The following is a 122,687-nucleotide window of genomic DNA, read 5'->3' as shown; positions in this document are numbered from 1 at the left end:
TTTATATTTTGTAATAATTATTTAATATATGATAATATACAGTTTTCATTTGTTGTGACTACTATATGTTCTCATGGATCCCATAGTCTTGTATACAAGTCCCCGGGTGCTAGGTATTCCCGTTCCTAACCACAGCAGGGAAGACATAAATACAGGTGGAAAGAAATTGGAAGGGGGTGGAGTGTGCGATTAAGAGTCTCAGTTGGGGTATAGAAATAGAGGGGAAAAGAGGTAGGGGAAAAAAGTAGCCGGGGGGCACAGGGGGAGTGGAACACCTATACACTCCATGCAGTTGAGGGGAAGGGAGGGGAAGCACCTACAAAAGGGGTAGGAAGCAAATTCTGCCAAGAACTTGAAGTGTTCCCACTGGGTCCACACAAACCCACTCATTTAGTATATAAAAATAAATCATCCAAATACTTTAAAGAATTCCAGATATAAATATTATATACATAGCTACATTGGTCCAGCTTAGATTAATTCAACTATGCATATAGCAGCTAGGAAGCTTGAACTCATTATATTAGACACCGCTAACCCAGCATCACCACCAGTTACCGATTCCCTATGCCAAGCAGCTGCTTACTGAACACAGGAGGTTGACCGCTGGGGACAGACACCATTCAGAAAATGCTTTGCGTTCTCTCAATGAATACAAAGCTTTCTCTGATTTTTAAAAAGTGGAGAGGCAAGGCGATGACAGTACTCTCCGCCTTATTCAGTCAGAAAAAGCTTTGCAGTATTAGATTGATTTTCACCCTTTCTTGATTATGAAGAGATGGAAGGGAAAAAAGTGATGGTGGCAATAGAAGACACTATATAATTTGTTATGGTGCTTTAAAAGTCTAGCTTAAAAGTCTTTTTATATACACATGGCTTTTTTTTTTAATGACACCATGCTCCCACCCACTAGCACCAACCAGTTCTAGTTACCCATAATACTCAGGGACTAATCATCATGCACTGATTGAACAAGGCTCAGGTGCAGTAGGGCTCACAGTGACTGGCAAAGATCTTAAAGGAAACCTGCACTAATAGAAATATAAAAGTTGTCATTGCTGATCTCGTTCTCAAAATGTCACTTGTTTTCCATTTCTGTGAGCCAGTAAAGAGTTAGTGAAACCATATTAGCCAATCAGTGGTTTATGCAGTACTGTAGTATGTTGATCAACATTACAGTAAGGCAACTAATATTTTGTTATTATGGATACATGCTATGTATTGTCTCCATGTCAGTTTACTTTTAAAACAGGTTTGGCACAAACAACACATTTGGTCTATGGGGAAAAACAGAACCAAGTAGCCATTGTGGTAGGGACAGAACTCCATGGGCTAAAGAAAGTGTACTACACAATGTTCCATTGTTCTACAACAATTGGTAGGCATTGTAAAACATGGGGTGTTCCTAGAAAGTTTATTATGACATATGCACAGCTTCCACCATTAGGTTTCATTTGCAGTTCTCTGCAATCAAGGGACATCTCAGAGCCCCAAACGAAGTTGGTGATGGAAGACGTCCCTCGGGCAGATGCTGTTTGAGAACAGATCTGAATGGGAGCAAGTAGCTATTTAATGCTCACTACTGTATGTGCCATTGATTGCAGGTCCCAATCCAATCAATGGATAATGGGGAAGTATCTAGATTCAGGGCCACCAGCCCATAATATTTTATTAGTACTGGCCCAGGATGTAAATGCCTCCCTGCTCAGTCATCCACTGGTCCCCTTTTATATTGGATTTCTGATTAGTTTTTATATTGGATTTCTGATTAGTTTTTCAAGAGGACCTGATTGGAAGGCTACAGGCTGGGCCATTTTTCTGGATCTAAACATGACGAATCAGAGATAGCCTGATGTAAACCAAACACAAGTCCATTTACTTATGGCCCTCCACAGAGCCATCATGGGTCCACTGCAGTCTCCTGTCAAATTACCAACACAATCTGAATGGGCACGGATGTCACAAACCACACATTCATATGGTACACCTCTGATTCATGACACCCAGGGTCTAGGAGGCATTATCAAGCAGGGTAATTTCTGCATCTCGTTGATCAAGCCAGGATGAAGCCATCTCCGTGTCTTTGCAAAGTGCACCTGATCTTCACCCACCACCTGAAGGCAGACAGGGAACAACATAGCGTACTTCAGATGATGAATGTGAAGGCGCTGTTTAACATCCATTAGGCTGGAGCGTTGCTTCTGGTCCTCTGCAGAGAAGTCCGGGAATACCGACACTCAAACATTTTGGAATGGGATGTTGCCCTTATCCCTGGTTAGCTGGAGAACAGCATCTCAGTCTCTATAATTAAAGAACTTTGCTATTAAGGTGTGGGGCGGTGTACCCTCTGGGGGCTGATGAGCCAGTATGCAGGGTGCGTACTTTACTACAAAAGGTGGTGATGAAGGCCACCCTGCCTAAGGTGGTAATCAGGAGGTTCTCTAGGAAAATAGCAGGGTCATGGTCTTCTGAGCCCTCAGAGGCCAATAAAGCGGAGATTACAGCACCAAGCCCTGTTTTCTAGGTTGTCCCACTTCTGGAGGAGTTGTAGAAGTTGGCGCTGCATGGCTGTAAGGGATGTCCTACAAGGGATGGAGTGTCCCCAGCGCAGCTAATCCAGGCCTCGGCCTCAGTAATGTAGTCCTGGAGCTTATGCATGTCCTGGCATATGAGGGATATATCCACCTTCACCTCCTCTATTTTCATTGTTAGAGCTGTCTAGAAGGTTAAAATAGTCTTCAGCACCAAGGCTGTATCAGCTGTGGCAGGTTCCAGGGTGGAGGTAGCAACAGCGCCATCTTCTTCAGAGGGGTCCTGTCCTATCTCCAAATGTATCCAGAGAAGGTGTAGCCGAGGCGACCTTGTGAGGAGGCAACATATGGAGGGAGGACAGGAGCGCTCCAGACAACTGAATGAGGTGAGAAAAATCGGTAGCAGACACTCAGGATATCAGAGACAAGATAAACTGGGAGCAGAGCACAGCATACATGCGTCCTACTCCATTGCCATCCCGGCTACACCCCAGTACAGCTCTGATTAGGTAGGGTATCTGTTCATGGATCCCTTGGTGAACAGAGTGCAGCTGGCAGATCTAATCAGCGTAAACTAGATTTGAACACTGTCTGTCCTAACAAAAAGTGTTGAAAATTTAGAAGCTGGGCTTCTCTATTGTAAGTAATTAGAAGGAGCTTACTATGTTCCCTGCCTTTCTATTGAGATAGACTCACACGGAACTTGCTGAGAAATTCTTGGGGCCAGCAAGGCTCTCCTAAGAAAAGAGGTAGGAAGTTTTTAGGTATCAAAACAAAATAAATAAATAAAAAAAGGGGGGGGGGGGGGGGATAAGTGGTTAAACTGCTGTTGGAAGTGGCATTTCTAGACAGCCCCCTGTATTTACTGCCGATTATGCTTTACTACTTCTACCCACTGTCACCAGCAATATGGAGGGAGTGCAGATGTAAGGAGGAGCATTTGAATAAAAGCGCATATGTCCATTTCAGAGATATGCCATATTTGGTGAGTGTCATTGGATTGGGGGAGTGTGTTTTGAGAACAAGGTGTTGTGGAGAAGATGCTGCATGCTCATTGTACTCATTTGGAGTCTACTATTCATATGGTGATTGTATTCAGGAGATGACAGATCACAGTGTTTCCATTGTAAATGGATTGAACATTTCACAGAGTGTTTCAGCACTTTCATGTTATAATTGTTTTTAGAATATGTACTTGCGCTCCCAGTGATTCAGTGTTTATTATAGAATGATGTTCAACAGGCATTCATTTTAAAGTAGCAGCAGTACTCATCTGGGGAGGTTTTTCGTTGTATTGTTAAATCACACCTATGTATAGTTTTTTTTTTTACGTTAAGTTTACACATTGTGCGAACACATTTATCCTTTGTTAAATAATTTTTATTTCTAAAATTTAAAAACTATAGTTTTGTTTCACTTCATTGCATGGTGATTGGGTGACTCAAATTTGACTGCAGAAGTGGAAATACACTTTAAACCCCTTTGCGTCGGCACCTCCCGGCCCTTTAAGAGTTTCAGAAGCCAGGAGGCGGGGCAGGGTTTTAGGGTCATGTGACCGCCATGATTCGCTTTCACATGAACGGAAAAAGGTCCCGATCGCAAGGGGAGATCGGGACCTTTCCAGGAGTCTTGAACATATGTGCTGGGAGCACGCAGGGCGTGCGCTCTCAGCACATAAGTATTATCAAATGGTACACAAATATGCAGCCATTCGGCGTCAAGGCCCAGATGCCGAGAGGCCGCATATTTGCGTGTGCTCTGCGTCTAGGGGTTAAGAAAGCCTGTTCTGACAGCCAACACATGGCTAAGTAACAAACATCCAAAATCCAGCGCTAACGTACCAAACAAGATTTGGTCTAAGCGCTAAAGGTTTTTTACCTTATGCATTCGATGCATTATGGTAATAAACTTTGTGTGCATCTCCCCCACAGCCCCCCTAATACTTACAGGACCCAGATCTCGATCCAGCTATGTACACGAGAGCAGTGGATCTCCCCCTCCTCACTGGCTCAGAGACATTAGCTCCCACTGTTGTCAATCACAGCCAGTAAGGAAGGAGCGGGACTTGGGAGAAAGCATGCACAAGTGCCCCCATAGTAAATGGCTTGCTATAGGACACTCAGCAAGGGGGGGATGAGCCAGATGCATTGGCAGGGAACCCGAGAAGAGGTTGTTCAGGGCTGCTCTGTGCAAAACAATTGCACAGAGCAGGTAAGCATGACATGTTTGTTATTAAAGAAAATAAATAACTTTAGTATCACTTTAAATATGTTTCTCCACTCCACCTTCACCCATGTGACAGCATATGGGTCGACCTGGCAATAGGTCACACAGGCACTGTGGGATGTGGCAAGTCTACTCTCCCCATACACTAAAAGATCAGGATATTTCCCCAAAGCCCAGCGTTGATGGCATCAGGATTAGTCTTACACAAGCGATACGCTCAGGCCCTTCATGGTGTCTGGTATTTAGTCAAAAATTAATCTTGATTTGCTGGTTAACATATATTAGAGGTAAACAATGTCTTATCTGAAGCACGTGCAAACTGGACAGGGTTTACAAAACAAGATGTTACCTTATCTAGTTGACTCTGCACACAAGGAAATGAGAAGGTGAATCCCAATGGCAAAACCTCTTTACCAAGGTTGCGATGTTGAAGGAAACGGCCAAGGCAATCAGCAACATGGTCAAACAGCTGCAGACATGAAAGAAGAAATAATCATATTTTGAAATTGCCCAGGTAAAAATGGCATATGTATTGGAAGATTATGAAAACCTCTGCAGACCCTCCTTCCGAAATGCTAGTCGCCTGGCTTTCATGCGCATCCCATGGCTTCAGTAAATAGAGAAATTCACATAGAACACGTATGCAGATCATAAGTACTGGCTTCACTCTGATTTTAATACTCATGTCTTGGTATTTATCTGTCGTGCTGCACACCACAATTGTGAAAACTTACGCAAAATTAAGCGTAAACAACACCTGGATCCAAGCCACTGACTCCGCCTCCCCTGCGGCACTCATCTGGTCCCATTCACCCAGACCGAGCGGCCGTAGAGGTGGTGGGGTCGACGTGCTCTTGTCACCGCTGACCTTCCAGGTCCTCCCAAACCCCCGCCCCATCTCTATCCTTCTCCTCCTTCGAGGCCCACTGCATCCAACTCTTCTCTCCCACCCCTCTGAGGATTGCAGTAATCTATCGGCCTCCTGGACCCGTATCCCACTTCCTTGACGACTTTTCCGCCTGGCTGCCCTTCTTCCTCTCCTCTGAGCTACCCACCATCATCCTTGGAGACTTCAATATCCCTATCAATGTCAACAATCCGGCTACATCCCAACTTCTCCACTTAACCTCTTCTTTTGCACTCACACAGTGCACACAGTCCTCCACCCACACAGATGGGAACACCCTGGACCTCGTTTTCTCCCATCTCTGCACCCTCCACAACCTCACAAACACCCCTTTCCCTCTCTCTGACCACAACCTCATTACGTTCTCCGTCTCCCCGTCCTATAACACCTCCTCCCCCAAATGTCAAACCATCACCAGCCGTAACCTTCGCAACCTGAACCCAGCCCCTTCCACTCTGCAGCTGACCCTCTGTAAGACATTATCCTTCCACTGTCATGCCCTGACCTGGCCACTACTGCGTACAACGACTCACTTTCAGCTGCCTCCTTAGCACCCCTAACCACACGTAGCATTAGACCCCGACCGCTTCAACCCTGGCAGAACGACCACACTAAAAATCTTAAATGACGCAGTCATGCGCTGGAGTGATTATGGCGCAAAACCAGATCCCCTCGAGCGTTCTCCCTCTACAAATCCGCCTTCCTCACCTACACCTCCTCCCTCCATGCCGCCAAACAAGCCTACTTCGTAACCCTCATCAACACCCTCTCCACCTGTCCTCGCCGGCTCTTCTCCACTTTCAACTCCCTACTCTCTCCCCCCCCACCTCCACCCAGTACCTCACTCACCGCCCACGAGATTGCCAATCACTTCCAAAATAAGATCGACGCAATCCGTAAGGACATCACCAATGCTCAACCTACCTCCCTACCTAGCCTCCCTCCCACCATAACCCCACTAACTCTCCCCTCCTCTGACCTCGCAACCGCCCTACCCCCCACCACACCTAACGACCCGCACACTATAACCTCCCCAACACTCCGCTCCTACACTCCCTCGGCATCAGAGACCCTGCTCTCTCCTGGCTCTCCTCCTATCTATCCTAACGCTCCTTCAGCATTACCTATAATGCTACCACCTCCCCCTCTCTCCCCCTCTCTGTTGGGGTCCCCCAAGGCTTGGTCCTCGGGCCCCTTCTCTTCTGCATCTACACCTCCTCCCTAGGAAATCTGATACACTCCCACGGCTTCAACTATCACCTCTACGGCGATGACATGCAAGTTTACCTCTCCACCCCTCGCCTCACCCCTTCAGTCTCCGCCCGTATCACCCACCTACTGAACGACAGACTGGATGTCGCTCCATTTCCTCAAATTGAACCTTTCCAAAACCGAGCTCCTGATTTTCCCCCCAACCCGTGCCGCCCCCCGTACCCTCTCCATCACGACCAACAACGCCACCATCAGTCCCACCCCACAAGCCAAAGTCCTAGGTGTCACTCTAGACTCAAATCTGTCCTTCCAACCCCATGTCCAATCGTTGGCAAACTCATGCAGGCTCCACCTCCGCAACATCTCCAAAATACGCTCGTTCCTAACCCCAGACACTACTAAACAACTAGACCTCCTACTTTCTAGCTCCCTGGTCTCCACCTCCCATGCCCGACTGCAGGGCTTCTCCAGGACTTCATCCTCTGGAACTCCCTACCCCAATCCATCAGACTGTCACCTACTCTCCTCACCTTTAGGCGCACCCTGAAAACCCATCTCTTCAGGGAAGCCTACCCCGCCCTCACTTAACAGCCGATCTCCTCCACTCCTCCTACCACTCCATCCCCCACAGCCACTTCCTCCTGTACCACTATCCCCTCCCTCCTAGATTTTAAGCTCGAAAGAGCAGGGCCCTTGAATCCCTTGTGTTTTGTTACTGTATTGTCTCATGTTCTGTCCCCCACTATAATGTACAGCGCTGAGCAAACCTTTTAGCGCTATATAAATACTGTATAATAATATTATTATTATTATATGTATATGTCCAATAAACTCCTGTGAAAGAAAAAATACTTTAACTCCCATCCTGTATACACATCAATTAGCATAATCATATACATGAAGTAAAAATGTCCACATGAAAAAATGAATACAAATAATTAAAAACAAAAAATTGAATACAAGTCCCCTTGCAAGTGTAACTCAAATCCACCACAGTGCTTCTTGAAAACTCCCGCTGCTGTCAATCACAGCCAATAAGGAGAGAGCAGGGTTTGAGAGTGATCATGCACAAGTGCCCCCATAGCAGATGGCTTGCTATAGGGCACTCAGTGCTGGGGGGGGGCGATGAGCCAGAAACATTGGCGAGAAGAGGTTGCTCGGGGCTGCTCTGTGCAATGGTTTTGCACAGAGCAGATAAGTATGACATGTTTGTTTTTTAAAAAAAAAAAAAAAAAACTTTAGTATCACTTTAAAATATGTTTCTCCACTATTTTATATTAAAAGAAAAATTTTTTTTATTATGGAGGTATATCATTTCTAAAAAAAAATTTTGTTTTGTTCTGGTCCCATCTCTCTATAACTCACTCTCTTTATATATATATATATATATATATATATATATATATATATATATATATATATATATATATATATATATATATATATATATATATATATATATATATATATATATCTCAAAACAAGAGTTTGTTTAGAATAAAAAAAAAATGTATCATTGATAACTTTTTTTGTAGTGGGGCGTGGTATTTTATTTTACCACTTGGTAGCGCCCATTCGGGATTTGTAAGGGTTCCAGGGCTCCTAATGTGGTATTTTTATCTCATCACCTGACAGCATACACCAGGAATTTTTATGAGCTCCATTTAAGGGAGTTCTGTATTCCAGGTGGAGGCTTGGTCAATATATGGAGGTTATCAGTGCCATGGAGCGGCCCAGATCAAGGCTTTGATAAGGATATTTATTTCCAAAATGAGGTTTGGTATACTATAAAAGAGCGGCGAACCAGCGTGGCGCTGCGTGCACTAGAAAACGTAATATATAATGAAACACGTTGTGTAGAGCCTTAAGCTGCTGTCACCGTGCAACTGGAAAAATGGAGCAACAGTTTTACATGCTGGCCAGATGGTTTTATTGAATGTGCTATTGTATTTAATTACATCAAAGTACAATATATTTTATATTAAAGCGTTTAATAGGATTTATACTGTGAGGAGCATGTTTGTTTTCCTGAGAGTCAGGAGTGTGAGAATGCACTGAAGCAGCATTTTTTTTTCTTTCACAGGAGTTTATTGTACATGTACATATATGTTGTCTACACTTTATTTTGCTTAAGTAGTTTTCACAATTTTGGTGGGCAATGTGACAGATAAATGCCGTGACTTATTGTACTGTGATGAGCATTTTTTGTGTGCGATTAAGACTTTGTTCTTAATACGTTAAGTCACTAACCTGGAACAAGCATGAGTATTAGAAAAAAAGAACAGAAACAAGCAGGCAACCAGTATTCAAGTAAAGGGCAGCAATAAAAAATACTATTATTCCCTCAGTATGTTTTATTTTCATTCTCTTTTACAATCAAGTATTTTTCCACAACTTCTGTAGGAAAAAAATGAAGGAAGAAAGGAAAAAAGAAAAGAAAAGAAAAAGAAAGAAAAGAAAAAGAAAGAAAAGAAAAAGAAAGAAAAGAAAAAGAAAAAGAAAAGAAGGAAAAGAATCACCATTCGACAAAATATATGCCATTGACCATTATATGCTGATGTACAATGTACACCAAAAAAAAAAAAAAAAGAATTAAAATCATTAAAAATTTTACTTACATTAAACATTGCAAAAATCTAAACAAACATGCTCAATGAAAATATACTATACTTTCCCTATAAACATAAACGTTCTCAAAAACACAGGCACTTCTAATGTAGCCTGTGCTTTCAAAAATAAATGTATATTACAAAGAAATAGGGAAAAAGCAATACAGAATATTGGCTAGATAACACAGCAGTCCCATCACTGAGGTTAACGCTGGTAATTGAGGTTTATTGTGCCAGCATGATAGTATATAAAATCACTCAGAGTGAAAACAAAGCTGGGAGCATTGACATATTAAAGAGATAAAACATACAGTATATTAAAATAATCTTAAACTATTTGCCGCTTGCCATCTTCTCTCGATTCGGACAAATGCAGTTTATGCTAAAAGATCTAAAGTAAATTCAAGCTGCTACTATTAAATGTTATTAATCTATCACACAGTAATACACATATTGCCTAAATTTAACTATAATTAAAAGAAGTTGAACTGTGGACCAGAAATAAGTTTGCTGTTAAGAATTGGCAGTTGTTGGCCCCAGCTTTTCTGGTGATTTTTGGAAGTTCTTCTGCACTAGTAAAAATTGTCTAATTCCCTACTTAAGAGTAGCAATCACTGTCTGGTTAAACAAATTGCTCCCTATGGTACAAGCTACACTAGCTATTAATTGTACAGGATTACAACATTGGGCAATCATGTGCAACTAATACCTACTACATTCTTCTGTGTAGCTAAGACCATAGGGAGACATTTGTTCCATCAGTCAATCGGTTTTTGCTGCTCAGCAATTAATCAAAGACGAATTTAGTTTCACGACTGAGCTATGAAAAACTGTCCAAGATACAAAGATTCTAAAGGGTTCTCTTTTTTTTTTGGGGGGGGGGGGGTAACAAACCTGTTATATTTACTTGCTGTGTGCTGTAGTTTTGAACATGGCAGCCTGGATCCTAATCTTCTTTGGTCCTCCACAGGCTCTCCTGACCCCTGCCTCCTGTCAGGTGACCGCACAGCAAGCAGCTTGCTATGGGGGCACCCGCTGCTCTGTGTGTCCAGTCACACATGTAGCTGCAGCATGGCCTCGCCCCCTCTCTCTCCTCATTGGCTGACTGGCTGTGATTAACAGCAGCTGGAGCCACTGGCTCCCGCTTGCTGTCTCAGCCAACGAGGTGGCAGAGACCCGGGACTGCCGAGGCTGTTGTTCACATCGTTGGATCTTGATGGGGCTCAGGTAAGTATGGGGGCACTGCTGCACATAGAAGGTTTTTTACCTTCATGCGTAGAATGCACGAAGGTAAAAAACCTTGAGCCTTTACAATCACTTTAAACTGGCCATACACTGATGTTTTTGGGTTATTTCGTTCATCCTGCAAAAATGGACAAATCTCTCCCTGGCCTTGTCAGCTGTCAATATATCTAAACAGTGGCTGCAGCAGTGGCTTTTCAGCTGCCAATTTTCCACTCAGCTCCTTCAATTTATCAATTGAGGGAGGTTGTGCAGGAGGCAGCCACAAGGGCCACCCACTGAACAAATATTCAGTTCCTCAGGAATATCTAGGCCTAAATTAACCTTGACTTTAAAAGTTAAAATGATCTTTTAATAGTCTATAAAGTGGTTGGAAAAAGGTTAAAAAAAAAAAAAATAAACCATCATCTCTGTGCAGCCTCCCCATCCTTTACACTGCTCAAAAAACTTAAAGGAACACTATGAAAACACATCAGATCTCAATGGGGAAAAATATCATGCTGGATGTCTATACTGATATAACAGGGTAATGTGTTAGGAACATAAGGATTCCCCATCGTTTGATGGAAATGAAAATGATCAACCTACAGAGGACTGAATTCAGAAACCCTGAAAATCAAAGTGAAAAATGATGCAGCAGGCCAGTCCATTTTGGTGAAATTTCATTGCAGAAACTCAAAATGGTACTCAGTAGTTTGTATGGCCCCACGTGCTTGTATGCATGCCTGACAACGTCGGGGCATTCTCCTAAGGAGACGACAAATGAATCGGGGCTGCTTTGTACAAAACCAGTACACAGAGCAGGTAAGTATGATACGTTTGTATTTTTAAAAAAGAAAAAAAAATATAAAATTTAGAATCACTTTAACCACTAGCCTACAGGGCAGGGCACTTATACCCCCTTCCTGCCCAGGCCAATTTCCAGCTTTCAGTGCTGTTGCACTTTGAATGACCATTGCGTGGTCATGCAACACCATATGACATTATTTTTTTTGTGACAGATAGAACTTTATTTTGGTGGTAATCACCTTTGGGTTTTTTATTTTTTTCTTAAACCAAAAACCACTGAAAATTTTGAAAAAAAAAAAAAAATTTCGTTTTTGTCATAAAATTTTGTAAATAAGTGATTTTTCTCTTTCACTGATGTGCGTTAATGAGGCTGCAGTGATGGGCACTGATAGGCTGCACTGGTAGGTGGCACTGATGGTCATGGACAGGCATCACTGATGGGCACTGATATGCGGCACTGACTGGCACTGTTAGGCAGCACTGATGCACACTCATAGGCGGCACTGACAGGCATTGATAGGTGGCACTGAAAGGCAGCTCAGATGGGCACCGATATGTGGCACTGATGTGGCACTGGCAGATGGCATGGATGAGCACCGAGAGCTGGCACTGATGGACACTGACAGGTGGCGCTGCTGGGGCTACACAGATCAGCAGGGCACACTGATCATCAGTGCCCAGATGATCAGTGTACATGTACCCTCCAAGGAATGCCGATTACCGGCTCTCATCTCCTCACGAGCTGTCAGCGTAACAGCTCGTGGGGAGAGAAATGCCAATAACCGGCATTTCCCTGTTTACATGTGATTGGGCACAGCTGATCACATGACCAAGCTATCATCTTTGGCTCTTTCCATGGATCGGTGATCCGCTGTGTCCCTCGCCAATCGCCGCACGCTCCGGGAGCCGCGCATGCGCAGTTAGAATGGGAGGATGTCATATGACGTCCTCCCAGAACGAGAGAACCACCCTGCGTCTGTCATATTACAATATGGAGGGCAGGAGGCGGTTAAGAAAGCTGTTGAAAGAAGGTCTTAAATCCCATAATCTAAAACACACTGAGCTTTAGCTGCCCACAAACCACATAGGAACAAAGAAAAGCACATAGGTGTGGGTAAGATGAGGGATAGCATGGAAACTAGTAAGGAGTCAACTCCTTTTTTTTTTTTTTTTATTTCCAATAACAATTTTCACAGGTCATAATAGCATTTAAAGTAAACCTGTCATGACAGAAATATGGATTATGCCATTGCTGACTTCCTGAAAATGCTAGCTAACTGGATGTTTTGCTTATTTTTTGGTTTTGAGTCTCTGACCCATAAGTATGCAGAAAGTCAGACATCCTACATTTACATATACTTTTTTCCAAGTTACTAATGTAGCACCCAATGGGCTCCTTTACATTTCACCCAGCAAGTGCCCACATACTGGGCTGTTATCCTCTTTCCCCTGCTTGAGTGGAAACTTAAGGGACAGCAGAGACAATACTGGACTCCAATTGGCTCTTTCTAGAGCTGAAGAGAAACAAGCCCCTAGCCGGGGCAAACAGACATATACTGATTGGCTGGCCAGACAGGAGGCATCTAAATGGCTGTAGCCGCAAGGAAAAGCCCCACCCACCACCTAACTACGGACAGTTTCCAGAGACCTGTGCAGACAGCAAATGTTCCCAGGGGAATAGATAGACACACAGAGGGGAGAATCAGGTTTCACAGGCGGTCATGTGCCCAGAGGAGGAAGCTGAGCAGGGTGCTGTGGACTTAACTGGACCTGGGGCAGAGAGTACCAGGAGCCCAGGGCCACAGACTGTGCCCGGGTGGGTGGCATGTGTCAAAGGGGAAGCAAAGGAAAACAGCCTACTGCCCAAGGGCAGTCTGCTGCTCTAATTGCCTGGAGCCTGTGCATAGGGCTCAGGACTAAGAGACTGCTGCCGTGCTGAAAAAAATGCTGCTGTTCTGGCAAGAGATTTATCCTTGCAATTGTGTAAGATTGTGACCACTGAACCTGGTGACATGGCTGAAAGTGGTGCATGTGTGCAGAAACATTATGGTGGCACAATCTTCTGATGTAATATGACTGGCGCCTGGGGAGAGAGCATAAGCCAGCCATAGAAAGTGTGATTTTCTTTCCTGCAGCCATGGGTTGCAGGAAAGAAAGTTGCTTGATTCAGATTGCATTGATGGGAGAATCCCTCCCACACAGCCATTGTGATCTCCTGGAGAGGGAGCAGGGGAACTCATCCCTGTTAGAAGAACACAGTGATTACTGCTAGTAGCTATAATAGCTGCTGGCAATGATCAAATTGATTCCAAGTTCATCGATTTAGCCTGCCCATACATGGTTCGAATCGCAGCCGATCCCTGCTGAACTGGCTGAAATTTAAACTGCCTATAGCTGGCTTTAATCTGGCAAAAAATTTAACTATTCCCCCATCTACACATTCAACGTGGATGGAGGAATCCCTTCCATTATGCTATTGTGTTCTGTTGGCGGGGAGCCTTCCTGCAATAATCAGTGCTTTTGGCTATAGTAAAGTAGGAGTGAATGCACTCAACAATGTAAGGACCCCAATGCCAGCAGCACTGTAATCAAGTAGTTCCCTAGCCAATAGAGTGAGAGCGGGCCTTTGTTTCACTTAGGCCAGGTCTATGCTAGTTATCCAATTGTTGTGCTGTCCCCTTTAGGGGACAGCACAACAATTAATTCATATGGTTCACTATTAATTCATATGGTTCACTTGCTGGGTTTTTGTTTATAATCTACAGGGCTTTTCTGTTTAAAAAAAAAAAATTTACAGCATATTAGGTGCATCATTTGATTCCAGGGAAGGATGGGTCATCACCAACGCAGAGAAAAAAGGACCCAAACAATCCCAGTGGTCACTTTGGGGGTAATGCTACATTAACGAAAAGTACTGACCACAGGAGGCTCAACACCTAAGCTACATAATGATGTTTTTCAGAAGAAGAGGTTAGCGCCCAAGTTTTTTCCTTTTAGGATGTTCATACTTGTCCCAATTTTGGACATATGAATTTCTACCCTAATCAATATAAAATGCAGGTCAAAATGTGTTGTAACGTGTGATGCAAAGCATGATACAACACACACAAAATGCGCCTTTTCATGGATTTACATTGATTTGAATGGAAAATGCACGTAGTCAAAAGTGTGAATGCAGCCGAAGGCTCCATGCAGCTAGCATTTTTTAAGCTCCTAGAAGCTAAATAGTGTTATTCTATGTGTCCATGCACATTACTTTAGACTATTGGCATTTTTTGAGCTTCAGTGTCTAGAAGCAGAAAAAAAATTTTTTTTTGTACAGTTTTTGGAGCGTTTTTTCCAGCAGCAGAAAAAAAAATTTAAAAAAAGAAACTAAAAATGCTCCTAAATGTTACCAAAACACTACTAAAAAATGCTATTACCAGCATTTTTATCCAGTATTTTCTCCAGCGTTTTGTGAACTTAAACATTAGCATGCATGGAGCCTTAAAGTTATAAAAAAAAAAAAAACCTTTACATTCTACTTTTCTACTAGTGCAACTATATTGTGGAAAGCACAAAATTACAGCAATGAGTAGCCCTGTTTTATACCCATTTTCAAGTGCTAAGAATCCCTTCTGATGTATGGTACTCTGCAGCCATAAAACCAAATAACGGAGATGTTTTTTTATGCACCCAGTTTATGAAATGGAACATAAATATCTGTTTTTAAGATTCATATGAAAGCCAAGTAAACTCCCCAATGCTTTTCTGGGTTTTTAAAGGCTGTTATCAGCCTTCAGGACTCTGGATGGCCCTACTCTACTTGTATCCTTTATAATAATATCTGAAGCTAAACAGGTATAAACCCCCAACGTCAGTGGCATTACTCATATGAACATACCTGTTCACCTGTTCCAGTCCGAATTTCTTCAGATATCTCAAATACTTCACTCTCCATCTCCACTCCAGAAGCACGGCTTAACTTTACCTTGAGAATACGAAATATGGCTCCTCCTAGATCCAGTACCAAGAAATCGCCAAATTCTAGGAGACAATCACATTTTAGAAAAATATGAGAAAGGAATTGCAACTGCAAACAAAGTACTGATTTTTACAGAGGACGTTAAACCATTTATTTATGTCAGTCACTACCTAACAGATAGGGTTTGTTTCTAGTAAATTGGCAGCACCAATAAACTATGGCCACTCTGATCTGTCTGATATGTCTAGCAGAAAGTTCTGAGCTCCTAATCTGCATCAAGCTGCTTCAGACTGGGAGCATACAGTGGTGCGAATCTATGAGTAGTCAATTGCCTCCACTGGAATGTGAAAGGCAACAAAAGCATGCCAATGTGCTATTTTAGTTACACAATTGGTTGATCTATTGCAGGATATAGTACATGCTTCAAATCAGTTGCATCAAGAGCAATCACAGCAACATTTTTTTTTAGCTCATAGACTGCAATGGGAAGAAGTGATTAAATGCAAGTTGTAGTAACATATAATGCAATGTAATGTAATTTTTGTTTGGGGCCTTGAAAAACACAAGGTGGCGATAACAGCCTTAACAGTAAAACTATAAAAATACTTTTTAGTTAGAACCCTTTAACAGGTTTGCCTGCTTTGCACTAAGATTGCACATTGTGAGCTGCATTGTCCTTCAGAAAAAAATAGTTGAGTGGCAGTAAAAACTTTATCAAGGAGTTGAAGCCATAAACAGCAAAATGACAGTTACAGCCTGCACTAGAATATATATGATTAAAAAAAAAAAAAAAAGGGAAGATACTGCTCAGCCTTTAACATACATTTTAAACAAATAAAAACATACAGTTTAAAAAAAAAAAAAAAAGTTTATTAATGCATTTGCATGAACTTGTGCTATGAACAGTGACCTTCATGTGCCCGGCCTTAATGTGTAACTAAAGGCAAAACTTTTTTTTTTCCATTTTAGTATAAGGAGGTCAGTTGTCTTCTGTGTCCCATTGGGGACATATCCCTTCACTTCCTGTGCCATAGCAGTACACGAGGAAATCCCTTTAAAGCAAAGTTCCGACATGAGAAATCTTCCCGTATACAGGTCCAAAATGCTAAGGCAGCTCAAAATGCCTGTTCACACCAGAAAGTGGTGCAGGAAACCCTGGTTCTGTGTGCGTTCCCCCGAACTGTGTTCAAAACGCACTGAAGTTGTGATCTGCATCGGGTGTCAATGTTAGGATACCAACACCCCAAACGCAAGTTGCAAAAGCAGTGCGTTTGTGTGCACTGGATCATATGGTACAGAAGTACTATGTGATCCTGTTGGAGTGCATTTTTTAAATAATTTTGGTGCAGGCCAGGGTGATTCATCCCATTCAAAACAAACAAACTCAAATTGCACAGCATATGAATCGCACAGGAACCCCCCGGTGTGAACCAGACAAAACTGTTCCTTCTTTTCTGAAGTGATCGCTCAAAGAAGAACTCTGGGACAGACAAAAAAAAATCACCCATTTTTACACCCCCCCCCCCCCCACTAAACAGTTTTTGTAAATCCTTACCGTTTAGAAGAAATGTCCAATTAAATTATCAATTCAAAAGAGAGCAAGCACCTACTCTGCCAAGGAGGAGGTGTAACAGCAGGGATTACATCATATCCTCCCCTCTCTCTCTCAGCAGAGAAAGGAAACGACAGTTTCCATCAATCACAGGGAATTGTAATGCATGCGCGTGGGTACACTGGGCCTGTACATGTTGAATGTGTCTGAGAGTCTCGGTCTGTCCACCACTGCAAGTGGGGCTGAATTACATCACTGGTTCCTGGAGAAAGAAATACAGGAGGGATGTGCCAAGACCAGTGGCTGGGGGAATAGGAGGTATAGTATCCTTAGGTCTTACAAACAGGAAACCAAAGAGAATTAAAAGAGGTAGGGATTTTTTTCCCCTCCCTATTCATACTTACCTAGGTGGATGCAGCATCGGTCCGATCTTTCCCCCAGCCTGGACTGGTTGAGTGATGTCAGACAACAGTGGGCTTTAGCCAGCTGTCAGCTTAAAATGGGTCACAGGAGTGCAGAACGAACTGCACTCCTGTGATCCACAGGACAAGTACAGCCAAAAAAGCTTTGGCTGTACTTCTCGTTTAATTTGAAAATGAATAGGCTATTACAGAGTGAACCAGAAGATGGATGAGATATTCAGTGTAGGTAGGAAATCAGCAACAAGGACACGTAAATACGTTTTTGCCAGGGGTTCTGCTTTAAGTAACGAGCAGGACAAGGCATTAGCACTTAACATTCTATAGCCACAAGATACACTCCTATACTCATATCTATAATGAACACGGATAAGGCACATTACACAGTATATATTAATAGGCCAACTCCACCTTTGAGAAGGGACATGTAACATGCTTACACCCTCCCCCAAATAGCATGCAGAGGTTCTTGTCCCCCAAAGCAACTGTCCCTTTTGAATTGCACACCAATGTATGGGGCTCTGCTTGCACAGCTGCACCATTCATTCAGAGATCTGTGAATAAATTAACCACAATTCCCATATTCCACCATTGCAGACAGACTTCAATGGAACAGTGCAGGGGTTACCACACTCATAGCCCAATGACACTTTCTCCATCTCAGTAACCTAAAGTCCATACCTCAGTATGATTAAAGAGCCAAATTAAAAATAAGTCTGCAGGAGTCTGTGTATTGCACCCACAATCTAATGATCGCAAAGCTTTGCAAGCGCATTTGCAAAAAAAAAAAAAAAATTAAAAATATATAATTATTAATAATAAATAATGTACTTTTTTGCTGCAATTATAGATGTAATTTATTATTGTTTTTTTTCAAAAAGGTAGGCAAAGTATAACCTACGTCAAACATGATATAAATGTCAACAAAGAATCAATCGCATACTGGCACAAAGACACAATTCATCATACAGCAAAAGAAAAGGGGAAATAAACTAAGCAATATCTTGCCAAACTTCCTGAAAATGTTCAGTAAATGCAGAGTAATGTTGAAAGGTTACAGCTAGTTTACTACAAATCATCCAGTCCGCAGTTGCTCTAGGAATTACTAAGCACACAACCAAGAGCAACAACATACAAGTACAAACCCACCACTCACAGAACCAACAGGGGCAGGTTACATTTTCCACCCCACAAGAATGTTTACCCTTAGGTAATTACTGCATGTGATCCAGCTGATGTTTAACCCCAAGCTTGCTAAATTATACTAGATTCTTAGGGCCAGTTCACAGCATGAATCACACAGAAACACGCCATGCGTTTCTGTGCATTTCCCATGTGATCCAGTTGCAGTGCGATTTCAGCCCACTCATTTGACTGCACTACTTTAGGCTCAGTTCACACTACTGTGATGAGATTTTGACTTGATTTGCAGTTAGGGTTGCCACCTCATCCCTTTAAACCTGAACACATATTAATTACACAGGTTCTGTGTCTGATTAAGGTGGTAATTAAACTCACTTTCTGCCTTATCTGCATTAAGTTAGCCTCAGAACCTGTGTAATTAATATGTGTTCGGGTTTAAAGGAATGAAGTGGCAACCCTACCTGCAGTGTGATTATGTAATGCAACTGTGGTTGCATTTTGGATGTGGTTTATATTCTATGGGGTCGCACTGTAAATAGCACAAAAGTAGTACAGGATCCTTTCCAAAAGTCACATCACAGCTGCGCTGCATTAATACGAATAAGCATCACTGGAAGCAATGTTATTTCCATTGTCATACAATTCAGTGAGACCCAGGTCGCATCTGAAATTGCAAACCAGGAAAGTGTGAACCAGGCCTACTAGTGTACCATGCAATCTGGTGCTGGCAAATGCACTGTTTTTGCGACCTGCATTTGGGGTGTCAGTAAGTTAACAATGACATTTGCTGCAGATCGCAACTGCAGTGCGTTTTTTTTTTTCAGGAAATGTGCATGGAACACGGGTTTTCTGGTGTAAACCTGCCCTAAATCAATTTGATGATCATGTAAGAGTCTGTATTCCTGAAATCCACAGGAATGCTGAAGGAGTAGGGTAGCAAACACAACATACTAACGGGCACATGGAAGCTGGCACCTCAGCTCTGACTGTTTATCTTGAAGGTTTGTGGATTCCACATTTTTACATTAACAGAATGATCAGCAGGAGCAGTGTCACATATGAAACAGTTAAACCTTCCAGTCTAGATTTTGGGCTCACCCATACTGGTATGTTGTAGTAATGCATAATATATTACAAAACATACAAAACAACGATTTACCGTGCATTACTGCAAGAGACCTTATTGTACAATACAATGCACTTTGTATTATGGTGCCATTCATAGAAATGACCTTCCAATACACTTGTATAGTAGTTGTAAACACACCTGCAATAGATTGTAGAGGCACCTTATCAGCTACTACAGGTGTGTTGGGGTACCAATCTAAATAAGAAATACCACAACACTAAGAACATTGTTACTTATTACCCTCAAATACCCTTCTCTTTGGAGGTTTAAAGTACATACAGACTTCTGTGTCTCAGTCTAAACAGGTCTGTGTCAAATTTTTAAGTCTCATAAATTAAATCAAAATTATTTTACCTCCCTTGAGTCAGCCAAATCCTCCTTCATTTGTGATTCACACGATACCCTTCCCAGACACTGCAGCTCACAATGGGAGAGTTTTAGTAGCATAGTCAGTTCTGCCAATCTAGAAAACAGTGGGCAGGGCTAGGTGTGAAAAGCTACAGACTTATGAATCAGCTGTAACAATGCTAAACAGTTCTGGACAAGGCCATCTAGTGCCAAGGGCAAAGATGCCAAACAGCGACTCCCTCTAATTGTATGGACATTGTGTGACAGCAAATATTACCACCCCCCCAAAATAAAATTGAGCACTAATCTTCACACTTACCCCTCAAGCATAAATTCACTTTGAGAGCCAAATTCTCCTAAACATAAATTCCCTTTCTCCCCAGTACAAATTCCACCTCCTCTTTGCAATCCCCAACCCTGCATAAACATCCCTACTAGAATAAATCCCCCCCCAACTCACCCCCGACACAAATCCTCTCCCCCACAAATGTCCCCTCCTAGAGCAAACCTTACCCCCATCCCCAGAATTCCCCCTCCCAGAACAAATCTCCCCTTATCTTTCCTTTCAGCACAAGTCCCCCCTTCCCCTCTTCCAGCACAAATTTCTCCAATCTACCCTCCTATCCTAGCACATATTTCCCCCCCCCCCATCATCCCTACTATCACAAATCCTGACCCTTAAATCACCCTTCCTAACACAAGTCCAACCCCCCCTCCCCAAAGTTTCGCCTCTTAGCACAAATGCTCCCCTCCCAAATCAGCCCTAGCATGACCCTCCCCCCAAAACAACACCTCCCAGCACAAATCTCCCCTCCTAGCTCCCCCTCCCAATCTCCCCACAGCACAAATCCCCCCTCCCAAAAAAAAAGTTTCTATTTTTTTTTTCCTAAAACAAATCTTGCCCCCCGTCACCCCCCAAATTCCTCCTCCCTGCATAAATCCTCTTCATCAATCCCCCTCTCCTAGCAAATTTCCCCCTCTACCCCTCTTCCAGCACAAATCCCCCCCGGTGCCCCCTCCTACCACATACCCCCCTTAAACCCCTCCATCACTTATCCACTTCTCCCGCCCCCTCCTAGCACAAATACCATCATCTCCAGCACAAATATATGCTACTCTGCCCCACCCCCCTCCAGTTGTGTACCCAGTTCAATTCCCCCTTCCCCACACACAGACCACACATACAATGCTGCTGTAGATATCTGTGGGATTTTCTCCCTCCCATGGCTCCTCCTCTTCTTGATACCTCACAGTTCAGGAGGAGCCTGGGGGAATCTGCTTTTAACAGGTAGCTGGCAGGGAGAGGTACAGGGGTATGGGATAGCGCCCGTGGAGATCCACAATAGAGATTGCAGTAGCGTGCTATGCTTTCTCTCCCCTCCAGGTTTTTCCTCCTGTTACTGCCGGTGCTCCTTGATTGGGACTGTCACATCGGACAGGTTTGCTTACCTGCCCCATCTCCTCCCAGGAAAGAATATGGGTAGGGGGCAGGAAAGCAAACCCTGTTCAGTCCAATCGAGGAGCGTGGCAGTGACAGGAGGAAAAATCTGGAACACAGCGTGAACCTGTCAGATTTTAGTGGCAGGAACTCTTCACGGGGCGCCCCTCTTACACGGTACCACTGCGCCCAGTGCAGTCGCCCCTTCTGCCCACCCCTACTCCCTGCCCTGATGCTAATAGCCATAGGTATTATTGCTATAGATTTTTTCCATTGTTTCACCTGGTGGTTCAATTAGTAGCACACCTCCTGTCTTAGGCTGGCCATACACTATACAATTTTCTTACAATTTTCTGTCCAATTTCTGCTCAATTTCCTTTAGATTTACCTTCAATTATGTAGTACAAGGGCCTGCCTATTTGGATACAATTGAAAGTGTTTAGGTTTGATCTTCTATTATATGGTTTTTGGTAAATCTAAACCAACAATCTCAAGAAAATTGTATAGTGTATGGCCAGCCTTAGGGTGTCTACATTCTGCATGAAGTAGTAAAGCCAACACCTTTGTATAGCAGCATTGTCAGTCTCAGGAGGGGATAGTGTGAATGCAGCCTTAGAATCTTAAAAATGAATCAAAACCATGGTTCATGCCACAAGGTAGCCCTTTGCTACAGAAGGCAGAACTGTTACTGACATAAGAAATGTCCAACCTTTGCTAAGAAATGTAAAATATTTTGTTCTTCTTTTGACCAAACCTTTGATTTGCTTCAATATGGGTAAGAAATGTAATGCAAAAGTTGAGTTCATTTTTCCTGTGTGTTATATAAAAAAAAGTTTAAATGATAGTTTGCTTTAGGACTTTATGACTGCATGGCTGAGCACAGGAGCAAAGAAAGAGATGGGAGGAAATGATACATTTTCCAAGAGTACAAACTACAGGATACTTTTACAATATTGTTGCACAGTTGACCACACAGCACAACTGATGCTAAATGGCAGATCTACCAAGAGAGATGTTATTTGTAGTCAGTCATCTGTCAACCTTTCTAACGTTTAAAAAACTAAAAGTCCTACCAAAGAACAGGCACCACATGGTGGCTGGTATTAACTTTATAAAGGCGAAAAGTCTCCTCTATGTGCCTGGAGGATTCAGTTGTTCTCTTGTCTCTAGAGGCTCAGCTTCTCTAGCTTTGAAGAAAAGCCTCTATAGACAGCTCTGTTTCTGCCTTTCTGACTCCTGTCTACTTTACGATTTTTGCTGAAATGTCCAGCATAGCAACAGAAACCTTTATCTTTGTATGTGTTCCACAGTGATCACCATCTTCAAGTGGCCACTTTCAGGAAAACCTAGGCACATGAATGGGACCAACTGATAGTTGAATTGTAAATGTCGAAATCTTGGAAGAACCAGGTTTTGAGGCAAAGGCTCATGACAGAGTTGACAAGTGTATAGCACCTGGAGGCTCCCTCAACTTACAGTTCCCCGCAAAGGATTAGATGTTCCATTTTCTTTTTGCAGAAGTTCATTGGCCCAGCCATCCAACATTTATGTGTGACATTGTGGTTCTTACACCACTATGATAGTTCCACTAATTGTTTCCTTCTGCCAATAGGGGTGTCTTCCAGTTGTTGCTCTTGCAGACCATATACAGTTGCAAGAAAAAGTATGTGAACCCCTTGGGATTACGTGGAGTTTTGCATGAATTGGGCATAAAATGTGCTCTGAACGTCATCTAAGTCACAACAATAGAAGAACAGTCTGCTGAACATAATACTACACAAACATTAGATGTTGCCATGGTTTAATTGCACATAACATGTAAACATTCACAGTGCAGGGAGGAAAAAGTATGTGAACTTTTGGACTTAATAATTGGTTGAACCTCCTTTGGCAGCAATAACCTCAACCAAACGTTTCCTGTAGTGCAGATCAGACCTGCACAATGATCTGGAGTAATTATGGACCACGCCTCTTCACAAAACTGTTTCAGTGTAGCAATATTCTTGGGATGTCTGGTGTGAATCGCTCTCTTAAGGTCATGCCACAGCATTTCAATCGGGTTGAGGTCAGGACTCTGACTGGGCCACTCCAGAAGGTGTATTCTGTGCTGTTGCAGCCATTGTTTTGTTGGATTACTTGTATGCTTTGGGTCATTGTCCTGTTGCATCACCCATCCTCTGCGGAGCTTCAGTTGGTGGACAGATGGTCGTACGTTTTCCTGCAAAATGTCTTGATAAACTCTGGAATTCATTTTCCCATCAATGACAACAATCCGTCCAGGCCCTGAGGCGAGGTAGCAAAGCAGCCCCAAACCATGATGCTCCCTCCGCCATGTTTTACAGTGGGGATGAGGTTTTGATGTTGGTGTGCTGTGCCTTTTTTTTCTCCACACATAGCGTTGTGTGTTCTTCCCAAACAACTCAATCTTGGTTTCATCTGTCCACAGTATATTTTGCCAGTAGTGCTGTGGAACATCCAGGTGCTCTTTTGCAAACTTCAAAAGTGCTGCAATATTCTTTTTGGACAGCAATGGCTTCCTCCGTGGTGTCCTCCCATGTACTCCATTCTTGTTTAATGTTTTCCTTATTGTAGATGTGTCAACAAAAATGTTAGCATGTGCCAGAGATTTCTGTAGGTCTTTAGCTGACACTCTGGGATTCTTCTTTACCTCATGCAGCATTCTGCGCTGTGCTCTTGCAGTCATTTTTACAGGACGACCACACCTAGGGAGAGTAGCAACAGTGCTAAACTTTCTCCATTTGTAGACAGTCTGTCTTACTGTGGACACATGAACATCAAGGCTTTTGGAGATACTTTTGTAACCCTTTCCAGCTTCATGCAAGTCAACAATTCTTGATCGTAGGTCTTCTGAGAGCTCTTTTCTGCGAGGCATGGTTCACATCAGACAGTGCTTCTTGAAACCAGCAAACCCAAAACAGGTGTGTGTTTTTTAAGGGCAGAACAGCTGTCAGCAACACATCCAATATCATCACACTGATTGGAGTCAAGGTTGGCTCACTCCTGGCTCCAATTAGCTCTGGGAGAAGTCATTAAGCTAGGGCCTCACATACATTTTCCTCCCTGCACTGTGAATATTTACATGGTATGTGCAATTAAACCATGGCAACATCTAATGTTTGTGTAGTATTATGTTCAGCAGACTGTGTTCTTCTATTGTGGTGACTTAGATGACGTTCAAAGCACATTTTATGCCCAATTCATGCAAAACTCCACGTAATCCCAAGGGGTTCACATACTTTTTCTTGCAACTGTAAATGCACATACATATTACAACTGTTTGCTTCTATTGCAAGCAGAATGTTATGAAGTTGGGAGTAGGGGGTATGGTTTGGTGGCCTTAACACAGAGGGCCTGTTTTAATGTATTACTTAATTTGACCAATGTTGGGTATTTTATGTCACATAAATAGGTATGTCCTATTTATCCAAAGGTCTGCAGCAGAATGAGTTCCAGTGTAAGAAATCATTTTTATTTATGTTTTTAAGCCTTGTTATGTGTATTTAATGGTGGACCTTGTGGATGCATGCATACATCATCGATACACTTTGATGATATTCTGAAGCTTGCTTGGTTGCACCAACAGAGATGTGAATTATAAATTATTTAGGCTACCCCTATTTTCCCTGTAAAGTATGCTGATATATGTTATATCTAAGACAGTATGAGAGTAAGCCTTATTAATTAAATTGTCTGAAAGAGGAAATATTCTTAGGCTTCTTTCATCAAGATTCACCTTTTAATTATGCCAGTTTAGTAAAGATGCTATGAGCAACAAGAACAGTTGCCAAATGGTCATGGGAAATATACACACCAGAGGATCAAATTTGACTACAGTAATGTTTGCACTGTCAATCAGTGCTAGATCGAGTAAAAATAGCTACCCTGCCATTTAAATTACTGCAGTCTGCAATTACCGTAAGTACCTGACCTAACTCAAGCACACTAGGTCAGTGAATGCAACACATTATTGACTGATAATTTACTTTACTAGATTGGTAAAACAAGGCTGCACAAGGCTCAGTAGACCACAGAAACTCACAAGGGCCCAAAGCAAATCTCTGACACCAATCTTTCTAACATCTTCTAGACACAAGTCTAAACCTGCTCAGAAACAATGTAATTTTGAGCCAATCAGGAATACAAAAATTCTAGAAACACAGAAATGCTGCTACATTTTTTTATTATATCAACAGATCTTGATAGCATTTCTGACCTAAGATTATACAGAATTTCTACAGAGAGTAATAAGACCAAACAACTGGCTTTGGTCAGCCAAGCAAGTATAGTAGTATATGAGTCCAAAAAAACATGTTTAAAAATCTGTTCGGTTAGGTGGAACATGTCCTGTCAATTTCACGTTAACATTCAATTTTACGACAGTTTAAAAGGTGCAAAGTTGTGTGGTACCATCTGTTAGACATGTCTTAACTGACAGACGAGATGTTTTTTGTTTGTGCAAGTAGGACATTTTTTCAAGCTGTAGACAGAATAAGGAATTTTTAAAACGCCATAATTTTTTTTTACTGTCTGTGTCCTTTTTTGGGGAGATCTCCCATCTGTCCTCTAGACACAGCAGAAAGTGAGAGAGGAAGTCCCCTCTTATACAGTTGTCACAGAACAAGAATTCCTATTCAAAGGTTAACCCTCACCTTGAGTTACAATAAAATTTTGGATTTCCAGTCACATTTTGTCTAGCTAGCAATGGTCACCAAGACAAGACAGAGACTGAATCCTTCCAATGGGGAGTAAAAAAAACTGACCTTTCAATTAAAAAATGGCTATATTTTTACATAAATGCAATTTCTTCAAAAGTGAGAAATGTAGTTGTTGCCTTGAACAATTTGAAATATATCTACACATGTCAGGGCAGGAGCTGTGGATTGGACAGGCAGGCCTAATGGCAGGGTCACGCACTGACTGACAACAACCACCACCCACAGACCGGAGTCCCTCAGGGCACGGAGTCTAAGTCCCAGGCTGCCCTTCACCAGAGCCCCTGATGGTGGGGATGGACTTGACGCAGCCAGGGACTAGGTCGCGGCCCCCGAGACACCCCAGCTGCGGTAATGGCCGCCGCCAATGGCGTATAGCTGGTAGGAACCAGATAAGACAATAGCGTAGTCGGGCAGGCCGGGTCGATAACAACGGGACAGACAGTACAGAACGGTAGACAAGAATAACAGGTCACAAGCCGGGTTCAGCAACGGGAGGTCAGATAAAGGGATAACGCAGAGAATAGTCTAGTCAAAAGCCAAGGCAGTTTCCAGGAGAGCCACGAGAGTAGAAACAGAGCTATAGCAACACTAACACACAAGACACAAATGCAAAGAGCACGTGCGGACAACAGGCTTATATTTGATCAACCACACCCCTCTGGGGGATGGACAGCAGAGGCCTGAAGGCATAAAAGACTCCCACCATGCTCTGCAGAAACCCAAGATGGATGCCAGCACATGGAGCAGCATAACCTCTGGGAAAAGGTAGGACCTTGACAACACAGTAAGTAAAATAGTACTTTAATAAAAAGAGTAATATTTTGTTTAATACAAACAAATTGTAATGGTCCACATTTTATTTTCATTTTAAATTGGACACTTTTTCTTTTGAACCCAAATACGACTCTTCCTTTTGTCATCCACAACTTTCATTTACAAATGAAGTACATAGTCTGTTTAAAGCAAACTTAAAGTATATCTAATACCCCTTGCAAACTGGACTATCTAACTGCTGTGCATCCCTCCTATGATTTTAGTGCCTCCAGGACAAACAGGTGCAGTGTCCAGCCTAGCTGCCTACAGCCACTTAAAGTCTATGGGAGGCTGCCACTGCAAAGGGCTGAATGCTGTACCTTTAGGGACCTATGTGTTCAGGAACAAACACCCAGAATGCAGGTATTTTGCATTCCAGGCATTCATCCTTAAATGCAGAGCATCTAGATAACTCTGCATGCAAAGGGCCTAAAAGTACCCAATCCGTTACTGTAAATACATAGCAGGCAGGTAAAGGTACCTGCACATCAGATCTTTTGCCCAACTCATCATTCCATACAATGAACTATGGGTTCATTGCAGGGGCAGACTGATCATTTGGAAACTCGGGCACTGCCCGAGGGCCCAGGGTCTGTAGGGGGCCCCATGAGATGCCCCTGGTACCTTTTTCATAGTCTTTTTTGAGTTTGGGCAAGGACACAGGGGCCCCATGATCCCCTATTGCCCGGGGGCCCCATGAGTTGTCAGTCCGCCCCTGGTTCATCGTAAAGACACAGTGCACTATCATTTTATATTTGAATGAACAATGGGTGCTCTGGTATGCTCAAAGTGATTTACCTTCCTGTGGGGAGAGACTGTCCACCACACCCCATAGCCTCAATGGTCAATGAGGCTGCACATCCCGTGATGGATAAATACTGAAACTTAGAGGCAGAAGAAGCAAGGCAAACTCAACCTCCTTGGGTTAAGAGTAACCTGAGAATTGAAAAACAGTGTGCAGAATTGGAAAACTAACCTGATAATCACACCTTTGCAATGCGCATTTGATTAGGTACTTTATTTGTCCTTCAAGTTCCCTTTAGCTGCCCATATTTAATCCTTCCAACATGAAGCTGGAGTCCACACTGTAATTTGAATGATTAAGTTGCTATGAGTAGCACAATCACTTAAAAGAAGCTCTAATGTGTTTGGGTTGTAAGTATTCCTACTTTTACCTGACATTGAGGTGTATATGAATGCTTGAAAATGCATCTTTTGCATTTTGAGTTTAACCTTGTGACTGGGAATGTGGTACGGTCATGTCCCTAAAAATGTTTATGCTACTAAATCATCCTCTTCTCCAGTTCATAAAGTTAAATGGTATGTTAAAATTGTTCATAAAATAGCATGTTTGTACGTTTGTAGAAAAAAAAAATGAATCTAAACACATTGTATGCCTAACTTTGACCACACTCATTCTTTTGCCACCCCTGACCCTCTAGATCAGGGGTCTCCAAACTATGGCCCTCCAGGTGTTGAGGAACTGCAAGTCCCATGAGGCCTTGCAAGACTCTGACAGCCACAGACAAGACTCCCAGAGGCAGAAGTCTGATGGGACTTGTAGTACTTCAACAGCTGGAGGGAAAATGTTTGTAGACCACTGCTCTAGATTGATATTAGTTGTAATATTCATTTTTGGCAGAGGGAAAGATTAAATGCCATCATATGCCTGAAAAAATGTTTCTATGTGCAATGTGACAAATATGTACAGTATTGCAGGTATCCGTATAAAATCAAAGGTGAATCACTGATAAAATTGCTGATTAATCAATCATTCAAGAGCAGCAAATGTTCTAAACTGGTCAGTTGTGGCAATATACCATTGCCATAAACATGACAAAAGTTACTGGATTTGAGTCTTGGGAAATGCAGATGCAGAAGGTGCTTTATAAATGGGACATATCTTTGGATGGTGGAAATACAGCAAATGAACTGCACTAAACCACCTTGTACCATCACTTCATGATAAAGCCTTTAGAATGTATTTTTCCTTTGGTTGCCTATATGCTTACATATTCCAGAGAATATTCCAATTGAAAATGAATTCTTTATAAAAGGCCAAGCTGCTGCCAACTGTGTTCTGCAGCAGTCCTCTGTACAGTTTATGTGCTTCTGAGAATGTCAGCTGGTGAAATATCTCAGTGCAGCATCATGAGAAAAAAAAATGAATGATCAAATAATGGAGTTTTTGGTAGGAAATACACAACCATACATTCGGAAACAGCAGCTTATATAACAAAGTAGAACTGTATGAATGCTAAAACAACACACCCTCATCAAATATATACTGTATATCCTAAAATATATGTTTTATTAATCACAATCTAACTGTTAAAAAACATACAGGATATAAATACATCCTCATGTTGGGGATTAGGTCTTCGTTTAGTTTACTGCATAACTGAATGTAGTATTATTATCGTATATATTTCCCTGTGTCTCTTGAAAAAGCAGATTGGTAGGCTGCAAAACACATTAAGGAGTTGCCCTCATTCCACTATTAAATTCCATGTAACTGGAAAGGAAACATCTTTAATTGCTTTTTTTCAAATTGGTCTAATATCTATGCAGTTGGTCTACAATATAATTTCATGATTTTTTTTAACAGCCAGTTTGTGATTCTTTTTTTTAAAGTATATTTTACTGCTCCTTCAGAAAATGTAAATACTTTAGTTTGAATAGCCTGGCTACATGTTCACTTTAAGTAAAGTTGTACATGAAAACAGGTTCACTTTTAGGAACATTAGGTATATTTTCTTCCCTGTAAATACTTGCCTCACCAATCCCCCGACGGAACCTATAAAAACACCAGATACCTTTAAATATGGTGGGGCACGTTACCAGGGCAGATGGCGTGTATGAAAAAATGAATTACATGCTCTCAGGGTTTCTGCTGTAAAGTTAATTTGTTCCTTTACCTAGTATGAAACAAATTGTTTGCAATTCTATGATCCAGCAGCTTGGTGTGTGTTTCAGAGAGAAAGAGTACAGTTATATATACCTGTGATTCAGCAGTGTGGGTGTTCCTACAGATTTCTATGTACTATTCTATAAGGCAGGGCTTGAAATTTCCACTCACCTGCTCGCCAATGGTGGTGGAAATTATGGTGGGGGCGATTGTGTTCCCCATGGCCATCTTGCTGAGCAGGCTTGGAACTCAGGCCGGATCTGTCATTGGCACTGGGAGCCGTCAGACTGAGCGCAGTGAAAGCAAAGGAAGGAGTGTGTGCTGTGCTGTCTGCCTCCCCCTAGAGTGCAGTACCCAGCTCTGTGAGTGAACAACGAAGTACTGCAACTTTTTATGGGGGTGGTGGTGTGTGTGCATGTGTATGTTTGTGAGTGTCGGTGTATGCATGTACAATTGCACATGTGTCTGTGTGTATGTACATGTATGTGTCTGTGTGTGTACATGTGTGTGTGTGCATGTACATGTGTGTGTGTTTGTGTGTATGTACGTACATGTGTCTGTGTGTACATGTGTCTGTTTCTGTATGTACATGTGTCTGTTTCTGTATGTACATGTGTCTGTGTGTATGTATTTCTGTGTATGTACATGTATCTGTGTGTATGCGTGTCTCTACATGCCTGTGTGTGTATACATGTATCTGTATGTGTGTGTGTGTACATGTGTCTCTGTGCATGTGTGTACATGTTTCTGTGTGTGTGTGCGTGTGTACATGTCTGTGTGTGTGTACAGGTGTCTTTCTTTGTGTGTGTTTGTTGGTGGCGAGTAACTCTAAGGCCTGGCTAGTAGCTCAGGACTTGACATTTTAAGGCACTAAAATCTCTCTATGAAACGCACTGAATCCCAACTTTAGATTCTTTGTTGTGATCTTTGAATATTTTTAAAGTGTTTTTAAACCTAGGACTCTGCATGCACTATATCTGGTCTCCAACAGTACACAGAACAAGGAAATGCAATTGTTTTAGTAAATATAAATGGCTAAATACCTTTTCTCATCAGCAGTTAGAGCAGTCTTGTGACTTCTATCAGTGTTTAGTAGAGCACTGGTTAAAGCTTGTAGGAGGAGTTTTCTCTAGGAGGATGTAGAACCCCTGACCTCTGTCTGGACAGTGCTGACTGGCTGTGTGCTGATCACATGCACTCTCCCCCCCCCCAAAAAAAAAGCCCCTCTAGCAATACACACCAAACTGAGCATGTGTCTCCACACAATATGTTATATCAGGGGATAAGAGGGAGACACTGGAAGAAAGGGAGGATTAGATAAAAAAAGGATCAAACATCATTTTTACACAATGCAGAGGATTAACCCCTTAGGTTCCACAGTGAGTATAACAAGCATGCTTTACTGCATATACAGACTGATTTTACTGTTGTGGGCTTAGTAACACTTTAAGAATGAATTACTTCACAGTACATGCAGATAACAAGGTGAAGATTACTTGTTTTTAAGCAAATTTACTGCTTGTTAAAAATATGTAAATAAATTAAACTCCAGCCAAACTAACAAGATTCAAATGAATGATACATTAAAAGAAAACAAAAATCTGAGCTGCACATATACTACTTTTCTGTCAGTAAATGTCCACAGGCAGAAAGTCAGCATCATTCAACCAACTTCTGAGCTTAGGCTGTCATGGACCCCTCCCAGCCAGTAACTGGACAGTGGAAAAAGAAGCAGCAGTGTGATGAGCTCATCTCTCTGTCACTCTGCTTTCTCCATCTATCAGCATACTTCTTCACATGAATGTATCTGCTCCTTGTGCTGCCTCTTCCTCTCACACTCTGTCAGACTGAGGTATTCACACTACTTGCATTGAAAAATAAAACCGTTAAATATAATGATGGATTGATATGCACCAAGCTGTGTTAATTGGTGCCTTTTATACCTGCCTAAAGTTAAGCAGTATTAAAACCAAAAACGCAACATATTGCAGCTTATCAATCTTTAATCATCTGCTAACTGCTCACAGTAAATATACTGTGATCGGGTGGCAGGTGCAGGCACAATCATGTACATGTACATGACAGCCTTCTTCCAGGATTGGATACAGCATGAGTTACAAAAAGACAGAACTCTATGTACAGGGAACAGTGGTCTGGCTGTTTCTTCTCCCTGAAATGCACTGACAAAAAAAACAGCCAGACCAGAAAGTAAAAGCAGCACACATTGTTAGACACACAGTTAACCACTTGATTGCCTCTAGATTATTATATTATTTATATAGCGCCAACGATTTCTCAGCGCTTTACATTACAGTGGGAGACAATACAGTAACAATACAGTTCAATACAAGAGGGAATTGAGGGCCCTGCTCCTTGGAGCTTACAATCTAGGAGGGAGGGGTGAGTGGTACAATAGGCAAAACTGTGGGGGATGGAGTAGTTGGAAGTGTAGAGGATTCCAGTATAAGCTGAGGGCGGGATAGGCTTCCCTGAAGAGAGAGGTTTTCAGTGATCGCCTAAAGGTAAGTAGAGTAGGTGATAGTCTGATAGATTGGGGTAGGGAGTTCCAGAGGATGGGTGACGCCCTGGAGAAGTCTTGGAGATGAGCATGGGAGGAGGAGATAAGGGAGCTAGAGAGTAGGAGGTCTTGTGAGGAGCGAAAAGTACAGTTTGGGTGATACTTAGAGATACGATTGGATATGTAAATTGGGCAGTGTTGTGGATGGCTTTGTATGTCATAGTTAGTGTTTTGAATTTTATCCGTTGGGCAACTGGGAGCCAGTGGAGGGATTGGCAGAGAGGGGTGGCTGATACAGAACGGTTAGTAAGGTGGATGAGTCTGGCAGTAGCATTCATGATAGACTGAAGAGGGGATAGCCTGCGAGGAGGTAGGCCAATGAGGAGGGAGTTACAATAGTCAAGGCGTGATATGACAAGGGAGTGAATAAGTTGCTTAGTGGTTTCCGGGGTTAGGAACGGACATATCTTGGAGATGTTGCGGAGGTGAAGTCTACATGATTTTGTCAACGATTGGATCTGGGGCTGGAAGGACAGATGGGAGTCTAGGATTACACCTAGTACCCTGGCATGTGGGGATGGACTAATGATTGCGTTATCGATATTTATGGTGAAGTCAGTGGAGGGGGCACGGGCAGGGGAGAATACTAGGAGCTCAGTTTTGGAAAGGTTGAGTTTGAGGAAGTGGAGTGACATCCAAGCCGATCTTAGCCCCTTTCCAGCCAGTGTCATTAGTGCAGTGTCAGTGTACAGTAGTGTCACTAGCAATGTCAGTGTCAGTTAGTGACCCTCCCAGCCAGTGTCACTTATCACCAGATTGCACACCACACTATCACAATCCCACTATTTCTATTATACAGTATTTATAAAGCGCCAATAGTTCGCTCAGCGCTGTACATTACAAAGGGGGACAGAACATGTGACAGAACAATAACAATACAATGCAAAACATGAGGGGATCGAGGGCCCTGCTCTTTCGAGCTTACAATCTAGGTGTTGCTGATTACTGCCATTACAGTTCGTGTATAGCTGGGTAAATTCCAGTATACTGTATATACCATAGTTTGTAAATGCTATAACTATCACATAAATTAATATACACTTATTGGGATTATTTTTTACCAAAGACATGTAGCAGAATACATTCTGGCCTAAATTTATGGAGAAATTAGATTTTTTTTAATTGCATGTTTTATAACAGAAAGTAGAAAACATTTTTTTTCCACAAATTTTGTTTTTTTCTATTTATATAATAAAAAATAAAAAAAAAAGTGGTGATCAACTACCTCCAAAAGAAAGCTCTATTTGTGTGGAAAAAAACAATATAAATTTCATTGGGGTACAGTTTTACATGACTGCGCAATTGCCAGTTAAAGTAGCACAGTGCTGAATAGCAAAAAATGCTCTGGTTAAATGTAGTGACTGCATCTCTTTTCTTTTTTTTTTTTGTTTTTACTTTTCTGGAGGAAAGAATGAAAAGGCTAAAGGTAACACTGCAGTCCATGGAGACAAGAAAGTCAACTTTGGGGCAGCCAACAGCATTTGAGTGGGAGGGAAGTGCTCTTGATCACATTAAATGCAGTCAGTTCATTCTACGATTATCTCTCTTTTATTTTATTTTAGCAAAACTATTCCAGACATCATACTGGCACTTAATTTCTGATAAAGTCACTAGCTGAAAAAGAAAGAGCAGAATACGTTCTAGTTGTACATTCATCTTGTCATAATACTTTTACAATTTGAGAAAACAAAGAACTAATGATTGCAATGTTATAATAAAATTATAAAAACCATAAAGTATAAATTGTAGTATAACTGTAAATATGTAGTCACACTGGTTGCTCTATGTGTCTGTCATCTAATTCATTATGCGTGTTTTATAATCCACTCATTTTGTATCACATGAAAGCTGATAAGGGGGAGACTGAATAGCCTCTTGAACATTCCTTGCTACTTTGTGACCAGATTCTTTTTGTAAGGATGTGTTAAAATAAATGAGGCTTAGCGATCCTTTTGTGGCAATATTTTTTGCTTGCTGTTTTGCTAATCAAACACATAAAGTAGATCTGTCTGCTCATCCTGAGCCAAGTCATAACTACACAGCTCCATATATGTTTATTGCCAGATCTGAAAAATGGAGCCATTCAATACTATAGCTAACAGGACAGTATAAGCAGGCAGAAGAAAAGATTTTCTGGTCCCAGGTCTCTAGTCTTCGTGGCTCCTGCATATAACGGTCGATTCATTTACACATTTCATTTGTAAGAGATGTTTAGCAATATTAGCTTGTTGGGAAGTCAGCATTTCCTCCAATTTCAGACAAACACAGCTATAGCCTTGGTCCTCTCAATGACCTACCTTAGCAATTTCATTAACCTACAGCAAATGACTTTGGTAGGATGACCTGACCAAGGCATTATCTTAAAAACATCTCACTGTTTTCATGTTACAGTTATTAACCTCCAAGGATCCTTGAATATCTTTATCTTGGGCGCTTCTGGCAAGCCAGTGTTCAGTACATTTCAGCCTTTGCCCCGAATTCACTTTATACTCAAGAAAACAGCTTAGCTTTCATCCTAGAGAATTCAAAGCATCTGGTATGCTACAGCACACCTGCAGCATGAGGTTTGTCAGTTTATTAACATTTTTTTATGATCAATTACCTCTTAATTATATCATTAAATATAACATATAAACCATAGATTACAAACACTTTTCACTTGAAAACAAAATTATGATTCTCACTATGTAGAAAAAGGATTGCGCAAACAAGCATAGGATAAAACAGTTGCCAATGCTTGTGTTTGGCATCCCAATGACTGCATATGCCCATGGGTAATCACTCATGAAAAGCAGTTAAAGTAGTAGTAGTAAAGTTGTTTGCTATTTATGTCCTTTTGGGGAGATTTCCCTTCATGTCCTGTCCCATAGCCAAAACAGGAAGTGAGAGAAAAATTGCTCCCAAATCAGGAAATTCATGGTTGTTACCAGAGTCCCATCTAAACCTGTTTTAGTAACAACCCAAAAAGTGCAATAAGAGGTCTTTGAGCCCCCAAAAAATGTGAAAGTGGTGTCAATGCTGAATGTGAAGGAGAAGCTGAGAAGTTGATTCTATGATGATTCAATATCAGGGGCAGACTGACTATTTGGAAACTAGGGCACTGCCCGAGGGCCCAGGGTCAGTAGGGGGCCCCATGAGATGCCCCTGGTACCTTTTTCATATGCTTTTTTGAGTTTGGGCAAGGACACAGGGGCCCCATGATCCCCTATTGCCCGGGGGCCCCATGAGTTGTCAGTCCGCCCCTGTTCGATATGTATTGCTCACAAAATTCTATAAAACACAGTCAACGTGCTTTGTGGCACTACACTGGTCACTTCCTCAGAATGGTGAATAAAACCCTTTAAACAGCTGTGATCTATCTCTCCTGCTGTTTGTTAGTGAGTACTAACAAACAGCACAAAAGATAGCTGTTTGACCACTTCAATACTGGGCACTATGGGGCACTTTTACCCCCTTCCTGCCCAGGCCAAGTTTTAGCTTTCAGCGCTATTACACTTTGAATGACTGTTGCACAGTTGTGCAACAGTGTACCCATATGAATATTTTATCTTTTTTTTTTAGACAGATTGAGCTTTCCTAGGGTTTTTAATTTTTGCTAAACACGTGAAATAAAAAAAAATGTTTTTCTTAGTTTCTGTTATAAAATTTTGCAAATAAGCAATTTTTCTTCACTGATGACACTGCACTGATGGGCACTGATGAGGCTGCATTGGCAAGGCGGCACTGATAAGCTGCACTGATGGGCACTGATGAGGTTGCACTGATAAGTCAGAACTGATGGGCACTGATGGGTACTGATACGTTGCTCTGATGGACACTAATAGGCTGCACTGATGGGCACTGATGGGGCTGCACTGTTAATCAGGGCACTGATGATCAGTGCCGTGGTTATCAGTGTAAATGTGTGCTGTCACAGGATTGCTGGAAATTGACTATCCTTTCCTCACACAGTGACATCAATACCCAGCATTTGTTTACATGGGATCAGCTGTGCTTGGGCCCAACTGATCACATGGTAAAGGGCCACTTTGATTGGCCCTTTACCTTGATCTGTGATCAGCTGTGTCCCAAGGACACAGCGATCACAGACCGTGCCCAACACATGCCCTGGGGGCAAACAGGGAGGCAAAGTTTCTGGGAAGATATCTATAAAAGCCCTCCCAGAATTATACCACCGCGATGTAGCCATCTTTCAGCTATGGCGCGGTTGGGAGGTGGTTAAGGTGTTTTATGCACCATCCTGAGGAAGTGGCCAGTGTAGTACCACAAAACGCATTGATGCTGTTTTATATTAGTCTGTGAGCAATAACTATCAAATCAATGAAGAATCCACTTCTCAAGACCTCTTGCTTTGAACACACCAGAGTGTAGTGTCATCTGTATCAACCCACCGAGCATTGAGTGAGACCTTTCTCTGCACAGGGACAGTCATATTCACTGCTGGCTTTCACTCCAGGTTGTCTGATCCCCCATTAGGGAGCTCAGCAACCTCTCATACTGTGTGTGAGTACACCATTGCATTTGACCTAATCTTTCTATATTTCATCCAAATATATTGATAAACCACTAAACCATAAGGAACTCTCCCGCCACGTCTGTCTCTTTTTTTCTTTTTTCTCCCTATCTTTGAAGGCACCCCAGTTAAAACCAAAATTTGGGATATTCTTTACTTACACACTTGTGTTTCATTATATTTTAAGGGGCATGTTCTAAAGAACAACTAATGATAAATCACTGTCCATGAATGAAGTAAACCATGTTTGGCTAGCAAATTTTAAAAGAGTTTGTCAATTTGGCGGCAATTTCAGGGAAAAATGACAGGTTCTCGTCTTAGGCCATACCCTGTCCATTGAAGCTCTCCCAGCACTGTGTTCAACCATTGGAGCTCTCAGAAATTCCTAATATTTCAAGGTATAGTATAGCATATGACCTTTACCCCTTACTGCACGGATGAAGGGCTGAGGCCTAAGCAGCTAATCCCCAGGCACAAACACTGTCACATAATAATCTGAGGAGTGCCTACATTCTTTTTTGGCTTGCAAGCCAGACAGCTCTCAATGAGCACTAGAGACACATGGACCTCATTCTTATTGCAATCTGAAGAGTATATTATTTTTTTATATTCGCAACAAAGTATTTGGAAACAAATTATTATACTATACCTGTGCCATTTGGAGTTGAGCGGACATATGTAGGAAGCATTTTTAAAGTTGACGGTCTTTCTGGTTTTACTTGCAGTCCTCTCTCCATGTTGTCTAGCATCAAATCCCTCACCTTCTCCAATTGTCCAATGGACAGTGAAAAGTGCTGCAAACATCTTTCAACCTGCAGAAATTAAACACCATCTGAGTTACTTTTTCTGAAAGGAGAACTATTTCTCTTTTTGTTTTTTTGTATTATATCTATATGAGAAAATGTTCAGCTAAGTCTAATTAATATTATCAGTTCCCGTTAAAGTGGAACTACACTGTATGAGCACCACAGACCAAAAGCACTATTTAATTCATTTTTTATATTCAAAGCAAACTCCCCCATCCTCCCATGCCTCCATGCTTTATTTTGCTGAAAAATCACTAGGAAATACCCCCCCCACACACACACACACACACACACACACACACAAAATTTCTGGCTGTGACCATCTTGAGTAAGGGTAGATGATTCTTGTAGCAATTACTTCCTGGAATCCATCTGCCCTTAGTTCAGGCACACAGGCAAGAGGGAGTGCTTAGCTGAGAACGCCCCTCCTCCCCTTTTGAAGACTACTGGGATGTATGACATCATTTGCCAAGTCATGGAAATCAGGATGTGACAAAAGAAATGTAAAAAACAGTTTAAAACAAGGAAATCTGATATAGTTTCCTATCTATTTACTAATGCTAGCAGCATAAAGATTCAAAATAGTCAATGTTGTTTGAGAGAGTGAAGTTCCACCTTCGCATCCAATAACCCATTTTCTTATCATTTGTTATTATATCTGCACATGGGTCTGGCATTTTTACTACTCATATATGCAGGCTCTACATCATGCATAGTAGGTCTTCACAGTAGTTGAGTTTTCTTGTTTCTTTCTCACAATGCAAGTGTACCAATTTGGGGACTGATTGAAAACAGTGAATTTTATGTCTCTCCATGTGGCTGAGATTTTGGGGTTTATTTACTAAACCTTATTGACTCAGAATCTTGTCCACTTCTGCATAAAAACCAATCAGCTTCCAGGTTTTATTGCTGAAGCTTAACTGAACATGCTGAGGTTAGAAGCTGATTGGCTACCATGCACAGGTGCCAAAGATTCTGAGTCAACCAGTTTTAGTAAATCTCCTATTTTATGTCAGCAGTTATCTGAGTCGGCTAAGTGACTAAAATACAGACAGCCACTACAGGATGAATCCGGAGTGCCCAAATAGCCTACAGGTATGACAATATAATTAAAAACATTTTACAAAGCTGCACAGTTTAATGTTTACCCAATGGGGTCCCATGACTGCATAGAGTATTTTCTGAAACAGGTCAACCTATGCAGACCAGACATGGGTTGAATTCCAAATGAATTTTCTTTAGAAAATCAGAAATTGTATGCATTCCGTAATGTGATGGTGCCACCATTGATTTCAAAATTCAACCAACCAAGCCTTCAATTTCACCTCATGTTGCTACAGAAAAGAATTTTCATGGCCAAGAATTTTCAGTTTTTCCAGGTCACAGCTCATGCTCATTTCTTTTTAGATTATATTTCTTGCACGATTCTACCACCGTTGATTAGAAATTCGTTCGTTTTTCAAAAAATTTTCAACATGCCTGATCTCTCAAATTCGATGGTCACTTGAAAATCATCCACTGCTGTAGTCCACTAATGGTGCAAAATTCAAACGAAAATTTGTAGAAAAGATTTTCGAAAGAAAATTCTTTCGGAATTTGACCCATGTATGACCAGCTTAAGCCTTTAAAGGGAAAATCCATACCTTGGGGGGGCTAATTCTGATGGGGGTTCACAGACACTAGTTTTCCATAAGGTCCACTTCCCTTGTGATTGAAAGCCTATTTGTTATAGGATCCGCCCACTACATGCTGTCAATTAAAAGTTGAGAGTGGACCTGTTGGGAAACTAGTGTCTCAGCTTCCCCATTGGGCTCTGCCCACTGCAACATCATTGATTGCTAGAATGCCGTTGGCTGTGAAACCGATAGCATCCTCAACAACCAATGACAGGGAGAGAGTAGCACATCAAATATGCCGCTCTGCTACACTACGTACAGGGACAGGCGCACTGCCTGTCTCTGTATGCCAAGTTAGAGTAGTCCTTAATATCCTCCAGTTTTGTTATCTTCAAACTGGAGGTAATTATTTTTGAATCTGATGCAATCATTGGGCCACTTTGTAAAAGTGGCGCTATTAAGAACTACCTGTATCTGCTGCACGTGTCCGCAAATTAACGAAATGGGCGGTAGGGATTTCTGAATGTGACACAGGCCATTTTAAAGGGTTGTAGTGCCAGAAAACTAGTAGCACTTGTATTCTCCCAAATGAGTTTCAAAAGCCCTGTCTTGATGAAGAACTAATGCAAACTGAGGCTAGGTTCACACCTATGCAGTCTGCGTTTGATCCATTTCTTCACTGCATTTTGCACATGCATTTTTGCAGTGTTTTTGATGCGGTTTGCTTTTTTCCTTGTTGCTAGGCAGATTTAAAATGCATCAAAAACGCGGCAAAAACACATAAAAAAACGCACTACATGCTTTTCTGCAGCATTTCCATTGAAGTCTATAGAACCAAAAATGCAACTTTTTGAGTTTAAAAAAGTCCCTGACCCTTTCCAAAAAAATGCACTGGGTGAAAAGAGATGTGAACCTGTCCCATAGGAAATCATGTTAAATGGACTGTAGTCCATTTCTGCAAAACGCTGTGGAAAACACTTAGGTGTGAACCTAGGGTAAGAAAGGACTTGGGAGAAACAGGGTCTAGCTATGACTGAACTAACTAACACTAAACATACTACGGGGGGTACAACTGGGGGAATCAATAGTGGAGAAGGATCTGGGAGTTCTGGTAGATCACAAGCTTAATAATGACATGCAATGCCAAGCTGCAGTTTCTAAAGCGAGCAAAATCCTCTCTTGTATTAAAAGAGGTATAGACTCCAGAGAGAGATATCATATTACCCCTTTACAAATCATTAGTATCACCTCATCTGGAATATGCAGTTCAGTTTTGGGCACCAATTCACAAAAAGAACATTGGGGAACTGGAGAAAGTACAGAGAAGGGCAACCAAACTGATAGGAGGCATGGAGGAGCTCCGCTATGAGGAAAGATTAGAGGAACTGAATTTATTCTCTCTTGAGAAGAGGAGATTAAGGGGGGATATGATCAACATGTATAAATACATCAGTGGTTCATATAGTGAACTCGGTGTAGAGCTATTCACCCTGAGGTCATCACAGAGGGCAAGGGGGCCTTCTTTACATCTGGAGGAAAAGAGATTTAATCCCCAAATACGGAAAGGTTTCTTCACAGTGAGAGCTGTGAAAATGTAAAACAGACTCCCTCAAGAGTTTGTTCTGGCCAGCTCAGTGGATTGCTTTAAAAAAGGCCTGGATTCTTTCTTAGATACACAGAATATAACTGGATACTAACATTTATAGGTAAAGTTGATCCAGGGAATATCCAATTGCCTCTCAGGGGACCAGGAAGGAATTTTTTTCACTGCAGGAGCAAATTGGATCATGCTTTGCTGGGTTTTTTGCCCTCCTCTGAATCAACTGTGGGTATAGGATTATAACTTTTTTTTTTGGTTGAACTGAATGGACTTTTATATTTTTTCAGCCAGACTAACTATGCAAACAGGCGGGGAGGACAGGGAGATTCCAAATTTGAAGTGGCATGTAAACCACCACTGTCTGTCAGCATACTACAGAACAATTGTAGCCTAATACAGTTCAATGCAACAACAGAAAAAAATACATATAGGTGAGAAAGAACAAACTTCAATTGTTCCTGCTTTGTAACCAACACAAGAATAATGACATTAGAACATTCTGTGTACTATGTCTGTACAGAAGTCCCCCAGGAATGTAATTTTGGATATCTCTGGCTCTGTCTCTTATCAAATATGATTACCCAGTCTCCGATGCCTGTCGATTAGCTGAATATAGTAGAAGCTACAGCTTACAGGGTTACAAAAGTTCTCAGATATGGAAACTGCTGCAGAGCCTGTCTCACTAAATTTCCCAGCAGTTATTCTGTCATTATAACAATGAGACTGATCATGTGCCAGTAGCAAACAGACCCACCCACTTAGCATTCAGGATGTAGGAAACGATTGTAATCTGTCAATTTCAACACAACACAGGAAAAGACAATGCAATATCATTTACTAAATACAGTATGTATACACCTGACTTGGTGAGGACAGATTTTGTTTTAGCTCTACAAAAGTGAAGCTACATTTTAAAGTGTTACTAAAGTCTACTTTTATTTTATTAAAATAACAAACATGTTATACTCACATGCTCTGTGCAATGGTATTGCACAGAGCAGTCCCAATCCTTCTCCCCCACCAATGATCTTGCCTCCTCCTCTTCTTCTTGTATCCCAATAGCAACACAGTGTCTGCTTGCTCCTGAGCTGTGTGTCTATGGAGCCACGCTCCAAAGACACACACAGCGGGACCTAGCCCCGCCCCCCACTTCCTCCTCATGGCATTTGATTGACGGTAGCAGGAGCCAATGGCTTCTGCTGCTATTAGAATTCCTGTGTGAAGAGGAAGAGAGGGGAGAACAGATGAAGCCATGCACAGCTCTGGTTCTCTTCTCCCCTCTCTTACCCTGCACACAGGAAAAGGAGAGGACATAGATATATAAAATGTTTTTTTTTTATCTTAACCACTTGCCCTCCTGAGGATTTACCCCCCTTCCTGACCAGGCCATTTTTTGCGTTACAGCGCTGCATTACTTTAACTATACATAAATGAAATGTATGTCCTTTTTACCACAAATTGAGCTTTCTTTTGGTGGTATTCGATCACCTCTCCGTTTTTTATTTTTTGCGCTATAAAAAAAAACATTTTTGGAAAAAAACCTATATCTTTGACTTTTTGCTATAAAATGTATCCAGTAAAAAAATGTTAAAAATCTAATTTCTTTATCAATTTAGGCAAAATGTTTTCTGCTTCATGTCTTTGCTAAAAAAAAATCCCAATACGTGTAAATTAATTGGATTATGTGAAAGATATAGAGACTAAAAATGGCAGTATATATACTGGAATTTGTTTTTAGTTTTTTTATACTAGTAATGGCAGCAATCAGCAACTTGTAACGGGACTGTGGCGGGCATTCTGACACTGGGGGGAACTGACTAACTGCCACTGACATCACAATTACACTAATATAGTGATTAGTGCTAATAAAAAGCACTAACACTGTACTAATGAAACTGGGCAGGAAGGGGTTAACATCTAGGGCGATCAAAGGGTTAACTGTGTGCTGTTTTACGTCATGTGCTGTGTGTGTTTTACTAGGGAAACATGCTGCTGTGTATTTTTCTGCTGTGATGTGCAGAGAAATACAGAGCAGCATGTTCTTGCTCGCAAGGGAGAGATCTGTATTGTTTACACACAGGTCTCTCTTGTCAGCTTTACTCAGAGATCGCCGGGTGCCAGTGGGGAATCTCTGGCTGGGACCTGGAGATAGACATCCTTAGCCGCCAATGGTGGCGCAGGTAGGTCAGCGTGCGCACAAGCGCCCACTAACCAGATATGCAAATCACGTATATATACGTGATTTTGCACAGCCCTGCCACCCTGTAGCAATAGTTCTACTATAGGGCAGTGGGAAAGCAGTTAATGCAAATGTTTTTAGCTTTAGTATCACTTTAAAGAAATGACAAAGCAGCAAAAATGTCATAATTACCACATATCAGGGGCAAAAATGGTTCCTTCATGTCAGCTCACCTTAGTTATTCAGCATGTGGAGTGCCCAGAATGACAAGACACTCTGGAATAAAAATTTCAACAAGGCTACCTGGCCAAAAACTTCACCATATCCTGTTTTGCTATCCTAACTTCATTTTTGGCTTTTAAGTCCACCCATGATGCTCAATATTGTAGTGCAGAAGGCGAGACTAGATTCTCAATCATGCTTGAATTCCAGAGCGCCTTTTAATTTGGGGCACTCTGTGATCATGCTGACCAATCAACATTCATCTGGTCTGTCCTGGAAGCGCTGATGAAGAAGTTGGAGAACAGTGGGCTAAATAATAATAATAATCCCCCTGCACTAATAGGAAACCTCTAAATGATATCTAAGCAGCTGACACCCTAACCTCTACCCATAGGTGTACCAAATAAATTGTATTAAAATATGGTGTAGAGCTACATAAAATGGAATAAACATAAATAGATATAACCAATGTAAATACAATATAAATAATAAATATATATACACAAGTGGTAGATCCTCAAGGGTCTACATGAAAGTGTCACAAACAGTGATATAAGGTGCATATAATCTACAGGTTCCAGTCATGGACCTACATAAAGAGAAAAATTAAAAACCAAATCCCAAATTGGGAAATGCCAATAACAAGAAAGAAGAAAAAAAAACAATCCAACGCATAAATATGAACAAATGTCCAATCAGGTGCAAGTATGCAAAAAAAGTGCTTCAATCTTCAAACTGGTGCTGCAGTGCAAGTGCAAATGATAAATCAATATCCTTAAATGGCAGGATTGCCCCCTCACCTCCTGAATGCAACCCAAAAGGGTCAACACACCTTATGAATCACCCTGGATCCTATATAGGAAATCTCTCCAGACCAAACAGGTTCCAATGGTTCCACAGACCATCCTTGGTTGTTCGCTTATGGCTTGAATCCCCCTTTCACAGGCAGGTAACCGTAGCGCAGCAAACTTACAAGTACTATTTAAGGCCATGAAAGGACAAAGAACAGATCTTCCATAGTGCAACATTGTTTATTTCAGTGTAAACATAGAAAAACTCTCAGTAAAACAACTAAGTAAAACACTCACATTTGCAAGGATAAAATCAGGCTGTCACACCACAGAGTATTAACCTGGTGTACCAAGATGGCGTTCTGCTTGAACTGCATCACCACGTTGCATCTACGCGTCACATCTATGTGTATGAACCTGGCGTACCAAGATAGCATTCCGCTGCATCACCACGTCGCATCTACGCGTTGCGTCACATACACGTGACTTCCTCAGTGTCAGGGCAGGAGCTGAGGAACGGACAGGCAGGCCTAACAATGTAACGCACTGGCTGACGACAACCACCACCCACAGACCGAAGTCCCTCAGGGCGCGGAGTCTAAGTCCCAGGCTGCCCTTCACCAGGGCCCCTGATGGTGGGGATGGACTTGACGCAGCCAGGAACCAGGTCGCGGCCCCCGAGACACCTCAGCTGCGGTAATGGCCGCCGCCAATGGCGTGTAGCTGGTGGAAGAGACAAAAGAGTAGTCAGACAAGCCGGGGTCAACAACAACAGGACAGAACAGTACAGGACAGCAGACGAGAATCACAGGTCACGAGCCGGGTTCAGCAACAGAGGGTCAGATCAAAGGAGAATACAAAGAATAGTCAAGACAAGCCGAATCAGATACCAGGAGAGTCACGAGAGTCAGAACAGAGTAACAGCAACACAAAGACACAAGACACAAGTGCAAAGAGCATGTGCGGGCCACAGGCTTATATGTCATCAGCCACACCCCTCTGGAGGATGGACCACAGAAACCTGAAGGCATAAAAGGGCTCCCATCATGCACAGCAGAATCCAAGATGGACACCAGCACATGAAGTAACATAACCACAGGGAAAAGGTAGGACCTTGACACTCAGGAAGTCCTGAGGAAGTCACGTGTACGTGACGCAACGCGTAGATGCGACATGGTGTTGCATTGTGAGATCGCATTAAGAGTCATATCATCTCTGAGGACACCACACCCCACCTGCAGGCTTGTCTTTTTTGCATCTTAAAGCCATAACAGTTTGGAAATTCACAGCATTTGATGAGTGTGGATCTATAAAATGCTTTTCACAGAAGATGTGAGCAAGCTGGAAAATTTATAAAGTTTGAGTAAATAATAATTTTTTCACATTTTTTGGGACACAGGACTTTAATTTGGGACTTTTTTTGTTCTTCACATATAATTTGTCAGAGTTTTGATTATTTGTATTATTTGCGCTGTATTATTTTTATTATTATTTTTTGATGTTTAGTCAATTCTTGAACAGCAGCATTTAATTTTTCACTTGATTTTTCACTCATTTCCTTGACGCAAGTTTGATACACATTTAAGTGCATTTGCAATCGTCAAGTGTGAATGCAGCCTGGGCTTTTAGCAGTACTAAAAATGAATGACAAATATTTTGCTACCTGTTTCAAATACATTTTGCTCAACACACAGACACATCTCTCTTAACATAATGAAAAATGTGACATTTGAAAAAAAAGGTATTTCTATTCACACTGCATAATTCTTATTTGACCAGATTTTCACACAGTAAAGCAACCCAATTGCTGCTCGTTTTGTTTTTTACTGCGTACAGCGAGCTCTAACTAGATAAACAAAAATGAAATGGTATATGAAAAAAACATGCGAAAAGTTCTCGTGGACAGTAGAAACCCCACAGGACAGATTAGGAAGTTCTGTTCAATAAAGTCATAGAAAATATTTCTAGACGAAACAGAAGAGTTGCAGCTTTGTATCCTGAGCCAAGAAATTCTAAAGGCATATTGACACAAAATCTTAACGGCTGGTATTATTCAGAGAATCTGGCAGCTTTCCATCGCACACTATCAACTGGCAACAATGGCTGAGTATCGAACACTGATTATCAAAATCCTACCAAGGGGAAAAAAAGCAATCTTCCTCACTAAACCACAAAAACTGCCTTCTGTTTCCCATTTCTTAATCAAGCCGTTATACAAAATTGAAATCACGAAGCCATTAAAACAGAACATGCTTTAATAAGGATTTTAGATATTTTTAAATAAAAATCCAGTATTTTTGACGGTCATGTCTAAATATGCATCCCAATTAGAAGCTTGCAGTTTAGTCCAGAGGCAAAACTATTAGCCATAAACTCTTGCTGCAGAATCTTTACAAGCGGCCATTTTATGTCAAACTAACATCTTTCACTGTCTTGTCAGGCCATCTACTAAAATTGGCCTTTGTTTGCTCTCTTTCAACAGGTCCGTTAGATTCTTATATACCAGGCAACAAAACAGAAAAAGATGTGAAGAAAATGAAAATGTTTTATTTAGTGCAGAACGTAATGTGACCATACAGCTAGTAAACCTTGACATTATGGGCCCGGGGGGAAGCTGCATGCTCTGCACTCTCTGCAATTATGCCCTATATTTTATACCTGCAAATCTGGTAAGAAGTGGGTAAGATCATTTGAGAAAAAGGCATTAAAACTGTTAGAACTGGAAACATACATCTGAAAGTTTTCAGCATTAAAGTTGTTGTAAAAACTGAAGGTTTTTCACCTTCATTCATTTTTTGCATTAAGGTAACAAACCTTCTGTGTGCTGTTCCCCCTACACCTCCCCCCCCCCCCCCCCCACAATACTCACCTGAGCCCCATCTCAATCCAGTACACACAGGAGCCCCAGCTGTCCCAAGTCTCTCTCTCCTCATTGGCTCCCACTGCTGTCAATCAAAGCCAGTGAGCCAATGAGGAGAGAGCGGGGACTAGGGCGGAGCAACAGCTCTATGTGTCCTATAGAGCAATCCTCACTAGCGAGCATGCACCAGTGCCCCCATAGCAAGTGGATTGCTTTTGGGGGCACTGGCCAAGAGGGAGGAGCCAGGAGCAGCAGCAGGGGGCCCAAGAAGAAGGAAATCGGGGGTGCTCTGTGCAAAACCATTGTACAGATCAGTTAAGTACACTATAATATGCTTGTTATTTTTTTATTTTTCAAAACAAAGCTTTAATATCACTTTAAACCTTTTAAAATAAAATAACAAATGTGCAATTTTTGGAGGTTAGAAAAGCACAATTATTATTTTTTATCTTAGGAACCTGTAGAGCATTGGGGGAACTGGCCAAGAGGAAGGAGCCAGGAGCACCAGCAAGGGGCCCAGGAAGGGAATCGGGGCTGCTCTGTGCAATACCATTGCACAGAGCAGGTAAGTACATTATAATATGCTTGTTAATTTTTTTTTCCAAAACGAAGCTTTAATATAACTTTAACCACATGCCGCCCAGCCACTGTAGAAATATGGCGGCAGGGCGGCACGGGCAGGCAAAACCACATTTTAAAACGTGTGTTTTGTAAACAGGTAGGGGGTGCGCGAGGCGGGCCGCCGCCCTACCTGTCCCACCGATCACAGCCGCGGATGTCAGTCGCCGGGTCACAGCCGATCGTTACCGGCTATGTCCCGGCGATCGGTGGCAATAGCTGACAGACAGCACAGCTGTAGTAGCTGTACTTTCTGTCAGTTCCCTGACAGCTCCAGGACAAGCTGATCGGGCCAGAAGAGTTTCTCTCTCCCGATCAGCCGTGTCCCCTGCAGTACACACCCCCGCCCCCTAGTAAAACACTCCCCCTCACACAGATAACCCTTCCCTGAAAAATAAACTTAACCCCTTCCTCCCCAGTGCCATTAGTACAGTGTCAGTGTTTTTTTTTTTTTGCACTGATCACTGTATTGGTGTCACTGGGGATGTCAGTGACCCCAAGTCAGTACCCCCCAATGTCAGAATGTCCGCCGCAGTCCCGCCATAAGTCGCTGATCGCCGCCATAAGTCGCTGATCGCCACCATTATTAGTATAAAAAAAACCTAAAAATCCCAGTATCTTTCCCGCCATTTGTAAACACTATAACTTTCACGTAAACCAATTAATTTACACGTATTGGGTTTATTTTTTAGCAAAGACATGTCGCAGAATACATTTTGGCAGAAATTTATGACTCAATTTGATTTTTAAATTTTTTTTTTACTGGACATGTTTTATAGCAAAAAGTCCAAAATATTGTTTTTTTTCCTCAAAATTGTCAGCCTTTTTTTTTATAACACAAAAAATAACAGCACAGGCAATCAAATACCACTGAAAGAAAGCTCAATTTGTGGGGAAAAAAAGGATGTAAATTTCATTTATGTACCATATTGCATGACCACGCAATTGTCCGTTAAACTAGTGCAGGGCTGTATAGCAAAAAAATGGCGTAAATTGCAGTATCTATACCATAGTTTGTAGACGCTATAACTTTCGCACAAAGTAATCAATATACACTTATTGGGATTTTTTGGGATGTAGCAGAATACATTCTGGCCTAAATTTATAACCAACTTTGAGTTTACTATATATTTTTTATAGCTGAAAGTAAAAAATATTGTTTTTCTTCAAAATTTTTGGCCTTTTTTTGTTTATAGCGTGAAAAATAAAAAGCGCACAGGTGATCAAATACCACCGAAAGAAAGCTCTATTTGTGTGAAAAAAAGGACGTAAATTTTGTTTGGGTGCAGCGTTGCATGACTGCGCAATTATCAGTTGAATTAGTGCAGCGCCGAGTAGCAAAAAGAGGCCTGGTCATTAAGGGGGGTAAATCCTCTGGAGGTCAAGTGGTTAAGGTGAATTGTGAGAGACACAGCAGGAACAAGAGGTTCAAGAAAAGTGTTGATGATGAATGAGTTTGTGAACAGTACCTAGCTGTCATTCACTCAGCCCTGGCATTTAATGCCTCTACTGGTTTGTGGTCTCTGCTTTTCCTCCATATATTGCATACTGTATCCAGTTGCCAAACAACCAATTTAGGCAGTCTAGGGTGGCACTGCTGTGATGGTGGAAGAATTGACCCCCAGCCTGAAGATCAGCCTTGTTCCACTTGTTGATTATTATAGTTTTGAGGCCCAGGTTGTCCCAAAACAGGATAGATCTATAAATTTTAGTAAAATCGGGATCTTTTGGCAATGTTAATAATAAAAAAGAGCATAAGGCTGCTATTGTTTCCCTAGAAATGTGCAAATGAGATATACCCCATATATATGCATTCACCACTTCCTTCCTCCTTATCAGCAGGGCTGGTACAGTGAAGATTATATGCTAGTTCTCCCACCTCTCTTTAAAATCCAGTGTATTCTCTAGAACAGTGGTCTTCAAACTGTGGGCCAAGAGCCAGATACGGTCCTTTGTTTGCTTTTATCCAGCACTTGCGGACTCTTTCATCCACTGATACCAACAATGAAAATTCACCCCCACTAACACCAGTGAAGGAGCACAATTCCTCCCACTGACACCAACAATGGGATACAATTCCTCCCAATGACCCAAAGACACCAACAATTTGGCCCAATGACACCATTGAAGCGAGAAATATCCTGCTGTTGACACAAATGATGGGGCACAATTCCTCCCACTGACACCAACGACGGGGCACAATTATTTCCAATGACACCAACAACTGGGCCGAATAAAAACAAAGATGGAGCATTGTTTTTCCCACTTCTGTCAGGATCCTTTCTACTCCCAATGGCCACAGTCTGACCCCCCCTTTACCCCTTGACGCCGACAGCACACAAATATGCAGCCTCATGGAACTGGGCTTTTTTCTGTGGGACCGCATATTTGCATACCTGTCTTTGTACTGGGAGCGCGCCAGCACAAAGACCGAGGTGTCACTGACAGCCCCGGGTCCCGTTCTAACAATCGGGACCCCCGATTCCGGGTCACGTGATCGCTGTGATAGCCTCTGATTGGCTATCACAATGATCAGTCACTGTGAATGGATTCACTGTGAATGGAAACATAAAAAATGTTTGTAAAAAAAAAAAAAAAGAAGATAAATAAATATTAAAAAATAAAAGAAAAAATAAAGAAAAATACCTAGATCAAGGTGTGATCTAGTTCAGTACCAGGGTTAGTGTTTGGGTCAAGGTCAGGGTCAAAGGTCAAGGTCAGGATTTAAAAAAAAATTGGTATCAGTGTCAGTTAGTGTCAATGTCAGTGTGTTTTAGGTAAAACAAAAACAAAAAACAAAATGTGCACTATTGTTTCTGGGCTGTAGTACGGGAACAAACAACAAATAACATGCACATATATGGTATCGCTGCGATCGTCAAGAGCTGGAGAATTTATTTTGGGTTGTTCTATGGAGGTAGGTTATGGTCGTAACAAGAAACACACAGCTAAATAAAAAAAAAAAAATTTTTTTCTTACTATTTTTGGCCAGTTTTCCTTTGATAATAAAAAATAATAGGAGCTAACCATTACCATTTACCACCAAATGAAAGCCCAATTTGTCCTGAAAAAAACGCGGTATAATCCACCTGGATGTACAAAGTAGTTGTGATGATATGTACGGTTTTACTAACACATGTCAACGTTGCAGAATTGTGCTTAGGCATTTAGATTTGTTTTACCCTTAGGTATGAAGGGGTTAAAGTCTGAAGAACTGTAAAGTGGCCCTTTGTTTAGAAAGTTTGGAGACCCTTGCTCTAGAACAAGGATGGATCTGACTATACAGAATAAAGACAAGGACAGGCATTATTTCCTATGGTTTATCCTAGTCCAGGCAGAAAAGTTTAAAGGCATTTTCAGTGTTACTGCATTATTGCAATTTATTGTTATTAATTTGATGTATTTACTTTCGAAATCCGGCAGTGATGCTCTCTCTGGCAGTGTCGAACGCCTGACTGGCATGAGGTTGTGCAAATAGGGAAGCTCATTTAAGTGCTGATATTTCAACTTTTAGGTGGATGGTACTTTAATTATTCATAGTTTGCATTTGCTGCAGCCCACCATCATTAGCAAGCTCTTTATGAATATGGACACACACTATATCAATTCAGCACATGTGCTTCTTCACGCCCTGATGCCTGTTCGTGCTATATACGTACAGGGACAATATAGCATGTTTGTATTTAATATTCATGAGGCCATAATGAATGATGTGCATTTTATTTGCTGGATGACAGGTGCTATGTTACCGAGTTCCCTTGATATCTGTATTTATCCATGTGAGCAGCTGGGGGTAGGGTTTTGGGGTGACAACATTGTCATTTACATTTTTTAATCAAATAGCAGGATTTTTTTTTTAGATCTGGTGGGGTTTATTCATACATATGTGTACCATGTGTCATAATAAAGTTTATATTTCTGTATTTCTCCCTTATACCTTTCTGGTCTCATGTTTTTTAAATGTTTGTGTTTCTGTTGGTTTGTTATATTAATAGGCAAATGCACTAATAATGAATAATTCATTACAGGTGAATTTGTGGGAAGGTTTTTATTTATTCATTGAAGTGTCAAAGCCTATTTCAGTTCAGTGGCAGTAGATTTTTGCAGCATTGGTACAATAGCAACCAACAGTTAGAAGTGCAATGGATCAGCGGCCTAGACGCCATTCGGTTTGGTTTTATTTTGGCCGCAGCGAGGAAGCTGCTCCCTGTAATGGAAGAGAGAGGGGCAGTTACTCAGGTTACTCGGAAAGGGAGAGAAGAACACTTCTCAATGCTCCTGTCACTGTATGAGAGGAGAACGTGTGAGATGCTGAGAGGTGGTGGAATCTCGTTGCCGTGGAGATTCTGTCAGGTATCTAAGGTACCGCAATGTAATGATAGGCGACAAAATAATAATACTGAGCAAAAGAAAAAGAGGTGAAAAGAGGTGGCCAAGCATATGAGGGAGAAAAAGAGAAGAGAAAGCCCATCTCTCAGAGAGGAAGCCCACTAAAAAATAATCCTGTGGTAAAAGAGAAGGAACCTGCCAGAGCGATTGATAAGGATCCTTATTTTCAGCAATTTGACAATAATTTTCAAATCCTATTGAAAGATCTTAGCTGAAAACAACTGTCATATTTTTGAAAAGAAAGATCCTTATCCTGGTGTTTTAGCTTTGTTGACGGTTTCAAAAAAAGTTACAGGCAGACTAGGAATGTTAACGGCCACATCTGCTTGTGCTACCAATCAAACTGTCAAACCATCAAATGGCTGGTGTCATAGCTGATCACATGTGCAGCACCATGGCAGTTGCAGATCAAACAGAGACCGGGATGGCAGCTTTCCTGGCTGAAAGGGACAGGAAGGTTCAGTTCTGCTTTAAAGTGGAACTAAACCCTCCTATCCTTTACAGCCAAGGAAGCTGCCATCCTGGCCTCTGTTTAATCTGCAGTTGCCATGGTGCTGCACATGACACCAACCATTTGATGGCTTGACAGTTCGGTTGGGAGCACAAGCACCTGTGACAGTCACCATTTGGGGCATGTCTTGAATGTAAATGTTTTGGCAAACAGTTAAAAATCACCGGGTTTAGTTAAAGCATTTACGTTTAACCTCCCTAGCGGTCTGATTATGTCCATATTTCTGTGCTCAAAGCGGTACATTTTTTTGCATGGAAATATGTTTTTTTTTATTGTAGGCCTGTAATTTTTAGGAATAACTCACTGAAATCTGTCCGAACAAGAGTCTAGTAAACATCCCGGGTATGTTAAAATTTGAAACACAAAATCATAAATTATAATTTAATAAATAATCATAAATCATAAATCCCTGCAGGAGGGACATCGCGGGAGCGCAGGACAAGGTAAGACAAGAACAGATCCCAGAGCAGCGCCGCATGGTAAGCCCGAGTGTAGCTCGGGGTTACCGCTTTTGGTACTGAAACTTTACCCCGAGCTACACTCGGGAATACCGCCAGGGAGGTTAAAGTGTTACTAAACTCACAACAGTAAAATCAGTCTGTATATGCAGTAAAGCATGCTTGTTATACTTACTGTGGAACCTAAGAGGTTAATCCTTTGCATTGTGTAAAAAGAATGTTTGATCCTGTCTTCTCTGATCCTTCCCTTCTACTGTCCCTAATCCATCAGCTGATAGAACAGAGCCTTTGGGGTAAGCTGCATATGCTCAGGCTGGTGTGTTATTGCTAGAGAGTTTTTTTTTGGGGGGAGGGTGCATGTTTTCAGCACAGTGCCAATCAGTGCTGTCCAGACAGAGGGTCAGGGTCCTGCAGCCTCATAGGACAATCAGGGGAGAATGAAAACTCCTCCTACAAGCTTTAACCAGTGCTCAGCTGGACACTGATAGAAGTCACAAGACTATTTTAACTGCAGTTTATATTTACTAAAATAAATGCATTTCCATGCTCTCTGTACTGTGGGAGACCAGATTTAGTAAATGCAGGGTCTTGGATTTAGTAACACTTTAACTTCTATTCCATTAAATTCTTCTCTGCTGACACTTCATGTTAACAAATTCATATGTCTAATTTATATCTGTAGTTGGAGGGTGGTAAACAACAGGCAGTTGAGCTGCGTTTTCCCACCCCTACACCATCTTTGTTGCATTAGGTAGGCCTCAGCACCTGCTGAACGTGACCCAACCCACTGCGGTTGTGCAGGCATTCAGGGGTTAAAACTGGCAATAAGGAGGCAACATAATGCCTCCTCACCACCTGTCAAAAGGATGCCTTTTGAGAGGGCTAAACCAAATGTAAACAAGCCCTAACTATATCTTTGCAATAGTCTGAAGTTTAGTTCCAGCCTCCATATATTCATCCTCAAGTAGACACTACAAGGTGCCCCTTGAGAATGTCTTCTATGACGAAACATGTCAGGGTGGAGCCTGGGTTGATGTCATCATGCCACCAGACTGAGAAGCAGCTGGTTTGTCTTACTGCTCAAATAATTTTTTTGCTCCAAGTGGCACCTCTGCTTTTTTATTAATGAATACATTTGCGGATTCACACTATAGAGCTTGTTATTTTATTTCTTTTGGTGGAATCCTGATCTTTGCTAAGCAGTGGTATAAGCTTTAGCTGAATTCTATTGATCCCTGCTGACATTTAATTTATTGGTGGAGGAGTCAGGAGGGATTTTTGGAAAAGTCCATACATCATTTGGATCATAATTATAGTGAATGTTTTATGGACTTAGTGACATGTTTTGCACTTATGGGTGATATATAGTACATGTTTAATGTGTTTAAAGATATAGCGCAACACATTTTTGTATTTACATGTTTTACATGGTTTTATTTTAGTTTGTTTTTTAGTACTGCTGTACAGTTCATTTTATTTTACCCTTTACATTTATTTTTCAGATTTATTTTGCATCCAGCACAGTTTTTTTTAACTTTTATTTGTTTGTCACACTCAAGTAGATACCAGCCCCAACAGCAAATGTAAGAACAGCCACAAGTGTGTTCATTATCTCCATCCATTTTGTACCCTTCACACAAATGTATATCCTTCATTTTGATAGCCAGCTACTAACATTTATGTTGAAATCCAGATAACCATGAAATGAATACTGAAAATTAAAACTGATTATCCATAACATCACTGCCATTTTTTTCTATCCACACTTTAGATGCATTGCATACAGCTTATTATAATACTTGCCCTTTAAATCTCTCTAGTAGTTGTAAGTGAACAAATGCAATCTGCTAATATTTTTTAGAATGGCGACATCAGACCTATTTTGCCAACGCAGCTAAACTGATGCCTTCCACTATATAATGTGGCAGTCAGGCCCTTAGAGTTCTCACTGTATTGTATACAACTTATGAGACTGACCTTTCTCTACTGCCTCTGAGCCAGCCAAGCAAATTTATCAGCTGGAAAAAAAATTTACATTGGTCCCTTCTCATCAGAAATAAAGCATAAGGGAACTTCCATATGAAACCTATTTTATGACTTGAAGTAAAACACTGAAATTGAGGAGATGAATAATTATAGTTTCGTAACGCTCGCTCAGAGGTCTTTTAGTAATAATGTATGTTCCGTTTTGACACCTGGCGTTGTCCTTGGTTCAGTAAGAATAGAGTTTATAGATGTAATTTACTTCTAAACAAATATTGTTATACACAGTAAGGAATTTGTATGACTAATGTTAAGCCCGTAACTTCCTTGCTGTGATGGTAAATGTATTTACTATAAAGGCAAATTGAGAAAATAAACCATCACTACCTTGAGTCGAAAAGTTTCAATGGCTGTTTGAGTAGAGACAAATTAACTCTGAGATATTAAAGGGCACCTAGCTTCACATTTTAATTTTACCGCTGTTTTGTCATGTATTATTATGAAAGGATACGTGTTGAAACATTTTCTTTTTCTATGAACTTCTAAGAAGGTGTTTTCTTTGAAATACTTGTGTTGGCACTCTCCCAAGAGACACAGCCATTTATGGGGATAAGAGCAATAGCTTTGGTGTAAACGGATGCTACAGCTTGTATTCATTTTAACGCAACAACCCATACAGCTAAGCAGGAGCTTTACTGAAGATTCACATTATGCCGGTTGGCTTAATATAGTCTTTCTGTCCCAAAAATTCACTAGTCATCAGAAGTGTGTATTTGGAGGCACAAATCCTTATGTTGCCTACAGACATTAGAGAATATTTGCCTGATTAAGCAGGGATTCTCTGCCCAAGCCTTCTTGGAAGGGAAGTCAAATGTCCGGGTTCAATTTTTCCTGATGATTGCTCTTGGTTTCCTCCAAAGTGTCAAAGTCCTACCTTTTCCCAGAGGTTGTGCTGCTCCATGTGCTGGCATCCATCTTGGGTTTCTGCAAAGAGCATGGTGGGAGTCTTTTATGCCTTCAGGCCTCTGAGGTCCATCTCCCAGAGGGGTGTGGTTGATTACATATAAGTCTGTTGTCCGCACATGCCCTTTGCATTCGTGTCTTGTGTGTTAGTGTTGCAACAGCTCTGTGTATACTCTCGTGACTCTCCTGGAATCTGACTCGGCTTGTGACTAGACCATTCTCTGCGTTTTCCTTTGATCTGACCTCCCGTTGCTGAACCCGGCCTGTGACCTGTGATTCTTGTCTACTGTTCTGTACCGTTTGTACCGTTGTTGTCGACCCGGCCTGCCCGACTACGCTATTGTCTGATCTGATTCCTACCAGCTACACGCCATTGGCGGTGGCCATTACCGCAGCTGGGGTGTCTCGGGGGCCGCGACCTGGTTCCTGGCTGCGTCAAGTCCATCCCCACCATCAGGGGCCCTGGTGAAAGGCAGCCTGGGACTTAGACTCCGCCCTGAGGGACTCCGGTCTGTGGGTGGTGGTTGTCGTCAGTCAGTGCGTGACCCTGCCTCTAGGCCTGCCTGTCCGTTCCACAGCTCCTGCCCTGACACAAAGCAGGTGGATATCAGCTATGCACCTTTCCATTCACTCTTCACAGGCATGCTTGTCCTGGCATCAGTCAACAGTTTGTGTATTGTATAAACTGAAGGACAGAGGGAGGAAAGGTCACTGGGCTATGTCTTCTTATGACAGGATGGCATAGGAGACTTAGGACATGACAAAATGGCTGCTACACATACAGCTATTTGTGTGCCCAGTAAGCACGACAATTACAGTAGTGAGTCAGTCAACAGTACGTGGATTCAAACATACTTGGGACAAACATAGATCTATACTCAAACAAAGAAGAGTTAAAAAAAAAAAACATACTGTATATAAAAAAAAAAATGGGGAGGACTCAAAGGACCACTTGGTCTTTTGTCTGTTGTCGCTCTTCTATCTAAACAGTTGTAAAATAGAAGAAGAGAATAAGAGGAGACATTACAGGTCCACATCCAATCCCTGTCCAAATCATGCCGTCTCAACCTCCGCAGCATCTCCAGAATATGCCCCTTTTTAACCAATGATACCACAAAGCTCCTAATTCACTCCCTGGTTATCTCTTGCCTTGACTCGTTCCTCATTGGCTTACCTTTACATAGGCTATCCCCCTTCCAGTCCATCATGAATACTGCTGCCAGGCTTATCCACCTTGCCAATCCCTCCACTGGCTTCCGATATTCCAATAGCCCAATGAATAAAATTCAAAACACTAACAACTTACAAATCCATCCACAACTCTGCTCCCAGCTCCCATCACCAACCTGGTCTCAAAATATCAACCAAAACGCTCTCTTCGATCCTCCCAAGACTTTCTGCTTCTTATTTCCCATGTCACCTCCTCCCATGCTCGCCTCCAGGACTTCTCCTGAGCTTCTCCAATCCTATGGAAGTCTCTACCCCAATCTGTCCGGCTATCTCCTAATCTATCCACCTTTAGACTATCCCTGAAAACCTTTCTCATTAAATAAGCCTATCCTGCTTCTAACTAGTAAACGGCCATTTATTTCTTCAATAAGTTTATCCCCCCCACAGCTATTACCTTTGGTATCACTCAACCCTTCCTCCTAGATTGTAAGCTCTAACGGGCAGGGCCCTCTGTTTCCTCTTGTACCAAATTGTATTGTAACTGTAATGTCTACCTTCATTTTGTAAAGCGCTGCGCAAACTGTTGCTGCTAAATATATACATAAATCCTGTATAATAATAAAGTATAATCATTACAAAGCACTGATTTTTTTTTCATAAGCAAATGAAAATAAGGATGAAATACATCATTAAAGGGTTTGTGTGACCTCTTCAGTTCCTGTCTCTGATTTAATTTTTACTGCTATTAAGGAGCAATTTTTCCTGATTTCTTGGCTAAGCCCTGCCTACGCCTTTCTGCTATCCAATAAGACTGCCTTGGCAGCTGATAAAGGCACTCTCATTGGGCAGGGAGGTGACTTTTAGTGGGGCACAGCCATGAGTTAGGGGAAGACCAGACTCTAGAACCAAAACAAACTAAATCAAAGAGTCCAGAGAGAATTTTCTGCTTATAACTAAAGTTGTAGTATTTGTTGTTAGACAGGGTATTAACTTTTAAAAATCTAAGATGGAGTATACATTTGCTTAAAAGCACAATGCAATGCTTTTCCGAAAAACTTCATTAAAACGGTATTTGTAATCATATGTGATAAGCTGCGCTGTGGATAGTGCTTGTTCCTGTTGTGCACTGAAAAGCAAGAAAAATGACCTTTGTGGTTTGTTAAGAAATGTTTACATCAATTGTTACATTAACCCCTTGCCCTCCAGATGATTTACCCCCCTTCCTGACCAGGCCATGTGTTGCGTTACGGCGCTGCGTTACTTTAACTAACTGACAATTGCGTAGTCATGCAATGCTGCACCCAAAGGAAATGTATGTCCTTTTTTCCCACAAATAGAGCTTTCTTTTGGTGGTATTTGATCGCCTGTGTGTTTTTTATTTTTTGCGCTATAACAAAAAAAAACAACAATTTTTAGAAAAAAAACAATATTTTTGACATTTTGCTATTAAACATGTCCAGTAAAAAAATGTAAAAAATCTAATTTCATCATAAATTTAGGCCAAAATGTATTCAGCTACATGTCTTTGCTAAAAAAAATCCCAATGTGTGTAAATTAATTGGTTTACGTGAAATTTATAGCATTTACAATTGGCGGTATAGATACTGGATTTTTTTTTAAATTTTTACTAGTAATGGCGGCTATCAGCGACTTATAGCGGTACTGCGGCGGGCATTCTGACACTGGGGGGAACTGACTTGGTGTCACTGACTTCCCCACTGACACCAAGACAGTGATCTGTGCTAATAAAAAGCACTGACACTGTACTAATGGCACTGGGCAGGAAAGGGTTAACATGTGGGGCGATAAAAGGGTTAACTGTGTGCCGTTTTACATAGTGTGCTGTGTGTGTGTTTCACTGTAAGCACACTGCTTTGTATGGCTGTGCTATGCAGAGCCATGCAAAGCAGTGTGCAGGAGCTGACAGGGGAGAGAACTGTATTATTTACAAACAGTTCTTCCCCCCTGTTGGAGATGCTCAGCAATCACCAGGCACCTGCAAGTAGTCACCAGTTGGGACCTGGTGATTGACAGCCGAGGCCACGAATGGTGGGTAGGGTGTGAGCGTGCCCCCTACCCGGAACTGTGCATCCATGCTGCCCTGTAGCAATACTTCTGCTATAGGGCTGACGGGAAGCAGTTGAGAACATTGTACCTACATCAGTATAACAGTAAGAAAACATGCACTGCAAATAACAAAAATGAGCTACGACAAAATATATAAATCTACTAAATCATTATGTAACCTTTTTGAAAGAAAGCAAAAACATATCCCTGATTTTCAGCATACTCTAGTATATCTCAACACCTTTCTGTGTAGTTAAACATGAAACAAGATTAGTAGAATATATAATCTTGGACAGTACGTTTGTATATGCACCACAGCCCTTCTATGTACCACCCAGTAAACAAAAAGCACTGACTCTCAGAACTTCAACTTATAATTTAAAAAAAGGGATATAAAATTCAACTGAGCAGCACAAATCTGCTTGAAGTTGCTCAGCACAGCTGCAGGGCATGCACAAGGCACAACTGTTTCCAAGCCCATAATGCTACAGCTGGCTATACACAAGTTTTCATTTTAAGAACGTTCTTTTGATTTTCTAATCATTAGTGGGGTCAAATCAAAGTTTGTTTTTGACTGCAGTAATGAGAAACTTCAAAGGAGGAGAATGGAATGTTTTTCCTCTAATGAACAAATTTCTAACAGTGTATGTAGTTTTCGTTTGGGAAATTACATTCTTTCCAAAATTGAATGTTAACAGCAAAGGAAATTCTGCAGTACTTTTGATTGACATTTGTCAAGTCATTGAATGTACTGAGAATCTCTGTACAAATGTTCATACAAGCATTTGTTCGAATATCACTAATGTATGGCCAGCTAGAGGGCCTGTGTTGACAGACTTTTGTTCATGTCAGACAGACTTTTGTTCATGTCAGACAAGTTTTGCGTTCCCATGGGGAATGCAAACCTGCTTGAAGCTGGTCAGGTACAGTTTAGAAGGAAGTCACCTGCAGTACAAATGTACATATCAAAGAATTCTGAATGATCTGATGATGAAACGTCTCAAACTGATGCTATTGACACAAGCCCAAAGCCCATCAATTCAAACCTTAAAGCTGCCTATAGGTTTGACGCCTTTGCGCTGGCGCCTCCTGGCCCTTTAAGAGTTTCAGAAGCCGGGGTTTTAGAGTCATGTGACCACCATGATTAGCCATCATGGCGGTCACATGATCGGAAAAGGTCCCGATCGCAAGGGGAGATCGGGACCTTTCTGTGAGTCACGGACATACAGTTGTGTTCAAAATAATAGCAGTCAGACATCACTAACCTGATCAATCACTGTTTTTGGTAGAAATGATATTTCTACATGGCAAATAATTTACTAGCAGGTGTAGTAGAGTAATAGAAATCCAACAGACCCAACAGTCATGACATGCATGCTGCTGATTCTGTGTAATTGAATCACTAATTGAAAGGGGCATGTTCAAAATAATAGCAGTGTGGAGTTCTATTAGTGAGGTCATTCATTCTTTGAAAAACAGGTGGCAATTATTGCCCTTATTTAAGGAAGGAAGGCAGCAAATTTTGCACATGCTGGTAACAATGCATTTCTCTCTGAAATTCTGAGGAAAATGGGTCGTTCCAGACATTGTTCAGAAGAACAGCATACCTTGATTAAAAAGTTGATTGGAGAGGGGAAAACATATAAAGAAGTGCAGAAAATGATAGGCTGCTCAGCTAAAATGATCGCAAATGCTTTAAAATGGCAACCAAAACCTGAAACACGTGGAAGAAAGCGAAAAACTACCATTCGAATGGATAGAAGAATAGTGAAAATGGCAAGGACTCAGCCAACAATCAGCTTCAAAAAGATCAAAGAAGGTGCAAAGTTACCTGTGAGTACTGTTACAATTAGAAGACGCCTATGTGAAGCCAAGCTATCTGCAAGAAGCCCCCGCAAAGTCCCACTGTTGAAAAAAAGATGTACTGAAGAGGTTACAATTTGCCAAAGAGCACATTGGCTGGCCAAAAGAGAAATGGCGCAACATTTTGTGGACTGATGAAAGTAAGATTGTTCTTTTTGGGTCTAGTGGCCGGAGACAGTTTGTCAGACGACCCCCAAACACTGAATTCAAGCCACAGTACACTGTGAAGACAGTGAAGCATGGTTGCGCAAGCATCATGATATGGGGATGTTTCTCATACTATGGTGTTGGGCCTATTTATCGCATACCAGGGATCATGGATCAGTTTGAATACATCCGAATACTTGAAGAGGTCATGCTGCTTTATGCTGAAGAGGAAATGCCCTTGAAATGGGTGTTCCAACAAGACAACGACCCCAAACACACCAGTAAACGTGAAACATCTTGGTTCCAGTCCAACAAGATTGACGTTATGGAGTGGCCAGCTCAATCCCCGGATCTTAATCCAATAGAAAACTTGTGGGGTGACATCAAAAATGCAGTTTCTGAGGCATAACCAAGAAATAGAGAAGAACTGTGGAATGTAGTCCAATCATCCTGGGCTGGAATACCTGTTCACAGGTGCCAGAAGTAGGTTGACTCCATGCAACACAGATGTACAGCAGTTCTCAGAAACAGTGCTTATACAACTAAATATTAATTAACCACCTTCCGCCCACCCTATAGTACAAAGACGGCCGCAAGGTGGTTCTCTCGTTCTGACAGGACGTCATATGACATCCTACCATTCTCACTGTGCATGCGCGGCTCGGGGAGCGCGCAGTGCGGCGATCGCCAGTGCGCTGTGTCCATCCAACACAGAGGATCACGGAAAGAGCTGAAGATGTCAGCTCGGTCATGTGATCAGCTGTGTCCAATCACAGCTGATCACATGTAAACACGGAAATGCCGGTTATCGGCATTTCTCTCCTTTCGAGCTGTCACGCTGACAGCTCGAGAGGAGAGCCGGTAATCGGCTTTTCGCGGAAGGGACATGTACACTGATCATCAGGGCACTGATGATCAGTGTGCCCTGATGATCAGTGAGGCCCCAGAAGTGCCACCTGTTAGTGCTCATCAGTGCCACGTGCCAGTGCCCATCAATGCCACGTGCCAGTGCCCATCAGTGCCACATCAATTCCACATATCAGTGCATACCAGTGCACATCAATGCCACATATCAGTGCCCATCTGAGCTACCTTTCAATGTCACCCATCAGTGCTAGTCAGTGCCAACTATCAATGCCAATCAGTGCCACCTTTCAGTGCTGCCAATCAGTGCCACCTATCAGTGCCAGTCAGTGTTGCCTATCAGTGCTGCCTATCAGTGCCAGTCAGTGCCGCCTATCAGTGCCAGTCAGTGCTGCCTATCACTGAAGGAGAAAAATCACTTATTTACAAAATTGTTTAACAAAAACTAAGAAAAAACTTTTTTTTCAAAATTTTCAGTGGTTTTTGGTTTGTTTAAGAAAAAATAAAAATCCCAGAGGTGATTAAATACCACTAAAAGAAAGCTCTATCTGTCTCAAAAAAATGATAAAAATTTCATATGGGTACAGTGTTGTTTGACCGCGCAATTGTCATTCAAAGTGTGACAGCGCTGAAAGCTGGAAATTGGCCTGGGCAGGAAGGGGGTATACGTGTCCTGTAGGCTAGTGGTTAAGTGATTCAAAGGAAAGCAAACTCTTCAAACATTTTTCAGTTTATATAGTGAATGTTTGAGTTTGTAAAGAAGAATACAAACACTGCTATTTTTTTGAACAGTCTAATATTCACTTTTCTTCATTTTTTTAGAGGAACAACACAAATTTTATATATTTTTCTTCATGTTTTGATTTGGAATAGAATGTGTAGTGTTCCCAATGCATTTGTGTGTATGGAAATAAAAGCTATTAGGATTTTGAGCTTTATTCACTTTTTTCAGCACACTGCTATTATTTTGAACACAACTGTATGTGCTGGGAGCGGATATGGCGTGCGCTCTCAGCACATATGTATTTTCTAATGGAACGCAAATATGCAGCCGCTCAGCGTCAATGCCCAGACTCCGAGAGGCCGCATATCTACGTGCGCTCGGCGTCTAGGGGTTAAAGTAACACTAAAGCTTATGGGTTTTAAAATAAAAATTTTCATACCTACCTGGCTTTGCTCAACAATATTGCACAAAGAGGTCCACTACCTCTTCTTTAGTGGTTCCCCACCAGCGTTGTCCTCTCCTTCTCTCTACAAGTGCCCCCATAAGCAAGCCAGCTGCTGTGGGTGCACTTGTATATGCGTGCTCCCGCCATAGACACACACAGCTCGGCTCGGCTCAGCCACGCCTCTGCTCCCTCCTCAAAGGATTTGACTGACAGCAGAAGGAGCCAATGGCTCGCACTGCTCTCATAGTCTCCTGTGGAAATAGGAAGGGAAGGGAGAAGAGCTGCAGCTGGGCACAGCTCTAGATCGATCAGAGGAGACAGGTAAGTGTTTACGGTTGGGGGTAGAAAAGGGAGTTAAATGATTTCTACCTTAATGTAGGGAATGCATTAAGGTAAAAAAATGTTTAGATTTTTTTGAACCACTTTAAGAGGTTAGCCATTCATTCTTGCACAATCAGACCACTTTCAAGTCAAGCTATGTACAGAGGAGAGAACTCTATAAAGCTGTCAGGTAGGCTCTATCAACTTCATTTTACTGCTAGTAAACAGTGAACTCTTGTTCATCTTAAAGCAGTCCAGAAAAGTTACCCTTTAACCAAGATCTGTGTTTAATGTAAAGCAGGTAATATCCAGGATATGAGGGAAAGCCATAGAGAATAACCGTAGCAAGAATTATTTCTCTACATTGTAGATTTTGATGTAACCAAGTCATTTATGTCACCAATCTGGGCAGAGGAAACTTGTTTTTGGTGCTGTATTACAACTAAAGATCTACCATCACTGGGCTGTCAGCACAGAAAATGAACCCTTGATGAATGCCTGGAATTATATTTGCTTTACGATGGTGAAATCTGTTGTATAACAGTGCATGTTATGCTTCTGTTAGATGAACTTTAACAGTGTAGTCTTTTGCTAATAGTATCTTTCAGAGATGCAAACATGATTTGGATATTCTGCTGCATCTTCCTTAGCTAGAGTAGGGGAATGAGGTCATAGTCTAAAAAAAGACATACAAAGCTGATATTATTACTGGATGATTGGAATTTCTATAGGTACTTTCAGAACATTCGAACAGCTCAGGTAATGAATAATACACGTATAGATTTTCATTCAAGAATGTTCATTTCAGGAATATTCGTTTGATCGTTAGTGGGGTCAAATCAATGTTTGTTTTCAACCGCAGTGATCGAAAAATTCGAAGGTGCAGGAAGGTAAACGTTTCTCGAAAAATGAATTTTCGGCCAGTGTATGTGGTTATCATTCAGAAATTACATTCATTTTAAACTTGAATGTTAAAAATAAAAGACAATTTTCGAATGACATTCGTCCATTCACAATGCTCAAAAAATGTTTGTACAACTTTTCATACGAATATTCTCGTCCAAAAATCTACATGTGTATGGCCAGCTTAAGTAATGCTCAGAATAAATACAATGCATCAAGACATAATATGGTTGATTTACTAAGAAGTTTAAGCTATTAATCAGCACTTCATCCTGGCAGTACTAGGGTCGTTGGTTCGAATCCCAACCACGGCACTAGCTGCCTGGAGTTTGCATGTTCTTCCTATGCCAGAGTGGGTTTCCATCGGGTACTCCGGTTTCTTCCCACAGTCTCACAGTCCATAGACATACTTGTAGGTTATTTGGCTCCTGTGTAAATTAGCCCTAATATGTGTGTGCATGAGTTGGGTACCTTAGATCAGGGTCTTAAAATTTCAAGTCCTGAGCTACTAGCCAGGCTTTAGAGTTACTCACCACCAACAAACACACACAGAGACACCTGTATACACACATAGACATGTACATACACACACACATACACACACAGAAACATGTACACACACGCACAGAGACACATGTACACACACACATACAGACACATTAATACACACACAGACACATGTATAGATACACACATGTACATACACACAGACACATGTACAATTGTACATGCATACACAGACACACATGTACACACACACACAATACCCCCCCATAAAAAGTTGCAGTACGTCGTTGTTAACTCACAGATCGGGGTACTGCACTCTAGGGGGAGGCAGAGAGCACAGCACACACTCCTTGCTTTGCTTTCACTGCGCTCAGCTATTGAGCAGTCTGACGGCTCCCAGTGCCAATGACAGATCCGGCCTGAGCTCCAAGCCTGCTCAGCAAGACGGCCCTGGGACACACACTCGCCCCCACCATAATTTCCACTCGCCATTGGCGAGCAGGAGAGTGGAAATTTCAAGCCCTGCCTTAGATTGTGTGCTTCTTAAGGGCAGGGACTGATGTGAATGTACGTTATACATGTAACGTGTTGGATAAATTGATGGTGCTATATGCAGTAAGTACCTGTAATAAAATAAGTTCATCTGGCTTCAATTGCCCAATCATGTCTAAGCAAAAACCCTGTTTTTTTTCAATTTTCTTTGCACATGATAAGAGTATTCTTTGCAAACTGGATTTTCAATTAACTTCACTCCATTCATTAAACTGAGTCAAAATGTAATTTGCAAAATGAAAATGCTTGTTCTACTCATTTAGTAAACCAAGCCTAATATATCACTTCTTATTAATTGAAACACACCAAGAAGTTTTAACTGTATCTTGGATGGTGGAGGTGTAAAATATGTTTGGGTCTTATGAATTCATACAGCAATAAATGAGATATTTTTGTTTTTGACTGGCTGAGATGTAATTAATATTTCTGTAAATTGTTAATGTTTTAATGCAAGATTGATGAGACATATTTGCATATATTTTAATTGACTGCAACTATTTCTTTTTCAGTATTTGTTTTTCTATTTATGGTTCTGGGCTTGTCCAGTTCTGTCATTATATAGCTCCTTGAGTACATCTGTTTCTTGTTGGGCACCGCCAGCTCTTCCATCCACTGACAGATTTCAAGGGATGTCTGCTGGCTGTGTTGATGTTGTCCCATCCGATATGACTTTTTTGCTTATTTCAAATCAGCAATAAAAAAAATTACAAAAGCTCCCATAGTTCTCTCTTCCATCATTGCTTCTAAAAATGCCTTTTGCTAATAAAGGAATATGCATCACACTGCTATTTGCCAGTCCCTACTTTAGACATTAAACATTTTAGCATGATTTCATTACTTAGTGGTCCGAGATTTGCCCATCCAGAATAAATGACCTCTGCTGATGCATGAAATCATACAAATGAACTGTAAGTGAGGAATGTGAACAACGTAAAGGTAAAGTGTCAGAATTAATACTAGTCTCAACAAGGAGCTCCGTGAAAGCAGCGCTACGATTGCACGTCTTAATAGAAATGATCTTCAAATGATGAAATTAACAAGCAGAAACATGTCATATTGATTTAGGATTCAGGCCATTCTAATTAATGGATGGTACACTTCATAGGCATACACGCCTGGCAATACTAAGTTGTTACTGTTTATTGCCTGGCAGGGTGAAGATTGGCAGCTCTAGTTCTTTTCTATTTGGGTTTCAGCAAAGTTTAGACTACAGGGTCGCTATAACTATTTATTTTCAAAGTAATGCATAGAGTATTCATTCTTGACAATAGGTTATGCTAGTAATAATAGTGAAAGACTATTCTTTCACTATTCCAACTGCCTTATTTATTCATACTTTGTGCAACCCTTTGGTAGATCAGATATTTGGCAGCTGGGACATTCTATGGCCCTTTTGCATATTTATTATTTGTTTATTTCAGGTACTTATATAGCACCATCAATTTACACAGCGCTTTACATATATATTGTACATTCACATCAGTCCCTAACCCTCAAGGGGCATACAATATAAGGTCCCTAACTCACATTCATATACAAGGGTTAATTTTAGACAGGATCCAATTAACCTACCAGCGTGTCTTTGGAGTGTGGGAGAAAACTAGAGTACCCAGAGGAAACCCACGCAGGCACAGGGAGAACATGGAAACTCCAGGCAGGAGGTGCCATGGCTGGGATTCGAACCAACGACCCTAGTACTGCCAGGTGGAAGTGCTATCCATTTAGCCACTGTGTTGCCCATATTTGCCTATGTTTCAAAAGGGTCACTTTTTTGCTGTGCATTCAGCAAAAAAGGTGGAGAATGTAATTTAATTAGGTACTGGGCATTCATTTGAAATGGGCAGGATTCTATAGGAGGAATAGTTTTGACCTATTGTACAATTTAATTAAATTACCTAATTAAATCACCTAATTAAAATACTGTATACACAGGAAGGTGTATCTCAATTAGGACTGAAACACAGCCAAGAAGGTATTGCTCATTGATAAACTTATTTATGTATTTGTTTAGCTATCTGCAACTTTTGGGGCTCATGTACACTGCAGCTGATAAACTCACGTTCAGGAGCTTTTCTGCGTTTTTTTCAGCAGCCCCTGAACTCTCCCTAATGTTTTCCTATGTGTCCATGTACACATCGTCGTTTACAGTCATTTACAGACAGTTGATTTTACAGTCGTTTTTTTGAACGCACCAAACTTGCGTTCAGGAGTAGATTTTATCAGCGTTTCAAACGCCAAATGCTTGTAAATGCATGTAAATGTGTGTAAACGTAGCTAACCGTGTTTATAAGCGTTTGCGTTAAGAAACGTTTTTCAACTTTTCCATGTCCAGATGCTGTCCAGAGACTTTTTTCATCATCAGAAATGCATGCAAAGCATTTTCCATGTATTCAAATGGACCGGGCACACCAGCTTAGTCAGTTCCAGGTTTTGTGTGAAGGAAAAAATGGTAGAATGTGCTGCATTATGCTCATGATGGGATCCATAGTGATTACAACCAGAAAAGACAGGTCATCTCAACACATACTGCTCTCTCTGCTTCTGCTCTCTCTATTTTTCTCCAAATGTCTGAAACAGTTAATTTTTTACTGTTTTTCAGTGTATTCTGGGCATTTTGGAAGGTCTCCTGATGTTATCTTTAAAAAATGCTTCTAAACGCAAACGCACATAAACGCGATATGCATACGCGGCAAACAGACATTTTTAACCTATGTTTTCCAGCAGTCAGTTTCTATTGTTCAGAACTGTTTTCCAAACGTCCCATGTACCTGGAGCCTTAGTCAATTTAAAGTGTGGCACTAGGACAACTAGTGAAGTTTCATCTATGGGACAGGAAGTGAAAGGAAATTTCCCTAATGAATGATGCACAGACAGCAAAAAATAACCTGGCAGAAATAATTGACTAATGCATATGGCCAGCTTTAGGGTGATGTTAGGCCACCTTAAAAAAAAATTCTACTGATGTTTTCAGTATTGGTTTACTACTAGTGGATCATCCTGTCTGGTGACACTGGGTAAGTCTTGTACTCCATACAACACGATCACAGGACTTACCATTTAGGGTTGGTTAACAAGAAGGCTGTTGGGCTAGCATTGCCCAACACAATCCCAATGAAAAGACAAGGCAAAAAACCTTGCTTTGTATAAGGCCTGTTCACACCAATGTGCGTTGTGATAAAATGCAGGCAGGTATCATTTTATTGCAGCACATTACAACATGTTCCAACGCATCACAACACGCTGCAGCACATTCTTATACTCCCCACTTGCAAACAGTGGGCAGAGAGAGCAGATTAGCTGCTTGGGGTAGTCTTTACCTTGAAAGATGCGAGCAGCTGGTGTATAACCGTCATACTCTAATGACACTCTTCTTATAAATAAGACAAATAAATACCACCTATAAAAGTATGGTGTTATTACAACTATTAGGAGCTGCCCCCTGTCGCATATCACCTGTAAGAAGCAGGAAGCCGTGGAACTTCAAGTCCCTGCAATGGTAACCCAGGGCTTGCAGTGACTGTTAGCTTCATCAGAGCTACAGAAGCAGACTTTTGGTTAGCGCTAGCCTACAATACAATAAGAAGCTTAAAAATAATAGGGACAGGGCACTGATGGCAGGAGCCCAGTACTGATGCCCAGTAGACAGTGCCTCCTTCAGGGCCAGGGTGATAATCAGACTGTTCGTTCACTTGACATTATCCCTCCTTGGAATCTTACCATAACTTAGGCTGTACACAGGCAGTGTCCATGCTCACTATCTCCTCCATTTCTCCCTTGCTCAGTGACACTCTCCAGACTCTCGTCCTCTGCCATCTTGCAGGGATTTGGTGCCCCCCCCCCATCCCACTACATAAAACACTGTGCCCTGCCCCCCTTATCCCAGCCCTGGTTTCTAGGACATGGCCCAGAATACAGACATCAAGGGACTTTTGACCAAAAAGCAGAACTGTCCAGCTCAGAACAGTAGGTAAGTATGTGTTCTGTGCCTTGATGCCCATATATTGTGGCAAATAACTGTTTGTTGCTCATGTATTGTATATGATTGCCCATTTGAAGCTCACGCTTTATAAGGATTGTAATTTTTTCTGCCCATGTATTGTCAGGTCTGATAAGCCTGATAAAGGGGACTTGGTTTTCCAAAATATCATATTTTATTCTACCTCATTCTGTAACTTGACTAGTCACTACTTTTTACCATGTACTTTTTTTTTTTTTTTTTGCACTCAACATCTTTTTATAAATTGTGTAATTTTTATGCATGCATATAGGTGTACTGTGCATTCACACATTACAAATACCACACTGGTGTAGACTTCTGCTGTTAGCCAAGGTCTTTGTCTATATGGAACTTTTCTTGGTGCGCTATACTGTACAGTATTTGTACCATTCCAGTCCAGCTTGTTAAAAATCTTGCTGTGAAAATACAAGAATCTGCAGTGAATTCATTGTTGTCCAGGGTGCTTACTCGTTATACATATGTAAACATTGACTGGGGATTGAAAGCTGCACAATATGTACAATGGAGCTGCATGTGGCTCTTGGGCCACAGACTGGCCACAAGAGGCTAATAGAAAAATTATTCAATCAGCATGGACAAGCAGGTAAAGTAAGTTTAATTAAATCCAATCCTGATATGTCTTGAATGAGATTTGATAATGGCAGTTTTTCTTCACCTTTTAAACATGCATGCGGGCAGCACAGTGGCTAAATGGTTAGCACTTCTGCCTGGCAGTACTAGGGTCGTCGATTCGAATCCCAACCACAGCAACACCTGCCTGGAGTTTGCATGTTCTCCCTGTGCCTGTGTGGGTTTCCTCCAGGTACTCCAGTTTCCTCCTACACTCCAAAGACATGCTGGTAGGTTAATTGGATCCTGTCTAAATTGGCCCTTGTATATGAATGTGAGTTAGGGATCTTAGATTGTACGCCCCTTGAGGGTTAGGGACTGATGTGAATGTACAATATATATGTAAAAGCACTGTGTAAATTGATGGTGCTATTCAAGTACCTGAAATCAATAAATGTGGGATGCTTATTTAAAAGTGATGAATGCTTTTCAGTAAGGAATGAATGCAGTCATTTGCATTCACTGTACAGTTTTGTTAGACAGCATAATTATGTCTGAATTCAAGCATTATAAGTAATGTTGGTCCATTTTATTGTTTATAATCTGGGCCTTTTTGAGAATAATTGTATAGCCCAAAATGCAGTTCTACCTACAATTAAACATTGTCTTTTTTTCTACTACTTCATCGCACTTTTTGTAGGAAACATTTTTCCTCAGTACATTGGGCAGCAGGTGGTGCTGTTCTCTTGAAGTCTATATTTCATTGTACCTAGCTGATTCAGCCACTTGAAAGCGAGTTCCAAGGTAATAGATATGCAGAGTGTAGGATGTATTTTCAGCTTCTATTATTTTGAAAATAAATGTTGTTTTTACTATACCATGCATAGTTACTGCATTTTTTAGTTGCGTAGATTATTTTGTTTAAGAGTTCTATTTTCAGCAGAATAAAAGAATGTACAACACAGCTGTGCACATAGAGAAGGCCAAGAGCAACTCATTCAAACAAAGATGCTTTTGCCAATATGCCCTTACATTACAAATACAAATCGCAGGCACTCAAGCTCCAGCTCTTGAGAATTCATGGTCAAACCGTCTACATAACCAAGAACAAGAGCATGAGTAAAATGCTTAGGTATTCTCAAGAAAAAATGTGGGGCATCAGGATGTCCAAAAATATAAAATTGTGTTTTTCAGCTGGAAACAACTGCAGGTGCAGATTCCACTGTTTTAGATCCTAAACCTGTATTGTCAATGCACCGGTGCACTATGTCAGCAAAGTCTTCCACGAAAGTGATTGAAAACTGCTTACATCAAGGCACAATATGCACAACTGCTATAGGTCGCATGAAATAAAATGGGTTACATAACTTCTGGGTTTCAGCATACCAGATTAGCTTTCCTGCTGACTTCAGCCTGGAATCCTAGAGCACTCTAGTATGAATATTTTGGAAACCTGAGCTCAAGCAAATAATATGGGCTTGGGTTTAGAAAGACTTAAGGAAGAGATTAAGGAAGTGGGTGACATCCATACTGATATGCAAGTCGCACAGGAGACTGAATGGATGAACTGAGAGAGCTATATTTGGTTGTCTTAAGCATAAATATGTTATTAGAAGTTTATCAACTGATCCAGAGTGGAGGTGTAGATAGAGAATAGAAGGGATTCGAGGACAGAGCCTTGGGAGACTCCTATGGAAAGAGGAAGAGGATAGGAGACAGAGTTGTAGGCAACACTGAAGTTACACTGAGATAGACAGGAAAACCAGGAGAGAGCAGTGGAATTGTTGGAAGATGAGCGGGTGGTCAACTCTACCAAAGGCAGCAGAAAGATTGAAAAGCAGGGCTTTTATTCTCAGAAAATAGGTACAGGAACTCAACCACAACCCCCAAAACCCAACCCCAACATATACACCCTCCACACCACATCAAATAGTGGGTGTGGTCAAATTTCACTAACAGTGGGAAGGACTTAAAGGGGCATTAAATACCAGGAGTGCATTACGTACAGAGTGCAGAGTTTGCGGGGGGGTTACACACAGAATGCAGAATTCAGGAGTGCACTACTAGCAGAGTTCGGGTACGTACATAGTGCAGAGCTCAGGGGTCCACTATACACAGGGTGCAAAGTTGAGCCTTTAACACAGCTGCTTCAATGTACCTCCTGCATCCACATCTCACTTTTACCCCTCGTCAGCTCTGGCCTCTGCATGCAACCCCCATCTTCTCCCACTCCTTTAAAAGCTCCACCATCTTCTGCATATCTTCCTTTTGCTGCTGTATTAAGCTGAAGCACCCAGTCGGCTCTAGTACCTCCCCACACAATGTGGGTTGCTCTGTTTCTCTCACTTGCAGGGAGATCATCCAGTGGGGGTTTTGGCATCCGCACTCCACCGCGGGCACCTCCATCTCCCTTTTCCCCATCCTGCACTCAGTGGGAGCCGCTCAGGAGATCAGATATCTGTTGGAATTGTTGGGAGACAAGCTATCACTTTTAAACACAGACGCTGGACTTCTGTGCTTACAAGTGATAGTGGTGAGCAGGTAGCAGAGGGCCAGAGGTGTTAGAACTGAATTCCACCAAGTTCCAGCTGACAAAAAGCCCTAAGAGTATGCGTACTGAAAGGTCATTGGCAGTAAGTCAATGCATTATAAATTCTAGGAGGGCACTTTCAGTGGAGTGTTGCAGACCAAGGAGATGGGTCTTAAGTTGTTCAAAGCAATGGGGTCCAGTAAGGGCTTTTTAAGTATGGGGGTGTTTTGGGGCATGGGGAAGATGCCAGTAGAGAGTGAGAGAAAAAGGTTTAGCAATTTCCTCTGTGGTGACAGAGAAAGGGAGATTGCTAAGAGTCATTGGTTCATATCATTTATTTCCCTTTCTACATTTTCTCTACAATGACTCTCTAAAAGTTAAAAATGGTCAAATATAGGCAATGGCTGTGATTGGCCCCACCAACTAAAAAGCAATGGACAGACTGGGGTTTATTTACTAAAACTGGAGAGTACAAAATCAGGCTCACTTCTGGATAGAAACCAATCAGCTTCTAATCTCAGCTTGTTCAATGAAGCTTTGGCAATAAAACCTGGAAGATGATTGGTTTCTATGCAGAATTGACCCCAATGTTGCACTCTCCAGCTTTAGTAAATAAACTCCACTATGTCAACTCACTACTTCTACGGGAAAAGCTCACACATCAACCTCATAATGCTCATCGCAAATTTCAGCTGGTGTGGCAGGGCTGGCTAGATGTACCTGGGCTTGCCCTTTCTCAATTGTTAGTAGGTCAGCTTTTGCAGGTGTGACATTTTATTATATGGCAGATAACCCCATCTCTCCTCCCAGGGGTGCTCAAGTATACCCATAGTCCTCTTTATGATGTCTCAGGTGAACTAATTACTAATTATTTGTTTTTGGCTTTGTTTTGGCTATGTATTGTCAAGGTGGTCATGGATCCTTATTTTTCTGTTCTGTTTGGTCAATGCTTCTGGTCTTTTGTATGTCACAGGATCTGCGCATCCAAGTTGTAACCTTATGTAAAATTCTGATTGTTCTTTCATGTTTATGAAGATTCTGTAAGCAATGTTTTACTTTTCAATTTCCTTGACAAAAAAAGTTGTTTGGATTGAAAATAAAAATGTACAAATATATGGACAATTTCCTAGGACAAAATTTCTATGGACAAAAATACATAACATTTACAAGCGTTCACGGAAATCCTTCTGTGAATGGAAGTAATCATATACAATCTTGTAGTTATTATATAAATTAAGGCAAAAACAAAACAACAGTAGTGAAACAGAAGCTGATTTTGTTTCCCAAGTGTTTAAAAAAAAAATGGTCTGGAGACATGCACATACACCTTTGACAGTGCTGCTGTTCAGTAGTGGAAGATCTACAGTAGTATATTGGTCTGTTAGAGCTGAACTGTGTGCATTAGTAATTGCTTCCACATCTGAACCAATGTTTGCACTGAAAGCATGACACTTATAAATATACCACGGCTCAAACACCACTTAAAAATACTTTGCAAATGTAATCTAATTTTCCTTGTTGACATTATAAATATGTATTTATTTTTAAATGTTTTAACACATATTTTTGTAATGTTCTGATTATGGTACAAAAATGACCCTGTAATGATTTAATAACTGACAACTGTTGCATCTCTTCTACACACAGCTATAGAGAAAATAACCATCATGACCCACTTTAGAGACGGGTATTTACCTACTTAGCATGATCGCAGGCTATTTTGTAGCATCTAGCTGCCAAGGAATAGCTAATCTTATGTAACACTGCACCTGCTCAAAAATGCATGAAGTCATAACTCAAAAGGTACATGACTAATGTAAGACAGTGAATAACCTCACATGGTGATTACCAAATGGGTCACCAGTTTGGCAGCGCTGAGTGTGAAGATCAAGGAACTCCCCCCAACTGAAATTTCCTGACAAGACGGGTTGTGAATAAGATTTAAACTTTATGAAACATTACAGACGAATATAATTTGGCTCATCCCATCATCTTTTTAATTATTGTGGGCATTTTTTTCATACTTATTGCTATCTAACTTAATAGTCAGTTCAGCATGTATCACTGCCATACACAGTAAGCAAAGCATCTGATATTCATTTGGCCCAGCCAAACTCTCACAAAACCTTTTCTTTTGGTTGAGGTTAAAGGATAAAGGATACATTCACCTTTGGGAACATATTACATGTTCCACCCATTTTTAGGATAGAACATGTAACATGTTCCCACTCCTGCATCTCTTTTACACACAGCTATAGAGAAAATAACCATCATGAACCACTTTAGAGGTAGGTTTAACCTACTTAGCATGATCACAGGCTATTTTGTAGCATCTAGCTGCCAAGGAATAGCTAATCTTATGTAACGCTGCACCTGCTCAAAAATGCATGAAGCCATAACTCAAAAGGTACATGACTAATGTAAGACAGTGAATAACCTCACATGGTGATTACCAAAAGGGTCACCAATTTGGTAGCACTGAGTGTGAAGATCATGGAGCCCCCCCAACTGAAAATACATGACAAGAAGGGATGTGATGTAGCATTAAACTTTATGAAACATTACAGACGAACATATTTGACTCATCCCCTCATCTTGCCACATATTGTGAGCATTTTTTTCATACATATTGCTATCTAACTTAATAGTCAGTTCAGCATGCATCACTGCCATACACAGTAAGCAAAGCCTCTGATATTCATTTGGCCCAGCCAAACTCCCACAAAACCTTTTCTTTTGATTGAGATTAAAATGGTAAAGGATACGTTCACCTTAGGGAACATATTACATGTTTAACCCGTTTTTAGGATGGAACATGTAAAAAGTTCCCGCTCCTGCAGTTCTCCCCCACTCCAATAGCTGGATATTTTCTCCCCACACCTGCTGTCACAATTTGAAAAGAGAGCGGCCATGCAGGGCTCCACTCACAGTGCCATGTCATTCATTACAGAGTCCGGTGAATGAATACCTACAAGTACCGTCAGCCTTTGTGGCTGACAGCTTGTAGTTCTCAATGACCTGCAAGTGCGCTTGTAAGCATCCTCGTTCATTGATTCTTCCTGGACTGAAGTAACTGCCTGCCTCTATCAGAGGTACAGGCAGACAGCTACACTGACAATCTGCAGGGGCCTGACATTGCATCCTCGATCTGCTGATCATGGCTGCAGTGCTTTCCAGGCTCCTAGGAAAAAAATGGTAAATGCTCATTATTTTTATCTGCAAAAAAATGTGCACTTATTTATTTATTTTTTTTAAGGCGAACATATCCTTCAAAACTCTATTAGGGTTTTATTGCTATTTGCAGTTTATTTAGGCCAGTTTTCCTTATCTGTGACCAAATAATTACATTGTCACTGGTACAGAAAGTGAGGGGAAACCTCCCCAAAAGGAGCCACATACAGCAATAAATACCTGGTAGTGGTTGTAAACCCTTATCTACCCCATAAAAATGTTTAGCTAAAGGCACACTTTAAAATTCATATAAGCAGAATGTGAAGTGTAGTTATACCTAAAACTTTTTTCATGTTTTATATAGAGTTTATATTTTAAATACATATATATATATATATATATATATATTATAGAGCGTTTGCAAGTTCTCCCAGTGCCTGTGTGGGTTTCCTCTGGGCACCTCAAAGACATGCTGGTAGGTTAATTGGCTCCTGTCTAAATTGGCCCTAGTATGTGTATGTATGAATGTGAGTTAAAGACCTAAGATTGGAAGCTCTTTGAGTGCAGGGACTGACGTGAATGTATAATATATATGTAAAGCGCTGTGTAAATTGTCGGCGTTATATAAATACCTGTAATAAATAAATAAAAATAAATAAATCAGAGTGGAAAAGCTGTCCTAAGCTCCTTTAGAGAGATTTACCCTTATTAACTGTGCCAGTGACAACCTTTTTGACAGGCAGGAAGTGAAGAAACAAGAAACAGCAACAAAGACAGAAGCACAAATGTTATTTAAAAGTTAAGCCAGCCATAGAGGGATCCACAGGCTGGTTGTACTGAAGTCAATCTATCGATCGACTTCAGTACATCCAGCCTCTCAGGTTTTTTTGCCTAATCACTGCTGGTGGCTATAACTAGCAACAGTGATCATTGTAATCTGCTGGTGGGGGGGTTCCCACACTCCTCAGATGCAGAACACCAACTGCGATGATGGGGGAATTGAGCAATTTTCAACCCGTGGTTGAAGAAAAGAAAATTACATAATGTAGGGCCTGCATTGACCCCTTGACGCCAATCGCATGCAAATATGCGTCCTCTCGGCGTCTGGGCCTTGACGACGACCAGCTGCATATTTGCGTGCAATTAGAAAATACATATGTGCTGAGTGCATGCGCCCTGTGCGCTCCCAGCACGTATATCCGTGACTCTCGGAAAGGTCCTGATCTCCCCTTTTGATCGGGAGCTTTTCCGATCATGTGACCGCCGTGATGGTGAATCATGGCGGTCACATGACCCTAAAACCCCGCCCTGCCTCCCGGCTTCTGAAACTCTTAAAGGGCCGGGAGGCACCGGCTCGAAGAGGTTAAGTAGGATGATGCTAGAACCCCTGGCTGCTTATACTGCTGTCTGTTTTCCTGTTGCACATTCTCCTTCACAACCTACTGAGTCACTGAGCAGCAACAAGTATGTAAGACTACATACAGATGCTTTTTTTTTTCGTTCAACCCAGCAGGCTGAATGAAAAAAACTAAGGAGCTCCCAAGGAGCTCTCTGTACTAACATTGCATAGTTAGTACAGCGAGCTCCCCACTGAGCTATTGTGCTCTAGCAGAGGGACTGCACCAACCACCCTGCCCCCCCACCGCCCCACCAGAACACACCAGATAGTGCTCGCAGCCATTGGATGCAAGCGCTGATCAGATGCTGATCAAATACTGTTTTTCCAGCATGCCTGTTCAACAGGAGCCGGGTGTTTGGCCAGCTTCTGTCAGACAGGCTGTTCTGTTGAACCGGCCGATACCAGCCAATATTCGGCCCATGTGTACCAGGCTTAATTCTTGTTCCAAATACCTAATTCACAGGACAGTGAAGATACCATTAGATGACAGCCCTTTAAAAACAAGTCAGCAATGGCAGCTCAGCCCACACATGGCAGCTCAGCCCACACATGTTTGTTCTACAAAGCTCAAGAAACTGAAAGCAGTAATCTAGCATTCCTACGACTAAACCGCCCAATAAATAAATTGTGTTTAATTTCATTCAAAGCTTTTTATTATCTTAATATTACTTTGAGCTGTGCAGTTCCAATTAATTTAAAATGATGTCTGACTAAGAAAATAAATGTATACAGAAACATCTATAAATTGAAATATTTTTGGCACTTTTTTAAAGTTGAACAGTCAAGAAAGATTTATAGAAGCTGCCATTGCTGATGTTTTTTGAAAATGCTAGTTGACTGGCTATTTTGCTTTCTTCTGCTTTGAGTAACTGATCTGCAATTAGGCCAATCGGGGAAGATAGAGAAAATTCAGATCTTATCTGCATATTGATTCCCAATCTGACATGGTGGCCTTCATTTTTCCTTTATGACAGGTAACTGATCTGCAATTAGGCCGATCGGGAAAGATAGAGAAAATTCAGATCTTATCTGCATATTGATTTCCAATCAGACATGGTGGCCTTCATTTTTCCTTTATGACAGGTGACATATAATATGTTCTTTTTCTTGTCCAATATAATTTCTCCTGCTACCCAAATAATACAAAGTAATTAAAAAATACACAAAATCCTCATCATCAGACTTTGCAAAGCTGGCTATACATAGAAAATCAAATTAAAGTTCTTACAACAAAAAAAACTAATGAAATTCTATCAGTGTTTGGCAAGCTTAAGTGTGGCAATCATAAAGGGCAGCACAGTGGCTAAATGGTTAGCACTTCCACCTGGCAGTACTAGGTCCATTGGTTCAAATCCTAACCATGGCACCACCTGCCTGGAGTTTGATGTTCTCCCTGTGCCTGCATGGGTTTCCTCCAGGTACTCTGGCTTCCTCCCACACTCCAAAGACATGCTGGTAGGTGAATTGGCTCCTGTCTAAATTGGCCCTAGTATGTATATGTATGAATGTAGGTCAGGGACCTTAGATTGTACACTCCTTGAGGGTTAGGGACTGATTTGAATGTACAATATATATGTAAAGTGCTGCATAAATTGACAACACTATATAAGTACCTCAAATAAATAATAATAATCAGAATGTGGCTGCAGTCATTAGCATCCTCTCCACCTACAAATACAAAATGCAGCACTTTGTGTAGGACACAACAGTATTCTGTCCATAAAAGCTGACCACAAGGTAGGCAGAACATACCTTCCCCTCTCATCATATGAATAAATAAAATAATAATAACAAAATATACAAGACAGTCCATGATGTTTTAATTGGTAAGCTATTCATCGAAATAGAAAAGCTGTAATTTAGCGAATAGAATTTTCATCTTCAGGGTCTGACATCTGAACAGCAATGCCAATTAAAATATACGTTATAGGTCCAAGGTAATTAGTTTCGAATACTGAAAGGATGAGTGTGATTAGTTTAGAATACAAAGTGGCTGGGATAGTTGATTGGAATACAATAGGGCCAGGTTGATAACTGTAAACACAGACTGATTGGGAGCTAATCAGCAAAGTGTCTAGAGACACTGACACACAGCAGATTTAACCACAAACCCGCAGCTCAAACATGACAGTGAAAACTACAGCTAGAGAACACGTGGATGAAAGTTTAACAGACAGACTTTGCACTTAATGCATTGGGCATAGCTTGGCATTGTCATGTCTATGGTATATGAAATGCTTTGACAGACAATTTTATGCTGGATACCCATGATTAAATGGCTTTGAAAATATCTCTGCATATACTTCCTTCAACCCCTATAAGTCAGACTTTGCCAGCATTAGTTGGGTTTTTCAACTCCTCATAAAAGCCAAGTACCCCCTGTTAAAATGGTTTACCATATCTTAAGTCCCCTTTGTCATGTAAACATTTGTTACCAGAGCACCCTAAATGTGTTTCCCTTGTGCTTTCGGGTAATTGAAAAAATGCACCATCACCTCTGTCCTATCCATGATTCCTCTTTTGCTAAAACTGTGCTGATAAAGTGACTTTACTAGCAGAAGTACTCCCTAGAACTGTCAGAAGTAGTCCATGGGATTCGCATACAACTGGTTAAGAACCTGAGACTTAAAGGACAATTGCTCTGTCAGTATAAGGTTGTGGTTTGTGGCATCTGAGGGTGCTCCATGGATATAAGATTTTTTCACAGTCTAGATAAGAATAAACAGTTTAGGACAACTATACCTTTGGTTCAAACAACCCAGTCAAAATGGTAAATATACTTCTGCTGACCACAATAAAATTCAACATATATAAAAAAATGTAAATTTTATTCATAATGAATTAAAAACTCATGGGAAGTGATAAAAGTACTGTTACATAAAGATTCAACACAATCTTGATGTATGTCTGTGGAAAAAGGTCTACACGTTTTGCAGATTCCCGGTTTCCTTAGGACCAACAAGGATTTTTTGTACAGAAACACATAAAGTGGGTATAGAAAATAATCCCCCCCCCCAAAATAATCACAGTTTACTACTTTGCATCCTGAAATGAAGACAGACCAGTTTTTGCTTTACCCAGTTGTATTTTCTCCAAGTGAAAGATATAACACCAACATGTCAGAACAAAATCAGAATCACTGAGTTGGAAAAGATTACCCTCCTCCTAAAAATGAGCTGTAAACTCAATCAGGTATAGCTAATCACCTTCTCAATGGCACACAAAGTCATTTGATTTTCAACTGTGATTAGCTGTGTCTGTCATTTTGATTAGCTCAGCATGAAAAGAGCTTTCCTGGAGCATGTCAGTCCATGGCAGTGCAACTGAAGCAAACAATCAACTATGGGTGGCAAGGCACTGTGAAAAGATCTCCAGGATAAAATTGTGGACAGGCACAAGTCAGGAGATAGATATAAAAAAAATTCAAAGGCTTTATCAATGCCTAGAAGCACAGCGAAGTCTATTATTAAGAAGTGGAAGGTATTTGGTACAACACAGACCCTCCCTGGATAAAGACGTTGGTTCAAACTGGATAAAAGAGCCAGAGGCTACCAAGAGACCTACAGCAACTCTGAAGCAGTTGCAGAAATTTATGGCAAAGAGTAGTCATTGTGTGCATGTGGTAGAAATCCAATACAGCTCACCATCCAAATAACACCATTCCTACAGTAAAGCATGGAGGTGGTAATATCCTGTTATGGGGGTGTTTCTCTGCAGCAGGGACTGGAACACTTGTCAGGACAGAAGAAAAATGGATGGGGCAAAATAACATCAAATTCTTGATGAAAATCTGCTGCCCTCAGCTAGAAAGTGGTCAATGGGAAGAAGGTTTACCTTTCAACATGACAATGACCCAAAGCACACAGAAAAAATGACCACACAGTGGTTGAAGGAAAAAAGGATAATGTCCTTGCATGGCCAAGTCAGAGCCTAGACTTAAACCCCATTGCAAATCTGTGGAATGACTTGAAGATTGCAGTCCACAAATGGTCCCCATCAAATTTAACTGAACTTGAGCAGTTCTGCAAAGAGGAGTGGGCAAATATTGTAAAGTCTAGATGTGCAAAGTTAGTAGAGACATTCCAACTGACTAAAGCCTGTAATTAAAGCAAAAGGTGGTTCAACAAATTACTGGCACAAGGGAGTGATCCTTTTACCAACTCAGTGTTTTTGTGTTTAATTTTGTTTTTAAATTTTTTTCTGACATGTTGGTTTTATATTGTTCATTTAGATGTTATAATTTGCATAGCTGGATAAAACATAGTCTGTCTTCATTTCAACCTGTAAAGCAACAAAATGTGATTACTTTAAAGGTGGGGTGACTCCTTTCTATACTCACTGTATATAAGTGATAATAAAAGCTTCCTCAGATGTCTCTGGGACACAAAACAAAGTGGTAAGGATGGCAGTTATCAATGGAGTGCCCCATGAAAGAACAACCCAAGGAATCCAGCACCAATAGATTGTCTATATTAACAGCCACACATAGCATGAGAGCTGGTAAACTATATGACTCCAATTGGAAGGTTCGCTTGGATGCTAATCCACTAGTGGACTCTAATGGGAGCCTCTGTGATTGAATGGACTCATCAACAGTATTAAAGGATTAAAGCAAAATATACACAACTGATCCAACCTTGTAAACCACTGGTCAGCCACCTGTTTACCAAGCATCCTTTAGTACAGGTTGTCCTTTTAATAAATGCACTGCCCCCGCTGAGTGTAGCAACCCTGGTCTTATTTTCACTATTGTCCTTGATCCAGTGAACTCCATGGGGCAACCCATGAGAACTGCACAGCCTTCACACCCATTGCGCGCTACACAACCTTGATTTACAAAGGGGTTGATTTACTAAAATTGGAGTGTGCAAAATCTGGTATATCTGTGTATGGTAGTCAATCAGCTTCTAACTTCAGCTTTTCCAATTAGGCTTTGACAAATAAAACCTGGATGCTGATGAAAGGTTTCTATGTAGAGCCACACCAGATTTTTCGCTCTCCAGTTTTAGCAAATCAATCCCAAAGTGTCCTTGTTGGGTCCCATCAAAATGTGTGCATATGCATCACAGTCCCATTCATTGCTCATCACAGCCCCAATTTATCTGTGGTGAGCTGTGCACCGGTGGTCATACAGGGTATGGCTCTCCCCAAAGAAATGATTGGGGCTATGGCACCCATGAAAGTAGGTTGAGTAAGACCCAGCAAAAACATTTTGTGAAGCAAAGTTGTGTGGCTCTGAACAGGACCACACAATGAAGATCGCTAGACCAAGGATGAAAGTGAGAATCAGACCAAATGGACTGCATTCTGTGAGAAGGCTCTATTTATTAAAGTCATCTTATACCAATGATACAGTAGTCATCTGAGCTACCCACTCTTACCTAGACTAACTGGTAGTATCTGCACCTGCAGACACCAACCATCAGCTAATGTGAAAAACAGCAATGGATAGAAAATCCTACCTCTTATTTTCCTCAGAAAAGCCAGCTCTGAAACTTTTCAGGGTGACACCCCCCTTCTCCCCCCAAGCTTCCAAGGCTATACGAGAATGTTCAGCCAAACCTATCCTTCATGTTTAGGAAAGCTCAGAAGACACGGGTACTTGTGATAGATTAGCTCAACTGCCCTTTAAGCTGGCCATACAGGGATCATATTTGGCCAATATAGCAGGAACTGGATGAATTTTGATCCATGTGTGGCCACTGCAGTTGAAAAGAAGTTGATCTGCCAACTGACTTTTGTTCAACCAATCTGCCAGATAAAACCTGCTCGTTCAGCGCTGAAGGCAATAGTGCTGATCTGTGTATTCTGACAGCAAGGAAGTCTCACCACTATCAGAATACAACAGTGCAATGGGGAGGATTCCCCCATCCACCTCAAATGTGTGCAGGATGGAATCATTCTTTTTTTTTTTGTTCAGCCCGCGGGCCGAATAAAAAAAACTGAACTATGTATGGCAAGCTAGTGTCTTTAGGCTGCTTTAAAGTTTAATACACATATTGTTTCAGCATGCTCTTGTTATTGCATTAAAGCGCTATTAAACCCAAAAGCTAACATTTATTATATTGCAGCTTACCAATTCTTACATGAAATGGCTGCATTAGTTCTCTTTTGTAGACTTCCTTTTATTTTCTTCTGGCAAAAAAACCCGGCAAACTGACCAGAAAGTCTGTAATTTTTCAACAGAAGTTCACCTGCAGTTGTAGCAGTTACAGGGAGGAGACAAACCATTTAACACTGACAGGGGTGCTTCTAATGATCAGCTTTTGTTTATTCTTGTAAAACCTTTATCCCCCCCCCAAAAAAAACTGTTATGTAACTGCTTGTGTAACTGTAGTGTGAACTGGGGTTTAGCTCAAAATTTTTTTTGTACCTGCCAGTCCATCTAACACTCTCCACCTTCCAGACTGTCAATGCTGTTGACCAAAGGTGCCCCCTGTGCTCCTTCATCCAGAGTGGGGGCACTCTAATACAGGAGGTGTGCTACTGGCCAGCTCACCAGGTGAAAAAAGAGGAATAAAAGCCTAAAAAAAAGAAAAATAATGCAGCCCCCATGTCTAAGGACTGGTAAACTGCAATATATTACAATTTTGGTTTGGGGTTTTGGTTTTGGTTGGTTTTAATCTTGACAGGGCACTGACTGCTCTTTCAGGCATACACCTTGCCACTGGAGGATGAATGTAGCAATTAGTAGATGGAATACAATCAAGAAATTACAGCACAGAAAGCAAGAGGAATCAAATATTAAATATCATTATTTTAAATTATTAAATATCATGTAACCTTTAAAACATTTTCTACCTTAATTTTTTCGCAGATTCTTAATGCAAACTGCAGTATAATTTTTTGTTAAAGGGTAACTTCTGACTGATTGCTATGACCTATCATACTTTGAACTACTTTATTAAATATTCCTTTATATACTGCAACATTCCTGGCGTCATGTCTTAGGGACAGAACAATAGGCTAACTGCTAAATAACCCAGCCCCACATGTGGCTGTTTTTCTAGAGTGCTCAGCCTAAGAATTTTACTGAGCCTATTGTACCCACAAACATGCCACTCATCTACCATTCCTAATAAAGTCAGCAGGATCAGGTTAGTGTCATGTAGTCTATTGGTAGCTGACGCATTAAAGGTTCTGTGTCATTTTTTTCTGCATTTTTAAAAATGGTTCTACGCTGTAAATTTGTAGTCTGCTTTCACTGTACAGAGTGACAGGTGCTGACACTGTTCTCACCTCTTTATTGGCAGGCTGATGCACGTTCCCCACTGATCCTGCTCCTGGGTTTTCCATTGCTTGATGTTTCTGGTGGAAAGAACGGCGGACTCTAAGCAGGAAAATGAGAGCAGAGAAAACAGGAAACTGGAGAGTAGTATTGGCATAAACGACCAGACAAATGAGAAAGAAACAAGAAGTGTCAGCAAAGCACTAATAAATTACTGACAACATATCACATGCAATTTCCGAGCTGGGATATAATCTAGAAATCACCGGATTAGTGTACACTGATGACAAAACTTTACAAAGAGGAAGTGATAAAGTGCTGTTGTAACCTGTCGAGTACTAAAAACGTACCCACTGCTGAGAATGAACAAACTCTTATGGGAAGTGTATTCTGTGTCAGCAAGTGATATGCTTCATACGTGCTGGACAGCAATGCAAATCTTAACAGACCTATAACCAGATCACAAATGTGTGAACAGTATGGATGCATACAAATGGGTTACAGTACACAGATCTAATTGGTGGGAGACTGATCTGACCATAGGGATCCCAATGAGCACATTATAGGAATGCATGTTTAGATAATACTGGAGATTTTAACTATGAAACTTTAAAAAGAAAAAGTTAAAGAGGAACCCAAGCCTTAGTTTTTTATAAAAATTGGATAAAGTACACCTCTGCATCAGGTTTCTGTTAGGGAGATTCTACTCCCATCTCATGTGGTCACAAAGAACAGGAAGAGAGCAGAATCTCTCTACGGGGACACTGGCAGCACTGATAACCTTTTTAGTGGGAACAGGAAGAATAGGAACTTCTGTTGGATTTTTGACTGTTTCCTGACTGCCTGTGTGCTCACCAGGGTTATATAAAGGTGACAGTAAAATTTAATATGGACACATACCCTAAAGCTTTACCCTTCTCCTCCTCTTTCCAAATTGCTGAAATCCCACTTTTAGGGCTCTGCTCACATCTGGGTGTTTTGTATCACGGGCATTTCTGCTTGCGATCTCAAAACGTTGTACAAAAATGACAAATTGCACCACATGTTCGGGTAGCATTCATTTTTAATGGCACCTAAAACACGGCACGGTTCTGCCACAATTGTCACGTAGTAAAGTGCTCTGCAAGTGCGGCAAATTGCAACACGCAAAGCTTGTCACCCAAAAGAAGCTGCTGCCCCTTTTTGGGTGACAAGATTTGTGCAATGCAGTTTGCTGTGACTGCAGCGCAATTTATCATGCGATAATCGTGGCAGAACCGCACAGTCTGTTTTAAGTGCCATTGAATATAAATGGCACCTGAACATGCGTGGTGCAATTTGTCATTTTTGTACAGCGTTTTGGGATTGTGGGCAGAATAGCGGCAAACCGGCCAGATGTGAACGGAGCCTAAGAGTTGATGCACACATGTGCAGTGCGGATTGAAGCTCAGGTTTCACAGCTAATTGATACAGTAATATTTTACAGGTTCACGTCAGGTTTACATCAGGTTCAGGACAGGGTTAGCTCAGGATCTTATCTTGTTCACACACATGCGGTTTAGAAACAGTTCCCATAGAAGTCAATATCCTGTAATCCGCACCTGAACCGGACCGCACTGTTCAGAAATTGGACATGGACTCTTTTTAAAACCGCACTGAATCCTCAACGCCAGTGCACTGGACATATGAGAACAGGCACCATAGGAAGCAATGTTTTTTCACATGTCATGCGGATTGAATTAGATTAAAACCGCATCCAATCCGCATATATGTGAACGGGCACTTAGGCTTCATGCATACTAGGGCTTTTGTAAACACTTCGTAGCAGGAGAAAAGCAGTTTAAAAAAAAGTCAATGTTTTGCAAACGTGTTTAGGGGCATCAAGCGCTTGGGTGTTTATTTCATTGGCCAGCATATTCATTTTTTCTGGCCACTGAAATGAAAAAGTGCTAAACGCTCCTAGCGATTAGGCAAGTTTAAACACGTCAGGCGTTTTTTCTGCCCAAAAGCTCCTCTCCTGAACAGGATTTTGGTGCGTTCAGATTTCTGCCCCTAAACAATGCCTCTAAACTCCTCTAAACACCTATATATGCAAGGACACACAAACTAACATAGAGAGGTGTATAGGAGCAGAAAAAAAAGTCAAACGCCTGTAATGCAGATGTTTGACAGCTGCAGTATGCATGAGGCCAAAAGCTTAAAGAGGTTCTTTACCCTGTTTATAAAAAATTAAAACTCAGCAGCTATAGATATTGTAGCTGCTTACTTTTAATAAAAGGGCACTTGCCTGTCTAGGGATCCAACACTGTCCTGACCAGGGTCGGACTGATCATTTGGAAAGTCGGGCACTGCCCGAGGGCCCGGGGTCAGTTCCCCATGAGATGCCTCTGGTACCTTTTTCATAGGCTTTATTGAGTTTGGGCAAGGACACAGGGGCCCCATGATCCCCTATTGCCCAGGGGCCCCATGAGTTGTCAGTCCGCCCCTGGTCCTGACCCGAACCTGTTCTTCTCCAGGTCCCTGGCACCGGCATGTTTATTATGGGCAGCCAACCATGGCAACTGGCATCCCACTTCGCATGCGTGAACTGCTCTTTGCTTTGTGAATGGTCCTGCAGCCTTCTGGGACCTGTGACGTGTCCCAGAAGGATGTTGGTGGGTGGGGGGAGGAGGACTTTTGATGGATCTACTTTGGTGATCCAACCAGAAGTGGATGCAAGGTCAAAACCAAGTACCCCCTCCCAAAAAAGTGGCAAAAATAGAAGGGGGGTAGGAGGGCATAAAGTGGAACTTTCCCTTTAGGGTGAATTTCCACTTAAATCCATACGTCAATTTCTTTGCATTCTCTAGAGGGTGCTTAATACAACATAGAGGTAGCCTTGCTGTGAGGTACAGTGAGTTGTCCCTAATGGTTACAATGATCTCAGACAGAAGTACATACTGGCTGTGTTGTATTCATCTATTCTAGCACGTATAGTATTTGATATTTTTAATGCATGCTTAACAGCTATTTACTACTGTGAGATAATGCCTCCTGTCTCAGCCGGCTGCACCGCTCCCCATGAAAATTCTTATCTCAGTATGAATAAAGTCATAAAGTCATTTTTTCATGAAAGCAATTACACAACTAACAAAAGCCAAAGATAGTGGATGATGTTAAATAAGAGAATGACTTCAGCTTATAAAGAAAAAAAGATGTCAAAGTAAAACTGAAAGCAAAACCTTTGATTATTTTTGCTAGTATAGTATAGGGTAGGGTTATAACCCATGTTAGTTTTTTTGTGTTTAATTGGCGAGAGTTCCCTTCACTTCCTGTCCCATAGTCACCACAGGAAATGAGAGGAAATGTCCCTCCTAGTGAGGGAAATCCCTGTAAGCCACCAGGGTCACCAGAACCAGTGTCTCCATTGGAAGATTTCCCCTCTATTCCTTTTCTGGTAACAACCCAACACTTGGGCTATCTTTCCTGTTCACCTTTAGTGATAACAGCCACCAGATAGAAAGGGTGAATCTAGCTAATAGGGGCACAGACATCAGTAACAACCTAACAAGAGTTCTTATCCCTCTCCATTTTATCCAAAACTAAAAAAAGCAAGTTTTGCCTTTAGTTATACTTTAATATATTACATAAAGCTGGTCATAGCTGGATTGGAATTCATCTGGTTCAGCAGGGACCTTGCTGAATTTGATCCACGTGTGGCTGTGCTTGTTCGACAGAAGTCAGTCATTAGATCTGCAATGTGGAACAGGTTTGATAGAAGTTTTTTCTCAATCAGGCGGCTTCAACCATGTATTCTGACAGCAGAGAGTCCCCACTGTCAGAACACAATAGGGTTGATTTACTAAAACTGGAGAGTGCCAAATCTGGTGCAGGTCTGCATGGAAACCAATCAACTTTCAGGTTTTTTGGCAAAGCTTAACCAGTTGCTGCCCACCCACAGCATAGCTCCAAACGGTCCCTGATTTCGAGGAAGTCCCTCTGTCCCTATTTCCTCCTCATTTGTCCCTCATTTTTGTCTGATCTATATAGTTATACATAAAATGCACTACCTATCTACCACAAAGTGTTTTACAGTGCTAAATCCTTCTTACAATTTCTAAATTGCTGCACTTGAAAATTCCCAAAGCCAATATACACTGTGTGCACAATTATTAGGCACCTGAGTTTTTTTTACCAAGTCATCATTTTTATGCATATTGCCCAACTCCAAGCTGTGTAAATTTGAATATTTATTGGATTTAAGCATATCAGCTTATGTGTATTTGTGTAATGAGGGAGGGTGTGGCCTAAGGAGACCAACGCCCTATATTAAGGTGTGCATAATTATTAGGCAGCTTCTTTTCCTCAGGCAAAATGGGCCAAAAAAGAGATTTAACTGACTCTGAAAAGTAAAAAGTTGTAAAAAGACTTTCAGAGACATGCAGCATTCTTGAAATTGCTAAGATATTGTGGCGTAATCACAGAACCAACGTTTTGTTGCAAATAGTCAACAGGTGGCAAGCAATAAGTTGAAAAAAAATTAACTGCCAAATATTTGAGAAGAATCAAACTTGAAGCTTCCAGGAACCCATTATCCCCCGGTGCTGTCATATTCCAGAACTGCAACCTACCTGGAGTGCCCAAAAGTACAAGGTGCTCAGTGCTCAGAGACATGGCCCAGGTAGTGAAGGCTGAGAGAAAGAAAGAAAGAAGGAAGGAAGGAGAAAGAAAGAAAGAAAGAAAGAAAGAAAGAAAGAAAGAAAGAAAGGAGGAAAGATAGAAAGAAAGAGAGAGAGAGAGAGAGAAAGGAAGAGAAAGAAAGAAAGAAAGAAAGAAAGAAAGAAAGAAAGAAAGAAAGAAAGAAAGAAAGAAAGAAAGAAAGAAAGAAAGAAAGAAGGAGAGATATGTGGTTTTTTGGAAAGAGAAAGCGTGAATGCCACAGCAGCAATACAACAAGGTGAAAAAGCAATAAGTTGAAAAAAAAAATTAACTGCCAAATATTTGAGAAGACTCAAACTTGAAGCTTCCAGGAACCCATTATCCCCCGGTGCTGTCATATAACAGAACTGCAACCTACCTGGAGTGCCCAAAAGTACAAGGTGCTCAGTGCTCAGAGACATGGCCCAGGTAGTGAAGGCTGGGAGAAAGAAAGAAAGAAAGAAAGAAAGAAAGAAAGAAAGAAAGAAAGAAAGAAGGAGAAAGAAAGAAAGAGAGAGAGAGAGAGAAAGTAAGAAAGAAAGAAAGAAAGAGAGAGAGAGAAAGAGAAAGGAGAGATATGTGGTTTTTTGGAAAGGGAAAGCGTGAATGCCACAGCAGCAATACAACAAGGTGAAAAAGCCAAAGTACAAAAACAATTCTGGACTTCACAGCTCTCCAATGAAACCCCTTGGCACCCTAAACAGCGTTTTCATTCCTTAGTCTCCCTTTTCTCAATAACTGAATTCTTTAGACCTGTAATTGTTGATGAGTGAAAAGTCATGTAACAAGTCCATCACTGCAGACCACCTGGCTGTCACCTCTACAGGTCTTCTGTACCATAACATTTCCTGCAGACAGCTTCCTGCCTTATACATTCACTAACAAATAATTAAACACATCATTGCACATTTACACTTACAAGATCTCACGCTGCATGGAGATGCAGTAACTAAGTTGAATACTTACCTACAGTAAAGCAGAAAGGTGTGTACATACTAGGATGAGACTCCTTCAATAAATATTACACACCCTCCACAGGAGGTGTCCCCCTCCTTCTGCATTATAATTTACTTCTCCTCCCACAGCATGGTATAGTGCCTCTCCTGTTCCTGGCACCTAAACTAGGAACCAGCCCAATTGTTCAGCCAGCATGTCGACAAACAACTTGAAGGAGGCTGTGCTATCATCTATCCCAATGTTGCTGACGCACCATACCTGTAACCCTATGTGGGTATTCTTACCAAGCTGTACTTCTGCCACCCAAAGCAGTGCTCCACACATGTCCAAATATTTAACGGGGCTCAGTATTCATTGAAAAAAAAATATTTTCTTATCAGCCTTCTTGTTTCCCCTTTGCAGCATCACTAAGGCTGGCCATACATTATACAATTTTCCTTTAGATTTACCAAAAACATATAACATGAGGTCAAACCTAAACAACACTTTCAATTTCAGTATATGTAGGTTAGTGAGCGCACTCTGAAAAGAGACTAAAGCACTAAAAGGAACAACAAAACCTTTCTGATAGAATCATAAAACAAGGAGTGCAGCACTACATTAAATATTGAACAAATTGAACCTTTATCATAAAGGAATATATGATTGACATAAGTCCACTATAATATCATAATATGGATTACGTAGTCCGCCATAAGATTTCTAACACTGTAAGTATGATCCAATGCTCTGTTGTGGCGATATGAATAGATTGCCTACTCACCAGAAACACAATGTTATTGCGCATATCTAGATCACATGCATCCTGGGGTCCGGCGGCGTGACGTCAAGGCATGCAAGGGCCCTACTGCAGATGTGTGTTTACACAAAACGCTTCTAGGAAGAGCCCTTGCACGCCTTGACGTCACGCCGCCGGATCAGGAGGTCCGGCCGCCTACATTTGATCTGTACTGGTTAGTGCTCTTCGGGTGCTTTTATCATTGCTCACAGCAGCCTCTTACTACTTGCAGTCATTTATGTATGTACGGCATTGTTCTTAGATGTGAACCTAGGGTTAATGTGACACTAAACTCTGGTTAAATATATAATCCTGAGATGGACTAGGGACTATGTGCTAATATTATTAACCCCCCTGGCGGTATTCCCGAGTGTAGCTCGGGGTAAAGTTTCAGTACCAAAAGCGGTAACCCCGAGCTACACTCGGGCTTACCATGCGGGATCCCTCGGTCACTTACCTTGTCCTGCACTCCCGCGATGTCCCTCCTGCAGTGTCCCCTGTAATGTCCTCCGGCGGATGCCAGCATCTGTCATCTGGGTTCCGTCCCCTGCGAGCATCGGGATGTACGGGGGGACGGAACGGTGGGAAATTTGAAAATGACATATTGTGACATTCACTCAATACACTAAAATCACATAGTATAACATTACTGTATCAAACCATTTCACATACATTTTGTCCCTAGTGCTTTGTCCTGTGCCCTGCCTGCATTTTTACTATTCTTTCTGCCTGTAAACTGAGAAACGTCCATGGTGTCCAAAAAGCATCCCTTTAGGTCAAAAGCGGTTTTAGACCAGCTAGAGAACAGCGATAGTAAATTAGAACCACTTGCAGAATTGAGTGATAATGATTCGTGGGGAAATTTGTCATCAGACACTGAAAATGATTTTGCGACTTTGCTCAGTGATGTGCGAACTTGGCGCTATATTTCAAATTTCAGTGTTTTTGGTTTGATATTATTGAAATAAATTTATTATTATTATATTATTATTTTTTATAATTATTTATTAAATTATAATTTATGATTTCGTGTTTCAAATTTTAACATATCCGGAATGTTTACTAGACTCTTGTTCGGACAGATTTTAGTGAGTTATTCCTAAAAATTACAGGCCTACAATAAAAAAATACATATTTCCATGCAAAAAAAAGTACCGCTTTGAGCACAGAAATATGGACATAATCAGACCGCTAGGGAGGTTAAACAAAATGTATACAGCGTCAGCAGTTTACGCCGCACTTTAAAAAATGAATGCATACAGTACAGTTACTGAACGGGATGATCTTTTGAGAGCAAATTAAAGTACAGTTGCTAGGTGGAGGCAGGATAGACTACTCTGAAGAGAAGAGTTTTCAGGGATCGCCTAAAGGTGGATAAAGTAGGAGAAAGCTGGACAGATTAGGGTAAGTAGTTCCAGAGGATGAGATAGGCTCTGGAGAAGTCCTGGAGGCAAATATGGGAGGAAGTGATGGACTATGAGATTTGTAGTGTCCGTATAGCAATGCACATGACCACAGTTAATTCCAAACAAATTAGATTACAGGATCATTAAGTAGTGGATGTGTATAATTATTGGAAAATAAAGATATCATTTAGAATCATTTAAAAAAACTGAGGTCAACAGTCTGGCTGGGCTGTGTAAATCTAAGGACTGGCTGAACAGAGGCACAGATCCTATGATAAGTAAAACAACTCCCATGTATGTATTTTATTGATGCATTTAGCTGTTTTCCTGAGGTTTAGCTTTAAGCTCAGATTTAATGACCGGTTTTAGCAAATAATTCTCATACAGTCAACAGGTTTGTGGCTGCTTAAAGGGAAAGGTATATTTTCAGTAAGTAAATGTTATAAAGGGGAAAAAAATTCAGTCTATCTCTGCAGTACATGCAGATTCCCCATGTCTTTTTGTTTCTTTAAAAATGATGCAAGCAAACAAATGGCAATTGATCAATCAGAAGTCCAGTGTGCTCCTAACTTCCTGTAGTGAGCTGACTACACTGCTTTTACTGCAACTGAAATTCCATCAGTGTTGTAAACCCTGCCTGAATGTTCCTGTTCTGTAGTACAGAACACCTCCCCCTCTCCCCATGGCCATAACATAAGGGGATGTGTTCTATATTCCAGTAGGGGAGAACTCACACATAGATGGTAATATGTATTTCAAATGTTTTTTTCTTTTTAACAAATTCTTTCTATCTAAGAGTAAAGCAGCTAGCTATTACGACAATGGGACAGATGAAAAGTTACAACATGACAAAATCAAGATATGTATTTATGCAAAAGTAAAATCAGGTGATACAAAATAAACCTGAAATTTTAAATACACAGGTAGTCATATGTCATGACCTAACTTTATGTAAACAAAATTAGAAAATATTCATACAAGATTTTTACCATTTGTTTCCTCCAGTTTAAAGCTATTAACCACAAAAATAGAAAAACTAGACCAGATCTCAAGCTGTCCAACTGGAACGTCTCGCTAAGTCGGAGGGAAAAAATATTGGGCACCTGGGCCAAGGTTGGGTTGTGGAGTAAGGTGGAAGGCCAGAAATATTGTCTGCGTTATTAGCGATGTAAAACTATAGGTACAGAACAATATACACTGCTCAAAAAAATGAAAAGAACACTTTTTAAACAGCGTATAGCATCAGGTCAATGAAACTCCTGGGATATTGATCTGGTCAGTTAAGTAGCAGCGGGGGTTGTTAATCAGTTTCAGCTGCTTTGGTGTTAATGAAATTAACAACAGGTGCACTAGATGGGCAACAATGAGATGACCTACAAAACAGGAATGGTTTTACAGGTGGAGGCCACTGACATTTTTTTCCCTACTCATCAAAGGGTTAACAGTGTGCTGTGTGTGTTTTACATTGTGTGCTGTTTTACTAGTGTATAGGGATAAATGTGATCTTTACTATATCCTACATCATAACGGTACATCTTAATGAAATAACAGTAATAAAAGTGTTCAATTATGTTATAAGTACATACATGAGTGTCTTAGAGTAAGGTTCATTACACTAGTAAGGGATATTATTATTATGCGTATATAGATATATACAATTATAAGTTAATATATATCTTTTAATATAAATTGTAGTTTTCTATTTGTAATAAGCAGCTAGAATGGCGTTTGAATAATTTGTGTTCATCCACTATACATCACAGGTGTTGTAAACTGATAAGCAATGATGGGTGTAGCCTGTGTTAAAGAAACCCTATAAAAATGTGAACTGTAATCAACTTAATCAGAGCACTAGGTGGCCAGAGGGCGTGCTCTCATACAGCTGTATCTTCACCAATAAATATATCATTTGAAGCGCTCGTGCTGCCAGGTTGATTATTTCATATTGAAACCTCAAAATTGCATACTCACTAGGGAGACATGTTGCTTTCTCTCTCTCTGCTGTGCAGTCCATGCTGACAAGAGAGATCTGTGTTGTTTACACACATCTCTCCCCTCTCAACTTCACCATCGATCACCAAGTGCCGGCTGAGAATCGCCACCCGGGACCTGGTAATTGACATCCGCTGCAACCAATGGCAGAGTGGGCAGGGCAGCGCGTGCGCCTCCTACCCAGAACTGCAAAATCACATGTATATGTATACACACACACATACATATATATACATACACACATACATATATATATATATATATATATACATACACACACACATATATATACACACACACACATATATACACACACACACATATATATGTATATATGTACTGTATATACACATACACACATATATATATACATACATACACACACACACACATATATATATATATATATATATATATACATATACACACACACACATATATATATACACACACACACACACACATATATATATATATATATATATATATACACACACACACACATATATACAGTATATATATATATATATATGTACATACATACACACACATATATATACATATATATATATATATATATATATATATATATATATATATATATGCACACATACACATACAGTGGGGATCAAAAGTTTGGGCACCCCAGCTAAAAATTTGTATTAATGTGCATAAAGAAGCCAAGGAAAGATGGAAAAATCTCCAAAAGGCATCAAATTACAGGTTAGACATTCTTATAATATGTCAACAAAAGTTAGATTTTATTTCCATCATTTACACTTTCAAAATAACAGAAAACAAAAAAATGGCGTCTGCAAAAGTTTGGGCACCCTGCAGAATTTATAGCATGCACTGCCCCCTTTGCCAAGCTGAGACCTGCCAGTGTCATGGACTGTTCTCAATCATCGTCTGGGAAGACCAGGTGATGTCAATCTCAAAGGTTTTAAATGCCCAGACTCATCTGACCTTGCCCCAACAATCAGCACCATGGGTTCTTCTAAGCAGTTGTCTAGAAAACTGAAACTGAAAATAGTTGACACTCACAAAGCTGGACAAGGCTATAAGAAGATAGCAAAGCGTTTTCAGGTGTCAATATCCTCTGTTCGGAATGTAATTAAGAAATGGCAGTCATCAGGAACAGTGGAAGTTAAAGCAAGATCTGGAAGACCAAGAAAATATCAGACAGAACAGCTCGCAGGATTGTGAAAAAAACAATTCAAAACCCACGTTTGACTGCACGATCCCTCCAGAAAGATCTGGCAGACACTGGAGTTGTGGTACACTATTCCACTCCACTATAAAGAGATACTTGTACAAATATGGTCTTCATGGAAGAGTTATCAGACGAAAACCTCTTCTACGTCCTCTCCACAAAAATCATCGTTTGAACTTTGCAAATGAACATATACACAAACCTGATGCATTTTGGAAACAAGTTCTGTGGACCGATGAGGTTAAAATTGAACTTTTTGGCCGGAATGAGCAAAGGTATGTTTGGAGAAGAAGGGGCAAAGAATTTAATGAAAAGAACCTCTGTCCAACTGTTAAGCATGGGGTTGGATCAATCATGCTTTGGCACAGGGAACATCTCACGAGTAGAAGGAAAAATGGATTCAATAAAATTTCAGCAAATTTTGGATGGTAACTTGATGCCATCTGTGAAAAAGCTCAAGTTAAAGAGAGGATGGCTTCTACAAATGGATAATGATCCTAAACACACCTCGAAATCCACGGGGGATTACATCAAGAGGTGTAAACTGAAGGTTTTGCCATGGCCTTCACAATCTCCTGACCTCAACATAATTGAAAATCTATGGATAGACCTTAAAAGAGCAGTGCGTGACAGACAGCCGAGAAATCTCAAAGAACTGGAAGACTTTTGTAAGGAAGAATGGGCAAAGATACCTCAAACAAGAATTGAAAGACTCTTGGCTGGCTACAAAAAGCGTTTACAAGCTGTGATACTTGCCAAAGGGGGCAGTACAAGATATTAACTCTGCAGGGTGCCCAAACTTTTGCAGACGCCATTTTTTTGTTTTCTGTTATTTTGAAAGTGTAAATGATGGAAATAAAATCTAACATTTGTTAACATATTATAAGAATGTCTAATCTGTAATTTGATGCCTTTTGGAGATTTTTCCATCTTTCCTTGGCTTCTTTATGCACATTAATACAAATTTTTAGTTGGGGTGCCCAAACGTTCGATCCCCACTGTATATACACACACACACACACACATATATATATACACATACACACACACACACATATGTATATGTGTGTGTGTGTATATATATATATATATATATATATATATATATAGGTATATGTGATTTTGCGCAGATCGACCACCCTGTAGCAGTATATCTGCTGTAGGGTGGTAGGCAAGTGGTTAAAATGTAATATATTGCAGCTTACCAATCATTAGATGTATTGGATGCATTAGTTTTCCTTTTGTAGACTTTTTTCTCCTTTGTTATCAGCTGGTGATCTGGCCAGTAACACACCTCCTATATTAGAGTGCCCCCCACTTTGGATAAAGGAGCAACAGAGACACCTTTTGGACAGCAGCATTGTCAGTTTGGTGGGGAGGGGAGTGTTAGATACACTAACAAATTGAAACTGAACTCCAACGAACACTTTATCAGCAGTTATAGCAATTGTTTTGATCCTTTTGGGATAAAGGTTTAACCCAAATAAAAGCTGATCATTGTAAGCACTCCTGTCAGTGTTAAATGGTTTGTCTCGGACCTCTAACTGTTACATCTGCAGGACAGCTGGTTCTGTTGAAAAACAGCAACCGTATTGACTGGATCATCATATGAAAATAAATGTATGAAAAACCTAAAAAAAAAATTGAATGCAGCCATTACATCTAAGAATTGGTAAGCTAAAACATAATAAATAATATAATTGCATTACCACAATAAGCATTTGCAAAATTAATTATTACATGTATTTCTTTTCTGTACTAATGTGCGCTGATGCATGTTGATACATTGAGTTTTCTGTGTGTTCCATTGCAAGGAAAACTGAATTCACCATGTATCAAAAGCAGACCATTCCTAAAATAAAAAGTGTAAAAAAGATGAATAGTCAATGCAGCCATGAATTCATTTTGGCTGTCTATGGATTTATGTGTGGTGAAAAATAAGCATTTCAATTCTAGCAAATGCACAGATATAAATGGGCACTAAGCAATAAATGCTTTGTTTGTAAACTGAAAATGAGATGAATCTATCAGGCAGCAGTGCTACTATTGAGACACTGCGCTGCCTGCCGTAAAATAACTGGCTGTAATGGATGAATAAGATCCGTATCTGTTCACAAGTTGATGTATAAAATGTAAGGAAATTGCCATATTGTCAGAAATGTTTCAGTGCAGTCAGCACAAACCAAGCTGGACATAGATAATAGAAATGAAGGATCCAGCAGAGAGAGAGGGTGGAAGGAAAGAACAGTATCAAACATACTTATTGCCACATAAAGCTGAACTCCAGGTGGATAGAAAACACTAATAATGCCGATATACTAGATTTATTCAAATATTAGCTTGGTTATGTGCTGTTGTTTATGTTGTTTTTAAAAATATAAAAAAAAAAATATTTTGTGACTAGTGTAAGTAGCTGCCTTTAATCCTGTATTCCCATGCACAAGATAATCATTGGACACTCACATTGTGTGTAATGTAATGTCCACATTTACATTCTCCTGAACTCAGACTAGGAGATGGAGAGGCCAGTTCACACTACAGAAACGAAGTCCGGATGCCTTTCCGTATGTGCGTTTTTGACGTGTTCTGGTGTGTTTTTTATGCATTCCAGTTCATTTTTTCCTCTTTTTCTTCAATTTAAATAGGGACATGTGTGTTCCAGTGCATTTTTGGTGCATTGTGGTGTGTTTTTGATGCACTTTACCGTGTTCCAGTGCAGTTCTGTGCAGAAAAAATACAAGTTCTACTTTTTTTTCTGCAACCGAAAGTACAAATGTGAACTATGACATTGACAACCATATAACCTACTTTCTGTGCGTTTTAGGCTCCATGTACACTGGACACTTCTGAACAATGGAAACTGACTGCTGGAAAACTTAGGTTAAAAAACATCTGTTTAGCCGCGTTTGCATACCGTGTTTATGCGCATTTGCGTTTAGAAGTGTTTTTTAAAGATAACCTCAGGAGACCTTCCAAAATGCCCAGAATGCACTGATAAACAGTAAAAAATTAACTATTTCAGACATTTTGAGAGAAATAGAGAGAGCAGAAGCAGAGAGGGTAGTATTTGTTGAGATTAGCTGTCTTTTTTTTTTTTGTGGTGTTTGGATGTGTTCCAGCTCATTTCTGTACATAAATTATTGCAGCAGTGTCTAACATATTTTATTTCATGCGAAACCTCAAAGTGTGGTGTACCAGGTCCATTTGAGTACTGGGAAAACGCTGTGCATGCATTTTGCATGATGAAAAAAGGCTCTGGACAGCATCTAGAAATGGAAGAGTTAAAAAAAAATTTCCAAACACTTATAAACACGTTTACATGAGTTTACAAGCTTTTGCTGTTTGAAACGCTGATAAAATCTACTCCTGAATGCAAGTTTGGTGCGTTCTAAAAAACAACTGTAAACTCAACTGCCTGTAAATGACTGTAAACGAAGATGTGTACATGGACACATAGGAAACCATTACAGAGAGTTCAGGGGCTGCTGAAAAAAACGCAGAAAAGCTCCGAAACATTTATCAGCTGCTGTGTACATGGAGCCTTAGATGCAGAAAAAAGCAACTGAAATGCATGTTGTGTGAACTGGCCCTAAGGGCTTGTTCACACTATAGAAATGCAGTCCAGATGCATTCCGGATTTTTTGACGCGTTCTGGAATGTTTTTTATGCATTCCAGTTAATTTTTCCCCCTCTTTTTCTTCAATTTAAATAGGGACGTGTGCGTTCCAGTGCATTTTTGGTGCGTTTTTTTATGTGTTTTACCATGTTCCAGTACAGTTCTGTGCAGAAAAAATGCAGCCTGTTCTTCTTTTTTTTTTCTGCACATGGAACGCACTGGAACTGCAAGTACTGATGTGAACTATGACATTGACAACCATATATCCTATTTTCTGTGCATTTTGGATGCAGAAAAAAAGTGAATGAAACGCATGAACTGGCTCTACAAGCAAGATCAGCTCACTAGACATATTAAACCAGATCTATGGTCAAAATGAAAACTCTTCTATTCAGTTTAACATTGTATATCAATTATTTGTAGCCTCCTCCTATTAATATGAATGATCTTTAGGCTTTTAAACTTACTTTGTGAAGATCTCCATCTATTCACTTCCTGGAATTCTCTATGACCTGAGAGTTGGCACTCCTTGTCACACCTTTCACAGAGCCTGCCTTCTGAACTACAAAGTTGCTGAGAGGGGGAGTTTCAGAAGGCGGAGTCAGTACAGGAATCAGAGCTTGCAGGCAGCAAGGTACCATGGGATATGTAGTCCTTCAGAAATTGAAAGTAAAACATGCAGGGAATCCAAGAAGTTGTAAAAAGAGATGACAGCAGATAAGGAGAACTCACAACATGAAAGGGGATAAGTAAGCTTATATTAAAGTGTTACTAAACCCACAACAGTAATGTCAGTCTTCATATGCAGTAAAGCATGCTTGTTTTATTTTAGTTATTTTTTATTACAGGTACTTATATATAGCACCGTCAATTTAAGCAGCGCTTTACTATACATATATATATATATATATATATATATTATTATACAGTATTTATAAAGCGCCAATAGTTCGCTCAGCGCTGTACATTACAAAGGGGGACAGAACATGTGACAGAACAATACCAATACAATGCAAAACATGAGGGGATCGAGGGCCCTGCTCTTTCGAGCTTACAATCTAGGAATATATATATATATATTACATTCACATTAGTCCCTAACCCTCTAAGGTCCCTGACTCACATTCATACATACTAGGCCAATTTAGTTTGTTATACTCACTGTGGAACCTAAGGGGTTAATCATCTGCGTTGTGTAAAACGGCTGTTTGATCCTGACTTCTCTGATCTTCCCCTTCTTCCAGTGTCCCCCTCTTATGTCCTGATAAGACATATCATGGAGGCACTCTGCACATGCAAGGGAATGAAAACTCCTCCTACAAGCGTTAACATGTGTTCAGCAGGACACTGACAGAAGTCACAAGACTGCTCTAACTGCTGATGAGAAAAGGTATTTAGCAGTTTATATTTAGTAAAATAATTGCATTTTTACATTCTGTGTACAGTGGGAGAACGGATATAGTGAATGTCAAATATACAGTAACTATTGTTTGTATTGATATTTGATATTAAAAGGCCGATGTTGTAAAATGAAAGTGTATGCTTTTACAATAGAACTTCTTAAAGCTGAATTAAACCTTGTAAAAAAAGTGGCCCCTGCATTATGTACAGCATATTAGCACATTGTCAGCGATTTCCACTGGCGAGGGCACTTCCACCATTTTCCAGTCTTCCTACCAGGATTGGACTCTGGCCTCTAGATTGGCCAGGCCACAATGATTTCACTCTTGAAATCACACAGGAGTTACTTTTATAGGTGGGGTTGATCCAGGGAATATCCGATTGCCTCTTGGGGGGATCAGGAAGAAGTTTTTTTCCCAGCAGGAGCAAAATTGGATGATGCTTTGCTGTTTTTTTTTTTTGCCTTCCTCTGGATCAACTGTAGGTATAGGATTATAACTTTTTTTTTTTTTTCGGTTGAACTGGATGGACTTTTGTCTTTTTTCAGCCAGACTAACTATGTAACTTCATCAAGGCACAAGGCAGCATATGCTGAGCTGAGCATGTGCAGCTCAGTGGACATTAATGTTGACAGGCAAGAAGAGGCAGTTATGACAGAAGAGACCAATATGGTCTCTTCTGTCATAAAAATGCTACCTGTCAGCATATTTTATTTTGTATTTTCAGCAGGCTGGGATTCTGTTGTGGACCAAACTGTGCTGCTCCTGCAATGAAAGTCTAGAAAGTGGTTATGCTGTCTACCAAGAATTTCTGGATCACAAGACTGGCTGAACAGATTAGCAAATTCTTTCCACAATGGAACAGATCACATACATGCAAAAATCCACTCCAGCTCTCAAGTTACTTAACCAAGATGGCTGCTTGCCTCAGATTGTTCCAGCTCTTACATCATGCAACACACAAATCTGCAACCGCACACCATAAAAACAATTTTGTCCAGGAGCAGCAGTGTAGTAGCAATTTTGGAAAACCAGTAAACTCCAGACACGGAGCTTGAGCAAAACAAGTGATTTATTAAAAACAGCACTGTTTGACCCAGCCGGGCTCATGCCTGCAAAGCTGAGTGAGTTGTATCCACTTCTTACAAGCGTATATACCAATGATTACGTCACAATGCATATTTTTGCTCTTTCACTTTCTGTACATTCAAAAGACTTTCTAAACTGCAAAATATAGCCTTGAATTTCAGCTACAGATCAGGGTGCTAGCTACAGGCTGGTACACATTACTTTACAGGAAATAAGGGAGGGGGAAAGTGAGCTGAAAACCTTGCTTTGCAAGCAGATACTGTTAGAAATGTTAAAGTTTAAAGGGGAACTCTGCAATATCTGGGTGTTGCCACAGCAGCGCTTTGGCAGAAAAAAATCTTAAAGTGTTACTAAACCCACAACAGTAAAATCAGTCTGTAAAGCATGCTTGCCTGAGGGGTTAATCCTCCACATTGTGTAAAAACGCTGACTGATCCTGACTTCTCTGATCCTCCCTTTCTTCCAGTGTCTCCCTCTTGTCTCCTGATAAGACATATAACGTGGAGACACTCTGCACATACTCATTTTGGTGTGTATGGCTAGAGAGGTTTTTTTTATTTTCTTGGGTGAGTGCATGTGATCAGCACAGGTATTCTGCATCCTCCTAGAGCAGAAAGAAAACTCCTTATACAAGCTTTAACCAGTGCTCTGCTGGACACTGATAGAAGTCATAAGACTGCTCTAACTGCTCATGAGAAAAGGTATTTAGCATTTTAGATGTACTAAAATAATTGCATTTCCATGTTGTGTGTACTGTGGGAGATCAGATATAGTGAATGCAGGGTCCTGGGTTTAGTGACACTTTAATGCATGGAAATGCACACAGCTCACAGGAACAGAGCTGAGGCTGTCAGTCTACTGAAGGACCCTCCCCGTCACCATTTTTCTCTTGCTGTCAGGAAAACTTGTCAGGAATGGACTGGCCAGCAATAGTGGGACTCACCTGCCTTGTGAGCTGCAGTACCAGGGCTGGCCAGCGGGTGCTCCCAGCAATCAGAGACTCAACCTTGCAGCCAGTCAAACACCTGGAACTAATTATACTGGTATATTTAAGGGACATTCAGACCTGCAGACTCTGCCTTGGTGTTGTGTTTTTCCTGGGCCCTGTATCTTGTTCCTGCATCCTGCTCCTGCTCCTGCTCCTGCTCCTGTTCCTGTCTTGTTGCTGACCCGGCTTGATTCTGACCTCTGCTGACTTCTCCTGTTCTGATCCCTGGCTTGTGACCCCGACCATTCTCTGCCTGACCCCCTGTACCTACCTGCCTGTTAGTTGCTGTACCCTGCTCGTGACCTGACTATTCTCCGCTTGCTCCCCCTGTACCTACCTGCCCGATTGATATTGACCCGGCCTGCCTGACGACGCTTGCACTGTATGTACTGTTATCTGTGGGTGGTTTGGTTTGGTTCGTTTGCACTGTGTTATGTTTTAGTATTGCACTGCGTTTATGTTTGTATTGTTAGTGTTAATAAATTGTTTATAACTTATCTGAAGTCTGCGTTTCCCTGCGTCAGTCACACACCTCTGGTCATACCCGGGAGCCCTGACACAACTCATGCTGATAGCAGAGGAATGGGGCAGCAGACAAAAATGACTCTTAGTGCTCTGGATTGAGACAAGTACACACTATAGAGGAATATGCTTTGTTAATATCTCATGTCTGAGATTTTACAACCACTTTAGAGCTCAACTCCAGGCAAACAGTTAAATACAGGGAATATGTACATGGGAGTGGTTGTACAAAAAAACTATATTTCTGTCTGTCCAGTTCTGAAAATTACACATGAAGCATTTTTGTAACCATTGCCTATGGTAAAGGACAACAGAGAGCAGTACAAATAATACATGTGCAATTCATGTTCAAATTCATCCTTGTTACATCACCTCTGCTATGGCTGGCTGTCACAAGACTCTCAGTGGCTCAGGTAACATACAGACACCTTCTGTTTCTCTGTAGGATTTTATTTATGGTGCATTGTACAATGCATTAAAGTGGAGCTCCACCCAAAAGGTGAAGTTCTGCTTAAGGATTTGTTCCCCGCTCTCCGTTTATTATTGGCACCTTTGGGGACTGGGGAGGGGGGTGCCCAAATTTGACAGGTACCCTCTCCCACTTCCGCTGCAATAGCCTAGGCCAGGGGTCTCCAAACTTTCTAAACTAAGGGCCAATTTACTATCCTTCAGTTTTTACGGGTGCAGACTGTGGCATTGGAAGGAATAGCGCCCCATCCTTAGTGTCACTGGAAGGAATTGTGCCTCATAGGTGTCAGTGGGAGGAATAGTCTCCCATCAATGGTGTCACTAGGAAGATTAGTGCCCCTTTGTTGGTGTCACTAGGAAGAATAGTGCCCCATTGTTGGTGTCATTGGGAGGAATAGTTCCCCATCATTGGTGTCATTGGGAGGAATAGTGCCCCATCATTGGTGTCATTGGGAGGAATCGTGCCCCATCATTGTTATCAGTGGGAGGAATAGTGCCCCATCCTTGGGGTACATTGGGTGGAATTAAGTGACATCATTGCAGTCAGTGGGAGTAATTGTGCCCCATCATTGGGCTCCATTGTTAGTGTCACTGGGGGGGGAATTAAGTCCCATTGTTGGCATCCGTGAATGAAATAGAACCCCAAGGGCCAGATAAAAGCAAGTAAAGGGCCGTATCTGGGCCCTGGGCCACAGTTTGGAGACCACTGGCCTAGGCAATCAGAAGCAGAAGTTGTCCTCCCTCCCTGTAGTCTTGTGGGTCATGTGACAGGTCCCAGAAGACTAAGTGACCATTCACAAAGTGCAGCGCTACTCGCTCATGTGCAGTGGGAACCCAGCTGTGAAGCCGCAACCTGTCACAGCTGGCTGCCCACACTTAAGATGGCTGCACCTAGGAGAGAGGATGAAACAAGCTGTGGTGAGGACACAGCTGGATCGTGGGGCAGGTGAGTGTTTTTTAAAAGTCAGCAACTACAGTTTTTGTAGATACTGATTTTTATTTTTTTTTAAGTTTGACTGGAGCTCTGCTTTAAGCTGTTTCCAAGAAAGAATTCTGATTTTGATTTTCAATACGTTCATGATGACCACACGATTATTGTTTCAGACAAAATCAGTGTAGCTAGTATGAAGCAGCACCATTATATATTTGGAGATCTCAAACTGTAGTCTTTGTTGGAAAAGAGAATTTTCTCGCAGTCCCTGCCACTCCTTATTAAGCAAGCTGGCAACAGTACAATGATTGCCCAATACCCGTATTAGGATATTACAACATTTGCAAACAGAACAAGTGCAATTAACAACAACAACTTTTTAAAACAGAAAAGTAATCCAATAATTAAACTTTCCAGACGGCAAAGAGTATTATTATTTTCCCTTCTCATTTGTAAGGCTGTGTGATTTATTTATCAATGCATCTTGAGCACGCTACAGCTGGAGTGATGGATTATAAACAGCTTAAAAGAGAGGACCACAGGGAACTGCCGAAGAAAGAAGGCTTACTGTAAACACAAGAGAAGCACACTTCACGTTTAGACTTTTTTTTCACATCTATGGCCATATACCTTGTAAGCAGGGCTTTTGCAGCAGGAATGTGGGGGAACGCAGATCCGGCACCTCTGGCACTGAATGCATGTAATGTGCAAGGGGTGCAGGAGGGTCAACTGATGCTTGCTGCTGGGGGATCTATTGTCAATGTAGGAAATCGATTTTTATAAGGGAAAGGTGGATGTCTATTGCTGTTGGGGAGGTCTATTGTTGCTGGTGGGTGATCTATTTTTGCTGGGGGTGGGTCTTATGTTGCTGGGTAGTCATTTGGTCATAGGAGGGATCTCTTGTTGCTGGCTGCAGGGTGATCTGTTGTTCCTGGGGTGAATCTATTGTTGCTGGAGGGGTATTTTGTTGTGGGGGGTTCGTTGTTTCTGGGAGGGTCTACTGTTGAGGGTGGGGTCTATTGATGCTGACTGTTGGAAGATCTGTTGTTGCTGCAGGGTGTCGATTGTTGCTGCAGTGGATCTACTATTATTGATTGAAGGGTATTTTGTTGTGGGGGGTCCATTGTTGGTGGGAGGGTCTACTGTTGCTGGGGATCTATTGTTGCTGGTTGCAGGAAATCAATTTTACTTTTTTTTTATCATTACCAAATTCCATAAAAATTACTTAGAACCACAAAATGATACCAGGTTCTGTATTCTTTAAAAGGGGCGGCACTGGGAGTTGGGTAGGGAACCAAGTAACGATGCGTGAACATAGGTAGGGGCAGAGACAAGAGGGGACTCGTAGTGGGGGAGTTCCCAGCACCTATTCTGTGAGAAAAAAAGGCCTGCTTGTAAACAAACACATGCTAACATAATTTGAGCTCCAACAGCTCTTAAAGAAGAAATCCAGTGAAAATGTTTTCTTCTTGCTCTGGATAGAGTAGGTAAGGGTTAGCGCCTCTGTCAGATTTCCATTGTTCTCTGTCTCCCTGCTAGGGAGTTTTCTCCACTCTGCTTTTCCTAAGGACCAGTTGTAAACAGGAGAGGAGTATTTCAAAGGAGACAAAGACAGCAATAAAAACTTGGCACAGATCCTTATACTCCCATAGTCTGCCAAAAAATACCACCAAATAGCTATCTGTATCCTCCCAGTTCTTGTCTTGGAGGCTACTAGTGATGAGCCAAACGTAGCTGGGTATAGTTCAAGCAGGGTTCAGCGAACATGACCAAAATTTGTGTACTGAATCTGAAGCTCTTTAGTCAGTGGGAGTCAAATGTTAACCCATTCGCTGAGGACATGACAGCGGGGGGTTTTACACACACTCCCGTTGGCTGCAGACTCCTGCCTGGTAGATGGTAGCATTCCTGTGGCTGCGTTGCCACCCAATTGCTTCCACACACTCTAGTAAGCTACGCCCCTACCACGTAACCTCAGCTCCACTTGCCCATCTGTGGGCCTGGGCCTAACATGGCGGGTGTCGCCGGGTGGAGGGGAGGGAGCAGAGCTGACCCAGAAGTGACATGTAAAACATCAATTCCAGGTCCCCCACGTCAATATGGCCGATAAAGGACCAAATGCAGTGCGATCGGCACTGCATTAGATTCAGTGGAGCAAAAGGGAGACATCCAGGGTCTTTTAGATGTCTCATTATCCTCCCTAGCTGTATGATTATATCAGTATTGTTTTCAATGGAAATATGTTGTTTTTTTATTGTAGGCCTGTAATTCTTATTATTTATTTATTTTATGTACTTATATAGTGCTGTCAATTTACACAGCACTTTACATATATTTTGTACATTCACGTCAGTCCCTAACCCTCAAGGGGTGTACAAAGGTCCCTAACTCACATTCATATACAAGGGCCAATTTAGACAGGATCCAATTAACCTACCAGCATGTTTTGGAGTGTGGGAGAAAACTGGAGGAAACCCACGCAGGCACAGGGAGAACATGCAAACTCCAGGAAGGAGGTGCCGTGGCTGGGATTCGAACCAATGATCCTAGTACTGGCAGGTGGAAGTGCTAACCATTTAGCCACTGTGCTACCCTCTCAGTGAGTTATTCTTAGTAATAACTCACTGAAATTTGTCCGAACAAGAGTCTAGTAAACATCCCTGGTATGATAAAATTTGAAACATGAAATCATAAATTATAATACAATAAATAATCATAAAAAATAATAATAAATTTAATTCAATAATGTAATCAAACCAAAAACACTGAAATTTGAAATAGAGCGCCAAGTTCGCACATTACTGAGCTTAGTCACAGAATCGTTTTCAGTGTCTGATGACGAATTTCCCCACGAATCACGATTGCTCAATTCTGCAAGTGGTTCTAATTTACTATCGTTGTTCTCTAGCTGGTCTAAAACCGATTTTGACCTAAAGGGATGCTTTTTGGACGCTTCTCAGTTTCCAGGCAGAAAGAACAGTAAAAATGCAGGCAGGGCACAGGACAAAGCACTAGGAACAAAATGTATGTGAAATGATTTGATACAGGAATGTAATCCTAACAGATTTTAGTGTATTGAGTGAATGGCAAATTTTTACATTTTTTAAATTCTCGCCGGTTCCATCCCCCGTACATCCCGTACATCGCAACGCTCGCAGGGAACGGAAGACGTATGCCGACATCAGCCGGAGGACATGGCCGGGGACGCTGCAGGGAGGACATCACAGGACTGCAGGACAAGGTAAGTGCTCGAGGGATCCCAGAGCAACGCTGCAATGTAATCGAGTGTAGCTTGGGGTTACTGCTTCTGGAACTGAAAGTTAACCTCGAGTTACTCTCGGGAATACCGCCAGGGAGGTTAAAGAGAACCTGTCTCCAAAAAATCCTCACCTAGGAGACCTCCTCTGTAACACCAAACTAATGACCTATAGGGGGCTTTTAATGCATCACTATGGAAAATATATGGTACTGATGTCTGTCGCCATTGCCATGCAAATTGTACATGTTGGGTATCTGTTTACTCAGTACAACCTTATCTTATATATTTTATCAAACAAAAAGATTTGGTAATTTATTGCGTTTGTGTGCCCTAAAATTCATTTTAGTTTATTTTTTACTGCAATTTAGCATTTCCTGGATGTTGCAATAATATTTTGTGACATAAAACATTGCTACTACCACTATTTTTTTGGGGGGGTGTTTGTTTTTAGAAGATATATATATATATATATATATATATATATACAGTATATATATATATATATATATATATATATATATATATATTGTTTTCCTCTGTCAGCGAAAAGGTTAAATGGGGGGATTCCAGATTTCAAAAAGCCCCTTGCCCACAGTCTCCCACAAGAATCTGGCCAGGGTTGTGTAGAAGAGGTCCTTGTCCTCATCAACATGGGAGACAAGGTGTTTTGGCAGGGGGGTTCACCCCTCACAAGGTACCCACCCATGTTGGGGGCCTGTGCCATTGCATGGTTCATAGGGGGATGGTGGGGATCACACTGTCCTCTCCACCCCATTTCTTAATAAGAGTATGGTGAGGATTTTTTGGGGGAACCTCATGCTTTATTTTTATTCTTCATTTTTGTGTGTGGTTCCCCATAGAATTCATACCAGACCTGCAGGGCCTGACATGATTTATGGGGAAACCCCCACATACATACATACATGGCTGGGGCTGGGGGTTGTGCAAACAAGAGAGAACCCTGTGTGTGTTCAGATGTGCTGCAGGTCTGTGCTGGGTTCAGAAGACCTGGCAGAGGGCTTCGGCACATCTTCGCAAGCTCGAGATAATAAAAGATGGTGATATGGGGATTGAGGCTAAACTATTGGGGGAAAGAAGGTCCTCTTTAAAGTGGCGTTCCACCTAAAAGTGGAAGCTCCACTTATCTGCCCCCCTGTGCCACATTTGGCGCCTTTTGGGAGGGAGGGGGGAGCAGGTACCTGGTTTTGACAGGCACCCGCTCCCACTTATGGCGAACCTAACTGGAAGTTCACCTCCCACCTGCAGCTCTCTGGGAAACTCCCAGAGGACTGTGGCCCATTCACAAAGCATGACACACTTCGCACATGTGCAATAGGAAACCAGCTGTAAAGACACAAGACTTCACTGATGGTTTCCTTTGGTCAAGATGGCGGCGCCAGCACCTGACTGCCGATTGAAGAATAGGACACTGCTTGAACCCTGGACAGGTAAGTGCCCTAACATTAAAAGTCAGCAGCATGCTTTTTGTAGTTGCTGACTCTAACATTTTTTTGGTGGGGGGGGGGGGGGGCAGGAGCCAGAGCACTGCTTTAATTTACAAACTTGGCTGATATCTGGCCTGTTTATGACTTCTTTACATCATATTTTCAGACATCCAATAGATATTTCAGCTTTGTTAAATATTGCTTGACTTGCTCAATAGGAAATTTCCCTCAAAAGCTTGTCACAAAAACCTGGACAAAGACTCAAACTGTCACCTAATACGAATGACCCTGGTGCAATCTTGCAACAACCAGACCACCTACAGAGCAAAAGTAATTGTAGTGGATGTTCCCTGGATTTCATAGCCTCTGCAAGGCATAGCGGAATGTGTCTTTCAATTATTGGTGTCCTATGCATTGCAACCTACTGGGAAACTACTGCGAATTTATTCAACCGATACTGAACACTGACTGTGAATGAGTAAAATAAAAATAATCAGACAATCTAAAGTAGAAATCTTATTAAGCCTGATACCACACATAACTGACAATTATAGTACTCTGCTATTTACTTAAATATAAATACACAAAAATTATGAATTTGGTTGTCTTCCACTGTATGTAGGGATAGCACGCTCTAAAAATAACAATTAAAGATTAATTAAACTTTGAAAGCTGTCCAAAAAAAGCAGGTAGAGGGCAAAGCACTAGTCACCAGTATTGCCTGTGGTCTCTCTGCAGCTGATCGTCCCTCTTATTGACTTACAAAGCCTTGTTCGGCACTAATTGGAGGCAGCCATCTTGGTGGAGGCAAGGCTTCATTTCCTCACTTCAGAGCCTTCAGTAAGGAAAATAGTGAGCAGCACAGTAGTGCCATCACTACATTTCACTCCTAATCTCCTGTGGCTAACAGTAGGGACAGCAGCACCTTAGGTCTCACACCTTTAGATATATTGTTATGATGTTGTAAGCAAAGGAAAACTAGGAAGACCTGTGTAAATTGCTCTAGTCTGAGCTTACAAAAAAAGGAGGAGCCTCTTCTTGTTCCCAGTGCTGGGCCAAAAACCATTGCTGTCACGTAAAAAGAAGGGAATTGAGTTGTATGCTCCTTCACATCCAGAAATACCCTCTATTTACTTTGCTCCCGGGAACTTTATGGTGAGTATATGCTGCTCAATAGGGGAGAATGAAAGCAAAACAGCGTAAAAAAAGAACTGAGGCTAGGCTATGGATATTCACATACTGTAGTTACATATTTTAACCGCTTTATCTCTGCCCTATAGCAGAAATTTGCATTTTTGGGTAGGGGGTACGCCGCCATTTGCGGGCGATTACTCGCCGGTACCTGGTGATTGTCGAGGATCTCCGATTGGAGGGGTGAACTGTTAGTAAACTAAACAGTTTTCCTCCTTGTCAGCTCCTGCACACGCCATGCAAAGCAGTGTGTTTACAGTGAAGCACAAACATGGAACATCAAGTAAAACGGCACACAGTTAACCCTTTGGTCGCCCCACATGTTAACCCCTTCATGCCCAGTGTCATTAGTACAGTGTCAGTGCTTTTTGTTAGCACTGTTCACTGTATTGGTGTCACTGGGGAAGTCAGTGACACCAAGTCAGTTCCCCCCGTGTCAGAATGCCCGCCGCAGTCCTACTATAAGCTGCTGATCGCTGCCATTACTAGTATATTGTTTTTTTCTCAAAACTGTTGGTCTTTTTTTTTATAGCGCAAAGGCGATTAAATACCATTAAAAAAAACCTCTATTAGTGGGGGAAAAAAAAACCCGTCAATTTAATTTGGGTGCAGCATTGCATGACAGCGCAATTGTCAATTAATGTAATGCAGAACCGTAACGCAAAAAATGGCTGGTCAGAAAGTGGGGTAAATCATCTGGAGAGCAACTGGTTAAACATGCAGTAAATAAGCTATAAAACAAGCCCTTATTGACCTCTGTAGCTGCAGCCACTATGGAGTAAACAAGGAAAGAGCAGCAGTGACTGGTCTTTACTAATGCATTTGTTTCATGATGGAATACTGCATGTAAGCAGGTGCTTGTGAGGTGTGTAGTTATACAGACAGTTATAGGCTGCTTGAGATGGGAAGGGGTTAACTGTGTCTAGACTCTTTTGCCAGGCTTTCTGAGTCCTGCCTCCTGCTGTAAGCCACATAAATACAAGGGGAGTGCTTAGAGCTCTCTCTCTTCCATGTGGGATTTAGAGAGGAAGGACTGCTGAAACATGTAAGCCTTACTGGAGCACATGGCCCCCTTCTGGGTCACCCTGCTGGGATTCTCCCTGGACAAGGAACCTATCATCACTGGCCTTTGCTTCCCTGGAAGGTATGGCAGCCGAAATTAGGACTGAAATCTTTTTCATGTAGTACTGCTGAACTTTACTCCTGAATCTTCAGTACAGCTGTTAAGTTTCAATGCGTGGTCTGAAGTTACTCTAAAGCAGTGCATAATGGTTTCTGGAATATGAAGGAACAGGGCCAGTACGGCACATATGGGGTGTGAAGTTTAAACTAGGAGTGCAGTGCTCAAATACAAATCAGGGCTAAATCAATAAAATAAATGTAAATTAAAATTAAAAGTTCATAAAAGTTCTTATGTTGATAGTGGTGATAAAGGATCCCAACCATAGCAATATTCAAGTGCTTTTGCTTTGAAGGTATAGTAAAAATGCGCACTCACCAAATGCGCATAGAATATGCAAATATAAATATATCCAACATGGTCCACTTTAGGGAACGGGATATACCAGGTGTGTGGTAAACTTCCTTCAGGGTGTTAAGCAGCACAGCAGAAACTCTTGGTCTGGGTAAGTAGTCAGCTCATCCAGAGGTCCCCTTTAAGGATGGATGGGTCTGCAGCCTGTGTTACAGGGATTCCCTCCTCTAGGTGCTTGAATGGGCCAGGCTCTGTAATTCAATAGCTCCATAAAGAAGCCAAACAAGAGGTGACCATAGTGCAGTATTTTTGTAAAAGGTAATATTTTATTCCATGGAAATATATAAATAAAAGGTGACAGTAATGCAGAGTTAATGCAGCACTGACCAAAAATAAAGATGGCCGCCAGACCTTCACGAGGCTCTGGCGGAGTGACGCCACGGCGTGTTGGTTCCTCCTAGTTTGTCAACTACAATGGGTTAACTTGGCAGGAGGAGGAAGGAATAGAGCAGTTGCCACAGGTAGCTAAGGACTGCTGGAATGTGTATAGTGGCCTGTCATGAAGGGTGGTACCTGGAATGGTGGCGGGTAGAGTGGTGTGCAATGCTGAGCTGTGGACAGGGGTGTAGAGGTAAGCTGTGGATGGGGGAGAAGGAGAGAGCTGTGGATGGAGGAACAAAGAGGTAAGCAAAGAGGTGTGCCAAAGTGAGCAATAGATGGATACTTGGGGAAGGGGGGGGGGGATACTTGAACAAAGGGAAAATTTTGCTTGGGGAGGACAAGGGTAATTTTCTGGGGGACAGCAAAGCATACAGAGTTCAGTGATCAAGAACATGGAATGTGTGGCATGGCACGGCATGCAGGGTGCAGTAGTCAGTATTTTATAACATACCTTGCATATTAAATACAGTCTGTATGCTGTGCTATGTGTTACATTCCTTTTACAGTTGTACATTACATATTAATGCCCCTGGACAATACTCCTGAATGTACAATGGGTTTTACCTTATGTATTCCTGAGACCTGCACTCTGTATGCTGTGCTGTACATTACAAACTGCAGTCTGTATGCTGTGCTCTATGTAAAGTTAGCAATAGAGGGATCGAAAGTCAGCTGGTTGTGACTGATCGGAGTATTCTGACCAAAGGGAGGATTCCTCCACCCACCTCACTTGTGTGGATTTAGGAATCTGTTTGTTGTTTTTTTTTTTCCAGTCACTCTGCTTGCTGAATGAGTCATCTATGGCAATCTTTACATATTCCTTTCCGCTGCACTCTGTACATAGGACTATATGCTGTTTAACCATGACCAGTCTGTATTCTGGGAGTTTAGCAATAAGGAGTATGTAATGTACTCCACAACTGACAGAGTGCAGTGATCATGAGTATGTAATATACAGCCTAGTATAAAGAGAACAGCGGTCTAGATTATAGAATGTATAGCTCAGTATACAAGGGTAGTGATCAGGAGTGTGTGTCGTACACCACAGCATACAGATTGAAGCAGTACATTACATACTCCTGACCATACTCTCTATGCTGTGCTGTGTGGTACAAACCTTTTACTGTTGTACCTTACATGTTTATGACCACTGCTGTCCCTACACTGAATATGCTATATTGTAAATACACACAGCTGACCAAAATGTTTATTTGTTTATTTATATAGTCTTTGACTATTTTATTGAAGTTTTTATTTAAGGTAGATTTAGACATTCTTATCTCTCTTTCTCTTTTCTGTTTGCAGAAAAGTACTGTATATGTAATGGAAGAGCTTCATTTTTTAGAAACTATTGTGCTGCAGTTTATACAGTTAGGTCCATATATATTTGGACACAGGCACAATTTTCATGCTTTTGGCTCTGTATGTCACCAGAATAAATTAAAATGAAACAATCCAAATGAATTTGAAGTGCAGACTTTCAGCTTTAATTCAGGGGGTTGAACATAAATATCAAGTACAAATTTTAGGAACTGCAACCATTTTTATACACAGTCTCTCCATTTTCAGGAGCTCAAATGTAATTGGACAAATGAATATAGTCATAAATAAAATGTTCATTTTTAATATTTTGTTGAGAATCCTTTATTGGCAATGACTGCCTGAAGTCTGGAACCCATGGACATTACCAGAGACTGGGTTTCCTCCTTTCTGATGCTTTGCCAGGCTCTAACTGCAGCTGTCTTCAGTTGTTCTTTGTTTGTGGGTCTTTCCACCTCTAGTTTTGCCTTCAGCAAGTGAAATACATGCTCAATTGGATTGAGATTAGGTAATTCACTCGGTCACTGCAGAATATTCCACCTCTTTTCTTTCAAAAGCTCCTGGGTTGCTTTTGCAGTGTGTTTTTGATCATTGTCCATCTGTACTGTGAAGCGCCATCCAATGAACTTTGCTGCATTTGGCTGAGTCTGGGCTGACAGTATGTTTCTAAACATTGCAGAATTCATCCGGCTGCTTCTGTCTTCTGTCACATCATCAATAAACACCAATGACCCAGTGCCACTGGAAGCCATGCATGCCCATGCCATCACACTGCCTCCACCATGTTTTATAGATGATGCTGTGTGCTTTGCATCATGAGCTGTTCCAAGCCTTCTCCACACTTTTTTCTTCCCATCATTCTGGTACAGATTCATCTTAGTTTCATTTAGATGTTTTTTGGCAAAGTCAAATCTGGCTTCTCTATTCTTCAGGCTTATAAATGGTTTGCACCTTGTGGTGAACCCTCTGTATTTGCTCTTGTGAAGTATACTCTTGATTGTAGACTTTGACAATGATACACCCACCTCCTGAAGAGTGTCCTGCACTTGTCTGGATGTTGTGAATGGGTTTTTCTTTACCATAGAGTGGATCCTGCGATCATCCACCACTGTTGTTATTTTTGAAGCCTTACAATGGCCTGTTTCACTTGCATGGACAGCTCCTTTGAACGCATGATGTAGGTTCACAGCAATAGATTCCAAATGCAAATACCACATTTAGAATCAACTACAGACCTTTTACCTGCTTAATTGATGAAGAAATAATGAAGGAGTAGCCCACACCTGGCCATGAAACAGCTTTTTATTCAATTGTCTAATTACTTTTGGTCCCTTGAAAAAGGGGGTATGGCTACTCTTAAGTGCTGTAATTCCTAAACCCTTCCTCCAATTTGGATGTACATACCCTCAAATTAAATCTGAGAGTGTGCACTTTAAGCCCATCCATTATATAACTATAGCTTGCATATGTTTTGGTAAATACCTGAAGAAAACTAAAATTGTGCCTGTGTCCAAATATATATGGACCTAACTGTATGTGTCTGTGGGGCTTTCATTTGTGGAACACACAATAATTACATTCAATGCAAAGTGTCTCTTGTGCTGCTGTTTTAGTTAAAATCCTAAGTCCTCTGGCAGCTTCTCCCAACACACTTCCTCACTCCTCCTCCTGTGATCTTCTGGAGCTGTGGGGGGGGGGGGGGTCAATAGAGCCTAGAGACCTGTCACAGGCAGAGAACCTGTCACAGGGTACAGAGGATTTTAGATTTCAATTAACACAGCAGCCAGCAGAAGGAGAGACACTTTGCATCAAATATAAGCACTGTCCCTTGTGCTGATTTTTTTTGTGCGCTCTGTGTGATAAGCACACCACAGCACTTCACATGAGTCCTGTAGACATAAGTAAACCTTTGTGCCTGGTGTGGTACACAGTTCTGATCCTTGACCACATCCATTATTTGGTGCCATTTTACATCCCTCCCCCAAGGAACAGTAAGGTTTGGGATGGGTATTTGGCCGGGGAGGTTGCATTCCCGCACCTATTTGCTAAGTAGAAAAAGCCCTGTACATTCCTCTTGTATTTAAACAAAATTTATTTGGCCTGAAGTTGGGCTGTAACCCTAGAGATGTACACAACGAAAAAATGTGTTTCTGTTTTGTTTCTGATTAATTCATTAAGGTAATCACTTTGTTTTGTCAGATTCGTTATGTTAGAATGATTATTTTTCTGAATTTGTTGCATATATTCAGATTTACTTTATATATTCAGATTAGTTTTGTGTATCTGAATTAGTTTCATATATTCAGATTTGTTTTGTATATTCGGATTTGTTTCATATACTTTGGAAGATTGACTACATTTGTTTTAACCTGTTAATTTGTTATTTCAGGAGATTATTTATGTACTCTGAGCCATCCCTGAGGGGTGACTCCATCCCAAATGAGCTGATCGGATGATATCCACTGAAGTCACGTGAATCCAAAAGAACAAATGGCACTAAATTAACTTTGGATTCATTTGTTATGTTATGATTTAAAGATTATGATGGATTCACCTCCATGCAACCCAAACACAATAAGTTGTATTCATCATCTTATTTCACTTTTATACTTTACTGTATTTATTGCAATATGTTTCCATTTCATACGTAGTTCATTTTGTATAATAATGAAAATGTTAATTCAAAATAAAAATTAAATGAATATAACAGAATGAATGGCAGTAATTTAATTTTGAATTCATTTCTTGTGTTATGATTCAAAGATGTTAATGCATAATAGAAACTAAATAGATTCAAATCATTTCAGATCATTCATTGTGTCATTATGTTATTTTGGATTCTTCAAATATTAACAAAAGGCCAAAACTATCACATCATGTCATCCAAATGAAATTTCAAATTAGTTGAAATTCGTTACTATTGTGATTCAGAGATTCTTGTACATCGAATCTCTGAAAAAAGAAAATTTTCTCTGAATTTCTATTCGTAAAAAAACAAATCACACCTGTCTATTTAATCCTTTACAACTTCCTGACACAAATGTGCAGCAGAAAAAAGGGTTTAGTGCCCACACACCAGATCTTTACCACCACCCCCCCCCCTCCCCAGGCATTCTGAACTCTTTAAAGGGAAGGGGTTAAAGGAGATCTATGGTCACAGCATACACTAATTTTATAACTACAGGACTAGCAATAGCAATGCAAATAATATTTTTTTATAATCCAATATATGTTTATTTCAAAATTCTCCTTTCCTGTTTTGAGTGCAGGCTGTCCTCTGACCTTCTCTTTCCACATTTCCCTAGATTAAATGCATGCTTTGCAGCTTTTCCTCTGCTGTTTACTTTCTTTTTTTCAGTTTCTTGGGACTACCTATCCCATGGTACCTTGCTGCCTGCAAGCAGTGATTCCTGTGCTGACTCTGCCTCCTGAAACTTCTCCTTTCAGCACCTCTGTAGTTCAGTAGGCAGAAACTGTGAAATGTGTGACACAGCAGTGCATACACATAGGGTATAGTCAACGTGTGAGGAGCTTCACAAATTAGGTTTACAAACATCAAGATTGTTCAGCTTAAAGCAGAGCTCCAGCTGAAAACAAAAGAAAAAAGTCAGCAGCTGCAAAAACTGTAGCTGTTGACTTTTAAAATGCAGCCACTTACCTGTCCCTCGGTCCAGCAGTGTGCTCACCACCGCTGGTTTCACCGACTGTCTTCTCTCCCTGGTGCCGGTATCTTTAGTGTGGGCACCTGGCTGTGACAGCTTGCGGCTTCACATCCGGGTGCCCGCTGCGCATGCGCAAGAAGCGCTGCGCTTTGTGAATGGCCCCGTAGTCTTCTGGGACTTGTCACGTGTCCTAGAAGACTACAGGGAGGGAGGGAGGACAACTTTTGCTTCCGTTCGCCTAGGTGAACGCAGTGGGAGCAGGTACCTGTCAAATTCGGGTACCCGCTCCCCAAAGGTGCCAATGCTTAATGGGGCACGGGGGACGAAGCATTAAAGCGGAACTTCCCCTTTTGGGTGTGTAAAATATCGTATTGTCTCGATATTTTATTAACTTGTATTGATGAGAAATGTTTAGATAGAAAGTCCTTCCACTTGTATAAAACTCAAAAAGATGATTTAATAATAACGTTGCATAAAATTAGAAATATAATATTGGCATACAAAATGTTTAAATAATGTCCAAAAAATATAGTTAAGTTCTTGATAATAAGATTGTATATATGTATATGTGTGTATGTGTGTGTGTGTCTCTCAAGGCTTCAAGCAATGTGCCAGAAACTCAAACCTTTGTTCTGTTCTTGAAAGAGCAATCCAGCCCCCACCTTCCTAAAAATGGGTTGGTATTCTCTTGTAGTCCCACTAAGATAATTGACACCAACAGGAGGTATTAAAACAAAACCTCCAATGTACTTCTCTCAAAGTCTGAGTGTAACTTTATCTCTTACATAGATGGGAGAGAATGGGGGAAGGTATAGCTAATTGCTCTCATATGTGGCTTGAATGTAAAGGAAAAACCCAAAATATGTATATTCACAGACTATGAAGTCTAATTCCTTACTTTTCCCAATCTAGAACAAATATAAATATAATAACTCAATTATTCTATTAAGATCCAACTCATTCATACTTATGTTAGTACTGTTAATAAGAAGATATTAGATATTGGGTTAAGGAAAGCTTCTAACAGGGTGGAACTCCACTTTAATAGGAGTGGAGATGAACATATGATTTTCTACTTTAACTATAGATATGCTTAGCACCCATGTTTATTTGCCCTGCTTGGAGATGAGACCTAATTTGGATGTTTTTGACCAATTTTAGATTTAATCCAATCAAATCAAAATGAATTTTGCAGATCCATAAAAAAAATACAAAGAAGAAAAAGGGACTTTTTAACCACCAAAACTACAAAAAGAAAAAAAGATCTTATATAAAAAAATACAAATTTATTGAACATAGTACATCAATGAAAAAACATATAAACAATACATAAATTCTATGTATTGTGTCTATGTTTTTTCATTGATGGGGGCAGGACAGGTAGTGTCCGGGTCTGGATCTGAACCTGCAACCTCTGTGGTGTCTGGCTGTGGCTCTTCTCTCCGTACTATCTGAGATGCTGACAGCTCCCTGTCTGATATCTTAGGACAATCTTGCCTTGTCTTTTGTTATACGTGAACATTGAACTCTTTGCTCCTCCCATAAACTTCTTTATTTAAGCCATATATCTGCACTTTCTGTTTGCTGGATTACTGTGCACTCTCCAGCCAATATCCTACTCCTTTGTATACATTCAGCTGTCCTTATCTTCATTACCACTTGTTACTGACCTTTAACTTGTTCCTTGACTATGCTTCTGCTTGATTACCTTGAGTCTAGGTTCACACTTGTGCTGTGGAGGACATTGTATGTGATTCACATAGGAATCACACCACATTCCTGTGCATATCACATGCAATGTCTGTGGAGTGCAGTTTGAGCCATACATTCATGGCACAATTCGCATCGCATCTGCAGCAAAATAGTGCAGGACCCTTTTTTTCCATGTGATCCATTTTTTGGCAATCGCACTACATTTTGGGATCTGTTTTGGGGTGTCATTAATTTAACCACTTACCCTCCTGAGGATTTACCCCCCCCCCCCCCTTCCTGACCAGTCCATTTTTTGCGTTATGGTGCTGCGTTCCTTTAACTGACAATTGTGCGGTCATGCAACGCTGCACCAAAATTAAATGTATGTCCTTTTTTTCCCACAAATTCAGCTTTCTTTCAGTGGTATTTGATCGCCTGTGCGTTTTTAATTTTTCGCGCTATAAAAAAAAAGACCGACAATTTTGAGAAAAAAACAATATTTTGGACTTTTTGCTATTAAACATGCAAAGTAAAAAATGTAAAATTTAAATTTTGTCATAAATTTAGGCCAAAATGTATTCTGCTACATGTCAGTGCTAAAGAAAAAAAAAATCACATAACGTATAAATGAATTGGTTTACATGAAACTTATAGTGTTTACAAATGCAGTATAGATACTGGGATTTTTTTTTCTACTAGTAATGGCGGCGATCAGTGACTTTTAGCGGGACTGCGGTAGACATTCTGACACTGGTGGGGAACTGACCTGGTGTCACTGACATCCCCAGTGACACCAATACAGTGATCACTGATGAAAAAAAAGCACTGACACTGTACTAATGGCACTGGGCAGGAAGGGGTTAATATAAGGGGTGACCAAAGGGTTAACTATGTGTACAAAGTGTCTTACTAGGGGGCACGGGGTGTGTGCTTCATTGTAAGCACACTGGTCTGGATGGCTATGCTGTGCACAGCCATCCAGAGCAGTTTGCCCGAGCCAAAAGGGAGGAGAACTGTTAGTAAACAAACCAGTCTTCCTCCCCGTCGGAGATGCTCGGTAATCACCAGGCGCCGGTGGGTAATTATCATCCGGGACCCAGTGGTTGACAGCCACGGCCTCGAATGGCGCGTGCACCCCCTACCCGGAAATGCTAAATCATATATAGATATATATATATACAGTTGTGCTCAAAAGTTTACATACCCTTGCAGAAATTGTGAAATTTTGGCATTGATATTGAAAATATGACTGATCATGCCAAAAAATGCTCTTTTAGTGAAGGATGATGATCATATGAAGCCATTTATTATCAAATAGTTGTTTGGCTCCTTCTTAAATCATAATGATAACAGAAATCCCCCAAATGGCCATGATCAAAAGTTTACATACCCTGGAATGTTTGGCCTTGGTACAGACACACAAGGTGACACCAACGGGTTAAAATGCCAATTAGAGGTTAATGTTCCACATTTGTTGCTTTTTAAATTGCAATTAGTGTGAGTGTATAAATAGTCAATGAGTTTGTTAGCTCTTACGTGAAAGCACTGACTAGGCTAGATACTGAGCCATGGGGATCAGAAAAGCGTAAAAGTCCTGCGTAACAAGGTAATGGAACTTTATAAAGATGGAAAAGGACATATAAAGATGTCCAAAGCCTTGAATATGCCAATCAGTACTGTTAAATCACCTATTAAGAAGTGGAAAGTTAGGGATCTTTTGATATCAAGCCAAGGTCAGGTAGACCAAGAAAGATTGCAGCCATAACTGACAGAAGAATTGTCCGGGTTTCAAAGAAAAACCCACAGACAACCTCAAAAGAAAAACAGTCTGCTCTGGAAAAAGATGGTGTGGTTGTTTTTAAGGAGTACAATACGGTGATACGGTGAAACAAAAATGAGCTGTTTGGTTGAGGTGCCAGAAAGAAGCTTTTACTGCACCAATGCCACAAAAAAGCCAAGTTACAATATGCCTGACAAGACCTTGACATGCCTAAGCAGGCCTTTTTGTGTCATTGATGCAGTAAAGGCTTCTTTCCGGCACCTCGACCATGAAGGTCATTTTTGTTCAAGTGTTACCATATTGTGCTCCTTCAAAACAATCACACTGTCTTTTTCCAGAACAGCCTGTATTTTTCTTGTGGTTACCTATGGGTTTCCCTTTGTATCCCGAACAATTCTTCTGGCAGTTGTGGCTGCAATATTTCTTGGTCTACCTGTACTTGGCTTGGTATCAAGAAATCCCCGAACTTTCCACTTCTTAATAGGTGATTTAACAGTACTGATTGGCATACTCAAGGCTTTGGACATCTTTTTATGTCCTTTTCCATCTTTATAAAGCTCCATTACCTTGCTACGCAGGACTTTTGACAGTTATTTAATGATCCCCATGGCTCAGTATCTAGCCTAGTCAGTGCTTCCATGTAAGATCTAACAAACTCATTGACTATTTATACACTGATACTAATTGCAATTTGAAAAGCCACAGATGTGAGACATTAACCACTAATTGGCATTTTAACCCGTGTGTGTCACCTTGTGTGTCTGTACCAAGGCCAAACATTCCAGGGTATGTAAACTTTTGATCATGGCCATGTGGGGGATTTCTGTTATCATTATGATTTAAAAAGGAGCCAAACAACTATTTGATAATAAATGGCTTCATATGATCATCATCCTTCAATAAAAGAGCATTTTTTGGCATGATCAGTCATATTTTCAATATCAGTGCCAAAATTTCACAATTTCTGCCAGGGTATGTAAACTTTTGAGCACAACTGTATATATATGTGTGATTTTGCGCACCCCTGCCACCCTGTAGCAGTATATCTGCTATAGGGATGCAAGGAAGCGGTTAACAATGACACCTGCACCAGATCGCATGATTGCAATGCGGGAAACACACAGGATTCGCTGCATTTCCCGCATCGCACTGATGTGAACCAGGTCTAAATGTAGTGAATGAGAAGTCTTTAGAACTGTGTTCTATTATCCCCTGCCTCAAGACAAGATTAGGTAAACTATGTATTGTATATTAATGCATCTTCCCCAAACATACATTTAATTACAGTTCTATTTTCCGTGTGTATTAATTGCAAGGGCATCAGTTCTCTTTTGAGCAAATTACATGTCTGATTAAACAAATCTGTGAGTTTGAGGCTTTAAATCTATACCCATTTGTACCTTCTGCCGTGTGTGCTGCTGATGTGGAGATGAATCAACAATTTAAGATAACTGAGCAAATTTTACAAATTACCACTACCCTAATTGCATAGAATATTACACTCTAATTTACAGCCAAACCTGTGAAGAAATATTGTGATTTACATATTTCTTGTGTAGCAAGGGTACTTTAAATGCAGCATGTGATGCATTTGAAGTAAAAGTCTACCTAGAGCTTGATCTTGAGCTAGGTCTTCATTGGTGTCTGTGATGGGGAGATTATACGTATCCATGAGAGAGATTTTAATCCTTCCTTCCTTCCTTCCTTCCGAATAGTATGGGGAACTTCTGGATTCCACTTTATGATTTCTGGTCCAAGTAACAAGCACCTCAGCTCCGCTGTTCAGATATGGGTCAGGCACATCCCTGTGTCCTGGTGAAGTATTATTATTTTACAGGATTTATATAGTGCCAACAGTTTACCCAGCACTTTACAATAAAAGGGGGACAGTATAAT

General features: G+C 41.1%; 1 protein-coding gene across 1 annotated transcript; it reads right to left on the bottom strand.

Annotated features, from left to right (window-relative positions):
* Positions 1 to 1,994: 1,994 nt before the first annotated feature.
* On the bottom strand, positions 1,995 to 84,724 carry LOC149437757 (hexokinase-4-like). The gene is made up of 5 exons (XM_089660662.1): positions 84,523 to 84,724; positions 37,707 to 37,869; positions 15,400 to 15,542; positions 5,107 to 5,226; positions 1,995 to 2,114 (listed from the first exon to the last, which is right to left on the bottom strand). Exons 1-5 carry the CDS (start codon positions 84,577 to 84,579, stop codon positions 1,995 to 1,997), a joined length of 603 nt encoding a protein of 200 aa, XP_089516788.1. The 5' UTR covers positions 84,580 to 84,724.
* Positions 84,725 to 122,687: the final 37,963 nt, after the last annotated feature.

The sequence above is a fragment of the Staurois parvus genome, unplaced genomic scaffold (assembly GCF_062004578.1).
Source record: "Staurois parvus isolate SC_StPar_1 unplaced genomic scaffold, SC_StPar_1.0 ptg001258l, whole genome shotgun sequence".
Taxonomy (NCBI): Eukaryota; Metazoa; Chordata; class Amphibia; order Anura; family Ranidae; genus Staurois; species Staurois parvus.
This window is presented reverse-complemented; position numbering and strand designations above follow the sequence as displayed.

What these genes read in the sequence shown, in the direction of transcription:
- LOC149437757 (XM_089660662.1), bottom strand. Translation starts at nt 84,579, where the DNA reads ATGGAAAACCCAGGAGCAGGATCAGTGGGGAACGTGCATCAGCCTGCC. An exon ending in ATCAGCCTGCCAATAAAGAG is followed by an intron (nt 37,870 to 84,522) that starts GTGAGAACAGTG and finishes TAATTTCTGCAG; the next exon opens with GTTGAAAGATGTTTGCAGCA. An exon ending in GGACTGGAACAGGTGAACAG is followed by an intron (nt 5,227 to 15,399) that starts GTATGTTCATAT and finishes TCATGTCTGCAG; the next exon opens with CTGTTTGACCATGTTGCTGA.